The sequence below is a fragment of the Carcharhinus amblyrhynchos genome, chromosome 16, assembly GCF_965287045.1.
Source record: "Carcharhinus amblyrhynchos chromosome 16, sCarAmb.v2.hapA, whole genome shotgun sequence".
Taxonomy (NCBI): domain Eukaryota; kingdom Metazoa; phylum Chordata; class Chondrichthyes; order Carcharhiniformes; family Carcharhinidae; genus Carcharhinus; species Carcharhinus amblyrhynchos.
The window spans coordinates 15,793,213-15,937,391 of NC_137339.1; the positions used below are offsets into that span (position 1 = coordinate 15,793,213).

Genomic DNA, 144,179 nt, shown 5'->3' on the forward strand with positions numbered 1-144,179 from the left:
GATCTTATTGAATGGCAGGGCAGGCTCGAAGGGCCAGATGGCCTACTCCTGCTCCTATTTCTTATGTTCTTATGTTCAATGGACCTTTCCATGGTTCACCCTCTACCTGCTATGATTCAGTGGCAGGTGGGATGGGAAAATTTCTTTCCTTAATGTGTTCATATATCTGTCATCTGGTCTAGCCTTCATGTGATGCCAGATCCACTGCAATGTGGTTGACTCCTATATGCCTGTTGCCATCAGGAATGGGCAATAAACTTTGGCTCAGCCAGTGACACCCATATCCCATGAATGAATTTTAAAAAAGTATAAAATGGGCGATATCCAATAGCAGCCGTTATATTTTCATTCTGAGATGTATAATGGCAGCTGATCTCGCCACATTATCTACAATGTCACCCAAGCACGAAATAAGCCCGCTAACTGAAAAATCTAGTCCTCTTGGCTATGGGATTATTATGTCAGTTTGAACACAATGGGAATGTAGTTTCAGTGTGATATTAGAGTCCACATTGCAGCTATACTGCTTATCCCCAGACAATAAGGGATGCCAGTGTGGTGACATGCTATGATATCATTGCATCACCATAGGCCTGACCTCAGATCTTATCTCAGTGACACCTGAAGTGTCTCATACTGGTGTCACACAGGGTACAAGTATTAATGGGACTTAATGTAACTGTTTATTGCTATAAAATCAATGCTATGTTATCAATTTCAGATTTACCACAAAGTTCAGGACATAAATTAAGTTGAAAGAATGACAGATACTGTTGTCTACCTTTCAAGGTCCTTCATTATGTACATTCTTGAGTTTCAGTTCCATTCCCAAGGAATCAAATATGCATATTAAGATTTCACTTTTGGTTGAAGCCATGTCTTGTTGGATATAGTTAAAAGGGAGAGAAACAGGAAACTAGCAAAAACTGTCTGATTAAATAACTCCAAACTAAAATTATGATAGGTCATGACAAGAGTGAAAGTAGATCTTTTAACAATCCCTCAGTGACTATTTACAGAAATAAAATATAACACTATTTATAATCTCCTTTCTACCTTTTCTCCACCAATTTATTTTTCTTCGATTTTAATTTCCTTGAAGCTTCATTCAGTAAAGACAGTATTCACTGAATAGCTGCAAACAAATCAATATTCCAAATAAAACAAGCCTTTTAATACCATTAACATATAATTCCCACTCCACCCGGCTAAATCTTGATACTGAGATAAGTGTTGGTGTTCATACACATTGTATAATAATGTTTGATGCAGAAAAATTATGCATACAATTTTGTTTTGTTCCCCTCTATGGAAATGATACAAAATTTAATCTGAAAACTGAATTGAGGCAAAATCTAAAGAAAGAAGCTCAGAAACCAGATACACCGTTGTGTATGAATGTTTGCTGTCTAATGAACAGGGAAAACATACAAAAATAAACATTTCTCCTTCACCGTGTGATATCAATTCTCCTGTGAAAAAGGTAATGAATTATCCATATAAATGATGGATGGAAAAAAATTAGTGGCCATGCTTTCACAGTCATGGGACACAGTAATTCTTAATAGATCTATCTGAGAGTATATTAAAGCAGTTCAATTTTGCTCTTTACACTCTCTTAAGGGTTAAAACTGCAATTTATGAGGAGGAGAATAAATAATATCTGACATATTCCTGGCCTTACTATAATTCTTGCTTTGTATTCCTAAAATACAGGTATTCTAGCAATCAGGCATCAAAATTATTACCTATGTTTTACCTTCTTGCCACCTCAACCTGGAATCTTTAGGGAATTCATATATAGATCAGCATCCAAGTCAGTCAGATTTCTCTGCAGTGCATATCCTTAAGAAAGGAAAAGGTAGGAAATTAATAAGATCTTTCATCACCAATAATCTAATGCACCTCAATTGTCTTAAATGTATGATTGATCTGACCAGCAGCTGTGTGCAATGCTAACCAAACTAGCTGCACTGTTTGTGCTAAATATATTCCTGCAGTACACCATGGCTTCAAAATATCCATAAGTTCTTCCAGATGGCCTACCTTTCCAGAGATGCTGCATACAGTTGTGTGGAGATTGTAGCGTGCATAGCTAGGTGATTGCATGCGTGTAGTTTTTGTACATATTTATATCTAATGCATGAAGATCGATGTAAATGGTAAGGAAATGCAAAATAACGTATTGAAAGTAGATCACGCAGCTGCACTTTAGGAAAAGAGCAAAATCCATAGCTAGCAGATATAATCTACAGTATGCAATATTGTGCCTGTTGTGTGGTGCAGTTATGTTTGGTATGAGATTGGTTGTGAGGGCATGAAGCCAGGGACCAGCACTGAAGACCAGAAATCTTCCTGCTTCTGTAACATGTTACAAAAATATTGTGCAGATGATGGCTTTTAGTGGGGAAAGGTGAAACTTGGTTAGTTTTACATCTGTTCTCTTAAGCTTTAAACCCTGCTCGCATGCTTTCTTTTAGCTCTGAACAGCTGGTTACTGCAAACAAATAAATCAATGCTCTCATTACCCCCAATTCTGCATAAAGAATGCCTCATTAAACATGACATTCTCTCCGGTCTTCTTCATGGCCAGTTATCTTTGGAGCCTAGTGTCTAGTTCTGGAGTCTGGAAATGCTCTCTTGGTCAGTTTTCCCTGGTGACCTAAGCTGCTATCTCTTGAGGTTTGCATCTGTGAGCTCAACAGGAAGTCTGATGAGTGCTCATCAGAATAGCTCAGGAGGACCCAAGGGGAGCTTTCACTGCATGCTATCTAAAGTGATCTTCCTGCCACATAGATAATAAGTGCTACTGGTGGCACAGTGGTTAATGCTGCTGCTTCACAGCGTCAGAGACCCAGGTTCAATTCCCAGCTTGGGTTACTGTCTGTGCAGAGTCTGTACATTCTACCTGTGTCTGCATGGGTTTGTTCTAGTTTCCTCCCACAGTCCAAAAGATGTGTTGGTGAGGTGTATTATCCATGCTAAATTCTTCCTCAGTGTACCTGAAAAGGCACCAGAGAGTGGTGACTTGGGGATTTTCACAGTAACTTCATTGTATTGTTAATGTAAGCTTACTTCTGACATTAATAAATAAACTTTTGTCCTAATGCTATTGAAAAACATCGCTACAAACTAATGAAAGGCCCGATTCACAGAAGGGTGCTCATCCCAGTTGGATTTATATCTTCAATATAATCATTCCCAAGTATTTTTGTCTTTAAGTGCACAAGCAGATGACTGGGAGAGAGAAGGGGATGAAAATCAATACCCTTTCAAGTTCCATTCTTTCAAGACATTTCCATTGTTTCCTTCGGCTACAAGAGGTTCAACAGTTACAGCACAGTTTCTGTCCAGATCTATTATTATATCGATGCTTACCATACATAGTAGGGACCTACAGCATCACCAGGACACGTTAGTGGTAAGATGAGATACCTCTTTATTTGGCCTGGCTAAAAATAGCAGTCAAATGGCAGAGTCAGGACACTGCAGGACAAGTAGTCAATGGGCTGAACAAGCGATTGAACTCCAAATACTCCCGGCTCGGCAATCTGCAGCTGACAGGCTATTTTTTGCCATGGTTGACTAAATATGGTCAGGGAGGCAGCAACACTGAAGAGGCTGGTTGTCGGTAGTGCATGTTTCAAATGCTTAGCTGGGTATATAAGTACTAGAAATGTGGTCCCACTTTCTGATTAGAAAGTATTTCTCAGCAGCCCCCTCCAGCGTGTGTGAGTCCTGACCTCTACTGACCTCTGGAGGGGAGAAGGTAGCTTCTTGCAGTCCTGTTCAGTGCAGCTCATATGTTTCAAGGTGCGCTGCGCTGCAGCATCCACTCAAGTGAAGGTTGCCTCTCCTAAATTCCTGGTTTTGTCCTTCAGCGTGGGTCTGCCTCTCTTCTCTCTGTTTCTGTCTCTGTCTCTCCCTCTCTCTCTCTCTGTGCCTTTCAGCTACTGCTTGCCGCTTGTATGCTATACCTCCTAACGCCCATCAATGTGGTAAGCCTGTGCTGCAGCCGGATGGAAGGAGTTGGGCTGCTAAATTCAGAAGAATTCCTACATCTGAGGACTAATACCATCACAGGGCCCGTTTTCTGCATAAGAGATTGGTTATGAGAGAAGCTGACGACTGCTGCATGAAGTACATTATTACCTCGTGATACTGTGACCCTCCTCTATGCATCCCCAACTCTCCAAAGCTGATTCAGCTTTCAGCTAGTGCATTGGTGACACAACTGCTGCAACAGAATCTCTGATCTGGTATGTCTTTCTCTTCTTTCCTTCTCTTCTAACTGCTCTGACTGCATATGTGCATGGCAATGTAGGGATCAGAAAGCCTTGTCCATGCAACATGCTCCCAGATATATATATATATGTGCGCGTGTCAGTCGGTCTGTGTGTTTGTATATATATATTTTAGTGTGATGATGGGTGGTTTTCTCTGTGTGTGTGTGTGTGTGAATGCTGGAGGTTGCAAGGGTTTAATTCTTCGTGTGTTTTTTTGAGAAAAGAACTGCAGAGCAAGCAGTGGGCTGGAATGATCTAAACAGAAATGTGAGACCTCTGACATGCGATCACTTTGAAAGGTTAAAAAGCCTTTTATGCTTAATGCTGAGACAGGCTGCTTGATGGATGCTGACCAGAGCGATGTAGTAAATAAAACAGAGTGATAAATAACATGAATAATAGTAATTACTTAATAGCAGCATAGCTCACAGTGTGACTAGAGTTAGTTTTAAAAAATACACGTCCCCTTTCATAAATAAAAACTTTCATCCCATGTCCTCTGTGGGGGCACAAATTAATATTGAAGCTAAGAATGATGTTGTACGGGGGCGGGGGGAGGTGTGGGTGGCATGGTGTATGTGTGTGTGTAGTGTGGGTAGAGGGCGGGGTGGGTGGGTGGGGGTGATTGGTTGTCAGTTTCCTGCTATCCTCGTGTTCATTGCATGTATGTTTCCCCAGTGAGATCATCTGTGGCCAGCTTCTGATTTCACTTGTCTCTGGCCGTCCTCCCCTCCTCATTTGTCAAACAGCAGAGGAATGTGTCGCGCATTTATCTTCACCTTGCCATTATCATGTGAAATTTTAAAGGTGCCAGCCAGTGTTTGGGAGAATGCAGAGCAGCTGAACTACCCCCTACCGTGCCCCCCCCCGCCCCCCACCCCTTTGACATCTGAGGAAAGTTAGCAGGTTTATGATTACAAGTATCTTCCTGACAAGTTCCATCTGATAATTGAACCGCACTGAAAATAAAAGGGGGGGGGGGGGGGAAAGACACCCAGTGGGGCCTTTTATTTTTAATTTATCTTCTGGAAAATTCATGTTCAACCTGAAGTTTGTTTAAAGCCTGTCTCCCCCCCACCCCCACCTCCCCCCTGTAGTTTTGATCAGAAAGAGGTGTGAAATGGTAAAATTCATTAACACACTTGACATTTGCTGTACATTTGCCTGCAAATTGGTACTGATCTGTGAGGCTCGGACGGAGCAGCAGTCAGCAAAGCAGGTGAGTGGACAAGCCGAGCATACTATTACAGCAATGCTGAATGAGCACTAAGTGCCCCGTGTGACCTCTTTGCTTTTGCTTTAGTGTCTAAATCCTGCCCATAATAGCCCTTTTATTCGGTCTGGTCATCATTTTCAGCATCGTCACCCTGGCCACATTGTTAGGGGAGGTTTAAAGCTGAGCCCGGAATGAGTGTGGAGCAGACACAGACGGAGAAAGAGCGACTGAGAAGCACAGGATGGGGAAACTGGAAGTCACAAGGAGGTTGGAGGAGGAGGAGGAGGAGGAGGAGGGGAGGGGGGTGGAATATCAGTGCTGCGTCCGGCCTTATGAAATCTCCGCTCGTGGGGGAAATCTTGCTGCCTAACAGCGACTTACAAGAGTGAACTGTCAGCGACGGGCAACAGATGTGTGTGCTCCATCTGCACCAAACCTAAAAGTGCACGCACCCTGAAACCAAGAAGTAATTCCAGGAGGAGCAATAACAGTGTCCACCAGTCAAAGTATGACTTAGGAGAGCCTAGAATTAATGGAATTTATCATTTGAGCCTAGGTAAGCAACATTTTTTTTGTTCCTTTTCTAAACTGTGTGACAAATAACCAGTTTGGAGTCTTCTTTCATGATCTCGGCATGAATTAAATTACGTCAGGGCAGTAAGAATCTCTGACTTAAAGCATTGTGAAATGTAGTGTTCCCCAGTGTCTCTCTCCCCTCTCCTCCATCCTCAAAACTCTACTATATACTAATCCATGGGAAATATGTAAAGCAGACTGCATTTGAAAGAGGGGGGTTGGCTGTTGAAAGAAACCCTTCTAACTCCTTTACATTCATTGCATGTAACCCAGACCGTGGGGAGCATGGGTTCTCTGAATCAGCATTTCTTTTACATGAAGGATGCGCATCCAGCAATTACCTACTTGGAGCACATACTTCTTTATATGCCCATATGAACCTTGCCAGCTATGGAATGTAAAGAAGTATGTATTTCTGGTGGGAAAGGTTCATCGGAGAAGAGTGACCGTACCAGAGAGAGAGAGAGGAAGGGGGAAAAAAAATTGCCTGACAGGGCAGCCTGAATGTGGAGTCAATTGATGAGCTTGTTGTAGTGCATGTATTGTTCTGTCACTTTTCCTGTGTCAGCAGGTGGAACTGCTCATCAGGACATTAAATATTCAATATGCTGACTGCGGCAGTGCTTTGAAATGCAAGGCTAGAGAAAAGCTCCCTGTCCACATTTGTTTTAACAAACCAGAATCAAAATAGCGTTCATTTTATTTATTTTGAAAGGGGAATAATGTCAAGTAAATGGTGACAATTGTGTTTAGTCAGGCAGTCACCACTTCAAATTGCAGAGGCACCCTTATCTCTGGATCAGTCTAGCAGCATAGAGAAGCCGACTTAATTTTTTCGGGACCAGGGAAAGATATATTCAAATCTGTTTTTTTTTACACAGCATGAGATGGTGACTTTTGTATTTTGCCATTACTATTGTCAAAATTAACAATTTAAGAATTTCCAGCAAATTTTAAGTCAAACACTTTACAAACACAATAGTCAAATGTTACTATACCTCAAAGACATTTTGTCAAAGTATTTGCCTGAACACAATTCAGCAAGGGAGTTGCCCTCCTCCCAGACTGAAGGCTGCATCTTACAGAAAGCCTGGACTATGCTGGAGGCCAACTGGTGTGCAAAAAAAAGTTTTGCCGCAAAGTTACACTAGACTTTCCAGATTTAACTAATTATGTGAATCTTGACCGTTTGTGTTTCCTTTTGACAGTGTAAAGGGCGGAGAGTAAAATTGCAAGCCCGTATGTCACCTCAAATCTTTTTAAAAAAATTTTCAAGTTTGCTTTATGCTCAATTTAACCAGTAGACTTAACTTTAATCAGATGTTTGCATGAAATTAATTCACTATGGAAAAAATGGAAATTGAAATCCAACACATTCTCCTGGAGAGACTGAGTTGTACTCGCGAATGAGGTTTTTGTTGTTGCTGATATTTTACATGTAGCATGTTTCTTTATAGTTTTCTTCCATCAGGCTTGACTGCATATGCAATTTAGAAATTATACGCTGAAGTAAATTGCAGGTTGTGTTCTTAAGATTTTAGTTGGGAAGTGAGTACAAATGAGAACCATTGTGATTTCTGAAACAGGAATGTACGATTTTAAAATCCGACAAAAGAAAAAAAAACCTGATGTACTGCTATGAAAAGGCAACTGCACTTTAATGTTGGCAACTTTTGATAAAGGTCAGAGGGTGTAAGTGTTGTTGATTAGTCAATCATCATGTGATACATGTTCTTTAGGAGAATCCCACTGATGTTAAGCCCTGCAAAGGAACTGCGGCAGCAACAGGTGGGAAACAAACTAGATTGAGAACATTCTGCGGTATAAATGGATGACCTTTGATGAGGGTGACAGAAAGGCATTGTGGGTTGTATTCAATCCAACTTGACAGCCACAGTCACACAGTATAAGTCTGCATCCTCAGCTAAGGTCTAGGTCCATTCAGTCAGTGCAGATTTGAATGGTGTTTTATGGCCATGTTGGGTTACTTGGTTAATGCATTTTATTTACCACTCAATGCCCGCACTTCAGGGAAATTATGATTTATTAATAGGAAGGTAGTGGCTACTGCTTTTGAGAATTTTTTCTTGACTGCATCACAATCTACAATTTTCCAATCAATTTGGCTGCTTAATTTCAATATGCAGGATCTCATATCAAAACATTCAAAATAATTGTAACAAGCATCCAACTCATTACACCACTTTTCTAAGTTTCAGATTTTCTTTCCAACTAAAAGCGCAAATCCAAACTTGTAACTCTTTTGTAGTGCAGAGCATATTGGAAGTGCACACAGCAAAGGTGCCCTTTATGAAGTCAATTTATCATTTGTTTATTACGTAACCACAAAATGCCAATGAGATATTTCAATTACTGGTAGTTGGTAAACTTGCAATCTAGTAAATTCTAGTATCTACAAACAAATAAAGGCAACTTACAATCCAAATTTAATAGCTCAACTATCAAAGCCAGTCACCATTTTACTGTGCAAATGTTTAAAATCCCAGATTTGGTTCCCAATGTAAGCATTGGTGAATAGCGAATAAGCAATCTCATTCCAAGCTGTCGTCCCGAAGTGAAAAATGTTGTGTTGAGAAGGAAACCACTATTAAGCATGATTAGATTGACCCAAAGGACAGATATTTCAGCTGCTGCATTAGAGGTCGATCAGTTTTCTCAGATCAGGGATGGAGAATTGTAAGATATTTTTGTTTATATATATAGTATGAAAAGGGGCGCAAGTGAAATCAGACACATGTGTTCAACGTTTAAAAAAGGAACGGGTTTTATGTTGAATGCATGGGATTGCCAGAAGTGTGTATTTTATGTGTGGTTAAAGGTTAGAGAAGGGAAGCGGCAGCTGCCATTTTAGCATAAATTGAGAGTATGGTACCTGGATCAACAAATCAAAAATAAATCTGCTGAGTCAGAGTTTGGGCTGTGCACGTCCTATTGCAGAAAGATTAGCACTGCACTGCAGTATCTCTTTATGCGTCTGACACTGGCCTGGCTATTTAATCTTGCCCTATTTCCACAGTTATGTCTGGATAAAAGTAGAGAAAAGGCCAGTTAGACCCACAAAGACATTTCACCACACTGGTGTTGCACCGTTCTTGCTACCTGCTAAGAAGGGCCTTATCTATCACTGTGATTAACTTTCCCCCACCCCACCTCCCCCTCTCCTGGCCATCCTCTTCTCTATTTACTGTATCCTCCCAAAAAGGTAGAGAGGCCTGAACATTAGCTGACACCCATTGGAGCTGAAGTGTTTTTTTCAGGAAGCTTGATTGACGTTAGGAACAGATGCAGATTTTATGAAACGCTCTGCTGTCTGAGCAAGTAGTTCACCATGCCCTGATAAGGGCAGCGCGTGGAAGTGCTCTGTTGTCTAAATAAGCACCCCAGCAGCCTAAAGTGTCCAAGAACGCCATGACAGCTGATATAAATAGTCCTCATTCTCAGCTGCCCTATGAGCCGAAATCCTACTTAACCAGCCCCTGTAATGGAACAGTGAGATGCTTTTCATGGTATCCAAATGCAGTAGTGTACAGTGATTGGTAGCTGAACAGCTGGGCAAGATAAATCTGAACTATTCCTGTTGTCAACCATCATGGCTCAAATTTAAATCTGTCAAAACGTAATACGTATACACACATTATCTGTCAATTATCACACCTAAGCCAACAGCATTTGAAATACTGACAATTTTCTTTATGTTAAAGTGGCTGGAGCTATCCAATGTTTTAAGGACTGCATGCATTAAAAAGCACACATTAATAACTAAAAAAACTCCATTATCTGTGGTCATTATTAACCTATGTAGAATGAACAGGTATTACAGAGAGTCACAACCTCCGAATGAAATTCTGCATGATTACAATTTCTCTAACAAAACTGGCATGCCATTCCCAGCAGTAACAATTCCTTTATAATACTTACTTTGTAAATTTCTAGTATGTTCACTGAAATCTTGATAATGGACTTATGGAAAACTTTGACAAGTTTCTTTCTCTTAGGTTGTTTTTTAATATGTCGGAATTAGATACTGGGTAGCACAGTGGGTAGGTACATGGTTGTGTGATTAAAGTCACCCACACAGTCAATTGGGGCACACTAGATGCAGTGCTGAACCTTTTATGTTGTTCTTTCATGGACCAGTTCCATTTCAATGAAGTAGCAACTTTTCCATTTGTTCTGCTAAACTCCTCAAGTGTTCTCTGATGGTCGAATTCAGACTAGTTGGCAGGAGAAGCCTTATTCACCGTTGCAACAGAAAATAGATGTACTTGCTCATTTCGATTGCGAATGCTCATTTAAACCATCTGACGCCGACGTTCTTTCTCATCGATTTGGTTCAATGTTGTGAGCAACTTTTTTTCCAAATGAGATTTTAAGTGAATAATTAATATTTTAACAGAACAGCTTCTCTCGTTAAATAATTAAATTTATCATGTGAGAAGTTTCTGGGTTGTATTAATTTTTTTTTCGGCACATATTACATTAATAAAGCAAATGTGCTGTTTCAGAGTTAAAAGAGACACGGCGTCAGATGTGAAGAACTTCCCCGCATTCATTAAGTAATTAGATAATTTATAGGCATTAATATTTCATGTAACAAATATTGGCAGAGAGGAAGTAATGTATTTGTCAAGAAGGACCTAAAAAATGACAGGGTTCCACATTTGTCATTACGAAACATTAAAGTTAGCGTGTAAAGCTGAATATTCTGCAGGGGTTTCCTCGGAATGTAATACTTAATTGGTACAATTACTTACTTTGAGAGGTGAATTCACACTTTATTTGTGATGCAATTAGGTTAAAACAATTTCTTCAGCTAAACGCAATGGCTCAATAAATGTTCAAAGTAATAGCTGCGTGAACTCGTTTCAAATTTTTTGTGTTGTGATTTGCACTGATAATGGCAATTATGGATCCCAACTATTGAAACAATTGTGATTTAAAATGCTTACTAACAAAGAATGTCCATTTCAGTAGCACAAAATGAATTTCGCAATAAACACTCTTTCTTAGCTAAATTAAGTAATATAAAAGACAAGAAAGCAAAAATCTTTCAAATTAACTTCTTAATTGTACAGGTTCAATCCCCTAAATCCTGAAGAATCAAACCTCAGCAGCTTTTAAAATAATTTCAATCCAACAGCACATCCAGACATTCACAAATATATTTTCAGTCACGATTAACACAAGATCGTAACACTTCAAGTCATCACATGTTCATTAACGGTGGCAATAATTTGAAATGATGTTCATGCTCAAATGCTTCCCTTAACAATAGTTAAGTGGTACATGTCTTGAGGAAGAAAGTCCAACGCATCACATTTCTGCCCTCTTCCAGATAGATAAATTTAACTTGCTTGGGTGGCTCGGTGGCACAATGGTTAGCACTGCTGCCTCACAGCGCCAGGGTCCCAGGTTTGATTCTGGCTTGGGTCACTGTGTGGAGTCTGCATGTTGTCCCTGTGTCTGCGTGTGTTTCCTCTGGTTTTCTCCCAGTCTGAAAGATGTGCTAGTTAGATGCATTGGCCATGCTAAATTCTCCCTTACTGTACCCAAACAGGTGCTGGAGTGTAGCACCTAGGGGATTTTCATAGTAATTTCATTGCAGCGTTAATGTAAGCCTACATATGACTAATAAATAAACTTTACTTTTTTGAGCTGACTACACTATTAACTTGTTAGGAGAGTTACTAGATTTGAAGTCACAAGTAATGCCACTACTGAGGTCTAATCTCAAAGAAAATGTCCAAATTCACAATTTTTTTTTAGTTCTAATTTTTATTTTTTAAGTTAACACGTTCTAATCTAAAATACATTTACAAGCACTGATGCCTCACAGTGCCAAAGACCCAGGTTTAATTCCTATTTTAGGTCACTGTCTATGGGGAGCTTGATCATTCTCCCTGTGTCTGCATGGGTTTCCTCTGGGTGCTCCAGTTTCCTCCCACAGTTCAGAGATGTGCAAGTCAGATTGATTGGCCATACTAAATTGCCCCTTAGTGTCCCAAGATATATAGGTTAGAGGGATTAGCTGGGTAAATACGCAGAGTTATAAGACAAGCCTGGGTAAGAATGGGTGCAGACTCAATGGGCCTGCACTGCAGGGCCTGCAAGGATTCTATGATTCTAACAGTGAGGTGAATGCAAATAAGTGCTGAGAGCTGAAACTAAAACTGCAAATGTTGTAAATACACAGCAGTGCAGTCAGCAGGTGGAGGAGAAAGATGGGTTAATATTTAAACATTAATATGTAAACATTAGTTTCAGCAACTGATGGCATCGGCTTTTATGAAGCAGCGATGAGATTCAATAATGTCACCAAAGTCAGTTTCTGAAACTTATGAAGTCTGATTCTATCTCTCATTAACAGAAATGAATGTAGGACACATGAATACTTTAATCGCTATGAGAGCAGAGAGATCTGCTCTTGTTCAATGAAATATAATTGGGAAAGATCAGTTCGAGCTCTCACCCATTCTGTAGCCGTGAAGTCAAGTAGCTGCCTCCCGATCCCTGACAATTTCACTCTCTTCAGAGTGAAACCAGAGGTTGATTCATTCTGTAATTGCCACGTGTTCCACTTCCATGGGCAGCACGGTGGCACAGTGATTAGCACTGCTGCCTCACAGCGCCAAGGACCTGGGTTCGATTCCCAGCTTGGGTCACTGTCTGTGTGGAGTTTGCATGTTCTTTCCGTGTTTGCGTGGGTTTCCTCTGGGTGCTCCAGTTTCCTCCCACAGTCTGAAAGATGTGTCAGTTACATGTGCATTGACCCGAACAGGTGCCGGAATGTGGCGACTGGGGGGATTTCACAGTAACTTCATTGCAGTGTTAATGTAAGCCGTACCTGTGACTAATAAATAAACTTTACTTTTTCTTTTGCTTTTATTCAGCATCTTCCTCCAGTTTAATTCTGAAACCAGGAGTGGAACGGCATGGAGAATTTAAACTTGTGTCTCACCACTCCTGGGTAACAATAAAGATATGTTATAAGATACAATGCCACTCCACTATCCAGCACTTCACCTTTGTATCTCTTTCCACCAAAAGTGAACCTTACCTTTTAACCAATGAATAGCCTATAAATAAAAAGGCTACAATTCAAGTGGAATTTTAACAGAATTATAAAATAGTTATTACCACGAATAAAAAAGATGCACTTAAATTGTATAATCTGTGCCATAAAGACAGCATACCTTAGTCACCAAAACGTTTCATCCAATTGAGAATTAGTTAGCCATAAACGACAATATGATTAGTGACATTTATTTTTCATCATGAAACTGCAATGCATTTAAAGTAGAGTTCAGTTATTAGTCACAAGTCAGCTTATATTAACATTGCAATGAAGTTACTGTGAAATTCCCCTAGTCGCCGCACTTCAGGTCAATGCACCTAACCAGCACATCTTTCAGACTGTGAGAGGAAAACCAGAGTATCCAGAGGAAACCCATGCAGACACAGGGAGAATGTATTCTTTCTGAAATTAATCTATTTGAAATCAGATATATTTAACTGAGAATGATACTTAAAATCAACAGAGCAAAGTTATTAATCTACAAAAATAAAAATACAATTGTCCAGAATTTTCCAGCCCTTTACACCAGTCCTGCCAATGCAAATGGAGATTTCAATGCTTCACCAGCCTGACTTGGGTCACAGACAGTGACCCAAGCCAGGAATCAAACCCAGGTCCCTGGCGCAGTGAGGCAGCAGTGCTAACCACTGTGCCACCCATTTTGAAGCATTTTAAGATCCATTTCTCACAAGGAAAGAACCCATTTATTTTGCCTAGAAGTATAAAACACATCAGGGTTTGCTGCATTTCAGATGCCACACAAGTAACATCAAATAAAATCTGGAGGGGAGGATGCATTATTGGTTAATAAATCACAGACTGGCAAAGTTTAAGTGGAAAAATCACATACAAAAACATGAAAAATTGAAAAGTAACTTTAAATTATGATAGAGAAATCTTATTTAGGAGCAATTCATCTGTCAAATTTTAATATTGTTATTTCTCCTTTATTGAATTTCTTTTTGACAGCCTTACCATTGTAAAATTTACCAAGAAGCTTTTGAAAGTTGACGAGCGCTATCTTACTGGCTGTTCACTCCCCACTCCCGCTGCAGCAATGATGGAGAATTTAGTGTCCAGCCAAATCTCTATTCACGGACTAAAGTTTTGGCCAATGTGTCTTACAGCACAGAAGAAGGTCACTTGGCCCATTTTACCAACTGGTTCGCGGATGGAACCATCCAGTTAGTCTGACCTCCACTTGTTTTCCATTGTTCCTTTCAGTTCCCCTTTGAAAGTTACTGTTTACTGCACCACCCTGACAGGCAGCCCACTCCAGATCATAACTCATAAAAAGACTTTCTCCTCATCATTCCCTTGCTTCTTTTGTTAGAAGCAAGTCCTTTTGCTTTTGCCCCACTTTGTCAGTGGAAATAATTTCTCCTTATTTACCATTCCAAAACTCCTAATAATTTTGAACAAATCTGTTAAATCCCACTTAATGTTCTCTACCCTAAGGAGAACAATCACAGCTTCTCTGATCCTTGTAAATCCCTCATCTCTGGTACCATTCTGATAATGGCCACAAATGTCCACATGCCCTTTATTCCTGTTTCTGAGCTGTTAAATATTTCTTAATAAACCTAAAGATGAGCAATATCCCATATTAGTAATTTTAGCTTATCCATAATCCAACTAATTGTGTAGAAATAAATTGCACAAGTATTCCTAACACAAGTTTCAAACTACACACACTACAAAGCAATATATCCTTTGTTAAGTATTGTTGTAAATAACAGTAAAGGCCAAAATATACAAATAGATGTGACTCAGAAAACCAGGAAGGTAACATTTGATATACTTAATTTGAATCTGAACAGTGCAGAAGGAGGTCATTTTGTACATCCAGTTTGTGCCGTCTCTCTGAAAGTGCATCTTACTCAGGCCCACCCCCTACTATCCCCGTAACTCCATGCATTTACCATGGCTAATTCACCTAACTTACATATCTTGGCGACACTAAGGGGCAATTTAGCATGGCCGATCCATCTAACCTGCACATCTTTGGACTATGGGTGGAAACTGGAGCATCCGGAGGAACCCCACGCAGACACAGGGAGAACATGCAAACTCCATACGATCACCCAAGCCGGGAATCAAACCCAGATCCCTGGCATTATGAGGCAGAAGTGCTAACCACTGTGCCACCCTAATTTGTGAACACCGCTGTTTAATTAATAGTTTCCAGAAATGTTGGCATCCTGCATATTGCTGCCCTGTTCATAAGGAACAGCGCTATTTCAATTTACCAGTTGGATTTTAACTAACGTGAAGAGGAATTAAGAACTGGAAAAGAAGGACACAATTGCCTGAAATGACAGGGACAAACATTAGCTGCAGTTGCCATAAGTATGGAGAATTGCCTCAGTTTTAAACATCATGAAATGACAGCACCTGCAAAGATGGAGACTAGTTCTGAAACACAAAATTAAGTAGACAGCTTAGATGACTGTTATTGGATAATCCAATGTGCATTGTTGATCTGCATTTGAACAGAAACCCTTGTTACACTTATGGCTCAAAACTGTTCGGCACATTGTGTCTTATTGGAACTTTTTAAATCTTATTTACTGTAACTTTCTATTTATTTATCTATATTTCATACATTTGTAGCTTCAATTTAAGTAAAGTTAATGTGAAAAATATGTGTGAATATCAGGTATTTTAGTTCTCAGCAACGTTTCAGCATTTATAAAGGGCATCTTTTGATGCTAAGATCTCTAAATTGTTCAAATGCATTAAATGTTAAGTTGGTGGAACGTTACTAAAAATAATCCCTTGATTTTTCAATTTCAGTAAGCTGCTACTTTTTGCTTTGCACAATTGTCACAAATAGGTTTTAATTATACTTGTCAAAGTTGCAGTTAATCACGGAAACATATGATAACTTGCATCATTGTATTCTTTCTGAAACTAATCTATTTGAAATCAGATATATTTAACTGAGAATGATACTTAAAATCAACAGAGCAAAGTTATTAATCTACAAAAATAAAAATACAATTGTCCAGAATTTTCCAGCCCTTTACACCAGTCCTGCCGATGCAAATGGAGATTTCAATGCTTCACCACCCCCTCTGCGAAGAACCCCCAGCAGGGAGAGAGGGTGGGGGTCTGGAAAATTCTTGCAAGTTGAGTTCATTCATTAATCAATTCTTTAAATAAACAATTGAACAAACTCCTTCAAGCAAGAAGCCCTCATTCACAATGAGACACCATTCCATCCTAGCTTCTCCCAACTCAATTTCCTTCAGTATCCAGAAAAAAAAACTCTCTAAGTTTTTCCTGACTGCACTTTCAAACTTCGAATTGCTGGCCTTTGGCTTTTGATTCACCAAGTTGTTGATTTGTTCCATCCACTCTCTCATCCATTTCTAAAGCCTTCATTCTCTTTCTGCTTGAGGCTTCCTTATTTCAATGTCCAAGCCTTGAATGATCCCGAGTTGGGATCATTCAAGCGCCCTTTTAAAATGTCCTGATTCTGAGATACCGGACCCGGAATCTGGTGTTTCCAATTTTTGGGAGTGCCTTTTAAGCCTTTGGGCTGGTTTGGGTAATGAGCAAGCACCCCTGAGCAGGCTAGCTCCATTGCTGAAAAAGACATGTTCCCATCCTCTGCAACTTCCATTGAGTTGGGCCAGGTTTTCAATGAGTCATGATTCATAGCACCTAAGACGCGTTGTGAATTAAGGGGAACCTTTTAAAACATGGGCTCACAAGGTCCTTTTTATGCTTCACATGCGATGGCATGCCCCCTCCCCCTCTAACAAAACCTACTGCCCCCATGACAGGCTATCACACTTCCATGGCCATTCACCACTTACACGCTGTACAAAATCAATGAATCCTATAGTGACAGTAAAACAAAACTTTAAAAAAAGTCATCCACTGATAATTTTCTAGATTCTTAAAAAATAATTTGTTTTTACTACAGCCCGATAAAACTGTCAATCACCCAGACCATTTAAGTATCAACACCTGTAAGCACTCTAAAATCTCTTTATCTTGTGTAAATGAACTTTGTGAAATTGATAGAAAGAGATCGAAGAACCAGAGCTGTCAATCAATGTTTTCTCTGGAGCTGGTGTATGTTTTAGCATTCTTATGGCTGTCTGGGCTCTCAGCCAAGAATATGTAATAAGGCAAAAACCGAAAATGCTGGAAAATCTCACTAGGTCTGACAGCATCTGTGGGGAGAGAATAGCGCCAACATTTCGAGTCTAGATAACTCTTCAAAAGAGCTCTGATGAAGGGTTATCTAGACTTGAAACGTTGGCTCTGGTCTTCCCCACAGATGCTGTCAGAGCTGCTGAGATTTCCAACATTTTCTGTTTTTGATTCAGATTCCAGCTTCACAGTATATTGTTTTTATTTATGTAGTGAGGCATTACTGAGAGTGCAGATATCCTGTTCGGGATTGGGTACGGGGACATGAAGTGGCAAGGATGAGGCATGGAGTGTTTTTCTATTCTTTCTTGAGATGTGGGCATTGCTGGCTAGGTCAGAATTAGTTGCTCAATTCTAATTGCCACTGAGGTGGTCATGATGAGCTGCCATCTTGAATCACTGCAGTCCACATGGTGCAGGTAGACCCACAGTGCGGAAAGGTTTGAGGAGTCAGGATGACTTATATACTTATTTTAACTGGGACAATACACTAAGACAGGTCTTTAATGCAGTCTGTCTTTGAACCCACCAACCCCTGTGGCTTCAGAAATCTTTGCCAGAGTGCTTGGACTGACTCCAGCATGCACCAGCCACCCCTCACAATTATGATTATGCCCTTTTTCCTGGGACAAGTAGAGGATTGAGCTGGGAAATTTCCCAACTCCCGTCCAGGCCGCTCACTCATCATTGCTGCTTCGGTTAAAGGGATACAGAGTGGAGCTTGCCTGATACATAGCTGACCTATCTATCCATCATCAGAGTTGACGAGACCAAATCCTGCTCATTATCCTCTATCAAACCATTCTCCTCTCCAGGATTATACTGGAGATCCAAGTAAATCCAGTGCTCCTTTTTCCCACTGCCCTGCGGTAACTGTAAAATGTGTTTATTTGAGCTTACTGCTGAGTTTTGCATGTTTATTCTGGAACATCATGAAAGCAAAAGGTATTGTGCTATGAGGAGATAGTTACAGTTCAGTAGCAGAATGTGCATTAGTAGCACTACATCGTATGTTTTGTTTTGATAATTGCACAGATCATATAAGAATTATCCATATACATTTCCTGATTAATTGCCACATGGCTATATTTTTCAACAACCTGTCTGTTTCTGGATGTCACTTTTTCCTGCACTGTACTAATTAATTTCCTCCATTTAACTGTTCATTTTATTCCACGATGCCTGTCCTAACATTTGCATGTTTCGTACAATTTTCTGTTAACTTCTTGAGTCGGCAGAAAAGGGAAAGTCTGCCGGAATTGTACTGCCCCACTCCACCACGGGAACTGGACAATGGGAAGGTCCGTTGATCTCGAGCGAGATTTTTCCGACCTCGGGTCGAGCGAGGCCGTAAAATCCCACCCAGTGTCCAGCACAAGGAAGTTAATGTTAACTGAATGTATGTTTTGTTACTTCTTGATTTACAGGTGTTTCAGTGCTGATTTGTAGTTACGATACAACGTGAACCTTACATTCATCCGAGATGTACAACTTAAAAGGTGGTGCCTGTTACGGAATGGTGCTGCTATAGAGATCGCAGACTGATCTGCGGTAAACAATAACCACCTTTGCTTTTAATGTTATTCATTTTTTTTCTGCTCATAACCAGGAAACCCTGAAGAAGACAGAAATGCCAAATTTCTAGGAGACGTTAACTTCTGTTCTTAAACTGTCGCATGCCAAAAGTAAGCTATAGACCAGTCAATTCTTAGATTACAGTAAATGGACACTGAAAGACTAACATACCAATGAAAGATTGACGTGGCTGGAATTTTACCAGTGCAGTTCATAGAGTCATAGAATCCCTACAGTGCAGCAGCAGGCCCTCTGGCCCATTGAGCCATCACCGAAAACAGTCCCACCCAGGCCCTATCCCCGTAACCCCATCTATTTACCCTGCTAATCCCCCTGACACTAAGGGTGGAATTTTACGGCCTCATTCGCCCCAAGGCCGGAAAAATCCCACCCGAGGTCATCGGACCTTTGCATGGTCAGTGTTCTGCCGGTTACAATTCTCGTTTCGGATGGGATGGTAAAATTCAGCCCAAAGGGTCAATTTGGCATGGATGATCCACCTAACCCTCACATCTCTGGATTGCGGACGGAAAACGGAGCCACCCGAAAGGAAACCCACGCAGACACCGGGAGAACATGCGAACTGCACGCAGACACTGACCCGAGGCCAGGAATGAACCCGGGTCACTGGCGCTGTGAGGCCACAGTGCTAACCACCATGCCGCCCACATCTCTGCTGTAGTTGTTGGTGAGTACAATACCATTCTGTGTGGCAGTGGACTTTGCAAGTGGCTGGCTGTATGGTGATTGAGATGTGATAACCCGATTACACTCTTGCATCGAATGTGGAATGTTTTCTTTTACTTCTAATTGACAAATCGATATTACAGATAAACAGCTGCCCCTTTCCTGAGTCAAATGCTTTGCTAAAGCTGGTAAAATGGAACCAAATCAACTCTTCTATGGATTTGGTCCCCTTCAACCAGCTGTAGCTGTGCATTGATCGCCACAGCATGAGCTGGAGACACGTGCCCGAACTGAAACTGTCAATGAAGGCTGAAGATAAACAGCTATGAAGACCTTGTCAATAGGGAAATTATGATGCTTGACATCCACAAATACATCATCTGCACGCAAACTGGTAGGCTGAGCCCCAATCAAGCAGGTGTTGAAATCTAAGAGTGTACGGAAAAAGAAATCTTTATTCTGGCATTTCCTTTCAAAGTGCGAACACTTTTTCCCCCTAATCGCGATGCATCAAAGCAATATCTTTCTTATGTAGCCAGCTCGTAATATTAGTTAATCAATACTTGTACAAGTTGTGTTGATTATATGAATAAACGGTTTAATCTCTTTTATCTGGTTCACTGGAGTTACTACAATAATTTTCTTCCATTATTGCGACAGTCAAATTTTTTTTTCCTCATACTCATCAAAGTGAGGGATGTTAATACTGAAGGCTTCCGGTGCTTGCTTCAAGCAACTCCAGGATAGATGTGACATTATTAGATGCGGAGTAAAGTTCTCTTACGCTTCCCCAATCTCCACCTCAAAAAAATCATCTCACACAGTTATTAGTTTTACTTAGCACCAGTCATATTGAGTTTCCTAAATGACATTGCTAGTGTAGTGGAAATTAGTGCTGAATTAGGGTTAATGTTGTAATAGGGATCCATGGCCATTGGAAATTGGACAGCTTGGATCTGTTCAGTTTTGTGCCCTTATGATCAACATGTAAGAGGGAGTTTATGACCCATCAATTTATGCTGGAATGTAGCTCAGGTTTAGGTCTTGGAGCTGAAAAGGCAATGTCAAATCCATTGCATTACCCAATCCACCTTCACCCCAAAAAGTCGGTTGAGCCATGCTAACAAAGGTTTCCACCTGTTCTCATTTTTGACCTACTTTAGAATAAGATATCAGCAAAAACAAAATGAGTGCGTCACAATGAATTGTTAATGGATTCTTTCCGTGTCAGAAATTTTTGAGAAGTCACTTAACTGAAAAGGAACAATTATTGCCAGAGTAAATTCATTTCTAATTCTTTGGGTGCACCCATGGATGATAATAAACATGTGACGAGGCGATCTATCCCTCTCCACCCACTACAGGAACTGTAGTGGGGTGAGGAGCGGACCATACAAAGATCCATTGACCTTAGAGGAGAAATTTTCCGATTTCTATCTCACAATTTGGATTCTCAGTATATGGATCCAGATTCTAAAGCTGCAACCTTCCTGTCCTAAAAGAAGTTTATACCTTGTGCTTCCATCTCTCAGAGAGGAACAGCATATTGGCCAGGCACCCTGTTTATATTTACATGTAGCACATTAGGTGCCAGATAAAGGCAGATCAAGTGAATCCAGCAACAATTTACAAGGTTCCTCCAAAGTGTAGGTCTCTGTTCCTGTCAAAATGAGTTGGTAATCTTGTAAAGGTTCTTTCACCTCTCTCATTCTCACAACAGGGTGGTACATGTGAAAGAAACATGGATTGGAGAAACAACGCTATTGTTTTTAGTGCAATTTTTGGACATTGCTCACTTCTGATATTGCTGGATCAGTGTATTTATCCTATTTTTCTCAGGTGTCAACAATGGTGGGAAATCCACACTTGTGCTGACTGCAGTTCTTCTATAATGGAAAACCTTCAAGGTCCTCTCGGGTTAGAACAAGTTTTATTGAGAATGCTCACAAAAGCAGCTGTTGAGCTGTGTTATAAAACTGTTCCAGCTCATTCTTGAAAACCAAAATATTCATTCACTCAGCTCATTTCAAAGGCGACAATAACACTTCCAACTCTCAAAATTAACTTCAGAATTAGTTCACTGTTAACGCTTGATAGGCATTCAGGTTCAATTTACAATGCAACGAATCTTTTAGCAATACTTCAAATTATGAGAGTAACAGAACTGAACATGATTCATGATGTGTCAAAATAATAAGGCAAGCCAAAGAATACACCTTATTAACAAAACTGATGCTAACACCTCGTCTGTAAAGCATCCACATTGAGGCTGGACCAGGATAAGGACGATTAATTCTATCTGAATATGTAGACTATCATAGAATCATAGAATCCTACAATGCAGAAGGAGGCCATTTGGCCCATCGAGTCTGCACCGATCGCAATCCCACCAAGGCAGTATCCTCGTAACCTCATGCACTTACCCTAGCTAGTCCCCCTGACACTGAGGGGCAATTTAGCATGGCCAATCCACCTAACCCACACATCTTCGGACTGTGGGAGGAAACCAGAGCATCTGGAGGAAACTCACACAGACATGGAGAGAATGTGCAAACTCCACACAGTCACCAAAGCTGGAATTGAACCCGGGTCCCTGGCACTGTGAAACAGCAGTGCTAACCCCTGTGTCACCGTGCCGCCAAAAGTTAAAAAATATGCACAATAAACTCAAAGAGCCAAGCTGGAAATGACTGTACCAAATCTATTTGGCGATATAACCTTGTTTCTTCACAACTTTGAGCAGTATGGTGGATCTCCTGACTTTATAGAACTGGCCCAATATTCATTTCATTCCAATCTGCCACATTTTCCATCCAGGTAATGAAGGCAAAATCCTACCCTATAAAGTCATGCATCTAGCATAGAATCATCAATCTCACATTCTGAGATGCAACAGAATCTTAAGGTATAAGACAATAAAAGCCAATTGTTGAGTTTATTTATTAGTGCCACAAATAGGCTTATATTAACACTGCAATGAAAGTTACTGTGACAGTAATAAATAAACAAATGAGTGTAGAATTCTCAAAATATATTTGAAAAAGGTTGAGCAATATAAAATGGTCATTGAAGGGTGTCTTTTATTTCACCAATTAATCATTTTGTACAAGTACTTAAGTGAAACCAAAGGCTGTACGTAGTCCAAGTAATTCGGTGCGTACGAAATGAGAAATTGTTACAATTTTATCACAATAACACATGGCATTCCCAGATAGACAATGAAAGTCTTCCACTGGCCAACTTGACAAATGGTGATGACCAGTACTTGGCCTAGAAAGGAAATAGTTCAGCTAACAGCAATTAAATCATTTGTGCTTTATTTGGTCATTTTATTTTTTAAAAAATACAGCACAGATTACTAATTTCTTTGCTATGAATACAATTTATTTAGCGTAAAATGAAATATAGCAAACCACCAAGAGTCTTCACAGGAGGTTATGAAACAAAATTTGACACCAGTTTGCATAAGGAGATATTGTAGAATCCCTACAGTGCAAAAGGACACCATTTGACCCCTTGAGTCTGCACATATTCCCTGGCATTTTACCTAGGCCCCATCCCCATAACCCCATATATTTACACCACTAATCCCCCTAACCTATACATTAAGGGGCAATTTAACATGGCCAATCTACCTACCCTGCACATCTTTCAGCGTGGGAGGAAACTGGAGCACCTAGAGGAAACCCATCCAGACACGGGGAGAATGTGCAACTCCACCCAGACTGTCACCCAAGGCTGCAATTGAACCTGGGACCCTGGCGCTGTGAGGCAGCAGTGCTAACTACTGTGCCACCCCTAATGATGTTAGACAGATTGGCCCAAAGCTTTGTCAAAAAGGTAGACTTTGAGGAGCATCTTGAAGTGGGGGAGTGAGGGTGGTGGGAAGAAAAATAGAGAGGCAGTAAGATATAGGGAGGAGCAGATTCTAGCGTAGGCAACTGAAAGCATAGCACCCCCCTCCCCCGCGCCACCCCCCCCTCCCCCGCGCCACCCCCCCCCCCCCCCCCCAACACCCCACACCCCTGACAAATGCTGCAGCCAGTACGTTTGGAAATGCACAAGAGACCACAATTTGATTTAGTTTGTAACGCAGATGAGAAATATTTTTGTTTGCACAACAGTCAAATGCATGAAGCTCCTTCGTTTGCAATGTTGAATAGATTAATCTGCAGAATGTAAACAAAACTCCCACATTTAGTAAGTTAATGTTAGCATTCCTAACTCCTGCAATACAGGTGGGAGATTCGCATTTTCAATTGAGACACACAAGTCAATTTGTTTTCTGACAAATCTGAGGAGGTTGCTTTTGAGCAAATTATCTTAATTGCAATTCATCTTCAGAATAAATTATGTAGAATATGTCAACAATACATGACTAGGGAGGTAAAAACTGTAAATTAGGTAGCACTTTGAGATCAATTACCATGTGAAGATAAGTCATGCTGCGCACATTCAAACCACATGTACATAGCGTTCTGCATTTAAAGTGCAGCATAGCACTCTATCATTTGGAATTTTTTTGTGCAATTGAATACAATGGCCGTGATTTTCCGACCACACTCATCCCAAGGCCAGCAATTCCCATCCAAGGTCAACAGACCTTTGCATGGTTTGCCCCCGTCTGCTACGATTCCTGTGGTAAGCGGGATGGAAAAATTCCACCCAAGGTTATCATAACTTTTTCAGCATTGTGATACAGAGCTTAGCCTGTATGCTCTTATTTTTTTGGCAGCCTTCCATGTGAAATTGCATGGCCAGGAGCTTTTAAAAGTGACACCGTTAATGTAATAAATAATGTTGTAAAGCCTAAAATGGAAAATGAGTCAAAACCAAAGACAAATTAAGAGAACCTAGAGTGAAATAGCACTATTCTCCATGTATCTAGTGCACTGAAATTAGGTGAAGAACAGATTCCTGTTATAGCACTGCATTATTTGTAAAGAAACAGGAAATGATTGTAATGAGAACACGCATCCAGGGTGCCACATGTTATGGGCTGCATTGGAACCCATGTGCCAAGCAATAATGTATCAACCTATTAGTTTGCCAGCTACATGGAGAGCTGAAAGAAATGCACTCCAGAACCTCCAGAGGAGGTTCACAAAAATGATCCCTGGAATGAAGAGCTTGTCGTATGAGGAACGGTTGAGGACTCTGGGCCTGCACTCGTTGGACTTTAGAAAGATGAGGAGGGATCTCATTGAAACTTGCAGAGTACTGCGAGGCCTGGATTGAGTGGATGTGGAGAGGATGTTTCCACTAGTAGGAAAATCTGAAACCAGAGGGCACAACCTCAGGCTAAAGGGATGATCCTTCAAAACAGATGAGGAGGAATTTCTTCAGCAAGAGAGTGGTGAATCTGTGGAACTCTTTACCACAGAAGGCTGTGGAGGCCAGGTCACTGAGTGTCTTTAAGACAGAGATAGATAGATTCTTGATTAATAAGGGGACCAGGGGTTATGGGGAAGAGGCAGGAGAAAAAGAATGAGAATAAAATCAGCTATGATTGAATGGCGGATCAGACTCGATGGGCCAAGTGGCCTAATTCTGCTCCTATATCTTATGGCCTTACGTAATAGAGCTCCAGCATTTTGAATCTAAAGTGTGATTATTTCTAACTTATGGGAGCCAGAAGACATAACGTGGTGGCAGCGGTGTGAGTTAAAAATATATTCTAAACAAATTGAATTCTGAATTAGGTTGAAATTCATCCTGTTAGTGCCGGACAAAGAAAATCTGAGTGAATAGTGTGTAAGTGAAATGGCCACCGTTGCAGAAATGTACACACACCTCCAACCCAGGATGAACTGAGGGCTGATGGTCTTACAGAGGCATTTAAGCCTAAACTAAAAGTGTGGACTAGCATACAGCAGCTTTCTAAAAGGTACTAACAAAGAGGGAAGAGTCACCTATAGATGTTGTGGGCAGGAGTGAAAGGGTTAACTTTGTTCAATAACTGGGAGCTTACAGCAGAAACCCAGAGAAAAGCTTTGGAAAAATTCAGCACTCACCTCTAGCCAAAGTCAAATCCCTAGATTTATCAATGTGGATTTCATATAGAGGCAAGAATCAGCTGAGTTTATTGACAATTTCTTAACAAGACTGAAGCATGTGGCCATAGACTGTACATTTCAGAACATGGATGAAAAACTGCTAGGTCAGCTCATGTGGGGTTCATGAAGTTCAAAAAAGGATTGATCAGAAAGAATATGATCGCAATATCACAGGCTGTAGACATTTCCAGAGCCGATGAAGCCACAAATAGACAGGTGGAAGTGCTGACTATCAGATGACGAGCTTTCAGTTAAGTTGACAGAAACAATCCATATTGTGTTTTGGGCATCCATTACTCTGTTGAAACACATGAGCCCCAAAGAGACCATTGCTTGGTTGCCAGCCCTGGCTCTCTATGTCTGTTGTAAATTGCACAATACTTACCAATGCGGGATTAACAGGTTTCAAGAGCTTGCAGTATATATTAATGATGCATTAAAGGGTCTAATTTTTATTGATCTGTGATTAAAAAGGAATTTTTTAACATCATAGGAAGTAATGAATTGATTGTTTGTGAAGTTTTTTCCCACATCTATTGTCGCTCCAGGGCTCATTGGTTCTGTGCATTTTATAGTGGGCCAACGGACATGGAAGTGTCATGGGTTGGCATAAGGGGTATGAGGAGCCATGGAGACTGGTATGTGGAACATGCCTTGGCAGAGAAGGGGCATGAGGAGGATCTTTTGAATTCGCTTGTTAACAGTTCCCCTCATGCAAACTATGGTTTATGACACCTCTGAAGTGCTGTGAACCATGACTCTATGAAAACCTTTCAGAGGGATAGGACATGCCTAACTCCACAATGGAGCCAGCCAGCTTACGAGTGCCAGGTGTATGCTTGCAACCCAAACCAGCCTGCAGCCTTAAAAGGTAATCCTGACAATCGGACGGCTTGGGAATGGGGTCTGGATTCCAGGATTCAGGACCCCGCCTGCCATTTTTAAAAAGGCTTCCAAGTCATTGTGACTTGGGAAAAATTCAGGACATGGTGTCGGCGAAACAAATGTCTACATGAAGTCACGGAGAGAACCAAGAATGCTTTGATCAAATAAACACAGAGAAATGCACTGTGAAGGTGACAGAATACCAGTTCTTCAGAATGATGTATATACCGGATGGAGTCAAGACAAATCTTGAAAAGTCAGAGCTATCTCTGAGTTAGAAACTCCAAGAGAGAAGGAAGAGTTGAGTAGTTTCCTTGGTTTGATTCAGTAAATGAGTTTTTCACATCTCACATGTTCAGACATACCACAAACCTACAAAAGATGAGGAGAAAAAATATTAGAGAAGGTAACAGAGATAGGCTGAGAGGTGGTAGATTTAACACTGAGATGAGGAGGAGCTACGTCTTGCAGAGGTTGATGGATTTGTGGAAGTCACTGCCCTATAACACGGTGGAGCCTGAATCATTGAATGGTTTCAAGAAGAAGATAGATATATTTCTAATTTAAAAAAGGACAAAGCGAACAGGTGGGGAGATAGATTTAGATCAGCCATGATCTGATTGAATGGCAGAACAGGCTCGAAGGGCTGAATTTGCCTAGTTCTGCTCCTAATTCCTATGTTCCTATTAGATGTGAAGAGTTTCATATTCAAAGTAAGGAGAGCAAAGAGACAGGTCTATCGTAACACACAGAAAGAAACCTGCAACTGTACACATGGTTGTTTCTCCAAAAGGACTCGGAACAGCCCTGTAAGAGAGAAGACCAATAATATTCACATCCAAAACTTTAATATCAACTGAGAAGGTCAGATATGCAAATTTAGAAAGAGATCTTTAGGCAGTTGTGTATGGGTGAGGGAAATTCCTTGTATGGGAGATAGTTCATAGTGTTGAGTAATCAACATCCACTGGGGCAGATCTACATGAAAAATCAATGCTTAGCTCCAGCAAGATAGCAGAGGTGACACTTGAGGCTTCAGAGTTCCAATTTCTGAGATACATGTCAGAGAGAGAAAAGTTGCTGGCGATGCCCTCTTGCGTTGCCACCACAGGAAAAACATGAGGTAAAAGATCCAAGTGTAAAGATCCATCACCTAGTGGACATAACACACCGGAAACTGAGTCAAATTGGAGATGAGACCAGCAGAGATGAAGAGTTGATGATCCAAGGATGGCCTGATAAGATGCAGAGAATAGAGCCAGCAATACAACAGTAATGGTCTATGAGAGATGAGAGATGGCCGGGATTTTGCCACCCTGCCTGCTACAAGAATTGGACCAGATGAGGAGCAGAACATGGAAAGGTCAGTTGATCTCAGGCTGAATTTTACAACTTAGGGACAAGTGAGGCTGTAAAATCCCACCTGATCACTGGAAGATGGTGTTCTACTAGCTGGATCCAGAACAAGCACACCCAAAACAATGCCAAAATAGTTTCTCTACAAGGTACCTTTACAGCAACTAGTGTCGTAAGAAATGGAACGTGGCTTTATTTTGTCTGACTTCCCCTGCACTGAATGAAAAGAATCCATGGACACCGATGCTTGTACTTTTCTCACCCAGTCTGAGTTAGAAGGTTGGGTGAGAAAGGTCTAACCATGTTTTAGACTCAGTAAATTGGAGCGGAGGGGCAATCCGACTGTGATTGTCACATGGAATTTATGGATAAATGTATCATCCCTCTTTCTTTAAAAAAATATATATCGGGTTGCCCTATGGTGGGGGGGAAGAAATGCCACGTATAAAGCTGCAGCATTTTTGCTCCAAGTGTGATTATTTCTAATTTGTGGGAATTAAAAGACATGACATTCCAAAAAACACCATTCTGAACATGTATGCCACCCGGTTGTGATTTTTGGGGGGAGTTGGATTTTCTGGCTTCTCCAAGACGTGATTCCCATGGTAGGAGGTAGCCCATGCCATTGGGACCAGAGGATCCCACTGCCGTGAGTTACTGAAAAATTCCAGCCTTTATCTTTTTGGTGTCTATTGTGAATTTGGAATGGCAGAATCTTTAAGTAACCTATAAACTCATTGTATTTTGACCAGAAATTCAGACTCTTAGGCTGAAATCTTATCGCCCGGCACGGGAATCGGAGCTGACAAGGGGCAGACAATGGGGAGGCCCGTTGACCTCGGGAAGGATTTTATGGTTTTGGGATGATCGTGGTCTTAATCCCACCTTTAAAGTCATTCATGTTCAAGATTCTCGTCTTCCACTTTATCAGGGACCATCAAGACAGGTTTAAGCATGAAACTCTGAGCACATTTCCTTGCAGATCATTAACTAAGGGCAATAGGGACCTGTTTCACAGGGAAGGCAACTAAGTGGCTCATCCTTTCTTCCTTTTTGCAATTATACTGGTGCCCCATAAGGATTTATTCTTGTTGCCTTTCAATTTCTTCCTTCTTTATCGCTGGGTCAAAATTCTGGAACTCCCTCTCTAACAGCATTGTAGGTGTACCTACACCACTTGGGCAGCACTGGTTCAAGAAAGGAAGATCACTACTACCTTCCTAAGAGCAATTATGGATAGATAATAAATGCTGGCCGAGCCAGTGTACCCACACCCACTAATAAATAAAACAAATCTTATCTACATGCTGCTCCTCAGAGATATCACCTGAAGCAGTGTTAGTTTTCACATGCATGTTGACAACGCTCAGCTCTATCTTACTGTAGAATAAAGGATTAACTCTAATAATCATCACTAAGCATGTGTGTGAGGAATCATATCACAGTAATGTCACTCCCTGAGACAATATGACCAAGAAGCATTTTCGAGAACAGCTCCAGCTCAGTCTTCATCTTATTTAACCTTTGCAAATAGTTAGTATGTAAGTAAATGTGTTTTCCACAGAAGGTCATTGTCTCCACCTAGATTTCTTCAAGATTAAGAAGCTGACATGTCCTGAGATGCAACCAAGATAACAGACCAACCATCACCTCTCTCAACTCCTCCACATCATTCGACTGCTTATCCAATATCCTGATGAGCAAAAATATCTTCCAATTAAATACTAAAGCTAAAATCTTATCACCTTTCACGCTAGCGGAATTTTCCCATCCCGCTGCAGTGGACAGAGATTTGGCTGGCTGCCAAATTCTCCAACCTCACTTCAGCGGGAGTGTGGCATGATCTGCAGGTAAGATCATGCCCTTCAAAGACTGAAGCCATTATTTTCAGTACCCAGTTCCAAATTCCATTCCTCAGCTATCGACTCCACCCTGTGTCCTGACAATTGTCTGAGAGTAAATCAGACTGTTCACTACCTTGGCATTATATTTGATCCTGAGATAGGCTTTCTGCCATCAAACCATCACTACACCTTCTATTTCAAGCAACATCTAGATTCCAAAATTCTGATCCTCAATTTCAAAACCTCCATAGTTTCATCCTTCCCTGCTTTGTTATCTCCTTGAGCCCCATGACCTTCTAAAATATTTGTGTTGTTCTAATTCTGGTCTCTTGAGAATCCCCAATTTTAATTGCTCAACTATCAACGCTGTACTTTCAGTTGTGTAAGCCCTTAAGCTCTGGAACATCCCCCCCAACACCTCTATGCTTTCCTCTCTTCCTTTAGGAGGTTTCTTAAAGCCTACCTCCTTAGAAAGAATCATAGAAACCTTACAGTGCAGAAGGATGCCATTCGGCCCCTTGAGTCTACACCAATAACAATCCCACCTAGGCCTTATCCCCATAACCCCACATACTTATCCTGCTAATCCCTCTAACCTACACATCTCGGGATACTAAGGGGCAATTTAGCATGGCCAATGAACCTAATCCACACATCTTTGGACTGTAGGAGGAAATCGGAGCACCTGGAGGGAACCCATGCAATCATAGGGAGAATGTGTAAACTCCACACAGTCAAAGCCTTGACTAAGATTTTCGCCATCTGTCCTAATGCGTGGGATTTTATGACCTCGTTTGAGTGAGACAAAAATTACCGCCTGAGGTCGACAGCCATTTCCGTTGTCTGCGCCTCATCCGCTCCGATTCCATGGCAGGTGAGGCGGTAGAGTTCTGGCGAATGTCTCTTTACCTAACTCAGTATCAAATGTTATCTCCTGTGAAGCACCTTTGAACATTATGTGATGTTAAAAATGCTGTATAAATGTAGGTTATAGTAGTAGGAGAAAAAGTAGAAGAAAATCATAAGCAAATATGTTATGGAAGAATGTTCCAAAGATACAAATTTATTCTGACCATTTAAAATGGCATTAAAAATAACATTCCACATTTTTAGCCCACCCATCTTTCATTAAGTTCAATATGGGGGCAATACATTGATCCAAGATGGGTTTTGGGCCCTTCAACTGATTCATCCATCGCATTTGTCTCTAAGCTTGGCAAGAGCTCAAAAATAGAATTTTCAGCCTTCCTCCAACAGTTTCTCTGCACACTGAGGCAACAGGGTGAACATAAACACTTGGCACCAGCACAAACATTGATGGCAGTCGGAGTGTTCGGACAAAAACAGATCAGAATTTTGGAGTTGAGCTGTGCCAAATTAAAAACATAAACGTTTAGATAGTAATGGTTCATTTCATAATTCATCAACAGGGAACAACACTTTTCCTTGTTAAATATGTTCGTGTCAGCGTGTAGTTTGGCACAAGAACAAAGATACTCTCAGCTGTCTAAGGGTTACTTGTAATGTAGACACTTACACAGTGTGCATCCCAGTTCAATGCCAACTCTCAGCTTATTCATACAATGTTTTAATCAAGGGCTATAGAACACTCAGTATGATCTTTGAGGACAGAGTTTATTTTCCAAGTGTCCTGGGTAATGTGTCTTGAATGAAACACAAGCAATCTTGTAATCAATCTCTTTTATTTGGCTAGCAACAATTTATATTAAAAGAAGCATTGCCAACAGTGATAAAAGGCTTCAGTCCACAAACTGCTCAGTTGATGCTTACCAGTTGGACCCCTGATAGGCAGACTCAGCAGGAGAAAAGTACCTCCATATGTCCTTAGGAAGGTAAGCTGGTGATTTGTAAGTGAAACCTAATCCTGATCCAGCTGTAACGACCATTGATGTGATCCTAATGAGTTAATGAGAATTACTATAATCTTATTAGCTCCATAAATGGTTAGTGCAAGTGCCATGCCATCTTAATTCAAGTCGCTGTTAGAACAAGCTGATTAAATATGATCAGTTTTGGTTGCGGCATATACATGATACAACATGCAGCGCATTTATAATTAAAGCCGTGCGTTCCACTTTGTGTTTTTTATCTTAATAGAATCTGCGAGACACTGCTTTCGTAACTACCTAAACTTGGATTGTGTTGTGCCAAATTGTCAGAAATGAATGTCCTCCATAATGGAGGGCGGCATGGTGGCACGGTGGTTAGCACTGCTGCCTCACAGCGCCAGGGACCCAGTTCAATTCAGACCTCGGGTCACTGTCTGTGTTGCGTTTGTACGTTCTCCCCATGTCTGTGTGAGTTTCCCCCCACAGTCCAAGGTTAGATGGATTGGCAATGCTAAATTCTCCCTCAGTGGAGGGGGATTAGCAGGGTAAATACGTGGAGTTATGAGGATAGGGTCTGGTGGGATTGTGGTCAATGCAGACCCAATGGGCCAAATGGCCTCCTTCTGCACTGTAGAGATTCTATGATTCGAGGAATCCAGAACTAGGGGCCATAGTTTGAGGATAAAGGGTGAATCTTTTAGAACTGAGGTGAGGAGAAATTTTTTCACCCAGAGGGTGGTGAATGTGTGGAATTCACTGCCACAGAAAGTAGCTGAAGCCAAAACGGTGCATGATTTCAAGAAGAAATTAGAGATAGATCTTGGGGCTAAAAGGAATCAAGGGGTATGGGGGGAAGACAGGATCAGGACATTGAATTTGATGAGCAGCCATGATCAAAATGAATGGTACAGCAGGCTTGAAGGGCCAAATGGTCTACTCCTGCTTCTATTTTCTTTACTTGTACGTTAAATGCGACTTCACTGACTGCAGTTTCAGACCCTGAGTCTTGAAGGTCCAAAGATTGAATATTAAACTTCCCAAGGTGCTTCATGACTTAAGACAAATTCCACGCTCAGATTTGGAAGTCAAACATTCTGATGGTGCGTTTAATTTGCAGAAATATCGGATGGAATTTTCCTGTCCTACCCGCTGCTGGAATCTTAGCAGGCAGGGCAGAAATTTCAGTTGCCCACGTAAGGGTCCATCGACCTTGGGTGGGAATTTCTGATCTTGGGGTGTACATGACTGGAGAATCCTGCATATAATTTTCTCACAGATTTTTATTACAAACTCTATGGGTGGGATTCTCCAATCTTGTCTGTGGTGGTACCACATTGCAAGCAAGAAAAGGAAAATTTGACATTCCAACCAAAACTCTACCCACTCTCAGTGGCACCAGAAAATCCACACTGCAAATGCAGGCAGAGGATTTTGACCTGTGGGCTGGATTTTATGGTTGATTTGCTTGAATCTGATTTATTATTGTCACATGCATTAATATACAGTAAACGGTATTGTTTCTCGCACGCTATACAGACAAAGCATACCGTTCATAGAGAAGGAAATGAGAGAGTGCAGAATGTAGTGTTACAGTCATAGCTAGGGTGTAGCGAAAGATCAACTTAGTGCAAGGTAAGTCCATTCAAAAGTCTGATGGCAGCAGGGAAGAAGCTGTCCTTAAGTCGGTTGGTGGGGATGGCCTTGGTGAGATGTTTGTCTTCATCAATGACACGTTGAAGGCTCCGGAGAAGATGTCGTAGCTTCTCCGCTCCAGGGAAGTACTGGACGATGAAGGGTACTCTGTCCACCATGTCCTGTGTTTGTCTTCTGAGGAGGTCAGTGCGTGTTGGAACTGCCGATCAATGAGTCGAGTGCCATATCCTGTTCTTATGAGGGCATCTTTCAGTGTCTGGAGGTGACTGTTGCGACCCTCCTCATCTGAGCAGATCCTGTGTATATGGAGGGCTTGTCTGTAGGGTATGGCTGAGGTCTGGAGGTGACCTCAGACTTTTGTATCTTTTTCCTGGGTACACAGGTCCTTAATTATGCTGGCAGTGGGAAGTGTAGACAGAGTCAATGGATGGGAGGCTGGTTTGCATGATGGATTGGGCTACATTCATGACTTTTTGTAGTTCCTTGCGGTCTTAGGCAGAGCAGCAGCCATACCAAGCTGTGATACAACCAGAAAGAATAATGGTTGCAGCAGGGTAGGGACGGTGGAATATCAAGTTCCTGATCTGCTCATTCTGCCCCCAGTGTTTCAGCATATCAAATCAAGCATCAGCCAACAATTTAGGGTGGGATATCCAGTGGGAGAAGCAATGAATTGGAAATCCCAGAAGTGAGTACCTGCTGCCAACTTAAAGGCCGCTGCCCTTCCAATTTCTACCTAATTGTTTATAAAACCTGACCTAATAAAGTCTATTAACAGCCAAACGCTGTCACATTCAGCAGCAAACTCTGCTCTGGCAGACAGCCACCATTCTGTTGGTGGGCCTTTTCATCATGCTTGCTGCAACACACATTCACCAGTTTTCTCTGCGACTACCAAAACCTGGAACGGTCAACAAAAAACTGCAGTTGATTTGCTTTTTTAAGAGCTTGTTAATTGTTTTATTTCAAAAGAGTGAGCAGTCTTTGAATTGGCAGTTCTTGTATTATTGGAGTCTGTTGGGATGACTTTGGATTGCTGGCCTACAAACTTAAGATGTGGAGATGCCGGCGTTAGACTGGGGTAAACACAGTAAGAAGTCTCACAACACCAGGTTAAAGTACAACAGGTTTATTTGGTAGCAAAAGCCAATAGCTTTCAGAGCGCTGCCCCTTCATCAGGTGAGTAGGAGATCTATTCACAAACAGGGCATATAAAGACACAAACTCAATTTACAAAATAATGATTGGAAAGTGAGTCTTTACAGATAATCAAGTCTTAAAGGTACAGACAATGTGAGTGCAGAGAGCATTAAGCACAGGTTAAAGAAATGTGTATCTCCAGATAGGACAGTTAGTGAGATTTTGCAAGTCCAGGCAAGTCATGGGAGTTACAGATAGTGCGACATGAACACAAGATCCCAGTTGAGGCCGTCCTCATGTGTGCGGAATTTGGCTATCAGTCTCTGCTCAGTGACTCTGCACCGTCGTGTGTCGTGACGGCCGCCTTGGAGAACGCTTACCCGAAGGTCAGAGGCCGAATGCCTGTGACCGCTGAAGTGTTCCCCTTGGTAGTTTGCATCACCAAGTTCCATCCCACCATCAGACTCACCGTGGATTACTTTGCAGAATTGGTTGCATTCTTGGACACATGAATCTCCATTAAGGACGGTCACCGCAGCACTTCACTGTACTGCAAGCCCACGGATAACCTCACGATGCTCCACTTCTCCAGCTTCCACCCTAAACATGTTAAAGAAGCCAGCCCTTATGGACAAGCCCTCTGTATACACAGGGTCTGCTCAGATGAGGAGGATCGCAAAAGACACCTCCAGACACTGAAAGATGCCCTCCTAAGAACAGGATGTGGCGCTCAACTCATCCGTCAACAGTTCCGACACGCAACAGCGAAAAACCACACTGACCTCCTCAGAAGACAAACACAGGACACGGTGGACAGGGTACTCTTCGTCGTCCAGTACTTCCCTGGAGCAGAGAAGCTACGACATCTTCTCCAGAGCCTTCATCATGTCGTTGATGAAGACGAACATCTCGCCAAGGCCATCCCCATACCCCCACTCCTTTCCTTCAAACAACCGCACAACCTCAAACAGACCATTGTCCGCAGCAAACTACCCAGCCTTCAGGAGAACAATGATCACAAAACCACACAACCCTGCCACAGCAACCTCTGTAAGACGTGCCAGATCATTGACATGGATGCCATCATCTCACATGAGAACACCATCCACCAGGTACACGGTACATACTGTTGCAACTTGGCCAACGTTGTCTACCTGATACGCTGCAGGAAAGGATGTCCCGAGGCATGCTATACTGGGGAGACCATGCAGACGCTACGACAACGGATGAATGAACACCGCTCAACAATCACCAGGCAAGACTCTTTTCTTGTTGGGGAAAACTTCACAGTCACGGGCATTCGGCCTCTGATCTTTGGGTAAGCGTTCTCCAAGGCGGTCTTCACGACACATGACATTGCAGAGTCACTGAGCAGAGACTGATAGCCAAGTTCCGCACACATGAGGATGACCTCAACCGGGATCTTGGGTTCATGTCACACTATCTGTAACAGCCACTACTTGCCTGGACTTGCAAAATCTCATTAACTGTCTTGTCTGGAGACAATACACATCTCTTTAACCTGTGTTTAACTCTCTCTCGACTCACCTTGTTTGTACCTTTAAGACTTGATTACCTGTAAATTCTTGCACTCCAATCATTATTTTATAAATGGAGTTTGTGTCTTTTTATGGTCTGTTTGTGACAAGAACTCCCACTCACCTGATGAAGGGGCAGTGCTCCGAAAGCTAATGGCTGTTGCTACCAAATAAACCTGTTGGACTTTAGCCTGGTGTTGTGAGACATCTTACTGACAGAATTAAGACGTAAGTGTGGGTTTGGAGGGGGCGTGGTGGCGTTGGTGGTGGATGGAAGCAGTAAGGGCGGGCACCAGAGCAGTCCACCAATTTTGTACCCAATCTATTTTTTTTCCATTTTTAGTTGTGATTTTTCAGAGCATGAATCAACTAATGGTAAATGAATAGGCCTGAATTTTCTTTTATAGAATCACAGAATAGAATCCCTACAGTGCAGAAGGAGGCCTTGCATCCATTCAAGTTTGCGCTGATCACAGTCCCACTCAGACCCTATTCCCATAACCCCATACATTTACCCTGCTATTCCCCCGACACTAAGGGGCAATTTAGCATGGCCAATCCACCTAACCCGCACATTCTTCGGACTGTGGAAGGAAACCGGAGCACCCATGCTGATACGGGGAGAACGTGCAAACTCCACACAGACAATAACCCATGCCAAGAATCGAACCCGGCTTCTTGGCATTGTGAGGCAGCAGTGCTAACCACTTTGCCATCGTGCCATCCTCTCTCTTTTCCCTTTCTTTGTTTTCTTCTCCTGCACCGTACCAGCACTGACCCAGAGGAAAGGCAGACATCAAGTATCCAGGAACCAAAAGAGAAAAACGCTGGAAAATCTCAGCAGGTCTGGCAGCATCTGTAAAGAGAGGAAAGGGCTGATGTTTGGAGTCCAGACAATCCTTTATGAAAGCTTTGACGTAGGATCATCTGAACTTGAAATATCAGCTCTTTTCTCTCTTTACAGATGCTGTCAGACCTGCTGAGATTTTCCAGTGTATTTTTTCTCTTTTGGTTTCAGATTCCAGCATCCACAGTAATTTGCTTTTATCATGTATCCAGACCCAATCAATGTCATTTTGTACATAGTTGTGGGAAAATGCTCTATGCTCCCCGGCAGATTTCCGATTGTTATCTCAATTCCTGAACAGGCTTCATGTACGGAAGTTCAAAACTTCGCTACCTCACAACAACTGGGGCTGAGCATGAACCTTAAGCTGGAAGGATATGAAAGTGGTACGTAACAGATCTGATAGTGTTAGCAGGGATAGAGAGTGACAGAACAGGTAAGAAAGATACCAGCAGACTTCCAATTTACCTGCTCTCTTTAACGATCATTACAGGAAACTACCAGTGGAGTTTGGGAGAGGGCTGAGCTGATTTTAAAGGGAATGGGTCATTTTTCCCCAAAGAATGTTCAAGTGCAACTGGGAATGAAAGTGAGAACAGTTCTTTGCTGTGTGCATCCTTCACTCCCTCCATTTATGCAGCCTTCAGTGTTAAAGTTAATAGCAATCTGAGAACTGACTTCAGTCTCACTTTCTGCTTCATTAACCTGTCTTCCCATTACACCTGTAGAAACAGCATAGGAAATGGCAGTCACAGCGTTGAAGATTACAGAGTCAGAGTGGGACAAGGGAACAGGGAACAATGTACATATAACTGCAAAAATGTTACCCATAGAATGGGATCCAACTGCAGTACAGGAAGATCAATTAAACAGGAATGGATTGCATATAGTGTGCAGTTCCTCAAATGCGGTTTGTGTCTCACCAAAAGAAATCATAGAATCCTACAGTGCAGAAGAAGACCATTCAGCCCATTTAGTCTGCACCGGCCACAATCCCACCCAGGCCCTATCTCCATAACCCCATGCATTTACCCTAGCTGGTCTCCCTGACACTAAGGGGCAATTTAGCATGGTCAATCCACCTAACCCGCACATCTTTGGACAGTGGAAGGAAGCCAGAGCACCCGAAGGAAACCCACGCAGACACACAGGAAGAATGTGCAAACTTCAACAGACAGTGACCCAAGGCTGGAATTGAACCTGGGTTCTTGGCGCTTTAAAGCAGCTTATGTTTGAGTTCTGCGCCAATTATTATGAGAAGCACATTTCACTGTGGGTGGGAACCCACACAGACACAGGGAGAGTGTGCAAACTCCACACAGACAGTAACCCATGCTGGGTATCAAATCCAAGCCCCTGGTGCTGTGAGGCAGCAATGCTAACCACTGTGCCATTGTGCCGCCCTGAAGTCAATGAAAACTCTACAAGTAGGTATCGCAATGAAATCAGTTTTTGATGCAGCACATGGGTCAAGGAGCTTAGCAATTTGGTCATTTTGCATTGGCATTTTTACAGATGGAACAGTCTGGGGTCGCTTTCTGCATCTGTGTTATCCCCAAGGTGCTTGTTTATTACACAATCACATGAAATTGTGATGACAACTAACTAAATAACAAGCTGCCATATGAAGCATTTAATATACAATTAATCATGGCACACTGTCCCGGACACGTTGCCATAACAAATCTCATCCAACAAATTAACCAACAAAGGTTAATGCCCTACTGCAACCTTGCTTGAAGCAAAGCCCACTACTCCCAAAATCGTCGACCACTGGAATTCTTTAACAGTCCCTAATGCTCTCACTCCCTAAAGAACCACACAAGTTATTTGAAATGAATGATGAAAAAATTACAGGGAAAGCCAGGGGCTTTCTTCAGTTGTGAGATATAGCACACAGGGGAACATTTGTCATTGACTGCAATAATTGGGCTGATCATAGAAGTGATCTGTTCTCAGCTTTCCCCGAGCAGCTTTTCCCAGTGGAATATTGAACATTCCTCCTTTCTTTAGCATGAGCTGCATTATCCGGGTTTACACCATTCAAAGAATTCCGTACTTGGAAGAGCATCATGCACCTTAATCACCCCTTTTACTCATCTACACACAGTTTCTTTTTGTGTGGAAATTTTCATCTGTCTGCCGGTAATATGGAAAGAGGCTAGTTGTTAGCACTGCTGCCTCTCGGGATTCAATTCCGGGCTTGGGTCACTGTCTGTGTGGATCCTGCACGTTCTCCCCATGTCTGCATGGGTTTCCTCAGGGTGCACTGGTTTCCATAGAAAGCATTCTTTCTGGTTGTATCGTAGCTTGGTATGACTCCTGTTCTGCGCAAGACCGTAAGGAACTACAAAAGGATGTGAATGTAGCCCATTCCACCAACCTCCCATCCATTGATTCTGACTACACTTCCCGCTGCCTCAGCAAAGCAGCCAGCATAATTAAGGATCCCACGCATCCCAGTCATTCTCTCTTCCATCAGGAAAAAGATACAAAAGTCTGAGGTCACGCACCAACCAACTCAAGAGCAGCTTTTGCCCTGCTGCTGTCAGACTTTTGAATGGATTTACCTCGCATTAAGTTGATCTTTCCCTACACCCTCGCAATGACTGTAACACTACATTCTGCATGCCCTTGTATCCTTCTCTATGAACGGTATGCTCTGTCTGTGTAGCACACAAGGAACAATACTTTTCACTGTATACTGATACATGTGACAATAATAAATCAAATCAAATCAGATCTCAAGGTCCGAAAGATGTGCTGGTTAGGTGCATTGGCCATGCAAAATTCTCCCTCAGTGTATGCGAACAGGTGTCGGAGTGTGGCAACTAGAAGATTTTCACAGTAACTTCATTGCAGTGTTAATGTGAGCTGACTTGTGACACTAAACTTAAACATCTTATAGAAACCCCTCACTTATTAGTAGATTTGTGTATGGTCTGCTTCACCAAATTCAAATGTGTTTCCTTTTGAGGTACTTGTTTCCTTTGAGGAATTCATCATTTTCTTTCTGTTAAATTATCTGCAATTATTTAGCACCTCATTCAAATTAGTTTAGGATCAACCAAAATGGAGGGATCAGGCAATATGAAGAGAGAGGGAGATTGCCAAATGGGGACTGTGACTGGGACACTGGAGAGAGCAGAGATTGGGGAAATGAGATCTTGGTGGTTGGGATTCACATAGGGGTGGAGAGAGAGGGGACTGAGGTGAGCATGGAACCTACTACAGGGAGCAACAGCAACATGGTGAATGGGAACAGAAGACAGAGCAGCCAGCGAAAGGGCGAGAGAAACCTCAAATCTTGACTGTGGGTAAATAGTTAAGGGTTGTGTGCACCAGTGAAGGAAGAATGGGATGGAGGTTTTGTATTCTGACAGGAAAATCAAGGCAGAAGAGAAAAAAGAAGGATGGTGAATGTGGGTTCAAAGTCCTGCCCTAAATTTCATTCTGGGTGAGAAAACTAGTGTTTTCTCACATCTTTTCCAAACTCTCCCACACTTATCCTTTTTTTTTGGGACGAAGGCATGTTTTGCACTGATTCTGAGAGGCAGGGCCTAAACATACCAGCAAGCCTGACCTCAACAGGTCAGGCACTGTTTTGAAAGGTTGCCCCAATCTCAAAGCAAAATTGAAGACCCCCTTCCCTCCCTTCACAGATATTGTGGACATCCAGCCCCCCCCCCCACCACCCCTCCCACCCCCCCATTGAAGGAATGTTTCCCCACTCCCCTCCCCAACAAAGATCACCAGCACTGAAGCATTGGAGCCCTCCCACTGTGTCACCATTCAAGATCTGCTTCACGACCTCCCCATTCAGGACACCGCTTCAGAGTCTCTCATCTTCATGCCCCCCCATTTCATGTCCCTCTCACCTCATGACACCCTCTTCATGACCCCCTTCATGCACCACATCTCCTCAAGCCCCACCTCCTTCAGGCCCCACCCACCTTTACACTGCCCCTGCCACCATGTTGCCCATTGGCACTGTCCAGCCATGTCCACAACAATCCATAGGCTTCAGTAGCCTCTGAGCTCTCCCTCACAGCCCCCCAGCATGGCTATTACTCCTGGCTTCCGGTTGCAGACTCCAGTAGTGTTCCCCTTTGGGTTCCTGCTGCATCCAAGGGGTGGGAAAAATCCCAGGAGCATCTGGAATTACAAATGGACTCAGCATATTTAAATGCTTATTTAAATACACTTATCTGCTTTCCATCCTTACTGAGCGGAAACCAGATTACATCTGGGAACAGTGGCTGGGAGGATTCCAACAGGGTTTTGCGCCAGCACTGACCACACTAAATCTCTCATCCATGATTTTCTGGCACTGCGCCGCTCGAACACGATCTGCGGTGGGCAAGACATGGCCAGAGAATCGTGGCTGTAATTTAACACCGGACCACACAATACAATTTGCGGGCAGAGAGCCAAAGGTTTGGTCAAAAAAATAGCCTTTAAAAAGAGCATCATAAAGGACATAAAAGATAGAGAGGTTTCAGGGGGAAATCCCAGAGCTTAGGTCCTTGGCAGCTCCCAAAGCTGGAGCAAATGGAGCACGCTCCAGAGTTCAAAATTAAGGCAGCAAAAATATGTTGGAGGGTTGTGAGACTGGAGGGACGGAACTTCCTGACTGTTCATATCAGCGGGATTTTCCCATCCCACTGCAGTGAATGGAGATTTTGCTTGGTGCCAAGTTTTCTGTCTTTTTATTACTCATTTGTAGGACAAGGGTGTCACTGGTGAGTGAGCATTTATTGCCCATTCCTAGTTGCTCTTGGAGGGCAGTTGAGCATCACCCACATTGCTGTGGCATTGGAGTCACATGTAGGCCAGACCAGGTAAGGACAGTAGATTTCCTTCCCTCAAGCACATTAGCAAACCAGGTGGGTTTTTTTTCCGACAATCGACAATGGTCATCACTAGATTCTTAATTCTAGGTATGTTTCATTGAGTTCAAATTCCACTGCTTGCGGTGGTGGGATTTGAACCTGGATCCCAGAACATTAGTTGAGTTTCTGGATTAATAGTCCAGCATTAGTACCACTGCAATGAGAGCGTGGCATGAGTGAGCAGTAAGATTGCACTCAAGGAGTTTACAAAGGTCGGGGGGCAGGGGGGACAAGTCTTTGAGAGAATTGGGAAACAAGGATGGAATTTAAGAAGTTGAGCGATTTCTTAACGAGGCGTCAGTATAGATCAGCAAACTCAGAGTGATGCGTGCAAAGTACAAGATGGGCAGCAGAGTTTTGGATGATCTCAAGACTACAGGAGTCCCACAGAATAAAGCAGGCAGGAAGTGTAGAAAACATCTGATGGCATTAGACACAGGAGCAACATGAGGAGAAAGTGAATCAGACCCATACACAGACAGGGAGAAAAAAGAGCTTGCTAAAACTCCAACCTGCAGATTGAAGAAGTTGAGCGTAAGAGACACAGTTAAATAAAGAGAATGAGACACGGATTTCACTTTTGTCTGTCAGCAAAGCTGCAGGAGGTCAACTAGGATGTTTTAAGTTGTCAGATGCAGCCATTGTGACTTCCCAACAAATCATGCACAAATTTATACTGATTCTGGTGCAGCATGCTATGTGACACAATATCACAATCAGTTTGTTTGAAGCGCTACGCAGTGCTAATTCTCTTTAACAGACCTTTAGTAATAGGGAACCCACTGGGCCCTCTTATGTTATTTCTCTGCCTTTCTGTCTCACTGTGGGGAATGTGCCTGGCCTCTGCTTTGTCACTTAATCATATGATCGCGACAAGCAACACGATCTGGAACACTCCCTCGGTGAACTGTGCCAAAGTGCCAACATGGCCCTGTCACCGTGCCATTGTTGACTATTCTAGACCGAAAATGTTTCAAATCTGTTTGCTGTGTCAAACAGAACAAGATTAATGCGAAATAAATAAAAGGACACAAATGTTGGACATCTAAAATAAAAGCAATCCTCCCCTGACATATCTTGTCTATCTGAAAGCACATCAAAGAGATTTTAAATTTGGGGGCTGTTGTTACATGTGTCATACATATAAATTATGTAGGAATGTTTAATTGATATTTAATAGAGGGTTAAGGATCATTAATTATGAAAATGGATGACATTAAAATGCATAAAGTGCTGCCTTTAATTTGCACAGAAATTTCTCCGAACATATTACTTTCATTTTGATACTAAAGATTTCAGAACATGCACAATTCCATGAACAATTTATTGACCTTGCACAATTGTTTTAGCACCTGCTATTCACAGAGAAGAAAGAAAGAAAACCAAGGAGTATCACAGAGTCCTGGTCAACGTTTCACCTTCTACACCTTACTATTTGTAACCTTATTATTATCATGGCCGGAATACGCCTCACCGCTGCTGCCAACGAGAAGTGGAGAATTTGGTGTTCAGCCAAATCTCCATTCATTGCAGTGGGACTGGAGAACCCGGCTCGGGTGAGGTCAGAGAATTTCTGCCCAAATCTTGAGACGACCTTAAACACTTCACATCCAACAGATTGCTTTCTGAAGTGTATTCACTATATTTATATAGGCAGGATCCAGCAAAGAGCAAGTGAAATGGTTGACCAGTTGAGCTATTTTAGTTGATGTTAGTTCGTGAAGAAATACTCCTCAAACCATCCTGAAAAATTCATAATCTTCAGCTAGGGCTATGGGATCTTTTACATCCACTTTAACAGGCTTTGTTTTAGTGTCGCATCTGGAAGACAGCGCTAAGGACAGTGCTGCACTCCGTCAGTAGTGCATTGTGTAAAGGCGAGCTTTTTTGCTCAATTTGCCCTCCAAAAATGGGACACATAGGGACGGAAGACAGGTCCATTGAAACAGGCCCATTCAGCCCAAGCAGTCCATGCTAGTGTTTATGCTTCATGTGGGCTTCCTCCCATCTTTCCTCATCTAAGTTTATCATCATAAATCTCCATTTCCTTCTCCCTCAAATTGATTTGATTTGATTTTGATTTGATTTGATTTATTATTGTCACATGTAGTAGGTATTGTTTCTTATGTGCTATACAGACAAAGCATACTGTTCATAGAGAAGTAAACAAGAGAGTGCAGGGTGTAGTGTTACAATCACATCTGGGGTGTAGAGAAAGATCAACTTAATGCAAAGTAAGTCCATGCAAAAGTCTGACAGCAGCAGGGAGGTAGTTGTTCTCGAGTTGGTTGGTACGTGACCTCAGACTTCTGTATCTTTTTCCGATGGAAGAAAGTGGAAGAGAGAATGTCCGGGGTGCATGGGGTCATTAATTATGCTGGCTGTTTTGCCGAGGCAGCAGGAAGTGTCAACGGAGTCAATGGATGGGAGGCTGGTTTGCATGACGGATTGGGCTATATTCATGACCTTTTGTAGTTTCTTTGGTTTTGGGCAGAGCAGGAGCCATAGCAAGCTGTATACAACCAGAAAGAATGCTTAGTATGGTGCATCTGTAAAAGGTGATGAGAGTCGTAGCTAACATGACAAATTTCCTTAGTCTTATGAGAATGTAGAAGCGTTGGTGGGCTTTCTTAACTATAGTGTCAGCATGGGAGGACTACGACAGGTTGTTGGTAATCTGGACACCCAAAAACCTGAAGCTTTTGACCTTTTCTACTTCGTTTTCGTTGGAATGGATAGGGGGCATGTTCTGCTTTATGCTTCCTGAAGTCGATGACAATCTCCTTTGTTTTGTTTTGAGGGAGAAATTATTGTTGCCGCAACTGTTCACCGGATTCTCTATCTCATTCCTGTACTCTGTCTCGTCATTGTTTGAGATCCGACCCACTAAGTCATCAGCAAACTGGAAAATTGAGTCTTCTGGTTTCCTGACTGTCGGAGACTGCATGTCCAACTAGAGATGGGCGTTGGGACCCTGTGGAAGTCCTAACACGCGACCTGTGTGGGGATCACCCAGGAACTTTCAACTTCCCCTGCTCCCCAGTGTCCTCCATAAATCTCTGACTCTGAGTTGGAGACTTCAGACAGTTTCAATATACTTACCCAGGAAATGTTAGACAGAAAATAAATTAGTCTAATCCCTGGGTAACTATAGAATTGATCCCCGAACCACTCATACTGATCTCCCGACAATCCTCCTAACCCACTGACTACCTCCTGACTCGCCAACTATCCCATGATCCCCTGACTATCCCACCAAGTACTTCCATAACTCACTGTCTATCCTGCTTAATTCCCAATTACCGCGACAATCCTCCAAGTAGCCCCCAACTCAACCCTACGCAACTACCTCTCCGACCACCTGAATACTCCTCCAGACTGACCTGCCACCTCACACATTTTCTACCTCATACAAGCTTGCCACTCTACCTACCTACCACCCCCTCCCCTCACCTGGCACATTGCCTACCTGACATGTTACCCATCTTACACCCTACCCATCTGTCACCCTAGAAACCTTACAATGCAGAAGGAGGCCATTTGGCCCATTAAGCCTACACTGACCACAATCCCACCCAGGCCCTATTCCCGCTGCCCCACATATTTACTCTGCTAATCCCCCTGACACTAGGGCCAATTTTAGCACAACCAGTCAACCTAACCCGAATATCTTTGGACTGTGGGAGGAAACCAGAGCACCTGAAGGAAACCCATGCAGACATGAGGAGAATGTGCAAACTCCACACAGTGACCCAAGGCCAGAATTGAACCCAGTTCCCTGGCACTGTGAGGCAGCAGTGCTAACCACTGTACCATCATACCACCCATGAGGCATTTTTAAATTGGCAGGATGTGACGAACGGAGTGCCACAAAGATCAGTGTTTGGAGCTCAGCTATTCACAATCTATATTCATTATTTGGACAAGAAGAATAATGTATTGACAACAAGCTCACAGCACAACTGTGGGGAGAAGAGATGGGGCTTACATGGGACAAAGCACAAGCCACATCATCAGACAGGGCCCGTCGGAGGAACATTATTGTGGCCTTATGTCCCAACTGGGATTAGGAGGATGAGAGAGAGTGAGAGAATGTATCCATGTTTGTTGATGATACAAAGCTAGGTGGGAATTTAATCTGTGAGAAGGATACAAAAAGCTTGCAAAGAGAGACAAGAAGATTAAATAAACCGACAATATGGTGGCAGATGGCATGTGATATGGGGAAATGTGAAATTATTCACTTTGGTTGCAAGAATAGAAAAGTAGAATATTTCTTACAAGGGGTGAAATTCCTAAATGTTGATGATCCCTACCCAATTACAACTCTGTCCACCTGTTATCTCACCCACCCACCCCCTCATCCATTTGACATCTCACCGTCCTAACCGCTTGCCACCCTACCCACCTGCCACCTCCACCATCTGCCTTCCTACCCACCTGACATATCACCCATTTACCACATTATCTACCTGCCACCTCAACTCCCTGTCAGTCACCTACCTATCACCTCGCTCACCAAGCTAACCCTCCTACCACCTTACTTCTCTGCCAACTGATTCACCTGCCGCCATCATCATAAGCCACCCTATTCGTGTCACCCATATACCACCTCACTCACCCTACTCACTGACCTCACGCACTTGCCCACCCAACCACCTTACTCGTCCATCCACTCACCCATTTATTAACATTCACCCGTTCATTAACATTCAAACTCAGCCTTTAATCTTACCATTCAGCAGCAAGAGCCATTAAAATGTGGCATGTCCTATCTGCCCCCTGACCCTGCTGCACTCTGATGGTGCTCCCCCATGGGCGCTGCTCTCCGAACTTCTGGCAAAGCTGGATTTGGAATACCAAGCAAAAAAATGCGGAGCCGTGTCAAACCAAAACAGAAAATGCTGGAAAATCTCAGCAGGTCTGGTAGCATCTGTAAGGAGAGAAAAGAGCTGACGTTTCGAGTCCAGATGATCCTTTGTCAAAGCAGCGTCAAGTTGGGGAAAAGTTTGAGTGGAGCAGCAGTCATTGTCGGAAGATCAAAGCCAATAATGTGTTTTCCACCTTTTACCAATAGCCTGGCTCCACCCAATGCTTAAAATTGATACAACTGTCCAGTGAAATTAATTGACATGCTCAGCTCACTGATGGGACTTTATTCACCAATGATGAATGTCATATTGAATAAAATGGACAGCTTCAGCAGAGAATATTAAACATTAAAATAACTCATAAAATATTCTGCACTTTTCAGCAACTACTGTCTACAGCACAGGCTTTCTCGGAGGTTATATTTAATCACCTTGGATTAGAATAATTAGAATTTTTTTTACTGAATAATTTGTAAGTCATACATGAACAGGAAATGTGTCACACAAATTATATCAATTGAGTTAGAGCGCCATTGCATTGCTATTCTCTGATACGAAAGAAGCCAGTGCAGCGCTTTCATATAATCAACGCTTAGAGGTCAGTTATAGCCGCACACTGCTATAAATTGGAAATTGCTAGTATTAGTCTAGGTTCAGCTAGTCCAGAGTCTGCCTCTGTCAATCCACATGTAGCAAAATCAATGAAACTTGAATTTAAAAGCAGGAATGATGCTGTTTGTTTTCTCCTCAGAAGCATCTGCGCTCAGACAATACTGAAAGGAGGAATTCTTTTATCTGACCTTGGACTACTTTCAAATCGATTTCTCAGCATAATTAACCAATGGCCAAATTAGCTCCTCAAATCTGACACTGATCTTTATTCCAGAAACAAATTCCACAAACGCCTGACACTAATCGATCATTGCCCAGCCAAGTTCTGACTTAAACACTGTTGACAAAGGGGCCTTATCTTAAGCAACTTCTTGATGCAAGAGTAATCAGGGGAACTAAGAGAAATATTCATAGGCTACAACATTATGCTGTGGAAATTGAAAATGCGTCCTCACCTGAGGTCTAATTTTACTCATTTACTTCACCCATGCTGTGAAGTCTTTAATTAGTAATTCAATGGACCAATAAAATGGACATTTTATTAAATGTCTTTGCTATCCCCAGACTAAATTATTCCAGTGTTCTCCAGGCTAGGATCCACCATGCACCCTCCATCAATTTAGGTTCGTGGAATCATAGCATCCCTGCAAAGCAGGAGGAGGCCACTCGGCCCATCGAGTCTGCACCGACCACAATTCCACCCAGGCACTATCCCTCTAACCCCACATGCTTACCCTGCTAATCCACGACACTAAGGGACAATCCAGCATGGCCAATCAATCTAACCTTCACATCTTTGGGGGAGGCCGGAGGAAACCCACGAAGACACGGCGAGAACGTGCAAACTGGCAGACTTAGGTTTAAGGTACATGGGGAAAAGTTTAAAGGAAGTGTGCGAGGTAAGTTCTTTGCATAGAAGGAGGTGAATGTCTGGAATGCACTGTCCGGGAAGGTGGTGGGAGCAGGTGTGACAGCAGCATTTAAGTGGCAACTAAACTAATGCATGAATAGGTGGGGAATGGTAGGGTACTGACTCTGTAAGTGCATATGGTTTTAGTTTAGGCAGGCATCATGATCGACATAGGCTTGGAAGGCCAAAGGGCCTGTTCCTGTTCTGTACTTTTCTTTGCTCTTTGTTATTTTGTGCACACAGACATTCACCCGAGACTGGAATTGAACCTGGATCTCTGGCGCTGTGAGACAGCATTGCTAACCATTGTGCCACCGTGCCATCCTTTTTTCTCCTTAATGTTTGTTTCCTGTAATGTTCATCCAATCACTACTGCTTGTGTTCCATCTCTCACACGCTATCCTGTTCACTCATCATCCCGTTCTCTCTAACCCCCAACCTCAAATGCCTCAATTTTAAAATTCTCATTCTTGTTTTCAAGCCCTCCATGCTCTTTACCCCCTCAACCTCTGTAACCTACTACCCTTCGAGATCTTAGCAAATCTCCAAATCTAGCCTTTTTATTGCCAGTGAATTTAATCAGCCCAACACTGGCAGCTACCTGAGGCACTAAGCTCTGCAATTCCTTCCACAAACCTCTCTGCTCCCCCATAAACCTCTCCTTTAAAAATAATCTCATTCATGAGATGTAGCTAACGTTGGCAAAGTCAGCGTTTATTGTCCATCCCTCAGTGCCTTTGAGATGGAGAGCCATCTTCTTAAACCACTGCAGCCCATGTCAGTTAGGGAGTTCCTGGATTTTGTCCCAACACCAATGAAGGAACAGTGACATATTTTCAAATCAGGATATGAGTGACTTGCAAGGGATCTTGCAGGTAGTGATCATATGCCTGCTCCCCTTGTCCTTCTGGGTGATTAAGGTCATGGATATGGTAGATGTTGTTGTAGAAACCTTGGTGAGTCACTATTTGCAGTGCATCTTGTATGGTACGCACTGCTGCCACTGTGTGTGCCAGTGGTGGAGGGAGAAAATGTTTAAGGTGGTGGATGAAGTGCCCATCAAGTGGATGGTTTCAAGCTTCCTGAATGATGTTGGAGCGGCACTCCTGCAACAAATGAAGAGTATTCTTTCACACTCCTGACTTGTGCCAATGGATGGTGGAAAATATTCGGTGCATGGACGTGAGTCAATCATTATAAAATACCCAGCCTCGGATCTGCCCTTGTAGTCACAATGTTTAAATGACAAGTCCTGTTAAGTTTCTTTTCAATAGTTACTCACAAGATATTAATAGTAGGAGATACAATGATTGTAATGCCGTTGAATTTCAAGGAGATGTTTAGACTTCTTCTTGGAGATCGTCATTGCCTGGAACTTGTGTGGTACAAATGTTATTTGCCACTTATCAGCCCAAGAATGAATGTTGCCCAGATCTTGCTGCATGCAGACACTGCATGGGCAGCACAGTGGTTAACACTGCTTCCTCACAGTGCCAGGGATCTGGGTTCAATTCCAGCCTTGGATGACTGTGTGGACTTTGCACATTATCCCTGTGTCTGCATGGGTTTCCTCTGGGTGCTCCGGTTTCCTCCCACAGAACAAAGACATTCAGATTTGATGGATTGGCCATGCTAAATTATGTTTCAGAGTCCAAAGATGAGGATATGGAGGAACACGCCAGAGTCAGCTGTTCAGACGGTCTTGATCCTAATGACAAAATGACCATGAATTTCTCATACATATTGTTAGAGGTGATCATAGAATCCTTCAATGCAGAAGGAAGCTATTAGGCTCATTGGGTCTCCTTCAACCACAATCCCACCCAGACCCTATCCTCATGAGCCTATGCATTTACCCTAGCTGGTCCCCCAGACTCTAAAGGGCAACTTAGCATGGCCAATTCACCTAACCCACACATCTTTGGATTGTTTGGGGAAACTGGAGCACCCAGAGTAAACCCACGCAGACACGGGGAGAATGTGCAAACAGACAGGATTCCCAAGCCAGGAATCAAACCTGGGTCCCTGGCCCTGTGAGGCAGCAGTGCTAACCATTGTGCCACCGTGCCACCCTGGGTGGTAGAGGAGATAGTGATGAAGGGCTTAAGAAAACAGTTTGAGGAACTAATAATAGAGAAAAGAAGTTGGGGCCCCAACAACATCTCTTCACTACTAAGACACTTCTTAAAAACTATCTTTTTGACCAAGCTTTTTGTCATGTGTCCTAATACCTCCTTATATAGCTCAATGCCAAATGTCCACTCCTGTGAAGATCCTTGGAATCTATTACTACATCAAGGTGCTATATAAATGAAGGTTGTTGTTATTGTTGATGTTTGCTTTCGCAAGAGTGATAATTTTAATTGTTAAATGGAAAAAAAAACAATTTTTGTTGGGAATTTGAAATAGACAGAACTTAGGAAATGAACGTTAAGAAGAACCTGAAGGATCTTGTCGGGGAGACATTAAGAGGTTGCTTCTCCTGGCTAGGGAATCTAGAACACATGGGCATTGTCTCAGGGTATGCGATCAACCATTTTTAAAATTCTTTCACTGAATGTGGGATTGTTGACAGGCCAGCATTGGCCATCCCTAATTGCTGTTGACAAGGTGGTGGTGAGTTGCCTTCTTGAAATTCTGAAGTCCATGTGGTGGAGATACATCAATTTGGGCTGTCAGGGAATAAAAGTCCCAGGGCTTTAACCTTGCAACAGTGAAGGGATGGTGAAGTAGTTCAAAGTCAAGATAGTGAGTGGCTTGGAGGGGAACCTGCAGGCAGTGCTGCTCCCAAGCATCTGCTGCCCATGTCCTTCAAGGTGGTAGATGTTGCAGGTTTGGTCGGTGCTGCCAGAGGAGCTTTGGTGAGTTGTTGAGATGGGGAGAAATTGACCAAGATGTGGAGAAACTTCTTCATTCGGTGAACCTTTGGAATTGTCTACCCCAGAGGGTTGTGGATGCTCCATCTTTGAAGATGAACGCAATCTTATCAGCCATTCATGCCTTGCCGCCACTTCCAGTGAGGATGGAGAATTTGGTGCTCAACCAAATTTCCGTTCACTGCAGCGGGACCGGAAAATCCCGCCAGCATGAATAGCCGGAAAATTTCCCCCATTTATTTCGGGCTGAGATAGACAGATTTTTGGTTTCTGAGGGAATCGAACGCTATGGAGAACAGGTAGGAAAGCGGAGTTAGAGCCAAAGATCAGTCATTAACATACTGAATGGAGGAGCAGATACAACAGGCTGTATGCTCCTATTTCTCATGTTCTTGTGTTCTTTAATCTATCGGCACATAGAAAGAGAAAAATAATCTCAGGATTTTAGTGGGACCATTCATCAAGCAATGACAAACTGACATCAAGCATGATATTCATGGTGAAAGCAATAGGTTGGAAAAGGAAATTGCAAAGTCCTTTGGCCAGAGAAGAGTCGTGAGGCTCCTTGGTCAGAGCTATGTGGATAGAATGAAAAATCCTGGCCCACTGAACCTTGAAATTGAGAAGGAATATTTAAAATAGCATGAATAAAACAAATCTGCAATGAAACAAGATCTGTCACAATAATAATCGATTAAGTTTGGGAAGATCCTCCTCAGATAAAGAGAGCCGAACGTGTGGATGGGCTACCTTGAAGGGCGGAAGAATCTGGAGTAATTGCACAAGGAGCTAAATAATGAAGGGTTTAGAGGGCATTGTAGAATTGTCTGGATGGATGGACCTGAACAGCTTTCTTTGGCTGTATCTAACTTGTGATTTTATTGTAGATTGCTCTCCAAAATAAAGGTGCAAAGGTCGGCATCAGGTTCCAGTCCCACTCAAAATGTTAACCTTTCTTTCACAGACCTGTTGTGGGTTTCAGAGACATTTTGGTTGTTATTTGATTCTCAGCTTTGCAGTTCAAAGAAAGATCGGTTAACATTTCATCAGGACTAATGGGAACAGTTCAACAGGAGTGTTGTAATCCTTCTTCATAGCCAAAATGTTATTTCCACAATATATTTGAAGTAAAATATTATAGGAATTCAGGATCAACTCGCAAGCAATCCATCGCAGAAAATCAAATATTCAATAACTGCTTCTCAGAGAAACCCGCACACTTCTTTACTGAGTGAATAGCAAAACTGCCATTAGTATAAAGGAATGATATGGCTAAGTACCCCAGCCCATTAGCCCATTAAATATAGTTAATTAAGCTGATTAGACAGTAAACTTTGCAGTGGCAGGTATACAGACTAATTTAAACAACACGTGAAGTTAAGCGCCTGTAATTAGTATTGATTTGAGATTAAAGCATTGATTAACTATTTGTTGTCTGTTACTGAGTGAAAGTATGAGTTGAATTTCGAGAGGACTTGAATATAAAAGCAGAGCTGTACTGCCGAGGCTGTAGCAGGCCCTGGTCAGATCACATTTGGAGTATTGTGAATAATTTCGGGCCCCGTATGTGCTGAACCTGGAGTGGGTCCAAAGGAGGTTCAGGAGAATGATCCCAGGAATGAAAAGCTTAATGTATAAGGAGTGTTTGAGGTTTCTGGGTCTATACCAGATGGAGTTTTAGAAGGATAAGGAGGGATCTGACTGAAACTTACAGAATACCAAAAGGCCTGGATAGAGTGGAAGTGGGGAATATGTTTCCATTAGTAGGAGAGACCAGGAACACAGAGTAAAAGAACAATCCTTTAGAACAGAGATGAGGAGGAATTTCTTCAACCGATTGGTGGTGAATCTATGGAATTCATTGCCACAAAAGGCTGTGGAGGCCAGGTAACTGAGTATATTTAAGACAGAGATAGATAGGTTCTTGATTGTTAAGGAGGTCAAATGTTATGGGAAAAGATCAAAAAATGGGGTTGAGAAACTTATCAGCAATAATTGAATGGTGGAGCAAACTTGATGGGCAGAATGGCCTAATTCTACTGCTATGCCTTATGGTCCTATGAATTTCCCAGCCCTGTTGAGGTGGGGTTGTTGGCAGTGTTTTTTGGAGTAGGAAGTGTTTGGTCAGAAAAAGAGGGGAGCAGCTGCATCGGGAGGACTCCAGACATGTCTTCAGGGGAACTTTTCAAGGGGGGGGGGAATGGCAACTGGATTTGCAGCCAATTCCACGGTGGCAGGCAGCCAATTAGTGCAACTTAAGGCTCATTTTACTGGTCTAAGAGCAGCCTCCTATATGTTTGTTGGTCACCAACTCCACACGGCAGCCTCCCAGAGGCAGGCCATCAGATCTGAAGGTTCCAGGGAAGAAAGGCCGGAGAACTTGTCCACTTGCAGTCCTGCAGAGGAGTTTTCTCTCCAGCCTAATGGCCCTACCTGCATTAGGCCTTTTTAATTGATCACTACAGTATAGGCAGTGAAAGACTGCACTCAGCTAACTGCCTTGGCAGCGGCCCTCTTTCCCACTGGGGCTGCAGATTTGACATGACTGCAGGCCATTGGATTAGTTCTGCAACATTGTGCAGTGACCAGTGCAGGAGTGTCCAATTTGGAGGCCACCAGCAGGGTTGGTTGCTCCAGCAAGCGTGCTGAGGACATGGGACCCGCATTCTGGGCCTGCCAGAAAATCTTGCCCTCTGAGACCAGAAACAACTCTTCACCTCGTGACTAAACTCATAGAGGTATCAATTCAGGATTATACTGAAAGCATAAAGGAATTATTTTCAATACAAACAGCTATTAGGATATGGAATGTTTTTTTGAAAGATTCTTGCTGTCGTTTAAAAGAATGTGTAAGAATATGTAGAAGGTGCATGAGCATAATGCATTAAATTGGCTCCTTCTAGATTGAAATTTGTGCTACTATGGTTAGTTTATACTGCAATTGCCTTTTGCTGCTGATCACAATATACTGACTGTTGTAAGTCAAAACACTAACATTGAGACTGTTGTACATAGCATATCAGAGACCATGGAAAAGTTGTGCAGTGGGATAGATTAGAGTGTGTGTGCAATTTGATAATTTTCACATATCAGTTGAAAACAATGGGTGAAATCCTTCACTGAGAAAGAACCAACAATGAATGACTAACAGTTAACAACTGATTACAGAAACCCCATTTTCAGATCTTACATGTTTCAAAGCAGCAAGTTTCTGTGATTTAACGTCCAGATTCTTAATGATAGAGAAAATCAGTCATTATTACATCTTTTGTTCAGGTGGGGATTTTGCACTTTCATAAAATGCACAAGGTACTGAAATATTGCGGATTCTTGGAGCACTGTATTAGGATGAACAGGGCACGCACTTACAGCTAAGTGAAAATCATAATCCTGTTATTATTTTACCAATGACCCCGGACAATCATTGTTCTGCTTTACCTGTGGCACTTCTTGCAAATTTTCCTTATTAACAATGGCCTGCTGATATGTAGTAACTCATGTGTATGGGACATGTGCTTGAGGCAATGGAGCAAATGGTACAATCAGGATTAAAAGTATCTGTGAACTCTCCCTACTTTTGCCTAGAATGATGCTGTTGATGCATGAACCAGCCACACACCAAGTCAGGATCTACTCCAGACTGTCCATTATTAATGACATGCAATAAAACATAGTACATTATTTTTCAGTAAATCACTCTATTTTACTGAGATGGTGTGATTACAAACATAAATTAACATCATAATGTGGTAATTCCCCAGCCAGTCACATGATGCAAAGCCTCCAGACCTGTTCAAGCCTGCTATTGATAAATGGCCATTAACAGTTAAAGAAAGCAATTCAGATCGGCACAATGAGACGTTGACATTGAAATATATTAGGAATGTGTTAATCTAGGAAGAGTGAGTGGGATATATGCTTAAGGATATAATGCATTCCCAGGAACCCACTAGTCACTGAAGAACAACAAAATCAACTTGTATTTCGATCGCAACTTAGGGCACAGGCAGCTGAAGGCATAATTTGATTCCCGGCTTGGGTCACTCTCTGTGCATAGTCCACATGTTCTCCACTTGTCTACGTGGGTTTTCTCTGGGTGCTTCAGTTCCTCCCACAGCCCAAAAGACGTGCTGGTTTGGCCATGCTAAATTCTTCCTTAATGTACCCGGCCAAGTGCCTGAGTGTGGCGACCAGGGGATTTTCACAATAACTTCATTGCAGTGTTAATGTAAGCCTACTTGCGACACAAATAAAAAAACTTAAAACTTTTGGTTTGATTTATTATTGTCACCTGTATTAGTACACCATGAAAAGTATTGTTTCTTGTGCACTATACAGATAAAGCATACCATACATAGAGAAGGAGACAGTGCAGAATGCAGTGTTACAGTCATAGCTAGGGTGCAGAGAAAGATCAACTTAAACACCAACAGTGGAGAAATGAAAATTGGTAATGAACAAAAGGCCGTAGAATCATAGGATCCCCACAGTGCCAAAGGAGGCCATTCAGTTCATTGAGTCTACACCGACCACAATCCCACCCGGCCCGTATTCCCATATGTATTTACCCTGACACTAAATAGCAATTTAGCATGGCCTGCACATCTTTGGACTGTGGGAGGAAACCGGAGCACCCAGAGTAAACCCACATGGACACGGAGAGAATATGCAAATTCCACACAGACAGTGGCAAAGCCAGGAACTGAACCCAGGTCCCTGACACTGTGAGGCAGTAGTCCTCACCACTGTACCACCTTGCACTAAGGTGAATAGAGATATTGGAGGCTTGTAAGAGGAGGAAGAGATTAGGGTGATAGGAAGGGTAAAACCAAGGTGGAAGTATTTGAAAAAAAAAGATAATTTTGATATATGCTTTCAAAAACAACTGCATCTACTCCATTTATGAACACTAGCAAACAATATTATTCCATTTGGCAATTCCTTTGATATGTAGCCCATATGTCAATAGCTGTGGTGTGGTTCAGAGACTGAAGGAGACTGAGATCAATACCATTTGGTTACCAGACCTTCAGAAAGGTTACCCTAAATTATTTAGCCAGATAACTGTATTATAGGTTTCTTGGCGGCCAAGGATACCACTTTGCAATAAAGGTTGATGAAGCATTGCCTGACTTGGAGAAGGTTAGGAATATCACTCGCAGGGCCAATGGGTGAGCAGGATTTGGTGCGACTTAAGATGTGGCAGCAGAGTTTAAGCTGAATCATTCTGGTCATCCAGTCTGAAAATTGTTTGCCAATAATGATGCATCAATGCCTGAGTGAGTGTCATTATACATCAGTGATATGAGAAATTCTAGTGGTTGAAGTCTGCACCATCAACAGAGCAAAAGGAAAGCTAAAGCTTTATAAGTGCTCTACTTCATCTGACATAGAACATAGAACATAGAACATTACAGCGCAGAACAGGCCCTTCGGCCCACGATGTTGCGCCGACCAGTTAAAAAACAATGACCCACTAACCTAAACCAATCCCTTTTCGTCCATAAACCTATCCATGGATCTCTTAAACGCCCCCAAACTAGGCGCATTTACAACCGCAGCAGGCAGGGCATTCCAATCCCTCACCACCCTCTGGGTAAAGAACCTACCCCTGACATCCGTCCTATAACTACCCCCCCTTAATTTAAAGCCATGCCCCCTCGTGCTAGCTTTCTCCATCCGAGGAAAAAGGCTATCACTGTCCACCCTATCTAAACCTCTAATCATCTTATATGTTTCAATAAGATCCCCTCTTAGCTGCCTTCTTTCCAGCGAAAACAACCCCAAATCCCTCAGTCTCTCCTCATAGGACCTCCCCTCCATACCAGGCAACATCCTGGTAAACCTCCTCTGCACCCTCTCCAAAGCCTCCACATCCTTCCTGTAATGTGGGGACCAGAACTGCACACAGTACTCCAAGTGCGGCCGCACCAGAGTTGTGTACAGTTGCAACATGACACTGCGACTCTTAAATTCAATCCCCCTACCAATAAACGCCAAGACACCGTATGCCTTCTTAACAACCTTCTTAACTACTTGATTCCCAACTTTCAGGGATCTATGTACACATACACCTAGATCCCTCTGTTCATCCACACTATTCAAAGTCCTCCCGTTAGCCCTATACTCAACACATCTGTTATTCCTACCAAAGTGAATTACCTCACACTTCTCCGCATTAAACTCCATCCGCCACCTCTCGGCCCAGCTCTGCAACCTGTCCAAGTCTTCCTGCAAACTATGACACCCTTCCTCACAATCTACCACACCTCCGACTTTGGTGTCATCAGCAAATTTACTAATCCACCCAACTATACCCTCATCCAGATCATTAATAAAAATTACAAACAGCAGTGGCCTCAAAACAGATCCCTGAGGCACACCGCTAGTAACTGAACTCCATGACGAATACTTACCATCAACCACCACCCTCTGTCTCCTATCTGCTAGCCAATTCCTGATCCAATTTCCTAGATTACCCTCAATCCCATACATCTGCATTTTCTGCAGAAGCCTACCATGGTGAACCTTATCAAACGCCTTACTAAAATCCATATATACCACGTCAACTGCCTTACCCCCATCCACCTCTTTGGTCACTTTTTCAAAAAACTCAATAAGGTTAGTAAGGCACGACCTACCCGCTACAAAACCATGCTGACTATCTCCAATCAATTCATTACTCTCCAAATAACTATAAATCCTATCCCTAATAATTTTTTCTGAAACCTTGACATAATCCTTGACTTCTTTGCCTGAAGGCATCACCTTGCCGATTATTCACTGAGCCATGGTTAAGCGCTGTAATTTTTACTATAGGTAGGGTGTGTAGCCAGGCCCTGGGTCTACTCAGCTGGGATAAGGATTTAACCCTATGCATCCATCTAAGCCACATGCTAGTTATTTAGCCAACTGAGCTAACTGGGCACCCCTCCAGTGCATATATTACAGGCTCAGATTTTAACTGCTGGGTTCCCAGTATGAAGCCAAGCTTGCCTGGAGTGCATTGGCAAGTAACAAGTGGGTATTATTTAATGTTTCAATATGTGAGAGGCCATGTTCCTCATGGGATCTACACAGCAGATTTATCTGATTTTTTAAAAAAAATCTTCAGTCTCAGGATATCAGCACTGTTAGCAAGGCCAACATTGATTGCCCATCCCTTGGTGCTGTTGAAAAGGTGGTGGTAAGCTTTCTTCTTGAAGTGCTGAGGTACATATGGTGCAAAGGTTCCAATAATACAGGGAATTTCAGGATTTTGACCCGGCGACAATGAATGAGTGACGATTTCCACCCAAGTCAGAATGATGTGATTTGAAGGGGTACACGGAGGTCAAGTTGTTCACATATACCTGCTGCTCCCATCTTCTAGATCATGGGTTTACAAGATGCCATTGTGATGCCACTGTGCCTTTAAGAAGTGTTTTTTTAATCATGTTCTCTGCAGTTTATAAGCAACCCTGGTTTTTTTTGTTATTGGCACTGTGAGCTCTACAGTGACATCTTTTACTGTTGTTAGAGCCTTTTTGATTATATTTAATTTGGGCCTAATGCAATGCCCTGGGTTTTTAAGAGTTTATGACAATTTTGAATTGTTGTGGTAAGACTGATTGACGGGTCAAGGTGAGGTGGTTCTTTCACAGAGGAATCCAAGGATTCACTTTCAGTTTTAGCTAGAAGCTGTTGGACTCCAGACTGAAAAGCAGTATTTCAGTCTTTCTCCCTGATATTGGCCATTCTGCTGGCTATTTGGAAGCAGCCTTTCTTGCCTTTCTAAAGTGAAAATTATGCTGTTGGTTGTTTACTAGCTAGAGGCAAGCAGTGGCTCTAACTTTGCATCAAGATGCGCTGGGAGTTCCAGGAAGGGGAAACCAGAGTTTCAATTCTCCACCCAAAGGACTAATTCACAGCAGGTGTTACAGAGTTGCAAAATCACATGCGCATGTATATTTTTTGTGCTGAACCAAAATTGAGGATGTATGTTCATAAGAATGTTATGTTGGAAGAGCATATTGAGCTTTTAAGGTATATACAATATCATGTTTTTTTTCTTGCTTGTAGTTGGTCAAAGTTATTGCTAATTGTCTTATTAAATGTTACCTGTATTCTTAAGTAAACTTTGTTTGATAAAAGCTCCCTATTTGGTTGTTTGAATCATACCTAGATTGAAACATCTTATACTTACCCATGCCAAAATTCAGAACTTATGATTTAAGCTGACTTTATAAGGCATGTTGGAGTTTCTGACCTGGGTTATAACAGCCGTCAAAGAAGCTTTGGTGAGTTGCTATGCTACATTCTGTAGATAGTACACTTTGAGACTGGTTTGATGAAATAGCAAAAGCATATGATTAAAATAATGAGATTAAGGTTAATTTCAGATATTAAAAGAACGCGAGATGCTGGCAAAAACTCAGGAGGTCAGGCAACATATGTTAAAAAAGGGGAATTAATATTTCAGATGAATGATCTTTTCATCAGAACTAATAGATCTTTTATCTTGGCTGTGGAAGTCGTCACTGAATATATTGAAGGAAAAAAACAGATAGATTTCTAGACTGTAAAGGTGTCAAAGGATTTGGGAAAAGTATGGAGTTGAGATTGAGGCTCAGCCATAATCATATTAAATGTCAGAGTAGGCTTAAAGGACTGAATGGCCTACTCCTGTTCTTATTTTCTCTGTTTTTATGCAAATAAAAATCAAATACTATGGATGTAAAAATCCAGAATAAGCAGAAAAAGTGCTGGATAAACTCAGCAGACCTTTTCTGCTCTCATTTTGGCATATTCAGAAGGGACTGCTCCATGAAATCCTTAGTCCATTCTTTTATCACCACCATCACATACTTTCCATCTCCTAGCACCTTCCCATGCAGGTTCCTTTCCCACCACTAAGAGAGACAAAGGGCCACCTGGACTCGAAACACCAGCTCTTTTATCTCCTTACAGATGCTGCCAGACCTACTGAGATTTTCCAGCAGTTTCTCTTCTGGTTCCTTTCCCACCATCCAGGACCCCATACTGTCCTCCCAGGTGAAATAGAGATTTACTTGCACTTCTTCTAACATGATCTATTGTACTCACGACTAATGATGTGGTTTGCTCTACATTGGGAAGATTAAATACAGACTGAGTGATTTCTTTGTCGTATCTTGCTTTGGCTTGAGCTAATTTCTGAGTTGATTAATGACTGTGATACCTTTTTAACTTGTCACTTAGACTGATCACTCCATTTCATTCTCTATGAACTCCCTTTATCGGCAGCATCCAAGCATTTATCTTGATAGCCCACTTAAGCACATAACATGTAACCCTGTGTGCCACATACAAAATTCAAATCAGTGTCCTCATGAATTTTCATATATCTAAAGCTGACAATAATGAACACCTGATAATGTTCAAAGTTTAGGATTTATTCACCAGCAGAGCAAAGATATTGTGAACAGTTCATGTCACACCATCAGGCCCATGTAATGCAAATCTGGTGAACACAATGTACAATTCCAGATAAAGTGGAACTGCCTGGACACCATCGGTGGGATTTTTCAACCGCGCTGCCCCAAAACCGGAAAATACCACCCATACTCAACAGACCTTTCCATGGTCCGCTCTTCGCCCGATACGATTCCCATGGTGGGCAGAACAGGAAAATTTGCCTCCCATGGGGGTATTGCCAAGAGTGGGTGTCTCACAGGCTATAATTTGAGAAGCTGAGTATATTTGATTCCACCAAGATTTGCAGGCTATGCTCCCTGATTATTCTTTTGCAATATCATTGCAGCATGACTTCACAGTTCCTGTGTTAAACATCCGTTTGATCATCATCCCCCTTGGTCAATTCTTCATAGTATGACGCCCACAGCTTTTTAACTAGAAAGCGCATATACAGTTAGCTGGAATATAGGGCAGGATGTTCTGGCCACGCTGCCCCCGAGACTGGAAAATCCCGCCCAAGGTCAACGTAACTTTGCATGTTCTGCCCTCACCCACGTTGATTCCCGGGGAAGGCGGAAGGGGCAGGAAAATTCAGCCCATACAGTCTGATTGAAATCATGAATTGTGGAGATTTAGACAGCTTGACAACTTTTCATATATTTTGGTTTTCAGCCAAAAATGTCTAGTGCGGATCATCATGAACTGTCTTGAAGCCAACATAAGTCGATCATCTCTTTGTGAAACTCTCAAAGCCATGAGACACCAACAGTGTAAAGGAATAATTAGCTTGCAAATCCTGATGGAATAAAATATACTGAGGTTCCCAATACTTTTATTACCCGTAGACTTGCATTCCAACCATTATTTTGTAAGTTGTGTTTGTGTCTTTATATGCCCTCTTTGTGAACACGACTCCCACTCACCTGATGAAGGAGCAGCGCTCTGAAAGCTTGTGGCTTGTGCTGCCAAATAAACCTGTTGGACTTTAACCTGGTGTTGTGAGACTTTGTACTGTTCCCAATAACCCCAAGGATTACGGGCAATTTCATTTTATCTGGAATTGGACATCTTGCTCACCAGATTGCAAGACTGCAAGAAACTACAAAGGATCATGAATGAAACCCAGGCCATCACGCAAACCAGCCTCCCATCCAGTGACACTGTCTACACTTCCCACTGTCTCAGAAAAGCAGGCAGCATAATCAAGGTCCCAACACACCCTGGACATATCCTCTTCTACCTACTTCCGTCGGGAAAAAGTCTGAGGTCACGTAACAACTGACTAAAGAACAGTTTCTTTCCTGTTGCTATCAGACTTTTGAATGGATCTACTTTGCACTAAATTGATCTTTCTCTACACCCTAACTTTAACACTACATTCTGCACTCTCCTTTCCTTCTCAGTGAACAGTATGCTTTGTATAGTGTGCAAAAAAAACAATACTTTCCACTGCATACTAATGCATGTGACAATAATAAATCAAATCAAAATATCAAAAAAATGAATTTACCCTCTACATGGGGCTAGCTGTTCAAGATGGGCTTGGGCAAGGTTCATATCTCTTTTATCACTCGCTATTCTATATGGAGTGCAGTGCAGAAGCAGCGCATTAGCCATTCCGCCCCCTCCCCCAGTCCTTGGTTGCCCTTTCATCCAACATCCTGACAACACCTTTTACTATGCATTTTTAACTGTGTAGTATCAGGCTGTTGAAATTTTAATACAGCTGATCCCTTGGCACGCAAATCACATCTATAGAATACATCGCAATGTTAATACCGTACAGCAATTTTATTGAACCCTCTCCTTATAAAAATGAAATGCACAGAACATGTTACTTGTCATGTTTAATTTTAGCACGAGTGAGATTATTCACACAACCATTTTCTCGCGTGTACATTTTAAAAATATTGCAGGTAAATAGCCATATCTGTTAAGCATTCCAAGCACAGAAGTTCTGTGTAGATCTGAGGATAGAATGAAAATAAAACAAATTGCATAAACGACAATTCAATACTCAGCTTTCTCTTGCATCTCTATTTTATCTCTTGCTGTCTCCAGCTCTTTTTGTCATATTTCCTTTCTGTTGTAATTTTTCCTGAAGTGAGCTGTTAAAAAAAATTCTTTACGCTGCCAGCAAATAGCTGCGATTTTATTTACACTGAGCTTTTGACTTTGCAGGTTGCACCAGTTAGATGATCCACACCCAGCCCTGTTTCATGCAGTGGCAAGAATGTCACAACTAAGGCTTTGCATTTATTTGTCCAAAAATGTGCAGGTTAGGTGGATTGGCTGAGATAAATTGCCCCTTAGCGTCCAACGACCTGTAGGTTAGGGGGATTATCTATGGTAAATGTGTGGGGTTACGGAGATAGAGCTGAAGGGTTGACCCTGGGAAAATGCTCTTTCAGAGAGTCAGTGCAGACTTGATGGGCCAAATGGCCTCCTTCTGTACTGTAGGGATTCAATGGTTTTCAATTGCCCCCTCTCCCCGCAATTAACTAATTACTGGATTTGTTAAAACTATATTTTGTTTGTTCTTAGCACAAGCAATACTTGAAACATTGAAGGGTCAGGGCAGATCTTTTGAAGTATGTCAAATATACATGCCAAGAAAAATGCAGAACAATCTTTGCGTTTTGTGAGACATATGGTTTTACTTTCTTTTTCTCTTTTCCTTAGTTGAGTGCCTTGTTCCATATCCCATCTCAGGCAAAGAGGGCAGACAGATGGCCTTCCTTTCATTAGTGTGGAGCCCATAAAGTGACAATGAAATGCCCCAAGACGACCCTCCCCCTCATTTTCACTTCCTTCCTCGTGGAGAGGAACAGGATGATGTTGCCATGATGAGATTCAGAACTCAGTGTGGGAGCTCACTGGCATATGGTGTGAGTTTGGGGCTGATCAAGTGGGAGGCATGCACTTGGAAGCTACTGGCTGCTAACTTGGTGTACTTGCAGGGCGGAGAGTGCATGCCAGATTGTATCTTGGAAATTGGTGCCTCCGACTCAAATAGTTTGCCCCATAAATGGATGTAATGGGCACAATTTTCTCCATCACGGTGACAGCATTATATACTCCCAGGCATGCTGCAGTTATATTAGATACAAAAAGCCAAGGTCCCTTTAATCTTGCCCAAAGTGCCACAGTTCCAACTGAGTTGGTTAAAATGAGACCTTGGCCGGAATTCTCCGACCCTGTCCGTGGCTGGGATTCTCCGGTCCCACTATAGTCAATGGAGTTTTGGCTGAGTGCTAAATTTTCCACTGGCTGTGGTGGCAGTGAGTGGAGGCTTCTGGCCCTGGTCGAGCTGTTAGGAATAGTTCAGTTAAATGACAACAATCCTTTCATACTAGTTAGGGAATTGCAGTTTATTTGGTATCTCGGGCAATATGCTTCCATCTACCCGCGCAACCAAATGCAAGTTAGCTATTCCCATCACGTTGCCAATGTTGGGATCCTGCTGTGCACAAATAGTTGCCACGTTTGCCTAGAAAACAACTGTCATGGCACTTCAATGTCATTCATTATACGTGAGCACTTCAATGTAATCCTGGGAAATGCAGTAAGGGCCATAGAAATAAGAGCCATGCTTTCTTAAGGTTTTCTTTTGGTCTCTGATTAGCCAGATTAGGCCCCATTAATACAAAATTTGTGGTGGGTTTGTGCTGTGAGTTCTGTCTACATTTATTTAATTATTTGTTGGTTTTACCACTTTCATCCATCACTTACATTTCTGAATGTTAAATACGAACAGATAGTCATCTCTCTCCTGAATGCTAGAGATCAGGCTTTCTTGTGTTTTAAAAGCTTATTCATGATGATTAATATTTTACTTCTGCTTGGAAATCACTATAAGTCCTAAATAAAAAACAGACTAATGCTTAGCAATTAACAATTAAGGTACTTGTTGCTCAGTTGGCTGGAAAATTGGTTTGCGATGCAGAGCAGTGCCAACAGCATGGGTTCAATTCCTGTAGTTATTCCTGAAGGCCCACGTTCTTAATCTTTCCCTGAGGTGTGGTGATCCTCAGATTAAATCACCACCCGTCAGCTCTCCCTTTCAAAGGGAAGAGCAGTCTATGGCCATCTGGGACTATGGTAACTTTAGTTTGCACGGTGGTAGAATTGTAGACAATTTCTGTAATACTGTGTTTACAGGATAAAATGTGCAGAAGGGGCCTTACATGATTCAGGGTCAGTACAACCACGAAGGTGGTTAGATAGTCTCATGTGGACACACAAAGATTGTCCTGTGTTATAAGTTTGTGTGTCTTTTCTTTTGCATTTGCCTGCCTGGTACCAATCTGTCATCTCCTTATGCAGTGCTGTGATGGGGTATTTGAGGTAATTTCAACCCATAAAAACAAGATTTTCGATTTGATTTGATTTATTATTGTCACATGTATTAACACACAGTGAAAAGTATTATTTCTTGTGCACTATACAAACAAAGCACACCGTTCATAGAGAAGTAAACAAGAGAGTGCAGAATGTAGTGTTACAGTTATAGCTCGGGTGTAGAGAAAGATCAACTTAATGCAAGGTAGGTCCGTTCAAAAGTCTGAGAACAGCATGGAAGAAGTTGTCCTTGAGTCGGTTGGTATTTGGCCTCAGACTTTTGTATCTTTTCCCTGATGGAAGAAGGTGGAAGGGAGAATATCTGGGATGTGTGGGGTCCTTATTTATGCTGGCTGCTTTGCTGAGGCAGCAGGAAGTGTAGCCAGAGTCATTGATGAGACGCTGGTTTGCGTGGTGGATTGGGCTACATTCACGATCTTTTGTGTTCCTTGCCACCTTGGGCAGAGCTGGAGCCATATCAAGATGTGATACAAATAGAAAGGATTCTTTCTGTGGTGTATCTGTAAAAGTTGGTAAGAGTCGTAGCTAACATGACAAATTTCCTAAGCTTCTGGGTAGGGAACCTGTTGAAAGAAAAAGATTCTACAACAGAGAGGGCCCAACTAAAACCTCTCCTCCTTTCTTATGTAATCCACTCCTGGGGCCACAGGGTTAGTGAGTAAAGACTTCTCTTGTCCATGAAAGGAGGGTAAACTACGGGAAACCAATTTAAGTAGATAGGGTAAAAAGTGCATATCACTCCCTGGAGAATAATGACGCATCTGTAATGCAAGGCCTTTCTCTGTCCCTTATGCATTCTGTGCTTCTATGCTCTTGACAGACAGATAGCCTATGTTCTATTGAGCTACACTAAGCATCACTAATATACCTGAGATTGCAGAAAATCCCCAAATTCAAATCCCTCTCCCCATAGATCAAATCATCAAACTTCTAGCAAGTTATTCTTTTACACATCTTCTTCCACTATCTTCTCACAGCACTCACACTTTGACTGCACCTGTCACAAAACATGATGTGAAGATGTCAGCATTGGACTGGGGTGAGCACAGTAAGAAGTCTCACAACACTAGGTTAAAGACCGACAGGTTTACTTGGTAGCACGAGCTTTCGGAGCGCTGCTCTTTCATCTGGTGAATGGACTTTTGATGTGTGCGATTTTCTTAGAGATCCTCTCCACTTTGAGCTGGCAATTTGCAGTGTTGGTGAGGTGTCCACTCACCTGATGAAGGAGCAATGCTCTAAAGGCTCATGATACCAAATAAACCCATTGGACTTTAACCTGGTGTTCTGACACAAAACCTGAACTGGATTGTGCAATAGCTAATCGAATATATAGATAAAAGGTGTTGTATATATTGTTTTGAATTTTATCTATTATTAGAAAACAATCTATTTTCCTCAGGAACACTTCTTCTCTAATTAGTTGCACATTGTGCACCTGTCAGCTATCCAGTTTGAATCCAAAAAGCAAGGTTTAATGTGTGGACTGTATCAGGTAAACTTGCCGATTGCTAAACCATGGCTTGTTACGTAATTTTCGCCAAAGTCAAGCATTAGTCCTAGTTCACAGGATACAGTGATGAACTGTCCCAATTCTCCTTTAGTCTGACTTCCCAGCCCCCAGCCCCACAAATTTCCCTTTCTTTCCTTCCTTTTCCTACACTGAAGCCTGTACTCAACACAGCAATAACAAATGTCTTAATTAGAGGGATAGGACACAGATATAGCACCTAGTGACATCCAGACTATTGAGTTTCCCATACCAGATGTGTCGCCGTGTGTTTATCTGAGTGGATGCCTATGTAATGTATCTGTGTGTCTGTTGTGGAGACAAGTTAATAAAGAAAGTATATAGATAAATTGAAGATGGATCCTTTGCTCTATACTTTCTTGTACTTTTCCACTTGGGCTTGTTCTGGCTAGTTTTGTACTTAAGCAAACCATGTTTATTACCTGTGTAACAGCAAGAAAGGGTGCATCAATCTCAGTGGATTCTTAAAGTAATGTTACTAACATACTGGACATTACAGTCCCTTACTTTCCTACCTTGGAGAGACAGAAGATCCACGAGAGTGTCATTGAATAGTGGCCTGATAACAGACAGTTCTCTTAGCTGCTTTAATTATTGCAATTATAACAAAGTACTTATGGCAGAGAAACTGGTTAGTTGGCCCGACAGATCTAATGTTGGTATAGGAACTGATGTGCACAGAGCAGATTTATTTTAGAAATATCATTCTTTGTTTTCCTGACATTTTACTGTCAGTGTGACCTAATTTACAAGCCAACTCTAATCCAGCCAGATTCCATGGGGAATATCAACGTCCCTTTAAAGATTGTTATAAAGCTATAATGGTGCACAGCTGCTAAATAAAATGCATCCTCTTTACAATAATTACGCTAATTACAACAGCCTGCATTTTACATAGCACCTTTACCATGGAACGAGGTCCCAAGGTACTTCGCAGAGGTAAAGGCATGTTGGAATCTGAAACAAAAACAGAAAATGCTGGAGAATCTCAGCAGGTCTGACAGCATCTGTGGAGAGAGAATCGAGACAAGAGGCGGGATTTTCCAGCCTCATTCACCCAAAACCGGAAACTCCCACCTGAGGTCAATGGATCTTTGTGTGGTCTGTTTCTGCTCGATACGATTCCCGTGGCAGTTGGGATGGGAAAATTTTGCCCAATATTTTGAGGCTGGGTGCAGAATCTTCCTGTTCCATCCAAATCATAGTAGGTGGGACATGGACAATGCAAAGGTCCATCAACCTTGGGTGGGATTTTCCTGTTTGGGACAAGTGCGGCTGGAAAATCCCGCCCTGGATTCGGGTCATCCAGACTCAAAACATTGGTTCTACTCTCTCTCCACAGATGCTGTCAGACCTGCTGAGTTTCTCCAGCATTTTCTGTTTTTGTACTTCACAGAGGCAGAGATAAAACAGAAGCCAAACTGAAGGAGAGATTAATAGGTGCAACCCAAAGCTTGGTCCAAGGCCTGGGTGGGATTTTCTGCCCCCACCTCCCCCCCCACCTCCAGCAGCTCATCATTGGCCGACAGCGGGATATTCAAGTCCCATCGATGTCTTTTACATTGTTCCCAGCAGCGTCACCAATAAACCCGCTGTGGGGAGTGGCCATTGGCGGGACTGGAAAATTCAGTCCCTGGACTTTAATGAGGGTTGCAAAAGAGGAGAGTGAGAGGCAGAGGTGGAGGATGTTCAACAGGTGATATCCAGAGGGTAAAGGTTAGGCAACTTGAGGCACAGCTGACAATTTCATCTGGCTGACATCATCATTTCTCTGACATCATCATTTCTCTGACTTCATCATCCAGCTGACATCATCATCTCTCTGACATCATAATCTGGCTGACATCATCATCTCTCTGACATCATCATCTGACTGACATCATCATCTCTCTGACATCATCATCTTTTCTCTCATTTAGTCTCACCTTTATTTTCCACCCTATCAGGCATTCCCTTAAATGCTCACTTAAAATCTTTTGTTTTAGAGTGACAAGAATGGTGAGTTTGAATGATTGGGGTCAGGGGGGCAGGTGGAGAGCAGGGGGCGGGGGGGACTCTGGTTTGTGTTGCCAACTCTAGCTGGGCATACTTGGGGAGATGTAAATGGAAGTGATATCATAGAAAGCTGGCCACGTGAAACATGAGTAAAGGCCTGGGACACTGAGTGAGAGAGAATGAACATGTCTCCTGTAAACTCCACTACTGAGTCAGAGCAATTCATACCACTGCCAGTTGCTCTTGAGGGACAGAAATCAGCAGCGCATCACAGTCTACCCAGCCACCATCATTTCAACCCAACACTAATTAATAATATTAATAATAAATAATAACTATACCAGCAGCTGGCCAGTCACAGCCGAGCCTAACCTTAGCTCAGAACCAGCATCCTTTTCTCCAGCTCTTAAAGTTTATTTATTAAGGCTTACATTAACACTGCAATGAAGTTACTGTGAAATTCCTCTAGTTGACACATACTTGGGTCAATGCACCCCAACCTGCACATCTTCTGGACTGTGGGAGGAAACCGGAGCACCTGGAGGAAACCCACGCAGACACGGGGAGAACGTGCAAATTCCACACAGATAGTGACCCAAGCCGGGAATTGAACTCAGTTCCTTGGCGCTGTGAGGCAGCAGTGCTAACCACTGTGCCACCATGTTGCCCATCTTTAGCTCGAGTGAGCATGTCCTCAATCGATTAAAGCATTGGTCATGTCATCTGTAGGCCATTCAGATATGTCCTTCAAATGGCCTTCATCAATGCTGAGTTCAACATTTTCGTTGGGTGGGGGAGTGGTTCCTGATGTAGGTAAGGTCAGGTGATACCAGAATGAGCACTGTGATTGGCTGACAACATGTCCCTGACATAGGAAAGTCAGATGGCACTCAAGCCCGGGCTGTGATTGGGCTGACAGTCAATCCTGATTGTTGTTGCCTGGAGCTGAGATAATCCTGAGATACTTTGCTTGGCCACCAGGAGATTGAGACAGATTCTGGGGAACTCCTGGCCATTCCAGGATGGTTGGCAACCATAAAGTAGGGAAACAAGTAAAACAAGTGGCTTTAACAGAGATAGAAAGGGATGGGTTCAAGGAGGGTCACCAAGAAATGAAATTTAAATTTGAGATATTAAAGGGTCAGGAGCTGATGTAAGTTGGCAAAGAAAAGATTGATGGATGTGTGGGACTTAATACATACAGCAGTCTTTTGGAAGTAATACAAAAATCTTTATAGTTTTAATTCAGTTATATTAGTATGAGAACTGTTAAGGCATGAATCAGAAACCCCAAGGTATATTATGAAGTTAGACTGGATCCCAACAATTTGCTATTTTGCCATTAGTGTGAGGAATTTATATTTTACTCAAAGCACAATTCTATTGACACACTGGAAAACTTTAATTCAGGCCATTTAATCAACAAAATTTTATTTAATAACACAATTTAACTATAACAAATGAATTAGCTTAACTTTTAACCATTGAACAACACTCAAATAAGACAAGATACAATTCTTAACCGCTAACTTATCACCATGAGTTCTAATTCAAGCAATATTTCTCTTATAGACCTAAAACCCCTCTTTAAAATTAGTCTGCAAAACACAGGTTTATTTGCTTGTCTCAGGTTAACAGTTCCAGAGCTTTCAGACCAATTCTGGAGGGAGGGAGAGAGAGAGAGAGACAGAGACAGAGAGACAGATCTTGCTTGGCAAGGATGCATTCTTTTGTCTACGTAAAATGGTGATGAACCTTCTCTTAAACTGCTTCAGTAGAATCCCTACAAGAAACTATTCCTTTCAGAAGAGGGCCATTTGGCTCATCAAGTCTCTGACAGAGCATTTTACCCAGGCCCTATCCCTGTAACCTCACCTTTTTACCCCACTAATCCTTGAAACCCACATACCTTGGGATACCAGGGGACAATTTAGCATGGCCAATCTATCTAATATGCACATCTTTGGTATGGGGGGGGAAACTGGAGCACCCAGCAGAAACCCACACAGACACAGGGAGAATGTGTAAACTCTACAGTTACCCAAGGCTGGAATTGAGTCTGGGTCCCTGATGCTGTGAGGCAGCAGTGCTAAACACTGTGCCACCTTGCTGCTCATTCATGCTGATGATAGCCCCACAGTGGTGTTAAACTGTGTTCCAGGATTTTGACCTAGCAAAGACAGACAGTGACGGACTTTTTTTATTCAATCGTGGGACATGGGCGTCGTTGGCTGGCCAGCATTTATTGCTTATTCCTAGTTGCCCTTGAGAAGGTGACGGTGAAGGAGCCGCCTTCTTGAATGGCTTCAGTTCATATGCTGTGGGTTGACCCACAATGCCATTAGGGAAGGAATTCCAGGATTTTGTTCCAGTGACTGCACAGGAATGGAGATATATTTCCAAGTCAGGATGGTGAGTGGCTTGGAGGGGAACTTGCAGCTGGTGGTGCTCCCATTTATCCGCTGTCCTTACCCTTCTAGATAGAAGTGGTCATGGGTTTAAAAGGTGCTAAGGATCTTTGGTGAATTGCTGCTGTGCATCTTATAGATGATACACACTGCTAAGCGTCGGTGGTGGAGGAATTGAATGTTTGTAGATGTGTGCCAATCAAGCGAGCTGCTTTGTCCTGGATGATATCAAGCTTCTTGAATGTTTTTGGAGCTGCACCCATCCAGGCAAGTGGGGAGTGTTCCATCACACTCCTAACTTGTGCCTTATAGGTGGTGGATAGGCTTTGTGGAGTCAGGAGATGAGTTACTCATTACAGTATCCCTAGCCTCTGACCTAATCTTGTAGCCACTGTGTTTATGTGGTGAGTCCAGCTGAGTTTCTGGTCAATGGTAACACCAAAGATGTTGACATCCAAATCATCAAAGCGGACTGTGATCTGGAGGGCAAGCGAGGCAGTGATGATCTTCAGACAAAGCTATTGCATTTTTCGCTCTGTCTTTCCTATTACAGCTTCACTCTAAACATGTATACACTTGCAAAACTTCACTGCCATTTAGCATGTGCTCCAGTTGAGCCAATGACAGGGAGCATTTGCTTTCTGAATCTGACTATAAAGCTGTGCGCCCATCTTACCTCACTGAACAATTTAATCCTGTTAAACTATTAATGGGAAACGTCATTTGTGATCACTCAGACCTACTCAGAAGCCACGATTTGCTCTATCTGAGGTTCTTTCTAAACACAACTCTGTACTTAGGCAGCAAATTGCTAGGCAAAAAATAGGGGTAGAAATTTCAGGATATTTTGCAGTATGATGTGCCAGAATCAATCACTTGCCCCTTTTTTTTATTCATTTGTGTGATGTAGGCATCACTAATAATAGGCCAGCATCTATACCCCATTTCAAATTATCTTCAAGAAGGTGAGGGGGAGACTCTTTCTTGAATTATAGCAGTCCATGTGGTGTAGGTACATTTGCAGTGCTGTTTGGAAGGATTTTTACCCAGTGAATCTTTCTTCAGCCTCTTCAGCCTTCTCGCCTATAATGGAGCTGAGGCAATCTCCAGCCATATATTCGAGGTCTTCAAGTCAGGCTCGTTCTCTTAGATCAGAATGCAGTTTCTTTACTCCTTCATTCTTAAGGAAATGGAAGTCCTTCTTGTGCTGTCACCAAGTTGTAGATTGTATGTCGTCTCATGAAGAGATCTAGAAGCTTGAAGCTATGATTTAGTGAGTATGACACTGTCAGGGCTGTTGCTTCACTACTCTACCTAGCCCAATTTTAGTGTACAGCTCCAGATATTGCAGGGAAAATCTTCACAGGGTCTACTGGTTAGGGTGTTCCTTTGTTATTTCCGGTGCTTTGGTTGATGCCAGCTCAACAGTCTAGGTTTATTCTCATTCAACTTTTCTCTAATGGTTTCACACAACTGTACTAGGCCATTTCAGAGAGCAATTAAGAGTGTAATAGTTCTGGAGTAACAGGTAGATCAAATCAGGTCAGGGCATCAGATTTCCTTCCATACAAAGCAGTGAACCAGATGGATTTATATCACAATTCTATAATTTCATGTCAATCTGTACGGGGTTCATTTTTATGCCAGATTTATTTAGTTAATTAAATTTAAAGGTTGAATTCTCTAGAGAATTAATTGTGCCCCTAGTTTACTAGTCCAGTAACATTACCACTGTGCCACTGGCTTCAACTTCAACATGTTACGTTTCTGGTTTAAGAAATTCACAATTTTTTTTTAAAAATGTTCTAAAAGCCAATTCTGAGCATCTAAGCTGCAGATTATTTTATGAACGCAAGAAAAGAAGAGGACACAGGGAGGACAGTGATTAGAACTCCTGCCTCACAGTGTCAGGGACCCAGGTTTGATTCATGGATTGGGTGACTGTCTGTGCAGAGACAGCACATTCTCTCTGTGTCTGCATGGGTTTCCTCCTGATGCTTCGGTTTCCTCCCAGAGTTTGAAAGAGGTGCTGGTTAGATGCATTGGCCATGCTAAATTCTCTCTCAGTGCGCCCGAACAGGTGCCATACTGTGGCGAGTAGGGGATTTTGACAGTAACGTCATTAGTGTTAATGTGAGCCTACTTTTGACACTAATAAATAAACTTTAAAAAAAGCTTATTAAAACGGATGTAGTAGAGATGCAAGTAGACAATAAGAAATTAAACTTTTTAAATGAATATCATGTAGCCATTTTCATAATGGAGAAACAAGACAAAAAAATCAGCAGTATAAGGGTACCAAAATAATAAGTTAAGGGGAGGTATTTCATGGATTTCATACAAGCAAAATAATGGTAATAGAGAAAATAATAGGAAATTAAAATAGGTAGATTTCTAGGGCCAGATAGCTTTCACTCCAGCGTATTAGGAAAAGTAAAGGAATAAATTATAATATTCTAAAGTGCTCTAGATTCAATAATTGTTCATATTCATGATAAGATTGCAACCTTATTCCATTAACTAAGGAAGCAGGGCAGGAGAAACTAAGGAATTATAGACCTGTCAGTTTAACATCAGCTGTGAGGAATTTCCCCGGTCCCATCAATGAGGGATGATCTAAGTAAGATGTTTAGAATGCTTGGAGAATTTGTAAGTGTCGATATGGACAGACTAATTCCTCTGGTGGGTGAACCCAGAACAAGGGTTAAGTTTGAGCTAAGCCTGTTATAAGTGAAATCAGGAAACATTTTCACACGCAGAGCACAGCTATGTCAAGAACTCGCTCCTCAAAAAGGCTGCAAATGTTGAGTCAATTAAAATGTTCCAAGGCTTGAGTTTGATAAGCCTTAGTCAGCTAAGGGTCTAAGCTAAAGGGATCAAAAGCGGGCAAATGGAGTTGAAGGACTCATCAATTAGGATCTAATAGACTAATAAAACAAGATTGAAGACCTGTTGGTCCACTGCCACATCAAGGTTTATAGTGGGAAGCAGCATTCACAGGAATGCATAAGCACAAAGTGTATGATTTTCCACCCAATGATAAGTGGATGAAAAATGATGGTCTTGGTCCCCATAATGAAATTTATTGTACTCCTTAGGAGCATCGACCACATTTAGGTCTTATAAGATTTAATACTTTTATGAATAACATCAAGCTGCTTTAAAACTGTGGATATATGGAAAACAGTTGCACTTTTGCAAGGTCTCTAAATATGATGAAGTATTTTAAGATGTATCGCTATTCCTTGGAGAAGGTAATTGACTTGCACGATACTCAACACTGTGTTAACTTGCACAATTATTACATATATTAACATTTAAAAATCAGAGAGTGTGCTTGCAGTACTCCTTCAGCAAATTCTAAATTGGTAACGAACTGCTTCAGAGTTATTAATCCAATCAGTCATCAATTGGCCTGTCTTCGTCCGATCTCATATCCTGCAACATGATTCAGATTAACCTTTTTGAAGCAGCCACGTACTGGGAGGGGGGTCAGCCTGCAAAGCACAATGTGTTCAAAGCTTGGCTGTCCCACGGGAGAAATCCCAGCTGTACATTTTAACCTGTATAGTCAAAGGCATAGTGATGTGTAAAGATCAAGATCAGAGTGCTGTATGTTACAGCCATGACTCACAAGGTCAAACCCCCAACCAGCAGAATCAGGACGGTTTCCACAGGGAGCGCTCAGCTTAACGAAGTGTGAAATTCATGTCTGCACGCAGTCATTCTGCGAAAGGTGTACCTGCACCAGAAACTGGTTATGATCCATGAAATGGTGTCTCACCATTTTACAAATGGTGCCACTATTTTTAGTCCACTGCTGTCACCCTTAATCAAACGTTGGTGACAAGGTTGCTAAAATAACTAATTACTTTCATTTTTGAAGTATTTGCTTTGAAGTATTTATTCTTTGGCCAATGTCTAATGCTTTATGTCAGATATTCAACATATTAACAGGTCAATTTTCCAATTCATCAGATAATGTACAGGCCATAAAATTAATGTCTCAAAGATAAAGACATTTTTATCTTTAAAACATTGTGATTCATTGAATTGGATGATTATTTGAAATCTTTAATACAGTGTCAGTTGTTTGGCATTAAATTCGGATGGTGGACACAGAATATAATGAAAAATAGTTAAAATCATTGGCCTTGAATTTGACCCCTAACCCCTGATTGGCAGGAGAGGGTTATGCAGGGTTACTACATTCAGATGAGGAAGCCATCCCCAATCGAATCCCATTTCCTATGGTTTTGAACTTAATCAAAAATCAGATGATCGACAAGGCCCCCGTAAAAGGCAAGTGAGGGCTTACTTAACATTCAAAAATCACAGCCTAATGGCATCATTGAAATAACTCCTCAGAGGCCAATATCCCTTCAAGGATTCCCTTTAAGAGTGGAATAGAGTTTTAAATAGAGTGCTTCAGGTATGCAGTCAGAATCCAGAGTGCCAGATCAGAGGGGTGAGCTGCTGACTAGAGTTGCCAAGGTAAATTATAAGAGTTATCTACTGTTCCCACCACTTCTTGAAGAGGAGGGGAAGGAGGGATATCCCAGACCTTACATGGAAACTTCTGGCCTTCTCCAGCTGGATCATGATGCCGATGTTCTCTCCCTTTTCCCATCAGTCATGTTGATATTAACTCTGTCACCCTCCCTCTCCATTGCTCTCAATGCCCTGATCATGGACCTGTTATCTTCATTCTCTCCATGTTGGCAGCCCAGAGCCTTCATCCTGATTACTGGCATTGCCACTTCCTGTCACTCGGTCACATTCCCACCCACTGACCATGTTGTCAATCTGTCAGGTGCGAGTCTGTAGCAGTTTATTTAAGTGAAGCTTTGCGATTCTAGCCCTGTTAAAATGTCCCCATGTTACAGTGCTCCCTGCACCTCCCCTATTAATATAAGGCTATTATCTCAGCGCTATCCACTTGAAAAAATTGTCTTGAAATGCATTGATGGTTCTCTGGTACTGGACTATCTTTTCTGAATCAGAAGCAGAATTGAACCATTGTCCCAACAACCTACACCCTGCAAAAGAATAAAGAAATTGCACCTTTTAAAAAGAATTAAAATATCACAGGACTGCACAGGGTAACTTTTCGAATCCCATTTTCCCAACATGGGATTCCATTCAGAGATAGTGTAGGATTGTGCTTTGGTTCTACAGTATTTTTATTCTATTTCTGGGGCCCTCGCCCCCTGTGACCATGAACTCCATGTAGGATCTGTGAATTAATCATCTTGATGTCATCTTGATGGAGTTATGGTTAATAACTTATAAAACTTCACTCAATGTTCCTTCTGACTGTGGAACCCTTCCAGAATCGCACAGAGGTCTGGTCCTTCTAAGCAGATGCTTCAACTTTGAGTTAACTGTCATTTCCTGAGACACAGTTAGAGCAGCATTTATTGTGCTGCAAGAAGTGTGTTTTGTGCTTTGGTGCTCTCTGTCTTCCTGCATTCTCAAAAGACGTGGGAATAACATGTATGAGACAACCGTCTTAAAACAGTGGGCATGAATCCACGAATGTTTTGAATGTTAAGTAAGCCCTCACTTGCCTTTTATGGGGGCCTTGTCAATAGCCTGATTTTTGATTAAGTTCAAAACTAGCGGAAATGGGCTTGATTGGGAATGGCTTCCTCATCTTGCCTTGATCCTATTGCAACAAGTCGGAGAATTTGGCGACCAGCCAGTTCATTGCAGCGGGTTGGGAAAACCCCACCAGCGTGAACAATAGTAAGATTCCAAACTGTGTATTTCAGCTGCACGATGCTGTTATAGAGAATAGGAATAGGAGTAGGTCATTCAGCCTTTTGATTATATTCTTTTACATGAGACATATCAATACGCAAACACCAATAAACATTTGCCATATTATTATGCAGCTTCCAAGCATTGTGACAACGAAGACAGAAGCAATTGTTGTGACCTTGATGACCAGACTTACTTCAAGTTGGGACTGTTTAAGGCCATTGGCTAAGTTACCATGAAGGTACAGTTTTTTAATTCATTTGTGGGACATGGGCATCGCTGGCTGGCCAGCATCTATTGCCCGTCCCTAGTTCCCCTTGAGAAGGTGGTGGTGAGCTGCCTTCTTGAAGCATTGCAGAAAAACATGCTGTGGATTGACTCACAATGCTGTTAAGGAGAGAGTTCCAGGACTTTGCCCCAGCGACTCTGAGGGAATGGCGATGTATTTCCAAGTCAGAACGGTGAGTGGCTTGGAGGGATGACTTGCAGGTGACGGTGTTCCCAAGTATCTGTTGCCCTTGTCCTTCTAGATGGAAGTTTTTGACTTGATTTGATTTGATTTGATTTATTATTGTCACATGTATTTACAGTGAAAAGTATTGTTTCTTGTGCGCCATACAGACAAAACATACTGTTCATAGAGAAGTAAATGAGAGACTGCAGAATGTAGTGTTGCAGTCATAGCTAGGCTGTAGAGAAAGATCAACTTACTGAAAGGTTAGTCCATTCAAAAGTCTGACAGCATTAGGGAAGAAGATGTTCTTGAGTCGGTTGGAACGTGACTTCAGACTTTTGTATCTTTTTCCCGAAGAAAGAAGGTGGAAGACAGAATGTTCGAGGTGCGTGGGGTCCTTAATTATGCCGGCTGCTTTGCTGAGGCAGCGGGAAGTGTAGTCAGAGTCAAGGGATGGGAGGCTGGTTTGTGTGATGGATTGGGCTACATTCACAACCTTTTGTAGTTCTTTGCAGTCTTGGGCAGAGCAGGAGCCATACCAAGCTGTGACACAACCAGAAAGAATGCTTTCTATGATGCATCTGTAAAAGTTGGTGAGAGTCGTAGCTGACATGCCAAACTTTCTTAGTCTTCTGAGAAAATAGAGACGTTGGTGAGCTTTCTTAACTATAGTGTCAGCATAGGGGGATCTGGACAGCTTGTTGGTGATCTGGACACCTAAAAACGTGAAACTCTAGACAGGGGCATGTTCTCTTTTATTCTTCCTGAAGTCAATGACATTGAGGGAGAGATTATTGTTGCTGCACCAGTTCACCAGCTTCTCTATCTCATTCCTGTATTCTGGTTCATCATTGTTTGAGATCTGACGCACCATGGTGGTGTCATCAGCAAACTTGAAAATCAAATTGGAAAGGAATTTGGCCACACAGTCTTAGGTGAATAAGGTGTATATTAGGGGGCTGAGAGTACAACCTTGTGGGGCATCAGTGTTGAGGATGATCACGGAGGAGGTATTGTTGCCTATCCTTACTAATTGTGGTCTGTGAATTAGGATGTTCAGGATTCAGTCGCAGAGGGACATGCCAAGGCCCAGGCCGCGGAGTTTGGAGATGAGTTTCATGGGAATAATAGTGTTGAGGGCTGAGCTTTAGTCAATAATAGGAGTCTGACATAGATGTCCTTGTTATCTAGGTGTTCCAGGATTCAGTGCAGGGCCAGGAAAATGGCATCTGCTGTGGACCTGTTGCGATGATAGACAAACTGTAGTGGATCTGGGTAGTCCGAGAGGCTGGAATTGATTCGTGCCATGACTAATCTTTCGAAGCACTTCATAATGATGGATGTCAGAACCACCGGCTGATAATCATTAAGGCAAGCTGCTTGGCTTTCCTTAGATACCGGGATGATGGTTGTTTTCTTGAAACAGATAGGGACCTCAGATTGTTGTAAAGAGAGGTTGAAGATGTCTGTGAATACCTCCACCAGCTGATCTGCGCAGGATCTGAGTCCACACCTGGGTACCCCCCTATCCGGGCCAGTTGCCTTCTGTGGGTTGACCTTCAAGAAAGCTGCTCTGACCCCAGTGGTGATCCCAGATACAGGTTCATCCAGGATTTCCAGAGTGGAGGGCATGCTCTCGCTGGAAGTGGTCATGGGTTTGGAAGATGCAGCCTAAGGATTTTGGTAAATTGCTGCAGTGCATCTTGTAGATAGTATTCCCATATGCGAAGAAGCATCACACTGGCTGAAGATATTAACTCTGTTTCTCTCCCCACTGATGCTGCCAGACCTGCTGAACTTTTTCAGCATTTTCTGTTCTATTTCAGATTTCCAGCATCCACAGTATTTTGCTTTTATTAAATCCCATATTGGGTATTAGTTAATAGCTACTTTTTGATTCATTGAATCTTCTTCCTGACTGTTTCCAACCTTGGTGTTGCCCCTGCAATTTCATTCCCAACCCTTTATTTAGACTTCTTAGTAAATATTAAGGATAAATCCAGCTTGCATTGACTAAGGTAAAAAAATTCATCAGTGGATCTTAATTGATAAGACAAGCAGACTGATATCTTTTCAATGTTTTCTGGGTGCAGAGTTGGGAGCAGAGTTTATTGCCTACACTTTGTGACACAGAAGCTTCCTCATAAGTATGGGGTTCAAATGTGATTATTTTATATAATTACTGTCGATTTTATTTATTTTTACACTTGCTAGAGATACAAACACACAGAAGCAACAATAACGTTCAAACGCTACATATGCAAATCACAGAATCCTATAGTGCAGAAGAGGCCCTTCTGCTCACAGAGTCTGCACCAATGCATGAAAGACCTTGACCTGCCCACCTAATCTCACTTACCAGCACTCGGCCCAAAGCCTTGAATGTTATGGCATTCCAAGTACTCATCCAGTTACTTTTTAAAGCATGTGAAGCATCCCGCCTCCACCACCCTCCCACACAGTGCATTCTGGACCTTCACTATTTTTCCTCAAATTCCCCCCTAAATCCCCCACCCTTCACTTATAACTTGTGTCCCCTTGTAACTGACCTTTCAACTAAGGGGAAGAGCTGCTCGGCATCCACCCTGTCCACGCCCCTCATAATCTTGAGCACCTCAATCAGGTCGCCCCTCAGTCTTCTCTGCTCCAGAGAAAATAACCCAAACCTATCCAACCTCTCTTTATAAATTAAATGTTCCCAGCCAATATCCTGGTGAATCTCCTCTGCACCTCATCCAGTGTGTTTACGTCCTTCTTTACAAATGATGTTCAATAGATATTTGAAAAGCCAAGTCAATCCATATCCATTCAAACTCTTGAGGATCCCTAACATATGTTGGATTAGATTAAGCATGACACCTCAAAGGAAGTATTTTGATAAATGTTATTCACTGATAGTAGTTACTTTTGACGACTGACTCAATATATTTGCTTGAAATTGTGACAGTAAGTGCATACACCACTAATGATTTAGCCTCCCTATCTTTTCCCTTTTTAATGAAAAAAAGCCTGCTGACTTAACCACTGAATATGTATATACAAACCATCCGCAAGGAAAGAGGGTTGATTGTGATGAAAAGGAATAGTTGGAAAAATGTTGCCATAATGTAATCTGTAAAGGTCACCCTTAAGGACATGACTTATTCAGAATCAGTAATGACAAAAGGCTGGGCATTAAAGAGGAATCATCTTAATAGTGCAGAAGTTAAAATGCTTCTGGTAATATTATCCAGTATTGAAGCAAGAAACGGGAGATGTCTGCACAGCAAATTGCTTCTTGAGATTTCCATGACCTTGCTAGTTAAATCTCTCCATGATGATCGCTCTGTAGATAACTCAAATGGCAATTAATGACACAATGCACCAGAATGCTCAGTGGCGGACATGGTTAACTGGTTATTTGGTACCAATTAAATGTACTTTCACCCCACTATAGATGGCAATTGTTCCATTTTGGTTATGTTCATTTCCCTAGGGATTGTTACAAGAAAGGGTAATTAATTTATGGTGTTTTCATACATGATTAAATCATTCTGCAGTTAAAAGCTACAAAATTACAACTTAACAGGATTTTTTTTAAAAGGCAGCTCACATTAGCTTATGTTAAAATCACTTGCCTACAACTGTATCATTCCATAAACTAATCCTGATTCTTAGCCTTTGAGGCAATGCCAGGTTCGGTCAGGAACTAAGATGCAGAGTCAGCATTTGTTGGTCACATGGGATTCTGCCCATAAAAATACATTGCAAGTACAAATTTCATCATGCAGGCAAATTAAATACTTAAAGAGGGGTTAATGGGAAGTATATTTAAGTAGTTGATATTAACATAGAATCATAGGATCCCTACAGTGCCGAAAGAGGTGCGTCAAGCCTGCACTGAAAACAATCCTAGCCAGACCCAATTCTCATAACCCCATGTATTTACCCTACTAGTCCCCCGATACTAAGGGGCAATTTAGTGTGGCCAATCTACCTAACCTGCACATTATTGGAGCGTGGAAAGAAATCGGAGCACCCAGAGAAAACCCACCCAGACATGGCACCGGATTTCTACTGCCTCACCCGCCATGGAATTGGAGCGGGCGAGGGGACGGGTGCCAGAAATGCCCATTGACCTCGGGCGGGAATTTCCAGTCTCGCTCAAGTGTGGCCATAAAATCCTGCCTGGGGCCAACGTGCAAACTTCACACAGACAGTCATCCAAGGCTGGAATTTAACCCGGGTCCCTGGCACTGTGAGGCAGCAGTGCTAACCACTGTGCCACCATGCTGCCCATTATGTATTATACAACATAATAGTAGATTTTATCCAAAGGCAACAAATAACCTACAAGGAACAGAGAAATATACTTTTGGCGTGAGAATCATGCAATTGTTTAAATATTAAGCAGGACAAAATGCAAAAAGAAAACTGTCATAGGGCGGGCTTTTCCAGCCCTTCCTGCAGATGGGTTCCCTGGCACTCAGAACAGTACTATTCAAACACTCCCGAAACATGAGTGGGACTAGAAGATCCTGCCGGAAGCCAACAGCAACCTGCTGGAAAACACACTACAGGGTTGGAGGGGGGTGGTGGGGTGGGGTGGGGGGGGGAGGGGGATGGTGAGAGGTGGGCTTAGATAGCCCCACCCATACTGATCCCTGTCTCTTTCCAAGTTTATTCTTGCAAATAAATCTAAATAGCTGAAACAAAGAGAGAAGAAATGATTCTGAAGCTTTTTCTAAATCTCGGTGTTGTGTTTTCCTAGATCTTTGAATTCCAAACTCAATCTTAAAGGTTATAACATCTTGTGAATCCTAAGACAAAGTAACAGCCATATATTTTTCTTCAAGTTACTGATTAGAGATATCCCCATTTTATCATCAAGTAATCATTCACACTCTTGTGTTATTAGATGAGTAAAGTAGCCAAATGACTTCAATTAAGTTTAATACTCTGACATAATCAGGGCGGCACCATGGAGCAGCAGTTAGCACTGCTGCTTCACAACGCCAGGGATCCGGGTTTGATTCCTGGCTTTCTTTTATATTCATTCATGGGACATGGGAATCGCTGGCTGACCAGCATTTATTGCCCATCCCTAGTTGCCTTTGAGAAGGTGGTGGTGAGCTGCCTTCTTGAATCACCGCAGTCCACGTGCTGTGCTTTGACCCATAATGCCATTACAGAGAGAATCCCAGGATTTTGACCCCGTGACTACGAAGAAATAACAATATATTTCCAAGTCAGGATGATGAGTGGCTCGGAGGGGAACTTGCAGGTGGTGATGTTCCCATGTATCTGCTGCCCTTGCCCTTCGAGATGGAAGTAGTCATGGGTTTGGAAGGTGCTGTCTATGGATCTTTGGTGAATTGCTGCAGTGCATCTTATAGCTTGGGAAACTGTGCAGAGTCTGCGCGTTCTCCTATGTCTGTGTGGGTTTCCTCCAGATGCTCTGGTTTCCTCCCATAATCCAGAAGATATGCTGGTTAGGTACATTAGCCATGCTAAATTCTCCCTCAGTGTACCCAAACAGGCACCAGCATCCGGCGGATATTCACAGTAACTTCATTGCCGTGTTAAAGTAAGCCTGCTTGTGACACTAATAAATAAACTTAAACTTAAAATAATCACTGTTTGAAAACTCGAATCAGCAGTGTGAAAGGCTACTGTGATAGATATTACCTTACTGCACAATAATTGCTTTCCAAAGCAGAATAGATAGATGAAAGGGTTAATCCAATACAAGAATGTGTAACTGTCCTAAGTCTGATTGTAAGCTGAAAGCTCTTGGGACACGTCTTGAGGAGACACTGCAACTTGTTTGCTGAACAGAATCTGGTTTAATAATTTCTGTGCTCTGCAATCAAACTCCTTGTCAGTCTCTTCATAAACACAATAAACAGTTTTATCACAGTCCCTTGAAACTTACAATTCTCCCTTTCAGCCAACCCACTGGCGAGTAAAGGCCCAGCACAATAACTAGCTTTAGGATTGTGGCACTGTTTTACACAGCAAGGAATCTGATGTCAATTTAACCTTGATAGAACAAAATCATTATTTAATCCCTTGGGACCCGCCTGTGAGGAAATGGGGTGATGGGCATTGAATCTATTATTACAGCGCTTGCAGTTAGTCGACAAATGCGCTTTCCCTGGCAAGGCACGCATAATGCTGCTGTAACTCTCTGATCTGAATTCTGACAACAAAAAAAATACTGAAGCCACGAACTCATCTGAAATCTTGATGAGATATATGATACTTTACAAAAATAAGGTACATACTTACCGTAAATGGTCTTCTGCTAGACTATGCTCAGAAGCCTATTAGTACAGAATGCAAAGAAGTGCCGAAGTCAGCACTCAGCATACTCTATGAGTGTATTGATTCTTTCCCCCAATTGGATTAGTTGTTTATCGATCACTTGTGAAAAAATGCTGAATGCTAACTTGATGTCCCGAGATTGTAATGAAATAATAATTTAAACATATTATACACCAATCAACGACCTTGCTTTTTGTAAAAAAATAATGAAAATATGATTTAGTATTTTTTTCTCTTGCCGGTTTCCTCCCCTCTGCGCTCCCCCCCCCCAAAACAACAACAAGCTGGTTTTCCGTCACCATTTTCACAATAAACCAAAATTTATGCCTATGTTGTCATTGTTGCAACTTGCACCAACATTTCTTGGGAATCTCAAGAAATTTAACAGACATAGAAAGGAATACTTTTGTTTTATTACTTCGCAGGATCTGGGTGTCGCTGGTTAGGCCAGACATTTTTGTCCGTCCCTGATTGCCCTTGAGAAGGTGAGCTATCTTCTTAAGTCGCTGAAGTCCATTTGCTGATTTGATGTAGATACGTCGACAACACTTTCAGGGAGGGAGTTACAAAATTTTCACCCAATGACAGTGAATGAATGGTGATATAGTCAACTTAGGGAAAACAAGGAGAAATTGCCATAAAGAATTGGGTCCCGAGAAAATTACAGAACTTGCTTTACTGTCACACCCAGAGCAGGCCTTTGTTATAATGAACTTGCAGTTAATATTTTTAAACACTAGACTCAAAATGGCTGTTAAGGTGGCTGCTGCAAATCATGTGACATTTGACATTTGGACTTCAGACAATATCAAGTCTCCAGTGAATACCTTATTATGTTATGGACATAGATGGGGATACCTCACAGCCATTTATAGAATTCACACACCCCATTGTTTAAGGATGGGCCAACACCTAAAAATGAAGGAGTTTCCAAGTTGCTTGCCTCCATGTGCCACAGTGATCAAAGGGCAGATCAAAACTCAATGGCCACTATCAACTTTCTATTGTATCTCGATGGCCGACTCCATCCAAACCAGACTGGTTGGTCCTCACAAATATTAACCCAGTGGTCACATGACCAAAATTGTGTTCAGGGCAGTACACTTATTAGCTCAGGGCCATCTGTCATCAGCCAGTCTGAGGCTCTGAAACTAGCTGCAAGTCGTCAAGCAGCTAAAGTCCATTGGTGTACTTAACTAGTGCAAGATGAGAATCAACCTCCCAGACATTCCACTGCAAGAAATCTTGTAACCTTCAAAGAAGGCAGGTAGTTTTACAAGATCCTAATTTCAACTTTAAATCATTGGATCCATTCAAGAGACTATAGACATTTCATGTGTAAGACCAGAAATAGTAAATCAGGGACTAAGTTAATTATAATTTGTAGAAGTTCATCATCTTTATCTGTATCCAATCTTTGTGTGTGTGTGTGTGTGTGTGTGTGTGTGTGTGTGTGTGTGTGTCCACATGCGCGTTTGTGTATGTGACAGAATGTGTGACGTTGTGTTAATTTGGGATAAGTGCATGAGAATAAATAATCTTCTTTATTTTAAACTCACAAATGCTTGTTTCTGAATTATTTAATTGGAATACACACTCCAAATTTTTATACAAGGCATGCCAAGTATGGACAGTATGAGAGCACATACATTATGTCCATGACGTTACATCTGAAAATTACAGTTTGAAGACATCTAACCATCCATGATGCACATTAGGCATAGCATGATCAAACAGATGCAAACATGGAATTGTTTCAACTTTTGCTCTGCTTGATGCCTTGAAAATGCACACAAATATGCAAAATGCATGCATGAAAATAGAGAGTTATTAAGGTTGGTTGAAATGGTAGATTTGAAAGAACAGACGGAGGTAGGCTAGCGTAGAGGTTAAAGATAGAATTCTGGAATGTGGAGCCTCTGTCATGATGATGGAAGAAAATATTGGACTTTAAATAAGACTTTAAATGGATATACAAACTAAAGAAAGCTGCTATTCGGATTGGCGGTTGGTGACTAGTGGGGTGCCCCAGGGGTCGGTGCTGGGGCCTCAGCTATTTACCATTTATATAGATGATCTGGAGGAGGGAACCGAGTGTAGGGTGTCGAAATTTGCTGATGACACCAAGATTGGGGGAACGGCAAATTGTGCGGAGGGTGTGGAGAGTCTGCAGAAGGATCTAGATAGGCTGGGCGAATGGGCCAGGAAATGGCAAATGGAATTTAATGTTGGCAAGTGTGAGGTGGTCCACTTTGGTAGGAAGAATGGTAGGAAGGACTATTACTTATGTGGCGAAAAACTGCAGCAGGCGACGGTGCAGAGGGACCTCGGGGTCCTTGTGCATGAGTCGCAAAAACCCAGCTTGCAGGTGCAGCAGGTGGTCAGGAAGGCGAATGGGATGCTGGCCTTCATAGCGAGGGGGATTGAATATAAAAGTAGGGAGGTCTTGCTGCAGCTGTATAGGGCATTGGTGAGGCCGCAGCTGGAGTACTGTGTGCAGTTTTGGGCGCCGCACCTGCGCAAGGATATTTTGGCCCTGGAGGGAGTGCAGAGGAGGTTTACTAGGCTGATACTGGAGTTGAGGGGGTTGAGCTATGAGGAGAGGCTGAATAAACCAGGCTTGTACTCGTTAGAGTTTAGAAGAATGAGGGGAGATCTCATTGAGACGTATAAGATGATGAATGGGATGGATAGGATAGAGGTGGAGAGACTCTTCCCGCTCAAAAAAGACAGTAGGACTAGGGGGCACAGCCTCAAGATAAAGGGGAGGCGGTTTAGATCGGAGTTGAGGAGGAACTTCTTCACTCAAAGGGTGGTGAATCTCTGGAATTCTCTGCCCGTTGAAGTGGTGGAGGCTGCCTCGCTAAATATTTTTAAGAAGCTGGTTGATGGGTTCTTGATAAGAGAGGGGATTAAGGGTTATGGGGAGAGGGCGGGAAAGTGGAACTGAGCCACGACAGATCAGCCATGATCTTATTGAATGGCGGGGCAGGCTCGAAGGGCTAGATGGCCTACTCCTGCTCCTATTTCTTATGTTCTTATGTTCTATGTTCTTATGTAAATGACCCTACCCTGCTGCCAAACAAGGTACTTCTAAAAGCATGCAAAAGCTAGTTACTATCTCCAGTAAGGACAAAGAGACATAATGGCCATCTCATCTCAAAAGATTCTGTGAGTAATGCTTAGACAGAATTGTGGATTTGTTTTCCTGGTGGACTATACAAAGAATGGGTTAAAAGCCAGCTTAAAAGCTTCTCCAGTGACTGTACGCATGTATTCTTTGAACCTTAGCGCTGGAAGTTGAACAGAAGAAAAAAACAGCCAGTGCACACAGTGCACCTGCAAAATAACTATTTTTGCAGGTATATCTCAATCTCTCTCTCTCTGACTGTGGAAGCCACTTCCAGTCAGCAGAAGGATCACGGCTGAGAAAAAAACTGGGGAATTTCTCTGTCAAACTGCAGAGTACTGGAATCATGGAACCATGGAAACATGGAATCATTCGCCTGCTGAAGCCAACTGTACTAGAATCTTGAATTGTAATGGCCACAATGCTTCATCATTTACTCTTCACAAAGCAAGGACATTTTCATACATCTTTTTTGAACTTACTCACTTACTCATTTCCCTCTTCTGAGCTGCATGAATGTAGAAGTATGTGTTTTACTATTTTTTTCTAGCTTTTTAGTAGTTAATAAACTCATTCTATCTTTAATTCAGGAAAACCCAGTTAAATTGCTTCCTTCCAAACATGAACATTAGGTCTGGGAAGAGGTATTCATGAAAAGGGACCCTTTTTATATTCAATTTTGTTGCTACCAGCGGGGCTGTTGAATAAGGAATGGGCCAGTTCATCCCTTCTCTGGGTTTGTAACAGTTAAGGGTTATCCCTGCCGTCAGTGACAAATCAAAGAGTCTAGCCCAGATTAAGAACCTTGGGAAGCCTCACCTGGGGATGCTCATAACACCTAGATGATTTGTGTCAGTATCAGTGGCCAGAATTTTATCATCCGCCTGCCAAAGAAATCAGAACAGGTGAGGGGTGGACAATAGGAAGGTCCATTGACCTCGGGCGGGATTTTGCGGTTTTGGGACAAGCGAGGCCTTAAATCCCGCTATATATCCCAGTGACATCAGAATGCATTGTGAATGTATTGACTGAAATCTCATAAGATCCATTATCAACTATTTTCTTTCCCTTCGCATTTGCCTGAGATACAAGTAAGATTGTAAATGTGAGCTAAATTTTGCATGGATCTAGAGACCTATTAATAACTCGAAGGAGAAGTGTACTTGTTATCACATCCACCTGACAGAAGCACAATCAGATGCAGTAGCAAGCAACCTAAGAAAGAAAGGGTAAGGTTATCAGTGAGTTTTCATTCTTGACAACAAAGACATTGCAATATGAAAGTGCAGCTACCATTTTTCTTCAGCTAAATCGATACCAAAGCCCTCAATCTGATGGGTAAAAAACTCTATCTATTGCCAATTGGAAGAGTGTCATTCACCATATTGGTATTGGCGAAAATGTTGGTGTCCAAGTGTGAGAAAGGACGAGTCATGAAAGTTTAGTGTGTATATAACCTGGCTCAGGTCACTGCCTGCGTGAAGTTTGCACATTCTCCTCACATCTGTATGGGTTTCCTCCGGGTACTCCGGTTTCCTCCCACAGTCCAAAGATGTGCGGGTTAGGTTGATTGGCTATGCTAAGAAATTGCCCCTTAGTGTCCAGGGATGCGTAGGTTAGAGGGATTAGTGGGTATAATATGTAGGGATATGGGGGTAGGGCCTGGGTGGGATTGTATTCGGTGCAGGCTCGATGGGCCGAAGGGTCTCTTTCTGCACTGTAGGGTTCTATGATCTATGATATAATTTTAATTACCCTGCCCAGCACGGAATCAGTTAAATGCTGTGGTCCTAAGCAAGGCCTTTAAAAGAATTTATCATAGAATCCCTACAATGCAGAAGGAGGCCATCTGGCCCATCAAGTCTGCACGGACAACAACACCACACAAGGCCCCATCCCCACAACCCCACACATTTACCCCGCTAACCCCTGTATCCTACACATCCTGGGACTCTATGAGCAATTTAGCACAGCCAATCAAACTAACCTGCATATCTTTGGACAGTGGGAGGAAACCGTAGCACCCGATGGAAACCCACGCAGTCACGGGGAGAATATGCAAACTCCACACAGACAGCGACCCAAGCCGGAAATCAAACCCAGGTCCCTGGAGCTGTGGGACAGCAGCGCTAACCACTGTGCAGCCTCATTTAGTAAGGGATTGATTTCACATTTGACAGGGACAGATGACGCTATATGGAGTGGCATCGGGTTACTTAGGGATATGGGGAGATAATTAAAGTTGAAGAATGCGATTTAGTTAATGAATGCTCCTGCCCACTTTGGTGCACAGCAACGTGAGAAGTTTGCGATGAAGAGCCAGCTGAAGCAGGATGCTCGGAGGGAATAAAGTTACAGTTGAGCCACACAAGCACGAAGATGTGAGTATTTTCCTGCGGAAATGAATGCACTGGTGACAAAGAACAGATTTTTAGGAGCGCAAGTAGAAAATCATTGTGCAGGAAGCAAAGTTGAAGATTGGTTATAGAGCATGAAACCTTGCGGCTGCAGTCTTTGGTGACATCAGGTAGAGTCACATTAAAGCCAGAGTGAAAGTGCTGAAGTAAATGGGAATATCAAAATGCTGGTCTGAACTGGTCTTGTATACTTTAAAATGGAACACCAGTAAAACGGGGAAATAAGAATTCTGGTCCAAACTGTTTTGTCCTCATGGTCATCTGTTGCCATGCATTGCTCTTTCAACCCTCTTTCTCCTCATTTCTATTGAATAAATTCCATGGATTCCAGCAGTGGCTGTATTTTAAACTAAATTTCCAAATGTACATTGTAAATATGAGCTGTACTAGAAAATGTAGTGAATCACCTCACATATTGTATCAACAGAAACTGATCTGTATTACACTTCAAATTATGTCAGATTTGAACTGTTTACACAATGTGCTTTTACTAATTTTATGAATGAAGGATATTTTGAGGCGAAAAGGATTGCTGCCTCTCAGTGTTCCCATTGCCTCCCCCAACCTCAGTCTCATCTTCCTAGCTTCCTCTTAACCTGGTTCCAGCTCTCAGCAACCTCCTATTCTCAGTTGTCCGCTTCACACCACCCTCTACCTCCTCTAGTCCTGTCGCCTTCTTGTTAATTGCCTGCCTAAGGGCTGCTGGCAGTGATGCATTGGTCTGAAATTCAAAACCTCTTTACCGGTGAGTGACTTGAGATCACCCAGCTGGTGTTTGCAGATCATTGGCCTTGTTTGAATGAGGCCTAAGGCCCAATATTGGATACACCTCAGGGTTCCTTGTTTTAGGCACTAATGACTTTCTAGGTTACAAAATTTTACAGTGCCAATAACTGAGCCTGAATTTTACTTGTAATTAATATTGAAGTGACCTTAAATGGAACACACACCCTGTTTGCTCTATAGTTTGGCTGTTTCCTTACCAACTGAGAAATAGGCAACCAGCAATGTACCAGTTTAAAAAGATTGCCACTTTTTTATGCCTGGATCATCCTCTATGGAATAGATTTCGGTATGTGGCTTTCAATCAATATTTCTTGTTAGAATGTAATTAGTGACATCTTTGTATTGGATGAAATGTGACCATTGGTGATGGGCTGTAAGGGTCAGCTGACCCAGTAAACCATGGAACCAATTACAGAACCATGTGATGGTCAGCTGACTCACTAAAAATAAGAACCTGTTGAGAATTGTGGGGAATTTGGATTGGCCCAGGACGAGGCCCCATGTTTGGAGTAATGAAGTTTCTTTGTTAAACCCTTCCTTTGATTTGTAAGTTTTGTCATATTTTTATTGTCTGCATTTGAAGAGTTCCTTCCAGAGAAACATTTTAGAGTTGAAGTTTGTATTAAAGGGGCTGATTTCTCGGGACAGCCTGATGCTGGGGTATTAATCAGAAGCCAGACACACCGTCTGGTTAATCTGACAAAAGGTCACTGACATCAAACGTTGACCGGAATTTTCCAGCCATTCACGTTCTGCTGCTGCTGCAAACTGAGGATGGAGAATTTGGTGCTCAGCTAAATCTCTGTTCATTGCAACAGGACCAGAAAATTCCACCAGTGCAAACAGCCAGAAAATTCCACCCATTAACTGTGTTTTTCTCTTCCCAAACGCTGCCAGACCACTGAATATTTCCAGCATCTTCTGCTTTTGTTTCGGATTTCCTGTACTTGCTGTATTTTATTGTTGCATTTACCCATCTGACTATAACAATTGCAGATAATGCGGGCTCATTGAAATTCATTCCAGCAAACAATCACACCTTGGGGTTTCCAATGCCTCATTCTTCTTGAATTTTGTGTGGAGCTCATTTCAAGAGCAGCATTGTATGGTTGGTCCACTGAATTGAACTGGACTGCAGTGTGTGGCTGCAAGAGCAGGTCAGTAAGTGATAATTGTGTGTGGTGAGTAACTCACTTTCTGACTCCCCAAAGCCTGTCCACCTGCAAGGCACAAGTCAGGAGTGTGATGGGATATTCTCCATTGCCTGGATGAGTACAGCTCCAATAACACTCAAAAAGCTTGACGCCATCCAAGACAAAGCAGCCCACTTAACTGGCACCCTATGCATCACCTTCAACATCCACTCCCTCCACCATGGACACACAGTTGCAGCAGCTACAAGATGCACTGCAGCAATTCACCAAGGTTTCTTTGACAGTACCTTCCAAACCCAGTACCTCTACAACCTAGAAGGACAACAGTAACAGATGCTTGGGAACATCACCACCTGAAAGTTGCCTCCAAGCCTGACATGAAACTATATGATTGCTCCTTCAAAGATGTTGGGTCAAAATTCTGGAACTCCCATCCTACTAGCACTGTGGGAGTACCTACACCACACGGATTACGGTGGTTCAAGAGACAGCTCACCACTGCCTTCTCAAGGGCAATTAAGAATGGGAATTAGATGTTGACCTAGCCGAAGGAAAAAGAAAGTTGACATCTCCAGTTCACCCTTCATTTCAAATGGAGTAAAATGAGTTAAGGAAAGAGTTTAAAAATGCTAGCAGAGAGTCATGGCGTCTTCGAAGACAAGATGAATCATTGAATCTGTGTCATGTAACATTTGTATTATTTTCATACCAATACATAGAAACGTGTTTAAATTTAACCAGTTAAATCTGACAACTTTGATTTCTACGTTACCTTCCTGTGGATTAAAGGATCTTAAATTGTGGGAATAGGGCAGAATGTCAGAACAGGACAACTGTTCAGGTTTAGGATACACATGAACTTGCTGAGCTAAAAGCCTGTTTATATGTTATAATTTCTACAGAGTTTTTACTCAATCTGCCTTCTGCAATATTGAAGAAATACGTGTTTCAGAGTCACAATGATCTGGTCCAGATTGCAAGGAGATTTCATTCTTTACATCCCACTAATCAACATAAAGTCAGAAATTGGATATTTGCTAATGATTGCACAGTGTTCAGTTCCATTCACAGGTCCTTAGATAATGAGGCAATCTGAGATTACACAACTTGAACAACCTATAGATATGGGCTGATGGGTAGCAAGTAACATGTATGTCACAGAATTGCCAGGTAATGAGCATCTGCAACAAGAGATATTGACAAGAAAACTTAATATTCAATAGCACGACCATCATTGAATTCTCCCCACCTTCAACACCCTTGGAGCCATTATTGACTAAAGACTGATTGGGGCCAGCCACATAAACACTGTGGCTATGAGAGCAGGTAAGAGGCTGATAACTCCATAATATGTGCCCCAACTTCCCAAATCCTTTCCACGCTCTGCAAGGCATAGATCATGCGTGTGATGAAATACATTTGACTTGCCCGGTTGAACCCAGTTTCAACAGCACTCAAGAAACTTGACACTATCCAAGATCAAACAGCTCCTCTGTTGAAGGGTCATTTGCTCTGTTCTCTCTCCCCATCCCCCTGCAGCACCCCCTCCTATGATTCCTATATTTATGTTTGCATAATTAATGCTCAATAAAGAATATTTCTATAAAAAAAAATCCTGGTACAAATCTATTCAACGTCATTTTCAATATTTTAAATTTAGACTCAAAATATTGTACTAACTCAAAAATATTAAAAGATCTACATATTTGCAGAATGAAAAATGAAAATAAATGTTGTCCCTGAATGCAGAACATTATGGTGTTGTACATTGTGATATTGTTAATGTTTACTAGTTCAAGAGTTAGCCCTTGGTTTTAGTAACCATGGCAATTTGATTTTATAGATGGATTGAAAAGACTAAGAAAGCCAAACTTGGCTTTTGGTTTGCATAGAGGGGATAGATCCTGTCTCAAGAAATATTTAAAGCTACAGATTCTGTGCTTAGTTCACAACCCATTGTAGTTTCTTGTGGTCTTGGGCAGAACAGGAGCCACACCGAGCTGTAATACAACCTGAAAGAATGCTTTTGAAGCCTAGTCCATCACCCAAACCAGCCTTCCATCCATTGACTCTGTCTACACTTCCCGCTGCCCCAGAAAATCAGCCCACATAATTAAGGATCCCACACACTCCAGACATTCTCTTTTCCACCTTCTTCCATCATAAACCTGTTTATGATTTCTAAGTGTCCTTTTTATAGTCTGGAGATCAAAACTGCACACTTTGTCACTATTGTCACTCTGTCTGTAACAGGTAAGCATTGGAACATGTACCATTGCTATTTCCTCTTCTGTTTCTCTGAGTAGCCTGAGATGCATTTCTCTGGGTTGGTAATTTATCTATTTCAGTGACGCTAATCCACTTCAGATTTCCTCTCATCCCTATCCCATCCAATATTTTACACTTTCCCTTCTTAATTACAATCTCGGCGTCATCCCCCTCTTTTGTGAAAACTGGCACAAGGTATTCATGAACAATCTAGCCTGGCTATTCCTCCTCCACACAGGACATGGCGTTACTCCAGGGCTGCACATGGGGACATTTTCTTTGCCCAAGGTGATGACTGCCATGTGCAAGAAACCTCATGCCAACACTTTTCCATTTATCTCCACCCATCCACTGTCCTCAAAGAGCTAGACAGAGGGAGACAGAGAAAAACCATTGCCTTGGCAGCGTAGAGGAACTAACTACATGATCCCTTGTCAGCCCTGACCATTCACCAGGGGAGATGGAGATTTAGAGTCACAGCTTGTCTGCCTTCCTCCAGCTGTACCTCCCGGAAGTATCTACCTCCCTCCCTGCCTCTGACTGCAGCTAATGGCAAATGGAACAAAATAAACAGTAGCTCCCCACTTTACTGGGATTTCGATGTTATAAGACCCATAGTTCAGGAACAAACCTGCTACAGTGTGGAGTTTCACCAGAGACAGGAAAACACAACTGAGCATCTTTGACATCCAATTGTTTCATAATTATTAGGCTACCCCTTAACTGACCACTTCTTTTCAACTTGAATGCCACCCTCCACCCACTTTGAGGATTCATTTGTATCGGCCAAATATGTTGCCAAGAAAAGCTTTAAGAAAACAGCGCATGTAGCTTTTCTGACATGCTTCACCACCCTCTACCTTTCTCCGGTCACTTACCAACTTCTCGCCCAATATCCCCAATCCTCTTCCCTCTGTTACCAGAACATCCCCCCATTACCGTGGACTGTGCCGCCACATGCCTTTCCTCTCTTCCGAGCCAGTAGCCATTACCATCTCTCTGCCTACCCCCATCTGCCCCCTTCTGTTTTCCAAGCCACCTGTTTTGTCCCCTCCGTGATACACGCAATGAGACCTTCACTTACCAGGCTCTCATCCCGAACCTGCTACGTTACCACATCCCACTTCCTACTCTGACCTTGTTCATTCCTTCCTATCACCAGTACTCTGGATTCTCCCACCAAGGACCCCACTGCTGGCACCACTGACTTCACCCTCGAAGATACTCCACAGATGTACAGATTAGCTTGATTGGCCGTGGAACCTTGCCCCTTAAGTGTCAGTGGGACTAGCAGGGTAAATGCGTGGATGGGGACTGGGTTGGATTGTTTTTAGGTGTAGGGTCAATGGGCCGAATGGCCTCCTTCTCCACTGTAGGGATTCTATGGTTCTGTGATACTCACTTCTTCCCTAGACAACTCCCCCATCTTCCCTGGACAGCCCCCTCCCCACTTGTCTGTAAACTCTCACTTCCCTTCCACCATTGACCAACCCCCCACCCCTTGTCCAGTCTTGGCACAGCTTGTGATACAAGTACCCAAAGTCTCACTGTTTAAGGTAGGCAAAAACAGCGTCCACATACCTCCAAGTCAATGATGAAGTATAGCAAGTGCATACCATTTATATACAGTCAGCAAACAGGCTGTTCTAATAATCGGCTGACGGGCACTTAAGATGAACCGGGGGGAATGTAATTCTGGCAAGTTGATGCGGATAAATACAAATCCAGCTCCTGACATTGACCAACAGGAAACTCTAGTCACTTTCAACACATCATGAGTATCGGGAGAACAAAATTTCAAACTAATTTCTCATTGGCAAGAAACTGACATTTCCCATCACACAAAGTTCAGTGTCCCTGCCCCTATGATTGCCGTTGCTGGTGTGAGTGGCAAATTTCACTCATAGGATCATCAACTAAAGCCCTCTGAGCAAATGGTCCCACCTCATCCTGTCATTGTTCCTTTAACCAATATTGTGATCCTTTAACCTCTCCCTCTCTATCACATCAGAAAATCCTATAACTCAAAATGTTTGGCTGCATTCCCTGCCCTTCTTTAAGTTCCATGTTTTAGTAATGTTAGGGAATCCTTCAATCTATGCATCCTTGTGGATACGGTTATGTTTTAAGGCAGAGCAGGTTCCAATGCTGGCACTATGGTTCCTACCTGGTGACAAGGGTGGAATCTATTGCCAGAGTGTCGATAGGTTCCCCAGTTCAGTTCAAGGGGCAGGACATGCAGTTTGGGGCTCAGTCAGTTTTAATCTTCAAGTATGGGACAAGGGAAGGGAGCAGGAGATGTCCCGAGGTGTTCCAGAGAGAGAGAGAGAGAGAGAGACAAGTGAGGGGGGCAGGGAGGGGTTCAAAGTAATGTCAAAGAGAGAGAGATAAGAGAGTGGAGAAGGGAGATGTTCCAAGAAATGTCACAGAGAGAGGGACAAGGAAGGTGGGCAGGGAGAGGCCCAAGAAGATTTCCCAGATAAGGGACAAAGACAGGCGACAGAAACCAGTCCCAGCTAAGAAAAAAGAAAGGAATCAGTGAAGATATTGCAAATAGCAAATCTGCTGCAGGCTGACTGTATATCTGGGACACGGGAGAAGGCCCAGGAACTGTTTGGTGCTTCCATGTTGTGGAAAAAGTTAGGGTTCAAAGAAATCCTGGAAGCCACTAACAGTTACCGTGTGCCTACCAAAAAGTGTCTGATCTCTGCAATAAGAAATTTTGCAAAAAGTTTGACGAGGAACTGAGTTTAGGGAACTCATGTATTTGCTCTGAAGTTAAAGCGATTGTGAGTTTAGATTTCAGTTTTTGTGTTCTCAAAGAGAGATCCCAACTGAAGAGAACATCTATTGATTGAATGCTAAGAAGTCTGCCAGAAGAAAACTGAAGCAAGAAGTGTTGTGACAGTGATATATCTTCACTAGGGTTTGTGTCCATAAGGATTGCTGGGATAAAAGGAATAATGTGTGTTAGATTGATTAGCCTTACTAAATTGCCCCTTAGTGTCCCAAATTGAGTAGGGAGGTGGATTAAGGATTATGGGAATTGGGTGGGCGTGGCTATAGGCCCAGATAAAATGCTAGGTTGGTGCAGATTCAATGGGCCAAATGGCCTCCTTCTGCATTGTAAGAATTCTATGATTCTAAGTGGTAGAGGCATTCAAGAGGGCATTAGATGATTAGATTTAGCCGTGATGTTCATTTAAAGAGTTGGTGCAGACCTGTTGGGCCAAATGGCCTCCTTCTGCACCATAACAATTTTGTATTTCTGAGAATTTGATATATCTATTAAATGTTCAGTAAATTTTTGCAAATTTTGTTAAACCCGATGATTTATTTCTTGTTTCCTAATGTAGGAGAAAAATGCATAAAAGGAAAAATGATAGGAATGTGTGCATTAGCATAAAGCAAAGGCTGCTTTTAAAAATTGACTATGTCTAAGCAAGGAACAATATGTGTGCAACATGCCCTAGACTTTTGACATTTCACTAATCAATAGCTACAACTGAGATCTTTAACTTTCCACTTGTTTGTCATTCTTGCTCTTCATCTCTAATACTTCATTATTCAACATCTGTCGATTTCTGTGACCTAAACTCCAAACAATTTTCTTTGTTCACATGGGGTTCCATAACCTATTGTGCAAATCCATTTTTTCCTTCGATCTGGCCCATCTTATTCATGTATCTAAATTGTTAATCCACTGCTGGATCATTCCTTACTCTCTCAGAAGTGATAAATCAATACAAAAAGATTTGAATACTCTTTTATTATCAAATACAGCATGTCTCAGCCATAGGCTATGGAAAGAAGATATGTTCTTACATGTTTGTTTCTGACATTTTAATCCACCATTCTCCTTTCCATTTTAATTACTCTTTGCCGATCTCACTTATGTCTCTGTCTCTCCCCAAAGTGGAATCTAATATAGGGATTTTAGTGTCTCCCTGAGACATTCCCAATTGTCTGTTCTTCAGGTTTGAGCTTAGGCAATGAGAAATTTCTACTTTGCAACAAAATCATAGAAGCCCTTCAGTGCAGACAAGGCCATTTGGCCCATCGAGCTTACACCGACTCTCTGACAGAAATTTTTTACCCGGATCCTCCCTGCTGCCCCATCCCTGTATCCCTATCCCACACATGGCAAGTTCATCTAACCTACACATCCTGGGACACTAAGGCGGAAATTAAATTTAGTGTCTTTTTAAGCACAGGTTGCCAGATTGCTTGTAAAGGGTGGTGCACTACCTCGATCTCTCATTAACAGCAACTTGTTGTACAAAGATTCATGGAAAGTCAACAGGCCAGGGCAAGTGTAACAAATATAAATATTGGCCTATTAGCATGTTGCTTTCCTTCAAGATAACTGAGTGCTGCAGTTCAAGACATCTGTGTAGATACATGTCATTGAGAAACTCTGCGGTTCTCTTGAACTTCCAGTATCATGCTGTTTGAATAATCACATTTGATTTTCTGTGCTATCTTGCGTTACTACAAAGTATTCTCTTGGACAACTACATCTTTTAAAACATCACAGTGTAACACTTGGTTTCATTCTAGTTTCTCTGATGTAATTGCATAAAACACTGGTACGGTCTCAAATGTAGTATAGCGTCCAATTCTGGGCACCACGCTTACAAAGGCATCAGAGAAAATGTGGAAAAGATTCACAAGAATGCTTGGGGGAATAAGGAACTTCAGCTATGAAGGCAACTTGCAGAACAGATGACACAGTTGTTAACACTGTTGCCTCACGACGTCGGGGATCCGGGTTCAATTCCGCCCTCGGGTGATTGTCTGTGTGGAGTTTGCACATTCTCCATGTATCTGCGTGGGCTTCCTCTGGCTGCTCCAGTTTCATCCCACACTCCAAAGATGTGCAGATCCTAAATTGACCCTGAGTGTCAGGGGGACTAGCTAGGGTAAATACATGGGTTATGGGGATAGGGCCTGGGTGGGATTGTGGTCGATGCAGACTCAATGGTCAAGTAGCCTCCTTCTGCATTGTAGGGTTCTATGATTCTCTCCGTTTCTCTGTGGGCTTCCTCTGAGTGCTCTGGTTTTATCTCACAATCCAAACATGTGCAGGTGAAGTGGATTGGCCGTGCTAAACTGCCCGTAAGTGTCCAAAGTTGTAGGATTAGCCATGGTGAATACGTGGGGTTACGGTGATATGGGGGGGATCTGGGTAGGCTGCTCTTTTGGAGAGTTAGTGCAGTCTCAAAGGGCTGAATGGCTTCCTTTAGCACCGTAGGATTTTAGGTTGGGACTATTTTTCTTGGAGGAAAGGATGTTGAGAGGAGATTTCGATTCAAGATTGTGAGGATCGATAGAGAGAAACATTTGCCATTGGTGGAAGGATTGGGAACCAGAGGGGAGAGATCAAAGGTAATTTGCCAAAGAAGCAGCGAGTGTTTCGGGTCTGGAATGTGCTGCCTGAGTGTGTGGTGGAAGTAGGTTCAACTAAAGCATCAGGAGGGAATTGGTTAATTATCTGAAAATGAAGAATCTGCAGGGTTATGGGAAGAAGTCGGAGAGGCACCAGGTAAATTATCAGATCAGGGAGCCAGTACACAGAAGGTGGGTGGGACTTTCTGGCTGGCCTTGCCCAAAGGCCAGAAAATCCCACCCAAGGTCAACGGACCTTTCCATGATCCGTGTTCCGGTGACTCCGATTCCTGTGGTGGGCAGGACAGGAAAAGTCCGCCCAATGTTCCAAATGGCTCCTGTAACCATTCTTTGATTTCTGCCTCAGTTAAAATTTTCTTTACAAACAGTTATACCATTCTCTGTGATAGCTGTGACGTCTTACCCTTTAACTTGTAGACGTATTGACATTGGTCACAGAGAACAAATGGGGGGGGGTGCGTGGTGTGTATGTGTGTGTGTGTGTGTGTGTGTGTGTGTGTGTGTGGGCACGGTGGCACAGTGATTAGCACTGCCGCCTCATACCGCCAGGGACCCAGGTTCGATTCCCAGTGTGGGTCATTGTCCATGCAGAGTCTACATGTTCTCCCCGTGTCTGTGTGGGTATCCTCCAGGTGCCCCGGTTTCCTCCCACAGTCCAAAGATGTGCAGGTTAAGTGAACTGGCCCTGTTAAATTGCCCCTTAGTGTCAGGGGAGCTAGCTAGGGTAAATGCATGGGGTTATGGGGATAGGGCATGGGTGGGATTGTGGTCAATGCAGATTCGATGGGCTGAATGGCCTCCTTCTGCACTGTAGATTTCTAAGGTGATAACCCAAGTTCATTGTTCTTGAAATCAGTCATTTCTATTTGACCAAAGGTTTCTTGCTTGCTGTCAAAACATTGCTGGTAGTGTTTAAATTTAATGCACACTTGTCCCAGTGGCCAGAGGCTTGGATGTACAAATCCTGTATTGGAATGTGATGTACAGGTCTGAGATTTTAGGCAGTTGATTGGCAAAAATGATTTATGGACATAACCCTACAAGTGTGAAATGCTCGGTCCCTAACTAATAAAATCTATGCTTTATCCTCAATGCTGCACAACTTTCAAGTGCTCACCAATTTCTTTTTGCTGTGTGGATAAATGTAAGATTAATTCTTCTAATATAGCAACTTTTCTACTGGCTTCTTTGCGTCTAGTTCCTTGTAGTATAGTCAATCGCCTGATATTTGTAGCAATTCATAATCGATTTGCTCTTTATTAATTCCCATTGGTTGGCTATATTGTTTTTTTCTTTATAATTAAATTATTAATAACAACAATAAGGTTCATATTTATTGGAACTTTGTCATGTTATTTTACTTTCATAATTACACACGTTTCTCATTATGAATTGTAATAAGTAGTTTCCCCCACGCTAAAGCAGGATGTATAATCAGCAATTTCATAGCATTTTAATACCCCATTTTGCATAATCGTAAAATGTTGGATAATACAAGACTATGCTGCAAATAGTTAGACTAAGGCTGGCCTCAGAGTTCAAGTTTGCATTTTTGTCCATTTGCTTTGATTTGATTTATTATTTTCATATGTATTAGCAAACAGTGAAAAGTATTGTTTCTTGCATGCAATACACACAAAACATATCGTGTATAGAGAAGGAAAGGAGGGTGCAAAATGTGGTGTTAGGATGTAGAGAAAGATCAACTTAGCACAAGGTAGGTCCACTCACAATTCTGATGGCAGCAGGGAAGAAGCTGTTTTTGAGTCAGTTGCTACGTGGCTTTTGTATCTTTTTCCCGAGGGTAAAAGGTGGAAGAGAGAATGTCCTGGGTGCGTGACATCCTTGATTATGCTGGCTGCTTTTCCAAGGCAGTGAAAAGTATAGACGGAGTCACCATTATTCTTCCATACAACTCCAATCACATTCCTTCTCATATACAATATTGCATTCATCCACCATCAGACCACTTATAGATAGGTAGTCTACCTCAGTTTTCATCTACGTTGCATTGCTTATTGCTCAGCGGCATGGTGACACAGTGATTAACACTGCTGCCTCGCTGTGCCAGGGACCTGGTTTAATTTCAACCTCAGGTAATTTCTATGTGGAGCTTGCACATTCTTCCTGTGTCAGTGTGGGTTTCCTCTGGGTGCTCCAGTTTCCTTTCCTCCCATGGTCCAAAGGTGCGTCGGTTAGGTTGATAGGCCATGCTCAATTACCCCTTTGTGTCAGGGAGATTAGAACATAAGAACATAAGAAATAGGAGCAGGAGTAGGCCATCTAGCCCTTCGAGTCTGCCCCGCCATTCAATAAGATCATGGTTGATCTGAAGTGGATCAGTTCCACTTTCCTGCCTGCTCCCCATAACCCTTAATTCCCTTATCGATCAGAACAGGATTAGCAGGTCAGCAGGTTAAATACTTGGGTTATAGAGATAGGGCCTAAGTGGGATTATTGATGGTACAGGCCCAATTAGCCAAATGGCCTCTTTTGGCATTGTAGGGATTCTAGGATTATTTTATGCAAAATTAATGACTAATCATTTAAACCGTATCTGACTATTGTAGTTTACAGGAAGAGGAAATCATCCAGCTCACTGTATATTTACCAGCTATTTGCTGGTGTAATCCCATTCCCTTTCCTCTAAATAGGCTTGCAGCTTACTCCACTAAAAATATTTATCTAATCTTCCTGCAAAAGACATAATGGATTCCACCTTAAGACTCTGCCTTTTCCCTTTGGAAAAGCATCCCATATTCCAGCACTTCAACATTCAACATTCACAAAATGTTTAATCTATCTCCTCACATTCTTAGAGATGACTTTAAATTCGCCTCGAAGACTTTCTTCCCTCAAAGTTTTTTGAAACTTTATTAAAGCTTAACTTTCTCTCCTCCGTTCCAGTATTCCATGTCTCACCTCATAACTGGTTTTGTGTTCCTGGTGGCACAGTGGTTAGCACTGCAGTCTCAGAGTGCCAGAGACTTGGATTCTATTCCCAGCTTGGGTCACTGTCTGTGCGGAGTCTACATGTTCTTCCCATGTCTGTGTGGGTCTCCTCTGGGTGCTCCGGGTTTCATGTCACAGTCCGAAAGACGTGTTGATTAGGTATATTGACTGTGCTAAATTTTACGAACAGGCGCCGGAGTGTGGCGACTAGGGGATTTTCACGGTAACTTCACTGTGGTGTTAATGTAAGCCTACTTGTGAGACTGATAAATAAACTTTAAACTTTTGTAACATGCTGATGAACTATGGCTTACAATTTTTTAATTATGGGGGTACAAAGGAGTAACAATATTCTAACCGTGGCCAGATTAATTATTTGTACAAATTTATTTTTATTTCATTCACCTTGTTCTCTTTGTCACTACAATACTATTTTTAATGACTAATGACATGAACAGCGTAGTGGCATAGCGGTTAACATTGCTGCCTCATGGTACTGGGGATCCTGGTTCAATTCCAACCTTGCATAACTGTCTGTGTTGAGTTTGCACATACTCCCCATCCAGTTTCCCCTCACAGTCCAGAGATGTGCAGGTTAGATGGATTGGCTATGCTAAATTGCCCCTTATGTCCCAAGATGTGTAGGTTAGATGGATTAACCATGGTATATGTGTGAGGGGTTGGGTGCAAGAAAGGGCCTGGATAAAATACACTGTCAGAGAGAGTTGGCACAGTAAAAAGTCTTACAACACCAGGTTTTAGTCCAACTTTTTATGTCAGGCTTTTTACTGTGTTTACCCCAGTCCAACACTGGCACATCCACATCAGAGAGAGTTGGTACAGACCCAATGGTCCGAACGATATCTTCTGTACTGTAGGGGTTCTATGGTGCAGTCAGATTGCATTATGCTATGAATTTATGCCCTTGGATTGTCCTAAGCTGTGTGTTGAGTTCATATTCTGATTACTTCTTTTTCCTAAAATGCGTTTCCTCAATCTCCTTTGTATTAAACTATATTTGCGTATCCACTCATCTTTCTAGGTCCTTGTCATGTCTATCTCAGTTCTCCATTCTGTATACCAGTCTGTAGAATGTTCTGTCATGAACATATTTTAAGGCAATGGACTCTGCTCAATCCGAATTATTTATATCAACTCGGCACTGGCCGTGGGGCATACCATTCCTGTAACTGTTCCAAGCCAGGGGATACCTATTCTCCTTGGTCCTTTATTTGATGAACGAGAAACAATTTTCTGTCCTTGCTGCTTTATTTCCATTTACACTGCATACCTGAATCTCTGTAAAAATCCTCCTGTGAGATATATGCCTTTTGAAAACCCATATGCACTTTTCTGTACAACTGGTGACTTCTAAAATGTCTTCAAATTTGACTTGTCTTTACAAATTAATGCTTGATTAACCCAGACTTTTCTAATTACTGCCAAATTTAATCTTGAAGTACCGAATCTAAGTTTGCTTACGACTGATGGGAAACTAGTTGGTTTGCCTATTGCATCCTCCTCTCTCTTTGTGAAGAATGGTTACAACGGAAAGTCTACAGTTCCCAGAAAAAAGTACATAACTAATGAGGATTAAATTAATCTGATCAGGGCCTTTACTATTGTAGTTTAGAGGATTGACATGTGAAGGGTTAACCTGGGACTGTGAATAGTACCATCCACAAGAGGGTACATGATCCGTATCCAGGGTCAGTCCAGTGTTGAACAGAGCCATGTGTATCAGTAAAGAACGACCACTGACAAAAATTATGTTGTGTAATTTCAGTCCAATGCTTTCAATGCAACAGAATTGGACACTTTGGTGAACTGTGCAAGACCAGAACAGCTGAATGTACAGAAGTCACAAAGGTGATTCATGAGATCCAGGCTGCATACCAAGAGGACACATGGTCATCCCTCTTGGATGAGATCAAAGATCCTGGATTTTCATATTGTAATGTAAACATTTTGGTTAATGACCATCTGACAAACTTTAAATTGGAAACAGGAGTCAGTGTCACAGTCTTACTGGACAAAGAACCATGGCTGAGACACCTCTGGCTTCACACAACAGGTACACCACTCCATGGGCCTGGAAAATTCATCATAGGCATGATTCTGTAATCACTAAGGTTTGGCAACAAACAAATCTCTGAGCTGATGTATGTCATCCATAACCAGTCTTCTTTCCTATGAGCAGAGATGTCTATGTAACGCCGCGTCTCCTCAAAATGACACAATGCATCAAGATAACCAAAGATGCAAATTATAAAGACTTGCAAGTTCTCAGCAGGTCAAACAAGAGACAATATCCTGACTGGGACTCCAACTCTGAACTGTCTTCTGTCTTCATTGAACAGGCTTGTTAATTTTTGTTACAGGTGTTGGGAAGCCCTCATTGGACAGCCCAGCCAACAACTCAGATGATTATCGTGACACTTCCAGTGGAGGATAAGTAAGACAGGAACCAATAATCAGAAAACCACAATCTCTGGCAATGATGACGTAAACATGGTGACCACAAAGCAAACGCTACAATTGTTAGTCAGGATGACAGTACCACTGATGCTGCTGGAATCATGTAGCAATGACCCATTGCCAACAGCACACCATACAGCAAAGGTGAACTTACTAAAAAAACCACATCCTCAGAACAGGAAAAATTTTCTTTCATCACAGAAGACATTGCAATGACCCACACAATAAAAGTTTAAGAGGAGAAAAGGATACCCAGATGGCAGAATAAGCTCCAAGAGTTTACCTGCAACAACAGAGTCTGTCACTCCTCCAACAGAAGTGCAAACATGACATGAAAGGGTTATAAAACTTTCAGGGCGCTTGAACCTCAGAGACTTGAAGGGGGGGAAGATCGGGTAGTAACAATGATGCAAGCACATGAGTGTAAAAAGAATAACTTGAAATACATTTGATAAAGACTTGGGGGGAGGGTTGTGCAGCCTGGAATGTACAGAGTTAACATAGGAATGAATACGGCACATGATGATGTAAGAGAACCATGACTCATACCTGGGTCAGTCTAGTGTTGGACAGAGCAGTGTGCACAAGCAAGTATGGAGATAGCCCCTAGCTGAAAACCTTTACTGTATATATGTGTATAGTTCTTGAAGTTAATAAATACATACAAAGATCTGCTGAATGGTATCCAACTCCCCACAACAATTATCTTCTCTCTGACCTCCTTAACTAGCCTGTTACAATCCTGTGTTGCATCCAAATTTATAAACTTTACAAACGTGGTGTGTACTGCTAATTTTTCAGAACAAATTGTTTCACGAGAATTATCCTTCACAACTTTACACAACCTCCCCCAATATCTGTAATTTCACTATTTGCAAGACCCGTACATTAAATACTTAATAGTTCTGCCATTCCTTCACCTGCCACAACTAAAACTCCTTCTTAATCAATAAGCAGTTCTACCTTCTCTTTAACTTTTCCTTAATGTTTAGCATTCTTGTAAATGGCCTTGCTGTTTTCTTTTAGATGATTTATTAAGGGGTATAAACTGCAGCAAACTTCGAGTTTTGCATTACCCAGCAAAGTACACTCGAGCCCACGGTGTCCGATAGATTGCTTTTCAACTGAGCACCAGCCTCCCTCTTCCTGATTTTGTACATATAATTTAAATAACTGTTTATTTATTCAGTGTACTTCACGTGCTGTCAAACAACCTGAGGTTAAATAAGACATTGGTAAGGCGACACTTGGAATACTGTGTACAGTTCTGGTCAGCCTATTATGGAAATGATATTATTAAACTAGAAATAATACAGAAAAGATTTACTAGGATGCTACCAGGACTTGATAGTTTAAGTTAAAAGGACAGGCTGGATAGACTGGGACTTTTTTTCCTGGAGCATAAGAGACCGAGGGGTGATCGTATAGAGGTCTATAAAATAATGAGGGGCATAGATCAGCTAGATTATCAACATCTTTTCCCAAAGGTAGGGGAGTCTTAAAGTAGAGGGCATAGGTTTAAGGTGAGAGGGGAGAGGTACAAAAGGGTCCAGAGGGGCAACTTTTTCACACAAATGGGTGGTGAGTGGAAAACCTGCCAGAGGTAGTAGTAGAGGCAGGTACAATTTTATTTTTAAAAGCATTTAGACAGTTACATGGATAAGAATATTATAGAGGGATATAGGTCTTAGGCAAGCAATTGGGACTAGCATAGAGGTTAAAAGAAAGGGTGGCATAGAAAAGTTGGGCCAAAGGGCCTGTTTCCACGCTATAAACCTCTGACCTCTATGAGGTTGTGAAAACAAATGGAAGCCCTCTTCTTTTATTAATTTGGACAGGCAATCCATTGTTAACATTGATGTCCTTCCCGTGGTTGCAAGGGGCAGGATGGGGTTGGGGTTACTTTTAGATGCTTCCTCCAATCATACCGATTACTTGTACGAAGCTGGACATTACATCTAAGAATGTTCACAATTTACTATTATAGCACTGACTCATAGCCACGTGCAATTCTGATTAAAGCGTAATCTAATGTTCTAAATCACTTCCACATCTAATCAAGAGAGCATTTAAGCACATAATCCGAATCCAACCATGTAATATTATCCAATTCTTCATATTTTCATTACTGAGTACAGTGCATATTGTCACTCCAGTATATACCATCCATTTTTCAATGCTAATAACCTCTTGTAAAACCTTACATTTATGCAGTAAAACCATATAATAAAGTCAGACATAGTATAAATGATTAATTAAGATGATACACAATTATTTTAGTGATCATTTTTAGAGCATTGCATAGTAAAAGTAATTTTTTTTTAAAATTCCGACAAATTAGTTAAATCTTTACTCATATTTAACTTTGCCCCATCCATTTACCTATTTCTCCCAGAATCAGTATAATTTATTCATTCTTATGTCCTTTCCTCAAAGTGGCTTTGACAATTCCAATTAATACAACTTATCGCAAGATTCGCCTGCCAATTCTTAACCTAGTTGTAAATTGCGTTTTGAACGGAAATTTTGAGAATTATGTCTTCATGCTCTAAAGAGTGCCTATTCATGCTTGTCAATTGTAATTGCTACTATTAACATTGCCCAGTCAGCTTATTTAGTTCCTTCATTTATTGCTGAGCTTAGAACAAGAGTAAGTACAAGAGTAGACTATTCAGCCCATTGAGTCTGACCTAGCATTGCTGTTGGGCTTAGGATGAGTCTCAATATAATTTTTAAATCAAGGGTTATCCAGACTTAAAATGTTGGCTCTATTCTCTCTCTACAAGTGTTGTCAGACCTACTGAGTTTTTGCAGCATTTTCTGGTTTTGTTTCAGATTCCAGCAACTGCAATATTGACTGTTAAACATTGCCATTGTATCTACTCCTATCAGCTCCTCTGGCAGTGCATTCCAGGCTTTTACCACCATCTGCATAAAAAAACTTCCTCTCACATCTCTTTAAACTTTCTTCCCTTTATCCTAAACCTATGTCACCTAGTAATTGACATTTCTACCCTGGGAAAAAGACTCTGACTAACCATTCTATCCATGCCTCTCATAATTTTGTGAACTTCTATCAGGTCGCCCCCCGCCACCGCCCCCCCCCCCCCCCCCCCCCCCACCCCACCCCAGCCTCCGATGTTCAAGTGAAAACAAATCAAGTTTGTCCAATCTCTCTTCATAACTAATACCCTCCGAACCAGGCAATATCTTTTATAATCTTTAATCATGACAGCTAATTCCAACCCTTCGACATATTATTTACTTTGTTTCTACTTGCGTTCCCAATGTGCGTGTTGAGTTAAATTACAAAAGATGGTCAAGTCTGCAAATAGTCTTAGTTAAGGAATTCATTCTGCCTTTAGCTGAGAAAATGCAAAAATCACTCAGAAGCATGGGAATCAATGATCTTCGTGGAAAGCTAATCTGAACATATCAGATGTTAACATCTTATAAACTTCCGTTAAATTTCCTACAGTTCCAACATTTATTCTGTCCATAAATGATTGAAGTTGGTTTTATGTTGCATAGATTATCAGTGTTAGTGAGTGACTGCCTTCTGTTTCATTTTGCCAGGATGCACAAGCATTCAGAAACTGACAGGGTCATTGCCATGAAACAAAAAGGTCGAACCTATAGATGAAATCAGAAAGGATTAGTCGGTGATGCCTAACACTTCAGATGGAATGGATTCTTCCTCTGGCCACACTGGAAATGTTTGATTTATGTTTTCTTCACAGCAATTTCCTGATGACTGTTTCGAGTGCTTGCAGTTACAGTTTCACAATTTTGTAGTATTTATATTTTTGGCCAAATTGGGATTTCTGCTTGTTTCATGCTGGGAGAATGCAGTATTAAAAGGAGTTTCTTTTTCTAGTCTCTAAAATAGTCACTGTCAATGAAAATATTCATAAGTAAACAAAAAAAAATGTATTTTCTGTTTAAAATGACTAGTTTCTGGAATTAGGTATACCAACTTAAGCCTGGGGAAGCAATGGTAGACCAATGAATTAAAGGTGTACAGGCTAACCCAGTTGTATATGCACCAACATGCAACTTATCCAAAAAAATGCATTTCAATATTTATCATCTATTAAAAGTTTACTACTCCAATTAACAATTTCCTTACATTCAAACGAAGAATTAGTTAATACTTTCCCACTGAACTATGAAATGAATCAACTCATTGACTTAATAAAAGAAAATAACTGCAGATGCTGGAATCTAAAACCAAAAGAGAAAACGCTGGAAAATCTCAGCAGGTCTGGCAGCATCTGTAAGGAGAGAAAAGAGCTGACGTTTCGAGTCCAAATGACCCTTTGTCAAAGCTCAAAGGGTCATCTGGACTTGAAACATCAGCCCTTTTCTCTCCTTAAAAATGCTGCTGGGCTTTTCCAGAATTTTCTCTTTTGAGCTCATTGACTCAGTCGCCATTTCAGTTTGTGAAGAAACTTCTCAGCCCACCTGTGTTTATCCATAATCACTTTGTCTACTTTAGAATTGGGAAAACGGCATAAAATTTACATACAGAGCCACGCAGGAAGTGCAAAATCAAATCTGTAATTTAATTCGGTGATTTAGTTAAGTAGCAGTTTTAGTTGGACATGGTTAAAGATGTACAGATGTGTGTGCTGGTGGTCTTAGGTGAATGGTTTGTTTTGACATTTGGAACGGTGATGATGAAATGAGAATGAAGTTTCAAGCAACAGAGTAAGCTGTAGTCATAGAAAGATAATACATTTCAAAAAGCAAGTGGAGGTTTAATTGTAGTCTTGCACTAATTTTGATTGATATATTGCAGTTACAATTGAAAGTGCAGAGACAGTTTGCTCACCAAATTAGTTGTCAACAGCAAAAAGAAGGTATTAATTTGTATTGTTCACCAGTTCAATAATTGAATAATGAAAATTATAGCCTCAGACTGCTTATTTGCACCTCCACATTGTTGTCAGTTCCCAGTTCTACAAATGCAAGTGCTTGGTTCCAGGGATAACAAGAATGGTTCCAGTTGTGAGGATGGATTAGACAGGTTGGATCTGTTCTTCATGGAAAGAAAGAAGTTAAGAGGAGATTTGATAGAGATGTTCAAAATCATGAGGTGGCATGACAGGTAAATGGGGAGAAACTGTTCCTGCTCATAAAAGGATCAAAAATGAGAGGGCATAGGTTTAAAGTGATTTTCAATAGAAACAAATGGAATGCAAGACAAAACTTTTCCATCTAATGTATGTTTGGGTTTGGAATGCACTGCTTGGAAGTGTGGTGGAGGGAGAATCAATTGAGGCATTCAACAGGTATTAAATGACTACTGGAATAGAAACAATGTGCAGGATATGGGATATGGGGAAAAGGCAAGAGAATGGCACTAAGTAATGATTCTCATTTAGATAGTCAGGGCAGACACAATGGGCCAAATGATCTCCTTCTGCGCTATAACAATTCTTTGAAATCAAACAATGCAAATGAGAGTGTGTTGCTCCTGCCTCTTAACAAATCATATGTTTATCTGTGAATCAAGCCATGACCTTGCACCACCCAAATTCATCTCCTCTAGCTTAGAATCTTAGAATCCTACAGTGCAGGAAGAGGCCATTTGGCCCATCGAGTCTGCACCGAGAATAATCCCACCCACGCCCAATCCTTGTACCTCCATGTATTTACCCTAGCTAGTCCCCCTGACAGTAAACAGCAATTTAGCATGGCCAAACCATCTAATCCACACATCTTTGGATTTGATATCCTCTCCCAAATTACCCATTGGCCAGCCTCTGTATTTCTATAACTCCCTCTTTCCTTTACCTAGCCAACATGTTTCTACATGTTGGAGCTTCTTAAGTCTCTTGCCATCAACCTTCCAAAGCCCCATTTCTTTTCGATTACATCTACTAAAGCATTTCCTCCAGGCCTAAACATCTATTTCCCTTATACCTCTTTGCAAAGTATTCTCAGGCATTTATTGAAAGCACTATATAAATGTACATTGTTTCAGTAGAAATCATTGATGCTGATATAGGCAAATATGTTTCTAATGGTGTTCTCCAATGCAAGCATTAATTCCTCCACTTAAATAACAGACAGAGGAATGCTACATAGACTTTTTAAGCATCTCAGAAAATCATAGAATCCCTACAGTGCAGAAGTTCAGCCCATCACATCTGCACCAAGTCTCTGACAAAGCATCTTATTCTATCCCTGTAACCCTACGCATTTACCATGTCTAATCCCCCTAACGTAGATGTTTCGGAGCACTATGGGGCAATTTAGCATTGCCAATTTACCAAACCTGCACATCTTTGGACTGTAGGAGGAAATCGGAGCACCTGGAGGAACCACAAAGACACAGGAAGAACTTGCACACTGAGGGCCCTATTTTACCATTTTAGTTCTAAGTGCTAGGCGGACTTGAAACTGGGGGTGTTTCAGATCCGACTTTTACACCCGTTCTCAGGCACCCCCACATGCACTCTGTCTGAAAGAATATTAGCAACTCTGAATTGTGCTATGGACAGGCTTACTGCAGCTCTGATCAGAGCCTTCAACTGTGCATGTCTAGTAAAACAAATTAGAAAAACACTTCTCTGCAACATTGCTCCTGGGCCAGAAAATGCAGCCCCCCCGGCCGCACCCCCCCCCCCCCCCCCCCCCCCCGACCACCGGCCCCCACAGACATTGCGCCACCTCCACAAAATTAATGACCCTTTTAACCCCCGTACTCCCGCTACCCAAACCGATCGCCGCCCCGTTCACTCCTTCCACCCCACCAATCACACACAGAGTGGAAGCAACCCCCCTTCCCCCCATCAATCACACACAGAATGACAGTGAACCCCCCCCTCCTCCCTCCCCCATTTCCCCCCACCAATCACACGCAGAGTTGGCAAGATTTAAATTGACGTCGCTCCCATTTCGGGCACCATCCCGACGGTGGCCACTTTTGGCCCTTGGTAAAGGGGGGAACGGGTGCGGAGGCAGGCGCGGATCACGATACTCACCTCACGTCCGACTGTACCAAGTTTTTGTGCCCAGGAATGGGCGCAACTTGATGGTAAAATCGGGCCGTGACTGTCGGCCAAGGTTGGAATTGAACTCGGGTCCCTGATGCTGTGAGGTAGCACTGCTGGCAATGCTCATTGGGTTCCGGAGGTAGAAGAATTATCCTATGAGGAAATATTGAATAGAACAAAGAAAACAATGAGCAGTACAGCACAGGAACTTGCCTTTTGATCCACTAAGCCTGCACTAACACATAAACTAAACTTTCTGAACTAAAGACCTGTTGCCTCTATGCAGTTGAGATCCCTCTATTCCAAACCTACTCACGTATCTGTCAAGATGACTCTTAAACACTGCTCCTACCACTTCCTCTGGCAGCGCATTCCAAGCATTTACCATCCTCAGTGGTAAAAACTTGCCCTTCACATCTCTTTTAAACTTTCTGTCTTTTACCTTAAACCTATATCCATCCCCCTAATAACTGACATTTCTTCCCTGGGAAAAATACTCTGACTAATCATTCTGTCTATGCCTCTCATAATTCTGTAAATTTCTATCAGGTCACCCCTCAGCCTCTGATGTTCAAGTGAAAACAAATCAAGTTTGTCCAATTTCTCCTCATACCTAATATCTTCCAAATCAGGAAGTTCCAATATCCTGGTAAACCTTTCCTGTACCCTTTCCAAAGTCTGCGCACCCTTCTGGTAGTGTGGCAACCAGGATTGTACACAATTTTCCAAATGTGGTCTAATTAAATTTCTATACAGCTGCAACATGACTTGCCAATTTTTATACTCCATGCCCCAACTGATGAAGACAAGCTTCCCTTTGTCTTATTGACCATCTTATCCACTTTCAGGGAACTGTGGACCTGTATGCCTCGATCCCTCTGTATGCTAATGTTCCTCAGGATTCTCGCATTTCTTGTCTACTTCCTGCATTTGACCTTCCACAATGCATCATCTCACATCTGCCCAGATTAAACTCCACTTGCCTTTTCTCCACCCAAGTCTCCAGCCAATCTATATCCTGCTGTATCCTCTGGCAATCCTCCTCATTATCTGCAGTCCCCCCAATCTTTGTGTCATCTGCAAACATATTAATCAGACCACATACATTGTACATTCAAGACTGACATTGATAGATTTCTATATATTAAAAACATTGAGGGAAATGGAAATAGTGCAGGAAATGGTGTTGAAGTGGAAGATCAGCCATGATCTAATTGAATGGCAGAGCAGGCTCAGAAGTCTTGAGTGGCCTACTCCCACTCTTATTTCTTATGTTCCTATGGTATTCAAACAGCAAGTCCCAGCCTTATACGGTAAAAGAAGTTTTTAAGAACATAAGAAATAGGAGCAGGAGTAGGCCATCCAGCCCTTCGAGCCTGCCCCGCCATTCAATAAGATCATGGCTGATCTGTCGCTGCTCAGTTCCACTTTCCCGCCCTCTCCCCATAACCCTTAATCCCCTCTCGTATCAAAAACCCATCAACCCGCGTCTTAAAAATATTTAGCGAGGCAGCCTCCACCACTTGAACAGGCAGAGAATTCCAGAGATTCACCACCCTTTGAGTGAAGAAGTTCCTCCTCAACTCCGTTCTAAACCACCCCCCTTTTATCTTGAGGCTGTGCCCCCTAATCCTATTGTCTTTTTTGAGCGGGAAGAGTCTTTCCACCTCTATCCTATCCATCCCATTCATCATCGTCTCAATGAGATCTCCTCTCATTCTTCTAAACTCTAACGAGTACAAGCCCAGTTTATTCAGCCTCTCCTCATAGCTCAACCCCCTCAACTCCGGCATCAGCCTAGTAAACCTCCTCTGCACTCCAGCTAGCTATTGCAGTGGGATCAGCTTGGCAATGGCCAATGCCTTGGGAGTGACTGAAAGTGAAGAAAAGCCTCATTATAAGAGATCAACGGAAGTGGCTAATTAATGTCAGTCTACACCTTCCCTTTGCATCATTTAGCTAACTGTAGCAACTGGAGATTATTTTCTCTTCCAGATGCATGGCCACAGAACTCACCTGATGATCACTGAACTGTACAAAGCGGAGGATTCTGATTATTTCCTATTGCACTTTTTGGTGGTCGACTACAGTTCTTGATTTTGTACATTCAGGAAAATTCCTAAGATGTAACAGCAAATGAAAAACAGATGTATTGGCCAGTACTGAGGCTGTAAAGTGAACAGAACATTTGTCATACATTTAGAGTCAGAAACTCGAAAAAGGGTTCCACCTCCTAGGGTTGGGGGTAAGTGTAGCCAACTGAATTGCCCACCCTGATGAATTTCCATTGAAGTCCATTAACAGGGAGTCAATTCACAATGCCAGTTGTATGGCTGGATAACCAGCTGTTAATATGTCTCTGCAGCTCCTTTTGAATAAATGCACGGGAGAATGACTATTGCAACAGGACCTAGTCGGTCACCCAGAATTGCTTTGCTTGCATCCAACTGCCAATATTCTATCATAGTTCCCGAGCTGCTGTGGTTCAGTACAAAACCATAATACAGATAATGTATATATTGTACCACATGGAGCCTTAAACGTACAGGGAGATAGCCTATGCAAAAATAGAATTATTTATAATAGTCTTCAATCGTGGGACAATATATTTCAACACTTAAAAAAAAATACTCTCAGTTAATAGCAAAACATTTCTGTTGACAAACAACATTGCTTACTCCAAGATGCTGTGTCTGAAAAAGCTTTTAGCAAGCAGGCTATGTTATGCAAGACACTAAAGAGTACAACACAACCTGCTCCACAAAAGAAATATACGAGATTTGCATTTAGCTGTGTACCCATAAGTTCTTCAGTGAAAATAAAAATAAACGAGTCTGTCAGGTCTCCCAGAATCACAATTACTTACACACAGCCATTGTCAGGGTGAAATAACTAGTGTATGTATGCACTGGAGAACATTAAATCATTTGAGGAGTGAATAAACAGAGCGATCAGCTCTTACTGGGTTGTAAAATTTAATTGTATGGCGACTCAGAACACTTATGTAGAGGGTTTAATTGAAATCTTATTGTACACTCCCCTCCCTTTTCTTATAGAATCTCCAGCACGGTAAAATCACGTATGCCACATTCCCTGCCCGCAGGTCTTGCCTGTATAATTAACGTACCTGGTAGTCAAACAATTACAGTGCTAATGGATGAGATGGTTATAGACTGGAGACCTTGGGTTGAGTCGCATGTAATATCATGAACCAGTTCTGACGAAGGGGCATGTAGACTCCAAACGTTGGCTCTTTTCTCTCCTCACAGACGCTGTCAGACCTGCTGAGATTTTCCAGCATTTTCTGTTTTTGTTTCAGATTCCAGCATCCACAGTATTTTGCTTTTTTCTTTATATCATTACAGTAATTTTCATACTGCGGCTAAGGTCACTACAGTGGGGTGTTTGGTTATGGGATAATATCCTCCCTTGGGAAACAAGATATGGAGGTGTCGGCGTTGGACTGGGGTGGGCAAAGTAAAAAGTCTCACAACACCTGGTTAAAGTCCAACAAGTTTATTTGGTAGCATGAGTTTTTGGAGCACTGCTCCTTCATCAGGTGAGTGGGACTTTGGTTCACAAACAGGGCATATAAAGACACAGACTCAATCACAAGATAATGGTTGGAATGTGGAAGTCTTTGCAGGTGCAGACAATGTGAGTGGAGAGAGGGTTAAGCACAGCTTAAAGAGGTGTGAATTGTCTCAAGTCTGCTTAACCCTCTCTCCACTCGCATTGTCTGTACCTGTAAAGACTTGATTACCTGTTAAGAGTCACATTCCAACCATTATCTTGTAATTGAGTCTGTGTCTATATATACCCTGTATGTGAGCCCAACTCCCACTCACCTGATGAAGGGGCAGTGCTCTGAAAGCTTGTGCTACCAAATAACTCTGTTAGATTTTAACCTGGTGTTGTGAGACTTCTTACTGTCCCTTGGGAAAGGAAGATTCAACCTACTATCTCCATTGTGAACACACCATCCTGTCAGCTGATGGTAAAGGAAAATTAATGTCAAGTTGTGGAGGCATTAATGGAAGGAAGCATCTGGATGATGAAAAGGCAGAGATCTTTTTTGGAATGAAACTGAACAAAATGGGAGTAAAGGAATGTTTATTGGTTACCAGGTATGATTCATCCACATTTCAGCATGATGGACTGTCAGCTGTTCTGAAATATTAGTATGTAGACAGAGGATGTTTGACTTAACCAGAAAAATGCGGATGCAAGTTGAATTTCTTAATTGATCTCCAATCTTCATCTCCCAGCAGAGCAGTATTACAGTGTTTCCATGATTATATTATACTGATATAAATCTGAGTCTTTGAGCAGTTTACAGCTTTAAAAAATGAAAGTTTAAAAAATCTGACATCAGATTATTGATTTAGCAGAAGCAAAGCTGCTTCAGTAAGAAACCCATTCATTACATTTTTATTTCGAATATTATGATATGCTGAGTTTGGCATCAATAGACTTTAATATTTAATGTGATATTTCTCACTCCTGTTTTAGCTGCTATGGTGGCATCTTCTGATCTGGAGTCGAGGTTTGGTGACGGATGTGGAAGTGGGAGTGATTCCTGCCGGGGGGCAGGGGGTAACTGACCACGCACGGTCATGTGTTGTTCGTCTGCGCATCTGCAAGGAGCTCACTGAATCTCGTGGCGGGCAACTGCCACCTTTTCCATTGCCTCGCAGAGTCAAAGGATATAGTGCAATATTTAAAGGACACCCAGACAAGCTGTTCATTCATGGCATGCCAGGGGTTTCATTCTAGTTTGCCCTTCAAGATTCTATCAATAAGAGTGATCCAGAATGCACTATTTGAGGCCCTGCAGTTCAGAATCTCCCTGGAGATTCTCCTCCAAGCCATCCAGTAAAGGTAGAGGGTGCTGTTTCTCAGAGATGGCAGCACTGCCTGGGTGGGGTTGCAGTGAAGAATAGTGTCCATGGAGTCCATCAAAGAAACAACCAACAAAGGAGGGAAAGGACGAATGATCTGCTGGGTAAGCCACATAATCTATTCCATAAGACCATAAGACACAGGAGCGGAATTAGGCTATTTGGCCCATCAAGTCTGCCGCCATTCAATCATGACTGGAGTTTGGGTTGCTGCAGTTGGGATATCGACACCGAATGTATGCCAGACGCTCCATGCTCTCAAGTTTCTGTTAATTGCAGAACAACCTACTTGTTAATCACTTACTGGGAAGGACTCAGCAGCTGAGTGCATGCTCATGAACTGCTCATACACCAATTGGGATGACAATCCTTCTGTCTTTCTGCAGGACAAGAAAACCACAATAACAGGGAGTGGGTCAAGTCCAGAGACAGCATTCCAGTGCTCACCCCATAAGACGAGTAAGCCGCCAGGCTAACCAGGGAGAAGCAGCACCATTCCTTTGCTGAAGGCAAGATAAATTTCCCCTCAGGAAGCCAGTGAGGATGCTGCTAGTCTACAATTGTCAGTTGTGCCCACAGGGTAACACATTTCATTCAATTAAGGAATATGCTTAATATTTATTTTCTCTATTCCAGGTTCACAATGGAGACAGTGCTAAGCCCTGCGCCTGGCTTCTATCTAAACCGAACCTCTCCCAGGTGAAGGACATCCTGGAGAACCAGATATGTGTTCCTCCAGCTACATGGCTATGTATGGAGACATTGCTCTTTGACTGGGGTGATGAGAGTCATGTGTGTCAACCCTCCCTCTGATATTGCTCATTTTGCCTCCATTACTCTTGAGATTCTATAGATTTGCAGCATAGAAAGGAAGCATGATCCCTTATCAGCCGTGACCATTTAGCTGGGTGGATAGAGGTTTGGAGTTGAGTTTGCTGCCATCCACCAACTGTGCCCCTTGGAGACAATCCATCTTCCTCCCTCTGAGTCTGACTGTAGCAGATGGCAAATGACACAATGAATGGTAGATCCACACCTTGCTGGAATCTCAATGTTATGAGCCAGGGAACAAATTTGCTGCTGTGTGGGCCTCATCATAGACAGAAGAACACAATTGAGGATGGTTCTTGTCCAGTTGCCCCTATTAGGCTGTCCCTTTTTATGACTAATAGCTGACCCTTAACTCCACCCACCTGAAAAGACCGTCCTTTCACTTTGAGATATCACAGTTTTACATTGACTGTGTTGCATAGTTCAGAATTGTATTATGTGCTCCTTTTTACAGTAGTTAGCACTGCTGCCTCACAGGCCCAGGAACCTGGGTTCAATTCCCGGCTTGGGTCACTGTCTGTGCAGATTCTGCGCGTTCTCCCTGTGTCTGTGTGGGTTTCCTCCAGGTGCTCCAGTTTCCTCCCACAGTTTGAAAGATATGCTGGTTAGGTGCATTGACCATGCTAAATTCTCCCTCAGTGAGTGTGGCAACTAGGGGATTTTCACACTGACTTCACTGCATTGTTAATGTAATCCTCTTTGTAACACTAATGAATAAACTTAAAAAAATGACCTAAGTTCAGGAAACCAAGAAAAAGGCCAGAATTTTACTGGTATGCCTGCCCTGATTGTGGGGAGGCTCCGATCAGCATTCTCTGTTGGCCGCAAGTGGGATTATATGAACTTCAGGTAGACATGCTGGTAAAATTCCATCTATGGAAGCAACTTTAGTAGAGATGAGGACTGATAAGAAGTCACTTATGGGAGTAGTCTACAGGCTCCCTAACAGTAACCGCACAGTAAGGTGGGGTATCAAAGAAGAAACAGAGAGCTTGTCAGAAAAATACAGTGATTATCATAGAACCTTACAGTGCAGAAAGAGGCCCTTCAGCCCATCGAGTCTGCACTGAACACAATCCCACCCAAGCCCCACCCCTATGTCCCTACATATTATACCCACTATTCCCTCTAACCTACGCATCCCTAGACACTAAGGGGCACTTTCTTAGCACCGCCAATCAACCTAACCCGCACATTTTTGGACTGTGGGGGGGAAACCGGAGTACCTGGGGGAAACCCATGCAGACATAAGGAGAATGTGCAAACTCCACACAGACAGTGACCCAAGCCAGGAATTGAACCCAGGACCCTGAAGCTGTGAAGCAGCAGTGCTAACCACTGCTACCGTGCCACCCCAAGAAATTATTCTTTGATAATTTTTAAGGCAGATGATTAGCAAGAGGTGAAAGGTTATTGGGGTTGGCAGTAATGTGAAATTGAGGTTAAAATCAGATCAGCCATGATCTGATTGAATGGCAGAGCAGACTCAAGGGGCCGTGTTCAAGAATTGCAAAGAGTTAGTATGCAGTTGCAGCAAGTAATTAACAAAACTAAGAGAATATTGTTTATTGCTTCTCTCCTCCTAAATTAGATGTTCATATAACCATTCCTCTACTCTGTCACCCTTGAATTTCCCTCCCCCATTATCCTTGCACCTATTACCATCCACCTTCACACACTTGTCCTCTCCTTTGAGCCTGCACCTGCTACTGTCCCCATGTCCATCCTGTCACCTCCCACTATCAAATCACCTGTTTCATCAGTTTATACATTTTCCCCCCCTGCCCCCATCCTTTCCCCCATGGAATCTTCATCCAGGTGTCTTTTACCCTGGACCTGTCACCCTACCACTTCTTCTTCTCACTGAGTCTGTTCCCTCTGCTGACCATTACCCTTAGTTCAACCCCAGGACCTCCTCATTGGCAGTGAACCCCACCTCCAGGACCACCTCTCCCCTACCATCCCTGCCCAGAAACTTCCTTCACCCCAGCCAGCCATAGGATCCCCAGACCCCATCAGAAAGACCTTCCCCCCCACCCCCCCATCCCATGTCCCTGGTGTGCTCTCACATTCCCTCATTGCCTCCCTCCCCATGCCAGGCAGCCTCTGTTCCTTCCCCAAAGAGCTTTTGTTCCCACCCTAAGCGATCCGAGCATTCCCTTTCCGGCCAGCCTCTCTCCCTTTCACACTTTACCTTCCTCCTGTGTCCAGCCTTCATGCAGTTTGTTCTACCAGCACCTGACGTGAATAAAGTTGTGAGCAGTCCTTGAGAAAGGTTGACACAGCTTTAGCTATCTCAAAGTTATGGAAGAAGCCAAGCTCGTAAAGTGCACATCACCTATATACAGTTCTAATTTCTCACTAGTGGGGAACCTAACTTAGTGAGGAATCTTAATTCCAGTGAGGGAGGATGTTTAACAAGCATGCATGATCAGCAGAAGAGCTTCTGGACATTATTCAATGGGAAGCTCAGTCTATCTTTAAGCCATCTTCAAAGTCCTTGGAGCTCCATTGTTAAAGTTCATCCTGATCGTGGCCACTTGCCATGTTAAGTTGCTCTGTCTGCCAAGCTTTAATCTGCTGGCAAGATTGGAATAAACTCCAAGACAACCTTCTGTTTTTTTTGCAATTCTCAAGAGTTCTTGACCATCTTAAATGGTAATGAAGCTCGTTTTACCACCATTGTTCCATTGCACTGGTTAATAAGAGCAGTCCCCCATTAATTAGCCAGGCTGCCTTCCACAGAATTGGCAGGTGGAGCTTTCAGTCAGAATCCTGTATTTGCAGATTGTGATTGAAAAACAAATTAATACCTTCACCTTTATTTAGTGTATAGTGAAGTGAACATTAAGTGTGTGCATTGATGCCCAGCTCAGAATAGTACAGCACCAAAACAAAATATTACGGTCGGAATTCTCTGGTTGTTCATGCCGGTGGGATTCTCCAGCCCTGCCGGCAGTACACTCCCACCCGTGGATTTCCTGAGGGCCAGGAGTGACATCAATGGGAGTTCCCATTTACAGCGGCAGGAGCAGAGAATCCCACCGCTAGCAAACAACATGCCACCTCCCCCTAGCAGGAAACACATGGCTGGGTGTCCGGAGAACCACATCCCTGACCCCTAGGAATTATGTCATGATGGTTTCCTTCAGTTAAATTAACAATCTGACATCAGATTTTTTTTTAAAAATCACATTTGTTATGACCAGTCACCAGTGAAGTCCCCCAATTTATTATGATTCCAGGCCAGGTACCCCAAACTGTTACATTCCTGAGTGACGAGGGATGAACTGGCTCCCCTTCTTTATTCAAAACCCCCTCGATTGGTCACAAGGTTAACTTAAGAATCTCTTCTCTCGTGTATACCTTTTCCCAGTCCAAATGTGTTCATGTTTTAGAAGGAACCAATTTGAGCAAGCTTACTCAAGTGGAAGACAAAGTGAATTTATTAGTTACTAAGATGTGAGAAGAAAATGACAAAATGCAACCCACATACACACAGGTTAGGAATGAAAAGTGAATCCAAAGATAAAAGTTAAAAAATATATACATAGAATCATAGAATCCCAGTGCAGTGCAGAAGGAGGCAATTCAGCCCATTAAGCCTAACCCGACCGCAATTTCACCCAAGCCCTAATTTGATAATCCTACATGTTTACCTGACTAATCAACCTAACCAGCACATCTGTGGAGTGTTGGGGGAAACTGGAGCACCCAGAAGAAACCCACGCAGACATGTTGAGAATGTTTAAAAACTCCACACAGTCACCTGAGGCCAGAATTGAAACAGGTCATTGGCATTGTGAGGCAACAATGCTAACCACTGTGCCACTCTTGAATCAGTCTCTGTTCCTGAGCAGTAGATGGTGAAACATTGCAGCTATTAGGTTGGGTGATTCTGGTAGTACTGAGTTTGCCATTAAGTAGTAGGTTTGGAGATTCTTGGCTCTTCGGGTTAGCTGAAAGGATGTGCCCTGTTTTGTTTTGCCTCCAACAATCAGAGAGAGAGAGAGAGAGAGGTGGCCTTTGTACCTGCAAGCAGGGATGGCTCATGAATATTCCTTAGCTGTGACACTCACGGCACACACTAGTACAGTGAAAGTAGAACACCAAACTAGCAAGGGATTTATGTCTATGAGGATTCTGCTTACATTGGAACTATAGAGATCACTAGTTGTTCAGAATTACACTTGTCATATTTAACTTTTTCCAATTGTCAACAAAATGAGAGAGATTGTCATCAACTTCAGGAAATGTGTCAACAAAACAGAGATTGTCCATTGACTTCAGGAAGAATTAAGGAGAACATGCCCCTGTCTACATCAATGGGGACAAAATAGAAAGGGTTGAGAGCTTCAAGTTTTTAGGTGTCCAGATCACCAACAATCTGTTCTGGTTCCACCATGCTGACACTATACTTAAGAAACCCACCAACACCTCTATTTTCTCAGAAAACTAAGGAAATTTGGCATGTCAGCTATGACTCCCACCAACTTTTACAGATACAGCATAGAAAGCATTCTTTCTGGTTGTGTCACAGCTTGGTATGACTCCTGCTCTGCCCAAGACCTCAAAAAACTACAATCCATCACACAAACCAGCCTCCTATCTCTTGATTCTGTCTAAACGTACCCAGGCAACCAGCATAGTTAAGGACCCCACACACCCCAGACATTTTCCCTTCCACCTTCTTCTGTTGGGAAAAAGATACAAAAGCCTGAGGTCACATACCAACCGACTCAAGAACAGCTTCTTCCCTGTCTGCTGTCAGACCTTTGAATAGACTTACCTTGCATTAAGTTGATCTTTCTCTACACCCTAGCTATGACTGTAACACTACATTCTTCACTCTCTCATTTCCTTCTCTATGAACTGTATGTTTTGTCATAAAGTGTGCAAGAAATAATACTTTTCACTGTATGTTAATGCATGTGACAATAATAAATCAAATCAAATCAAAATGAAAGCAAAATTGTTAAAAGTTATGCTAATTCTGTCTAATATATTTTAACTCTGTTGCCAAAAAAATGAAGTTTTGTTTGATAAAAGCTTTCTGGTGGGTCAATTGAGTCACACCTGCAGTGAAACACCTAATGCTCACCCTAATGCTAAAATCAAAAAAAGTTGAGGGTCTAGTCTATATATAGCTTTGAGTTTCTGCCCTGGTCCTTAACATCCCCCCCCCCCCACAAACAGTGGGGCACTTCTTTCTCCCCCTCCCTCACCCCTCACCAGAAGCATCGAGTCAACTTCCCACACAAGCATTGGGGAAATGCCACCACACAAGCATCACAGTGACCACCCCCACCAACTCACAAGCAATGGGACAACCACCCACTCTCCCAGCCACATGCAGGCATTTGGGCAAACACCCCTCCCCCCGCATAACAGAGACCCTCCAATGAGGCTCCACAGAGGGCCTAACCCTGGTACTTGCCAGGTTGCCACTGCCAGCAGGGGTGGCTCCAGGGAGGTGGTGCCAGGACATATCCTTCTCCCCCCGGGGCTGTACTTACTTTTGCTCCCCCTGCAGACTATCCTTGAAAGCTTCCCGTTTTGCAGAAGCTTTTGTAGGGGAATTCTCTGTCTGGAGGGGCAGGGAAAATATGCTGGGAATTTCTTTAAATACATTTATATTCCAGTGACGGGCAGGGAAAATTCAAGAACAAGATCTTGCTGCTGAGATTCTAATTCTTGTCGTCTTGCGAGGTTTTCTATTAGCGTTGCCAGTACCATCCATGGCAAACTCTGGCTGAATCTCCTCCCCAACTTGTGTGTTCTTTGTTTGTCTGTGTGTATGTTTGGGGAGGTTTATAAAGAGATAGATAGGAACAGCCGATTCAAAGCTCAGGTCACTGCCTGTGTGGAATTTGCACGTTCTCCCTGTGACTACGTGGGTTTCCGCCGGGTGCTCCAGTTTCCCCCCACAGTTCAAAGATGTGCAGGTTAGGTATAGTGGACATGCTAAATTGCCCCTTAGTGTCCCAGGATGTGTAAATTAGAGGGATCAGTGGGGTAAATATGTGGGGTGACGGGGATAGGGCCTGAGTGAGATTGTTGTCGGTGCAGACTCAATGGGACGAATGGCTTCCTTCTGCACTGTAGGGTTTCTATGAATTCTATGAATAGGAATAAGCCATTCAGCCCATCAAACCTGTTCTGCCATTTTATACAATCATGGGTGATTGGAGACTTCAATGTCATTTTCACGCATTATCCCCTTAACCCATTATATTATTGATAATCAGATATCCATCAGTCTCTACTTAAACATACTCAATGTCTGAGCTTCCACTGATTCTGGGGTAGAGAATTCCAAAGATTGATAACCCTCTGTGTAAAGAAATTCCTCTTCATCTCAGTTCTAAATGGCATCCCCCTTATTTTGAAATTGTGCTCCTGGCTCTAGATTCTCCAGCCAAGGGAAACATCTTACCTACATCTACTCTCTCTGTTCCTTAAAGTATTTTGGAGTTATACTTCCAGATTACAATTGTGCGTTCGCCTACAGTGCAGAAAGAGGCCATTTGGCCCATCAAGTCTGTACCCACCACAATCCCACCCAGTTCTTATTACTGTAACCCCACATATTTATCCTGCTAATCCCCTGGCACTAGGGTTAATGTAGCATGGCCAATCAACCTAACACGCACATTTTTTGACTGTCGGAGGAAACGGGAGCACCTGGAGGAAACCCACACAGACATGGGGAGAATGTGCAAACTTCACACAGGCAGTGACTCGAGGCTGGATTTGAACCCGGGTTCCTGGTACTGCGAGGCAGCAGTGCTAACAGGCAGTGGTGCTAACCACTGTGACACCATCCCTAGTTGCCCTTGAGAAGGCGCTAATGAGCTACTTTCTTGAAAGACTGCAGTCCACATGCTATGGGTTGACCCACAATGTTATTAGGGAAGGAATTCCAGGATTTTGACCCAGTGATTGTGAAGGAACAGCAATATATTTCCAAGTCAGGACAGTGAGCACCTTGGAGGGGAACATGCAGGTGGTAGTGCACTTGTCCTTCTAGATGGAAGTGGTCGTGGGTTTGGAAGGTGCTGTCTCAGGATCTTTGGTGAATTGCTGCAGTGCATCTTGTAGATAGCACTGCTGCTACTGAGTGTTGTTGGTGTTAAAAAGATGGTTTGTTCTACAATAAGTCAATCATTCTGAGTTTATTGGAAGAAGCTTTGTTAAAATCTTTTATTCTGGGTGCCAGTAGTGAAGTGAAATAATTTGCCATTTTAATGAGTAAATTCAACTTTTAAATTAAAGGTGCAACTTGTGGGGCTAGACTAATTCACACACTCCTCCCATTCTGATGATAATACCATTAACATGATACTTATATGATATTCCTTTGACGGCACCTTCCAAATCCATAACCTCTGCCTAGCCAAAAGGACAAGGACAGCAGATACATAGGAACACCACTGACAAGTTCCCTTCCATGCCACTCACCATCCTAACTTGGAAATATATTGTTGTTCCTTCAGTGTCACTTGGTCAAAATCCCGGAACAACCTCCCTAACAGCACCATGTGTTTTCCTACACCACATGAACAGCAGTGGTTCAGGAAGTAAGCTCACCAACACGTTCTCAAGGGCAATTAGGGTTGGGCAATAAATGCTAGCCCAACCAGCGACACCCACATCCTGCGAAAGACTAAAAAAACTATTTCATTTCTTCTTTAAAATAGCAGGCAGTGAAATGTTTTATGGATCAGTTAAGTGTTCAGCTGTGAATATCATTGCAGTAGTTCCCAGGCTGTAATAATAATGTAATTTTCTGAATAAATCTGTAAGGTTTTGTAAATGATGTAGATGACTGTAAAAATATTGAATACATTTATAGCCATTCTCCGAGGGAAAATTACAATAATTAATTCATTTCTCTATCCATTTCTTACACCAGCGGAGGATCAGTTTGTGGTTGTTACTGCCATCTTGTGACTGCATTTGAACAAATCAGCAATTAAGCAGTAAAATCCTTTAAGTGCACATTTCTCCAGCCTCTCTTATTTCACATCTGGCTCTACTTCCCAAACAGTTCGATGTTTATTCTCCTGTGGCTGGTAAAATCCGCTCTTACCTCCATTATAGATGATGGAGCATCAGTTATGACCTGGAGTCCGACACTCTTCAGTTCAATGCTTTAAGGCTGCTATTAAGAGATTGCAAGGCCCACTGCCAGCAATGCAGGCTGCTCTGCAGCCCGGCTCTTGAGAACAAACTCACTGGGATTCAGTGGGTGGGAAACCATGATATAATTGGATCGTTTTGGCTACCAGCCATAGCAAATGCCTACATGTTTAATTTGGTCATTACAGTGAAACGCCTGGGATCAATATCCTGACAAGAATATTCATTGTGGGCACCAGGCGAATTCAACTGATTGACTGGTTCACCGTCCCTTTCTTGACTGAGTGTCAGCTACCTGATGTTGGTTCACTAAGGGGTCCAAATCACTCAATCCACATTATGTTCACGTTTTTACAGCCCATCTCCCGTCAGAATGCATACTCTGAGTGATTATCAAGGAACTTCGAGGACCAAATCATGGGCAGACATCATAGAATCTCTATCCTGCGCTATTCTTTCTGACAATTTTTTAATTTTATATTTCATTTGGAATGATGGATTGTTGAACTTGCCACAATCCGGCCATTGGCTGACATAGAATTTTTATGAGGTGGAGATGCTGGCGTTGGACTGGGGTGGGCTCAGCAAGAAGTCTCACAGCACCAGGTTAAAGTCCAACAGGTTTGTTTGGAATCACGAGCTTTCGAAGCGCTGTTCCTTCGTCAGATGAGGGGCTCTCACATGAGGAAGAAGCGATGCTCCGAAAGCTCGTGATTCCAAATAAACCCATTGGACTTTAATCTGGTTTTGTGAGACTTCTTACACAATTTAAAATATATAAAACTTTGGTAATAATAATCATAATTGCAGCACTTAAACACAAGGATATGCTCAACGGCCAGGATTTTCCAGCTATTCACGTATCTTCCAGTACTGCTGATGGAGCAACCCCCACCGCGGGTTTCCTGGCACGCTGGCACAGTGATTAGCACTGTTGCCTCACAGTGCCAGGGTCCTGGGTTCGATACCTGGATTGGGCAACTGTGTGGAGTTTGTACCTTCTCCCTGTGAGTTTCCTCCAATGCTCCCGTTTCCTCCCACAGACCAAAAGATGAGCTGGTTAGACGCATTGGTCATGTTAAATTCTCCCTCAGTGTATGTGAACAGGCACTGGAGTGTGACAACTAGGGATTTTCACAGTAACTTCATCACAGTATTAATGTGAGCCTACTTGTGACAATAACAAATAAACTTTAAATATCGTGCACTCAAACGGGAACTGCTTTGACAATGACGGGCCATTTCTGCTGCCTCCGCCATCATGGAACATGTGGTGGTCTGTGCGGACAATCCTGCCCAATATGAATTTCGTCCCCATTGAGTAGACTTGTAAGTCACAAATACTCACGTAAGGTTTTTCACTTTAATGTCGATAATAAAACAGTCTCAGTATATTCAATTATTGTTGAGTTTCATTTTAACATTGTTTGACACAGAATTCTTCTTCTGTGGCTTCCCCGCTCACATGACCGTGGTCTAAGTATCCGGCACATATTGAGTTAACACGGGACTGAGAACAGTCTTGCCCACACGCTGATGTAAAAGGACATATGACCTTCACCCAGTGTCAGTCTCATGTTGGATTGAGCTGTGCATACCAGCAAGCATGGAGGCCAGTCCTAGTTTGTCATGTTATGATCCCAGCTGAGGTTAGTTCTGGACAAGTCAAATCACATAGCGAAGCCTCGCTTGATAGATTCTAACTTTGTTTTGCTCAGAAACCGTGGAGGTCAGTTATTGAACACTCTGCCAGTGTACATTTAACACAAAAAATAAAACATTTATTTAACAAGAAAACAAGGATCATATTGCACAGACCAAAATGCCCACAAGAATGATTACTGGAGTGAAGAGCTTGTCGTATGAGGGATGGTTGAGGACTCTGGGTCTGCACTCATTCGAGTTTAGAAGGGTGAGGGGGGATCTTATTGAAATTTACAGGATACTGCAAGGCCTGGATAGAGTGGACATGGAGAGGATGTTTCCACTAGTAGGAAAAACTAGAATCGGGGGCACAACCTGAAGGGATGATTCTTTAAAACAGAGATGAGGAGGAATTTCTTCAGCCAGAGAGTGATGAATCTATGGAACTCTTTGCTGCAGAAGGCTGTGGAGGCCAGGTCATTGAGTGTCTTTGAGACAGTGATTGACAGATTCTTGATTAATAAGGGGATCAGAGGTTATGGGGAAATGGCAGGAGAAAGGGGAAGAGAAAAATATCAGCCATGATTGAATGGCAGAGCAGACTTGTTGGGCTGAGTGGCCTAGTTCTGCTCCTATGATTTATGGTCTTATGTTGAAAAAATTTCAATATAAAAACCAGAAAATGATTGAAACTCACACTATTCCTTTTATCCCAGAAATACCCTTGCGGACACAAAACCCTAGTGAAGATTTACCACGAGCTCAACACCAAGGCTTCCTGCCTGGGCTGAGTCAGCTGCAAATGGTTTTCTTCTGGTGGATTTCCGAACATTCACTAGACGTTTTTTCCCAGCTGGTATCTCTCTCTGGGACAGCCAAAAACCTAAACTCACTAGTGCTTCAACTTCAGAGAAAACACATGAGTTCCCTAAACTCAGTTCCCCAGCATTTTTGCAAGCTTTCTTAGTAGAGAGCCTAAATTCCTGCCGTAACTCTCTGGCATACGCATACTCACCGAACTGCCCTTCTGTCCTTCTCTGTGCCCCAGGACATCTGATGCTAGGCAACCGCACAATTTATTCCACTTCATGTTATTTTTTTCCTAAATTCACTAGATGACTAACCCCTTTGTAACCCACCTCTTCACTTCAAGAATTTTAATGCCTTATTAAAAATGCACGTACATAAACTGGGTCTCTAGACTTCCCAGAGCCAAGCTCCCAAAAAACTCTAAATGAAACCAGAACTTCTAATGACTTCAATGAGGCCCATGAGGTTGGCCTCTTAGAGTATGAACACTTTGATTGAGGTCATAATTGCCTACCCAAGTTGGGAGCCTCACTTGTATACAAATATGGGAGTGTCAGATCTTCTAGCACTCTAGATCCTGACTGTATTTGAAGCATTCTGGGACTGGAATAGAGTTGTAAATAAATGGAATCTGGTGAAGGGACATTGGCCTCTGAGGAATTATTTCAGAACCATGTTCCACCTTTCTTAACATACAAATAAGTAACACATTGTTCTTTTCAATTAACAGATACTTAAAGTTTACCTATACATAACTGCAAAGACTTCTTCAGACCTACCAAACTGTATTCAATACTTTACAACAATGACCTCTCCAGTGGCGCTTCTGCTCTCGATGTCAGTCCCTCTGCCTCCCCCTACTAGTCCTGCTTCTCAGCCAGGCTCCTTGGTTTCACTGTCCAGCCTTGCTTCCCGGTGTTGCCTCCTCCCCAGCTTTTTTTTGCCTTGCTACTGGCCTTGCCTCCTGGCCTCTATTCTAATTGCTGGGATCTTGTTCCTGCTGCTCCTACTAGTTTTCTAATATGGATTCTACTACTGAACTCGCACTGAAGCCCTAGGCTGTATCTAATGGGAGAAGTTGCTTGGTACAGATAGTCAGGACTCCAACTGATACCTGCACTGACCAACATCTGTCCAATCTAAAAGTATTTATTTTGTACTGTAATATCTATAAACATTTTATATTGTATGCTGTATTTTTAGATTTAGTGTTGCATTTTATTTTGCAAGTTACCTTAGATAGCAATGCACACTGTCGTGACTGTATGGTACAATACTTCAACTTCTGCATTGGTTATTCCAGGTTAAAAAAAAATCCAAAAGAATTTAAAACTGTCTTTGATTCTATGATTCACTTTAAAGTTGTTTCACTTAAAGTCGCAGGTTTTAGAAACAGAACTTCAACTTTAAATGAGGACTGACTATGAAGTTAAAGTTTATTACTAGTCACAAGTAGGCTTACATTAACACTGCAATGAAGTTACTGTGAAAATCCCTGTGAAAAAAGAGTTAATTAACAAAGAAAGTAAGATAGCTTATAGTAACAATTAGTTATATGCGTGGAATCCTCCATTATGCTAGCTGCTTTTCCAAGGCAGCAGGAAGTGTGGACAGAGTCAATGGATGGGAGTCCAGTTTGCGTGATGGACTGAGCTATGTTCACAACGCTTTGTAGTTTCTTGCAGTCTTGGTCAGAGCGGGAGTCATAGCAAGCTGTTATTGCTTGTCATGGACTATTTCAAAAATCAGTATCAGTAAATCAGTTTGCCTGATGGGGTGATTGGTTTGCCTGATGGGGAGGTTGATTTGCGTGATGTCAGAGAATCGCCAGTCTGTCAGAGAGTCGGCATTGACTTGATGGACCAAATGGCTTCTTCTGCGCTGTAGGAAATCTATGATTCTCTGATTCTATCAAGTGCAGTTGCTGCTCAATGTAAACTCTGCTTGTGCAATGTAGAATGAAGAGAGAGCACGCATAGAAAAGTAAACAGATGCAAGATCCCTGGAGAGCCACTTCTTAATTGGATGGGAGTTTAGGGAATTGCTTGCTGGGGTGCACAAAGGATGCATTGGAATAATTTTTAAAGCATCCAACGTTAGTCATTTCTCAGGCGGAGTTACATTTTTACTTTAGTTAAACAAGGCTCTTGTTACTTAAGGTATTTTAGTTTGGAAACTTTGGAAAACTACTATCATTAGGCCTGTTTTTAAAAGCTGCCGCTTGGGAATTTAACTGCTTCTTCTTGTCTTCAATCTTTCCCCCATTTGCAGAAGCATTATGCATTATTAATGAGATGTTGTCTGCTGTGATAAGCGAATGAAAAGTCTTGCCATTATCATTTATTTAAAATATCCTCCCAGCAGGCTCTTTGACTCCATGTGCACCTGCTGTCTAATTATCTATAGATGTTACCACAGAAAATCATTCAGACTGCCTCATATAAACTGTTTAAAGAAAGTCTGGAAACATAATCGAATAATTGCAGTCAAGGTTTTCTTCAGTAAAGACATTCACATACTTGACATTGTAATGTTCAAAGCAGCATACCTTTAATCTTCTAAATATTGAATCTAACAGGCGTCCTCTCTTTAAAGTGCATTTATTTAGCATGGTTGGTAAATTAGGGGCATTTCCCAATGGTGCTGCCACCATTTTTGATTTTGCGTGGGGCGTGATTTTCTGGTCTCACCGACCCTGTAACCAGAAATTCCCACCCGAGTTCGACAGGCCTTTGTCCGCCATATTCACCATCCTGCCTGGCACGATTCCTGCAGCGGGCAAGTCTTTTTTAAGGAACAAGCTCGTGCTTGCCAGCTCCCTCTCCAACATCCTGACTTGCTGCCGCTCCTGCTCACTGAAGCTCCAGCTCACCATCACCTTCCCCAACCCTCCTGCTTGTCACTTCTTCCACTTTGCCAGTCCTCCCATTCTCACTCCCAGCTCTCTCTCTCTCGCCCTGTGGGAGTGAGATGGGGCGGCAATCAAAAGGATTAGGGAGATAAGCAATGAGTGGAAACATCAATGATCTTGAGAGTCAGGAGGGCCAGTGAGCTAATTTTGGCAAGCAGATCATAGAACCCTACAGTGCAGAAAGAGGCCCTTCGGCCCATCGGGTCTGCACCAAACACAATCCCACCCAGGTCCTACCCCAATATTATACCCACTAATCCCCTCTAACCTATGCATCCCTGGACACTAAGGGGCAATTTCTTAGCATGACCAATCAACCTAACCCGCACATCTTTGGACTGTGCGAGGAGACCGGAGTACCTGGAGGAAACCCACCCAGGCACAAGGAGAATGTGCAAACTCCACACAGACAGTGACCCAAGCTGGGAATTGAACCCAGGACCCTGGAGCTGTGAAGCAGCAGTGCGAACCACTGTGCTACCATGCCGCCCACAGTGAACAGGAGATACGTTGAATGAGTTAGTATTGTAAGTTATTATGATTTGATTAAAGTTAGTTAGCTAGAGTTAGTAAGAGGATTTTTTTGGACCAGATAGGTTCAAGGCAGTCAATGGCTTATAAAGTAAAAATTACAAAGCTGTATTTTCTTTTGTTCATTCATAGGATTAACCTTAATTGCTGGACTATTAATCCAGAAACTCAGTTACTGTTCTGGAGACCTGGGTTCAGAATCCGCCATGGCAGGTGGTGAAATTTGGATTCAATAAAAAATATCTGGATTTAAGAATCTACTGATGACCATGAAACTATTGTCGATTGTCAGAAAAACCCATCTGGTTCATTCATGTCCTTTAGGGAAGGAAGTCTGCTGTCCATACCTGATCTGACCTACATGTTACTCCAGAGACGCAGCAATGTGGTTGACTCTCAACTGCCCTCGGGCAAATAGGGATGGGCAATAATTGCTGGCCCAGCCAAAGATGCCCGTGTCCTACAAATGAAGCAAAAAAAATAGCGTGGACAGGATAAAATTGTTTCCATTGGTGGAGAATTTTAGAACCAAGGGGACATAGATTCAGGATAAGTAGCAGAAGTTGTAGAAAGATCATTAGGAAGAATTATTTCATGGAGAGGATGGTGGTGGTCTGGAATTCACTGCCCAAGTTGGTGGTGGAGGCACAAACTCATCTTGTAGTACCTGGGTTTGCACCTTAAGTGCTATAAGCTACAGGACTATGGGCTGGGTGCAGGAAGGTGGGATTAGAAAGGGTACCCAAGTGTCTTTGGGCTACCATGGACAAGATGGGCTGAAAGGCCTCCTTCTGTGCTGTAAGTTTTCTATGGTTCTATGAAGAAATGCATGTCAGAGGGCCATGAAGAAGATCAATTTTCCAATGGGTTTCAGAGTCCAGTCAGGAAGTTTGAGGAAGAGATACCCACCATTTCCAAGGAAGGGGCACAAGTCAGTAATCCAGCAGTCCAACTGGGATTACTATCCCTCCCATCGTGATGATGACTAGACATAGTATAACCTCTCGTTTGGCACTTCTACCTTGTAGCCAATGAGCCTTCCAAAGGGAACTGATGATTGTCGAAAACTGGGTGGGCCTGATTTTTCTCACCTTTTTCTGCTGCTAATTTGCCTGATTTGGGGTGGGATAATGTAGAAAAATCCAGGCTTGTGTGTTTCATTGTTGGGAATCGGTCTTCATTGGGTTCTTTTAACTATGTAAACACCGTCCCTTCACAATACTAACATAAAATCTTACATGGAGTCTACTGGGAGATTGGGTTGCCAATTGAAGGGACTTGTAAATTGATGTCAACCAAGCAAACTGTGCCAATACATTTTTGCAGTACAGCATAACAACTGGGTAGGCTCTGAAGACTGGGTGGGTTTTGTAATTTAGCCAGACATAATGGAAGTTGCAAACTCAAAATGCACTTTAGTTTTAAAGGTCAGCTTGGTTTCAGTGGCAGCATTCTCATCTCTAAGTTAAAAAGTCATGACCTAATGAGATCTTCTGCTCAGTAACTGTTTATGTCTGTAAAGTGCGTTGAGATGTTTTTCTACATTAAGGGTGCTATAAATTTATCTCGTACTTTAGTGATTCTTTTGGCCGTATAAATAGATGGGAGTTGTTGAGAGATGAATTATCAGTTTGGATCTGAGAACATGAAGCTTTGAATTCTCTGAAGGGAAATGCGGTTGCACTAGGCATGGCCTGAGAAAACTTCGCGTAGGCAAGAAAAAAAGCATGAATAAGGAAAACGGACATAAATTCCATTTCCATTATGCAAGCTCGAGCCCTGCTTCATTTTGCTGGCATGTACTCTGCCAAAATGCACAGTGTGGAGATGCCGGCATTGGACTGGAGTAAAAACCACTACCTTTCGGAGCTCTTGCTGCTCCTTCATCAAGGCGTCACTTGATGAGGGAGCAGCACTCCGAAAGCTAGTGGCTTTTACTACCAAATAAACGTAACTTTAACCTGATGTTGTGAGACTTCTTACAATGCATGGCAACAGAGTGATTAGCACTGCTGCCTCACAGCTCTAGGGATCCAGGTTCAATTACGGCCTCAGGTCACTGTCTGTGTGGAGTTTGCACGTTCTCCCTGTGCCTGCATGGCTTTCCTCTGGGTGTTCCATTTTCGTCCCAGAGTCCAAAGGTGCGCTGGTTAGGTGGATTGGTCATGCTAAATTGCCCCTTAGTGTCAGGGGGACCAGCTAAGGTAAATGCATGGGGTTATGGCGATAGGGCCTGGGTGGGATTATGGTCGGTGCAGACTCGATAGGCCGAATGGCCTCCTTCTGCACTGTAGGGATTCTATGAAAATCTCCCTTTGGACCTGTCTGGGAGACAGGCCATCATGAAAAGTGAAGCAATGTCTGGTTATCCCTAGTACATGCCAGAAACTTCAGAAAATATACTAACCTGATGTTGCTCAGCCCTACTGGTTGACATGATGCCAGAATGTGGGCCTTTAGCAGCAGTGAAATTGTATTCAACCACAAAACGTAACCTCATGACTCAGCATATCCCCAACTCCATCATTGCTATCACATCAGGGGATCAAATCTATCTCAAAAACAGAGTGCGGGGGGGCATGCCAGGAGCAATACCAGGCATAACAGAACATGAGTATCTATCTGATGGTGAAGTGACAACACAAGACTACTTGCACGCCAATCAGCAGAAGAATTATGCAATAGACAAGGACCCCTGGAGAAACATGGCCTCTCACCTGGACTCCATCTGTTTTATAAGTGCTTCCAAAATGACATGGCTAAATCTTGGGGTCTTCTCCCTTGACTGATGTACCAGTTTTCCAGTTCTTCAGTATTCCAGAATCATTTTCTACCCACTTTCAGTTCAATAGTACAGCTCCCTTTTACGATGGACAGCCTACCTTTAAGAGCTGAAGGCTAGCTCCATCACATGCTAGCTTTGTACACTTGTTAGGCACCTCAAATGTGCAACCAGGTGGCCAGTAGCATAGCAGGTGCACAATTCCATGTTACTAACATGGTAACAAGCTGTCAACATGGAAGCAACATGTACCACCTCCATTCAAACCAGCAGGTTATGAATTGTACCCCCTTCTCCTGAAAACCAGGTCAACTCATTTTAGCCCATGTGTCATTTCAAGTCATGTAACATTTTCATATTTCAGTAACACTCGGACAGATCTCTTTAAAAACCCAATATAAATGTTCATTAAAAATTCACACATTGCTCACGTCAAGGACAATTAGTAGTTTATACAGTAAAGTATCATTATATTGTAGGGGAACATGGCTCATAATAAAATGATATTCTATTGATGAATTCATGGAGCTTCTGTAACCTTTATTTTTGCAAGCAGCATTTGAAAGATTTACTGATGCTGATTTTTAAAGTAGTCCATGATAAGCAGTAACAGCTTGATATGGGTCTTGCTCCAACCAAGACCACGAAGGGTTGTGAACGTAGCCCAGTCCGTCACACAAACCAGCCTTCCATCCATTGACTCCATCGACACTTCCTGCTGCCTCAGGAAAGCAGCCAGCATAATCAAGGACCCCACGCACCCTGGACAAACTCTCTTCCACCTCCTTCCATCAGGTAAAAGATACAGAAGTCTGAAAACATGAACCAACTGACTCAAGAACAGCTTCTTCTTCCCTGCTGCCATCAGATTTTTGAACAGCCTTATCATATATTAAGCTGATCTTTTTCTTCATCCTATCTGTTACTGTAATATTTTATATTCTACACCCTACCTTTTCCTCTCCCTTATGTACTCTATGAATGGTATGTTTTGTCTGTGCACGCAAGAAATAAAATTTTTCACTATATGCCAATACATGTAATAATAATAAATCAGATCAAATCAAGCTTCCCCACAAATCTGCTGATCCCAGGGACACCAAGTCTGCCTGAAATATAGATACGAGTAAACCTCCCTCAGAGAGTGGCAAGAAGGTGCATCTCCATTAAACTATATCCCCGCCCAGCGGCAGTCATGTGGATTGACAGCCGTGGGATATATGCTGTCAATAGAAAAGGTCAGTTCATGGAATTCCTACAGTGCAGAAGGAAGCCATTCGGCCCATTAAGCCTGCACCAACAACAATCCTATCCAGCTTCCATCCCGTTAGCCCCTGGTATTTACATAAGAACATAAGAAATAGGAGCAGGAGTAGGCCATCTAGCCCTTCGAGCCTGCCCCGTCATTCAATAAGATCATGGCTGATCTGTCGTGGCTCAGTTCCACATTCCCGCCCTCTCCCCATAACCCTTAATCCCCTCTCTTATCAAAAACCCATCAACCCGCGTCTTAAAAATATTTAGCGAGGCAGCCTCCACCACTTCAACGGGCAGAGAATTCCAGAGATTCACCACCCTTTGAGTGAAGAAGTTCCTCTCAACTCCGTTCTAAACCGCCCCCCCTTTATCTTGAGGCTGTGCCCCCTAGTCCTACTATCCTTTCTGAGCGGGAAGAGCCTCTCCACCTCTATCCTATCCATCCCATTCATCATCTTAATCCCCCTAACCCACACATCTTGGGGGGAAATTTAGCATGGCCAATCAACCCAATCCGCACATCTTTGGAGTGTGAGAAGAAACCGGAGCATCCGGATGAAACCCACACAGAAACAGGGAGGACACACAAACGCCACACAGACAGTCACCCAAGGCCAGAATTGAACCTGGATCCCTGACGCTGTGAGGCAGCATGGCTAACCACTGTGCCACTGTGCCACTCCTCATTAACAGTTATCATTTTCCTTCATGAGTTTTTTTTTCTGAAATGCTTATATCCCAACGTCAAATTGTTAAGTTGATAGGACGGTTCCCCAACTGAATTTATAATCTGTTTACAATCAATGATTTTTGAAGTTAAAAAAAAGCGACTGTCTTTGTAAATGTTATGTAAAAGAATTAGGTGAAATAAGTTGCAATAATTGAAATTGGTCACCAGAGGACACTATTAACTCTCATTATATTGGAACTCGGCAGTTATTATGTAGAGATGCCTGCCTTGGACTGGGGTAAACACAATAAAAAGTCTCACAACACCAGGTTACAGTCCAACAGGTTTATTTGGTAGCAAAAGCCACTGGCTTTCGGAGCGCTTGCTGCTTCTTCCTCAGGTGAGTCACTCACCTGACAAAAGAGCAACGAGCACTCCGAACGCTAGTGGCTTTTGCCACCAAATAAACCTGTTGGACTTTAGTCTGGTGTTGTGAGACTTCTTACATGAGTTATTCAGTTATTACCCTGAAGGAAGGGTTGAAGGTGGAGAATTTGCGTTGCTGTGGAAATCCAGAACCTTTAATGTCAGGCCCCAATGTTACATAACAAAAATCTTAGTTCTCAATACTTTGGCAATTTCTCACAGATGAGAAAAGTACCTGTTCATGGCATGAATTTAAATGTATCCCAGATTGTGACACATTCAATTTGCAGCATTATCTGAACTGTTTAAATATCTGAAACATTTTCTCCAACTAAATACGGATCATAAACTTAGGCCACTGAGTACTTCAAGACGACTCCACCATTCAGTTAGATCATCGTTGATTTGTACCAACTCCATCTTTCTTCCCAACAACTGTCTAAGGTTGAACCAGACTGTTTGGAGCTCAGTATTTTATTTGACCGTGAGATGAGCTTCAACATCACATCCCCACTGTGGCTAAGAACAGCTATTTCATCTACAAAACATTGCCCAGCCTCACCCTGCCAGAGGTCATCTGCTAAAGAAACATTTGTCCACGCCTTTGTTCTGTTTTAGTCATTCTTGGGACATGGGCGTCGCTGGCTAGGCCAGCATTTATCACCCATCCCTAATTAACCATAGAACCATAGAACCCTACAGTGCAGAAAGAGGGCCTTCGGCCCATGCCCTTGAGAAGGTGGTGGTGAGTTGCTTTCTTGAACTACTGTAATCCACATGGTGTAGGTGCACCCACAGTGCTGCTAGTGAGGTAGTTCCTGGATTTTGATCCAGTGACAGTGAAGCAATGGCAATATATTTCCAAGTCAGGATGGTGGGTGGCTTGGAGAGGAAATTCCATGTGGTGATGTTCCCATGTATTTGCTGTCCTTGTCCTTTTAGTTGGTAGTGATCATGGGTTTAGAAGGTGCTATCTAAAGTGCTGTGGTGGGTCCTTGCAGTTTAAAAATGGACAGCTCAGTGGCACAGTGGTTAGCATTGCTGCCTCACAGTGTCTGGGATCCGTGTTCAATTCCAACCTCAGGTCACGGTCTGTGGAGAGTTTGCATGTTTTCTCATGGTCTTTGTGGGTTTCCTCCGGGTGCTCCGGTTTCCTCCCATACTCCAGAGATGTGTGGGTTAGGTTTACTGGCCATGCTAAATTGCCCCTTAGTGTCAGGGGGACTAGCAGGGTGAATATGTGGGCTTAGGGGGATAGGTCCTGGATGGGATTGTTGTTGGTACAGGGTCAATGTGCCAAATAGCCGCCTTCAGCACTGTAGGGATTCTATGATGGAGTGATTAAGAGATGGTGCCATTGTATGTCGATGGTGGAGGGAATGAATGTTTGTGGATGGGGTACTAATCAAGCAGGCTGCCTTATCCTGAATGATAAAAAGTTTCTTGCGAATTGTTGGAGCTGCATTCATCCAGGCAAGAAGAGAGTAATCCATCACACTCCTGACTTGTATCATGTAGATGGTGGACAGGCTTTGGGAAGTCAAAGCGTGAAATACTCACCAAAGGATCCTATGACCTGCTCTTGTAGCCGCACTATTTAGTCCAGTTCAGTTTCTGGTCAATGCTACGCCACAAGATGTTGATAGTGGAGAATTCAGCGATGGTCATACTATTGAATGTCAAGGAACGATGGTTAGGTTCTCTCTTGGAGGTGTCATTGCCGGATACTTGTGTGGCACAAATTTTAGTTATCACTTGTTGCAAGCCTAGATATTGTTCAGATCTTGCTGCATTTTGCATGGACTGCTTCAGTTTCTAGGGAGTTCTGAATGGTGCTAGACATGCACTTATGTTGGAAGGAAGGTATGTGATGAAGTAGCTGAACATGGTTGGGTCTAGACCCCGACCCTGAGGGACCCCTGCAGTGATGTCCTGGGGCTGAGATGATTGATGTCCAACAACCACAGGCACCTTCCTTTGTGCCAGGCATGTCTCCAACCAGAGGAGGTTTTTCCCCCTGATTCTCATTGGTCCCCATTGGAGGTACTTATATGAAGCCTGCATCAAGGGCAGTCACTCTCCTCTCGAGGTAATCTCTTTTGTCCATGTTTGAACTAAGGCTGTACTGATGTCAGGAGCTGAGCAGAACCCAAACTGAGCATCAGTGAATAGGTTATTGTTCAGCTTGATAGTGCTGTTGATGACCCCTTCCATCACTTTGCTGATGATCATGAGTAGACAGATGGGGTTGTAATTGGCTGAGTTGGATTTGTCCTGCTTCTTATGGACAGGACATACTTGGACAACCCTCAACATTGCTGGGAAGATACCAGAGTTGCAGCTATACTGGAGCAGCTTTGTCGAGGGACATGACATATTCTGAAGTACAAGTCTTCAGTACAATTGCAGAAATATTGACAGTGTCCATAACCTTTGCAGTATTCAGTGTCTTCAGCCATTTCTTGATATCATACGGGGTGAATTGAATTAATTCAAGATTGGTATCTGTGCTGCTCCAGAGGAGGCTGAAATGGATCATCCACTCAGTATTTCTGGTTGAAGATTTTGGTTAAAAATTTCAGCCTTATCTTTAGCACTGATGTGTTGGGATCCTCCATCATTGACGATGGAGATATTTGTAGAACTTCCTGCTCCAGTGTCCGCAGCCATTCACAGCTGGACATGGCAAGACTGCAGAGCTTTGGCCTCATCCAATGTTACCTCTCAACATGCCCTACCCTCCATAGATTCCATAGAGTACTCTCCAAAGCTCTGCTGCCCATATTTTAACTTACAACAAGTCCTGTTCTCCTGTCACTGTTGAGCTTGGTGACTTACGTGGACTCTTGGTTAAGCGATGCCTTGCTTTATAAAATTTTCATCCTTGTTTTCAGCTCCCTCCATTGCCTCATCCTCCCTTATGTTTGTAATCTCCTACAGCCCAATAAACCTCTGAGATACCTGCGCTCCTCATAAACAAGCCTTTTGAACAACCCCAGTATTAATTGCTCCACCAATGGTGGCCATGTCTTCAGCTGCCTACAGTTCCTAAGCTCTGGAATTCAGCTTTGCTTTCCTCTATTAGAACACTTTTAAAACCTACTTTTTAAACTAAACTTTTGCTCATGCACCTGGATATTTTCTTATGTAGCTCAATGTCGTATTTTGATTTCTGAAGTTTAAAGCTTATTTATTAGTATCACAAGTAGGTTTACATTAACACTGCAATTAAGTTTACTGTGAAAATCCCCTGGTCGCCACATTCTGGCACCTGTTTGGGTACACTGAGGGAGAATTTAGCATGGCCAATGCACCTAACCAGCTCGTTTTTTGGACTGTGGGAGGAAACTGGAGCACCCAGAGGAAACCCACGCAGACACGGGGAGAACGTGCAGACTCCGCACAGACAATGACCCAAACCAGGAATCGAAGCCGGGTCCCTGGAGAAGTGAGGCAGCAGTGCTAACCACAATGCCTCTGCAAAGTGACTTGGCATGTTTTCTTATATTAAAGGTATTTTATAAAAACAAATTGTTGCAAGACCTCAACTTCATTCACCTACTTACATTAAGGGCCTTGGTATGTTTAACTATCAAAATTCTATTGATATGCATTGTGAATGTTTAAATTGTCCTAGAACCCACAGTCTTCTGGGTGGCTCACACTTTCAAATGCTTTATATTCAGAGTTTGTTGTTGTAAAGGCTTGATAACAATGCCACATTGGAAATTGTGCAATATTCAAGCTCAATGGTCACAATGGCGATTACAAGATAGTAACTAAATCAACAAGTTTCAATGATTTCATAGAACAAATCCCAATTGTAAATTAGCTCACAGAGCCTTCTGAGTGAAATACAAAAACATTTCCTGACATTTTCCATAAAGAGGAGTTTGCATCTTTCAAATTCACAAATCAGGATGTTTACCACAATTACATGTATTGTTTGATTACCGCCCGCTTATCTACGCAGCCCAGGTACAGCGATATGTGTAATCTTTTTAGTAATCAGTAGAGTTACCCTGGGGTGGTGTTGGAATTTTAACATCGCATAGTCACTTGACTTGCTATCAGATTGGCTGTGTAGGGTCCAGTCCCTCTATCATGATACCAGCTATCCTACATGGCGAGCAAGGACGACAAACAGGTGATTGTTCTTGTTATTGTTGAGCTTGGCTCAGTTGGTCAACATTCCTCTCTCTGGTCAGAAGGTTATGGAGCACAGTTGCACCACCCAATTACCTCTAAAACTTGCACATTTCCAGGTAAAGCAGAAGCCAGTTAAAAAATCTGACTCACCTCAACTTAATCAAGTTGCTGAGGATTCTCTGTGACATAGTGACTTGGACACTGACCTTTCACCTCTGGGGCTTGGGTTCATAGACTGATGAGCTGAAACTTGGCTTTGTCTGACTAATAATTTTGAAGGCTATTTGTCATAGCTTCAAGTTATAACTGGATCATTACCAACAGTATTTACATAGCTGCAAACAAGTGTCTGACAGAACTGCAATGCATGCCTACTCTCTTCTCCTTCCTGGCTCCACCCGAGGCTCTTGCCCTAATCCGGGATGTGTGCCCTTGCTCCCATTTGGCTTGTCTTCCTGCGGTGCTTCTCCATAAGGTCCGGGCCCATCACATGGCCCTCAAGGATCGCCCCCTTAAAGGGGCCATGTTACCCCAGTCTGCAGACTGTGAGGGTCCAACATGAAATGAGTCTGTCCACTCTCAATCAAATGGAAAATTGCCCCAAATTCGGCACTGATTGACAAGTTTATTCTGAAAGGCCATAGTTGCTATAAGGAATAAAACAAAATATATGACACTGAGTTGAGCTCAATTGGTGACACACAGAAGATTTAAGCAACAATGTGCCACAGAAGCCAGGCAAAACTTCAGTCTCTCACCCAGTTGAAACTTTCAAGTTCCTAAACATTACAAGATAGAATCATTGAATCCCTACAGCGCAGAAAGAGGCCATTCAGCCCACCAAGACTGCATTGACTCTCCAACAGAGCATCCTACCCAGGCCCACCCCTGTCTCGGCCTATCCCTGTAACCCTGCTTGTTTGCCATGGCCAATCCACCTCACCTACACATCTATGATATATGATTACATATCACATAATATTATTGGGGCAAACAGTGTTTGAGAGATAGCTAGATAAATACATAAGAGAGAAAAGAATAGCAGGATATGTTGAGTGGGGATGAGAAGTGAATTGGGTGGAGATTCACAAATTTACACGGATAGAGATCAGCTTGGCTGAATGTTATGCTTCTGTGTTGTAAATTCTATATAACTTGGTGCAAAGGAGGCACCGACTTAATTCATGATGATGCTGTCTGGCTTAAATACTTGGAGGACCTTGAGAGTAAAGTGAAGAAATGCAACTGAGTGGATTATTCTGCAGAGAGCCAACATTGCCTTGATGGCACCTCTGCACTGCAATGATTCTGTAGCTTATCGAGTCCCACCCTCCAGGACTAGCAGCCATATCCTTAATGAGCAAAGAAACAAAAATGAGAAAAACAACATTCTTATTTTGAATTAACCTGACAGTGATGAAAGAGCAGGAAAGTGCTGATCTGCCAAGTTTGTTACTCGACACATTTTTAGCTAACCACATCGATATTAGGCATCAGCCTTGGTTTGGTGATAACAGTCTCACCTCTGAGTTCAAAGGTCATTTATTCGAACCCCACCCTAGGACTTGAATGCTGAATCTTGGATGAAATCCCAGTGTGGTACTGGGAAATGCTAGCTTTTGGATGAAAAATTAAACTCATTATCCTGTTGGCAACTACAGGTGGGTGTAAAGGTCAAAGAAGAACAGGCGGATTCTACTTAGTTGATCATTTAGCTCTTTGTTATTTAAGGCGGTCTTGACTTGCGTAAATTGCCTGTTATGTCTCTTCATGGTACAACAGTGACTGGACATCAAAACTTGCAGGCAGCAAGAGCACCTGGCCCAAGACAGCAGGACCTCCTTCAATATCCAGTGACATTATCAGGATTCAAATCAGCCATTCCTACTCGAGATCTAATCAGCCATAATCAAGGGCGGCACAGTGGCACAGTAATTAGCACTGCTGCCTCACAGTGCCAGGGACCTGGATTCAATTCTGGTCTTCGATGACTCTGTGGAGATTGCACATCCTCCCTGTATCTGCATGAGTTTCCTCCAACAGCTCTGATTTCTCCCCACAGTCCCAAGATGTGTAAGTTAGGTTGATTGAACATGCTATGAATACAAAACTTTGACACCATGTTAACATTTAACGAAACATTTTACTTCAGCAGCTGCCCTAACATGTTTTATTGCCTCGCCTTTTCAAGTTTCTTACAAAAAATATATCTCTAACAACAATCAATAAAATATGTATACATTAACACAACAATTGTGTTGTCGCTAAACAAGGAGGTGAGGGATGGATGTGAGAAGGGGAAGGGGGAGAAAAAGGGGAATGGGAGGGGGAAAGGAGGGGAGGGGAAAAGAGGGGAGTGGGATAAGAATGGGAGAAGGAGGGAAAGGGATAGGGGAAAAAAGGGAGAGTGAAAGTTTGGATTTTACATATAGATTGACTCTTCCACGCCTAATCAAAGTCGCAAAAAGAACTTCAGTTACGAATCAGGTGAAAAGGTGAAATGTCCCAGTGATGGTAGCACATGACTCCAGATTTTCAAGCTGTAATACCGAATTCACATCAGCTTACAGGAAACTTACATATCCCATCTTAATTGATACGCTTTCCTAAAGTATTTGAACTACCCAAGTTGCATAAGGATTGACATTGCATCAGGTTGACTCTTAAAATAGGATTAAAAACTGCTTGAAATATATTGCAAAATCCAAATGCTGAACTCTATTTCAGACACTGACGTCCACTTTGTTATCTATGAACGAACATTTTTAATACAATTAGTCATCATGACTGGGGTGGTGCGGTGATACGTTGGTTAGCACTGTTGCCTCACAGCACTAGGGACCAGGGTTCAATTCCAGCCTCAGGTCATTGTCTGTGTGGAGACTGCATATTCTCCCCGTGTCTGCATGGGTTTCCTTTGGGTGCTCTAGTTCCTTCCCACAGTCTAAAGATGTGCATGTTAGGTTGATTGGCCATACTAAATTGCCCCAAGTGTCAGGGAGGTTAGCAGGGTAAAATATCTGGTGCTATGGGAATAGATTCTGGGGGGCATTGTGGTTGATGCAAACTCGATGGGCTGAATGGCTTCCTTTTGCTCTGTATGATTCTATGATCTATGACAATGTTGTAAAAAAAAATTTAAAATAATTTATTTCACTTTCTGTGCTTATATGTTGAACAATTTTTTAAAACATGTATGAAAAAAAAACAACCCAAAGAATGTCTGGTGCCTCTACCCGCTGCAGCTGGACCAAAAAATAAAACCGCAAATAAGTAATGGAAAAAACTCAACTAACCACAGCACAAGTGCCGGAGGTTTTGGCACAATTACAGTGCAATGTTTGAACACCGGCAGCTTTCAGAACTTCAACCGGTGGTTTAAAATAGACGCTCACGTGCTGACATGTCCATCATGTCCCATGCACATGTCTGGTATTTATTCAACATATCCTGGCATTTCAGGCGGGAAGTTATACCCCTTTTTGTAAGGAACTTGAAAAGACGAGGCAATTAAACATCAGTGCAGCTGTTGAAGGAACTGTTCAGTTAAATGTTAATTTATCAAAGTTTTGTATTTATAACACTACAATATTCTATTAATGCTTTTTGAAATGAAACAAACATTTAAATATGAAATTAAATATGCTTTATTGAAAGATACAGAACAGTTAAACAAATGAATTGTAAGTGAAGTAAGCAAGGCAGAAGAATACTAATGATAAACACATCTAGATTTTCCACGGCCCAAAATGTGAAGTCTCCTTTGTTCCATCTCATGGTATTCAAATCATGGTTCAAGAAGTTTTGACCATATTCTAAATTAAAACACACAAACATTTATGAGCATGCCACATATTAAAAAGTTACATCATAATAGAATGCAGATTTAGGGCAGCATGGTGGTACAATGGTTAGCACTGCTGCCTCACAGATCCAGGGGCCTTGGGTGGCTTTATGGAGTTTGCACGTTCTCCCTGTGTCGGCGTGGGTTTCCTCCGGTGCTGTGCTCCCCGCCCCCCGCAGGCCAAAGATGTGCAAGTTAGGTTGATTGGCCATGGTAAATTGCCCCTCAGTGTCAGGGGGATTAGCAATGTAAATGCATGAGATTACGGGGAAAGGGCCTGGATGGAACTGTTGCTCATGCAGACTCAATGGGTCGAACAGCCTCCTTCTGCACTGTAGGAATTCAATGGGTGGGATTTTACAGTCACATTCTCCCCAAAACTGGAAAATCCCACCCAAGGTCAATGGACCTCTTCATGGACCTCCCCTCGCCCTCTACGATTCCTGTGCTGGATGGAACAGGAATATTCACCCCTAAGATCCTATGAGTCTAAATA

General features: G+C 42.4%; 2 long non-coding RNA genes across 2 annotated transcripts; both read left to right on the top strand.

Annotated features, from left to right (window-relative positions):
- Positions 1-3,721: 3,721 nt before the first annotated feature.
- LOC145353634 (uncharacterized) lies at positions 3,722-117,006 on the top strand. Its single transcript, XR_013888749.1, has 3 exons — positions 3,722-4,259; positions 116,073-116,195; positions 116,323-117,006. It is a non-coding gene; the product is annotated as an uncharacterized LOC145353634 (long non-coding RNA).
- LOC145353636 (uncharacterized) lies at positions 5,857-20,212 on the top strand. The gene is made up of 2 exons (XR_013888751.1): positions 5,857-6,058; positions 18,951-20,212. It is a non-coding gene; the product is annotated as an uncharacterized LOC145353636 (long non-coding RNA).
- Positions 117,007-144,179: the final 27,173 nt, after the last annotated feature.